At 43.7% G+C, this 144,179-nt stretch overlaps 2 protein-coding genes and 1 pseudogene across 5 annotated transcripts; 1 reads left to right on the top strand and 2 right to left on the bottom strand.

The window, feature by feature from the left end:
• Positions 1 to 11,976: 11,976 nt before the first annotated feature.
• On the bottom strand, positions 11,977 to 39,781 carry SLC5A9 (solute carrier family 5 member 9). Its single transcript, XM_070405070.1, has 15 exons — positions 39,701 to 39,781; positions 34,676 to 34,896; positions 33,001 to 33,072; positions 31,873 to 31,977; positions 31,402 to 31,566; positions 30,541 to 30,646; positions 29,765 to 29,845; positions 29,271 to 29,476; positions 28,970 to 29,105; positions 28,082 to 28,189; positions 25,652 to 25,802; positions 23,739 to 23,907; positions 19,846 to 20,061; positions 18,178 to 18,343; positions 11,977 to 14,609 (listed from the first exon to the last, which is right to left on the bottom strand). The coding sequence occupies exons 2-15, from the start codon at positions 34,829 to 34,831 to the stop codon at positions 14,401 to 14,403; spliced, it is 2,046 nt and encodes a 681-aa protein (XP_070261171.1). The 5' UTR covers positions 34,832 to 34,896; positions 39,701 to 39,781; the 3' UTR covers positions 11,977 to 14,400.
• Positions 39,782 to 56,071: 16,290 nt separating this feature from the next.
• LOC139003344 (putative selection and upkeep of intraepithelial T-cells protein 1 homolog) lies at positions 56,072 to 126,864 on the top strand. Of its 4 annotated transcripts, XM_070405072.1 has the most exons (8): positions 56,072 to 56,291; positions 81,611 to 81,691; positions 90,993 to 91,340; positions 104,370 to 104,648; positions 109,662 to 109,808; positions 111,093 to 111,164; positions 112,568 to 112,666; positions 126,349 to 126,864. In XM_070405072.1, the coding sequence occupies exons 2-8, from the start codon at positions 81,616 to 81,618 to the stop codon at positions 126,477 to 126,479; spliced, it is 1,152 nt and encodes a 383-aa protein (XP_070261173.1). In that variant the 5' UTR covers positions 56,072 to 56,291; positions 81,611 to 81,615; the 3' UTR covers positions 126,480 to 126,864. The 4 variants fall into 4 exon arrangements, with proteins under 4 accessions (XP_070261173.1, XP_070261176.1, XP_070261174.1 ...); XM_070405075.1 differs by lacking the exon at positions 104,370 to 104,648; XM_070405073.1 differs by lacking the exon at positions 112,568 to 112,666.
• LOC139001793 (pre-B-cell leukemia transcription factor 2 pseudogene) lies at positions 78,178 to 79,461 on the bottom strand (annotated as a pseudogene).
• Positions 126,865 to 144,179: the final 17,315 nt, after the last annotated feature.

Here is a 144,179-nt window from a genome sequence, read left to right as displayed (position 1 = left end):
AATGGCTGCACCAGTCTGCATTCCCACCAGCAGTGCAAGAGGTTTCCTTTTTCTCCGCATCCTCTCCAGCACTTGTTTGTTGATCTGTTGATGATAGCCATTCTGACAGGTGTGAGGTGGTACCTCATTGCTGTTTTGATTTGCACCTCTTGGATGATTAGTGACTTTGCGCATGCTTTCATATGTCTATTCTGTATGTCCTCTTTTGAAAAGTGTCTATTTAGGTCCTTTGCCCATTTTTTGATTGGATTGTTTATCTTCCTTTTGTTAAGTTGTATGAATTCCCTGTAAATGTTGGAGATTAAACCCTTATTGGAGATGACATTGGCAAATATGTTCTCCCATGCAGTGGGCTTTCTTGTTGTTTTGTTGATGGTTTCTTTTGCTGTGCAGATGTGTATGAGTGTTTCCCCCACATCCCGTGTGGTTCAGGGTTCAGGATCTGGAGGAGGAGCCACACACAAATGAAAGAGAAGAGGCAAGAGATATTTTGGAAATACTGGGGGGCCAGGCGGGCAAGTCCAACTCAAGGGGAAGGACTTCCATTGGTGCCCAGGTCTTGCCAGCCTTTTATTCAACTTTGGTTAAACATAAAGCCCTTAGTCAGGCAGGTAATTGCAGTAACAGACAGGCTATCTTAAAGGTCAGTAAATATTAAGAGGATTTACTCTGAGACTATTTGATCAAGAAATAGCTTAAGTGCCTATTATCAGGACTAGACAATCAGTATATAACTCAGGCCCTTGCCGTGGGCTCAAGGGTCACCAGCACTCCGGGATCTTTGTTTGCACTTCTCTGCTAGTGAAGATAATGGGTGGCCTCCTGCATGCAGAAGCTTTTTATTTTGATGTAGTCCCATTTGTTTATTTTCTTCTTAATCTATCTTGCCCTAGGATCTGTGTCTGTAAAGATATTGCTACAACATATGTCTGCAATTTTGCTGCCTATCGAGTTTTGTCGGATTTTTATGGTTTACCGTCTTATATTCAAGTCCTTTAGCCATTTTGAGGTTTATTTTGAATTTTATTGATTTTTTTTACAGAGAGGAAGGGAGAGGGATAGAGATTTAGAAACATCGATGAGAGAGAAACATCGATCAGCTGCCTCCTGCACACCCCCGACTGGGTATGTGTTTGCAACCAAGGTACATGGCCTTGACCAGAATCAAACACAGGACCCTTCAGTCTGCAGGCTGACACTCTATCCATTGAGCCAAACCGGCCAGGGCTTGAGTTTGTTTTTGTGTATGGTGTAAGTTGATGATCTAGTTTCATTTTTTTGCATTTATCTGCCCAAATTTCCCAGCACCATTTATTAAAGAGGCTGTTTTGACTCCATTGTATGCTCTTGTCTCCTTTGTCAAATATTAATTGAGTATAATGGCTTGGGTCAATTTCTGGGTCCTCTATTTTGTTCCATTGATCTATATGTCTGTTCTTGTGCTAGTACCAGGCAGTTTTAAGAACCTTGGCTTGATAATATAATTTGATGTCTGGTATTGTGATCCCTCAAACTTTGTTCTTCTTTCTAAGGATAGCTGTGGCTATTTGAGGTCTTTTGTTATTCCAGATGAATTTTTGGAGTGTTTGTTCTAGATCTTTGAAATATGCCATTGGTATTTTAATAGATATTGCATTGAATCTATAGATTGCTTAGGTAGTATAGACATTTTAATGATGTTGATTCTACCAATCCATGAACATGGTATGTTCTTCCATTTGTTTATGTCCTCCTCTATCTCTTTTTTCAATGTCCTGGAGTTTTCCAAGTACAGGTCTTTTACATCCTTGGTTAAGTTTATTCCTAGGTATCTTAATTTTTTTGGTGAAATGGTAAATGGTATTATTTTTTTTTTAATTTCTCTTTCTGTGAGTTCATTATTGGTGTATAAAAAGGCCATAGATTTCTGGGTGTTAATTTTGTATCCTGCTACATTGCCAAATTCATTTATTAGGTCTAGTAGTTATTTGATGGAGTCTCTGGGGTTTTCTATGTATAGTAACATATCATCTGCAAATAAGGACAGTTTTACTTCTTCTTTTCAAATTTGAATGCCTTTTATTTCTTCTTCTTGTCTAGTACTTCTAGTACTATGTCAAACAGGAGTGGTGAAAGTGGGCATCCTTTTCTTATTCCTGTTCTTAGGGGAAATGGGTTTAGTTTTTGCCCATTGAGTATGATGTTGGCTGTAGGTTTGTCATAGAGGGCTTTTATTATGTTGAGGTATGATCCCTCTATTCTCACTTTGCTGAGAGTTTTTATCAAGAAAGGGTGTTGGATTTTGTCAAATGCTTTTTCTGCATGAATTGATATGATTATGTGATTTTTATCTCTCAGTTTGTTTATGTGATGTATCACATTTATTGATTTGCGGATATTGTACCATCCTTGCATCCCTGGAATAAATTCCACTTGGCCATGAATTTTCTAATGTATTGCTGAATCCAATTTGTTAGAATTTTGTTGAGGATTTTAGCATCTATGTTTATCAAGAATATTGGTCTGTAGTTCTCTTTTTTTGTGGTGTTTTTATCTGGTTTTGGGATTAGGGTAATGCTGGCTTCATAGAAAGAGCTTGGAAGTGTGCCTTCCTCTTGAATTTTTTGGAATAGTCTTAGTAGGATAGGTTTTAGTTCTTCTTTGAATGCTTGGTAGAACTTCCCTGTAAAGCCATCCATACCAGAGCTTTTGTTTGCTGGAAGTTTTTTTTTATCACTGTTTCAATTTCTTTGGTAGTTGCCGGCCTATTCAGGTTTTTTTTTATTCTTCTTGGTTGAGTTTTGGGAACTTGTATTTTTCTAAGAATATGTCCATTTCCTCTAGGTTGATCATTTTGTTGGAATAGAGTTTTTGATAATATTTTTTCATAATCGTTTGTATTTCTGTGGGATAGGTTATTATTTCACCTCTTTCATTTCCAATTTTGTTTATTTGGGTCCTCTTTCTTTGCTTCTTGGTGAGCCTGGCTAGAGGTTCATCAAATTTTGTTTATCCTTTTAAAGAACCAGCTCTTGGTTTTGTTGAACTTTTGTATTGTTGTTTTGTTTTTTTGTCTCTATTTCATTTATCTTCACTCTGATCTTTATTATTTCCTTCCTTTTGCTTACACTGGGCTTTTCTTGTTGCTCTTTTTCTAATTCTTAGAGTTGTAGGGTTAGGTAATTTATTACCATTGTTTCTTGTTTTTTTGTTTGTTTGTTTAGTTTTTTTTGCAGTAGGTTTGTAGAGCTATGCACTTCCCTCTCAAGACTGCTTTCACTGTGTCCCATAGATTTTGGATTGTTGTGTTTTCATTGTCGTTTGTTGCCATGATGCTTTTTATTTCTTCTTTGATCTCTCTGGTAACCCAGTCATTGTTTAATAGCATGCTATTTAGCCTCCAGGTGTTTGATTTTTTTTTTATTGTTTTGATTGTAGTTGATTTCTAGTTTTATGCCATTATGATCTAAGAAGATGCTTGTTATGATTTCTATCCTCTTGAATTTGAAGGGACTTTGTCTGTGACCTAATATGTGGTCTATCTTTGAAAATGTCACATGTGCACTTGAGAAGAATGTATATTCTGTGGCTTTGGGGTGAAATGTTCTGAAGATGTCTATTAATTCCATCTGATCTAGTGAGTCATTTAGGATTGATGCTTCTTTGCTGACTTTTTGTTTAGAGGATTTTTCCAGTGGTGATAGTGGGGTATTAAAGTCCCCTACTATGATTGTACTGCTGTCAATCTCTCCCTTGATATCCTCCAGAAGTTTTTTATGTATTTGGGTGTGCCTGTATTTGGTGCATATATGATTATCAGAGTTAGTTCTTCTTGTTGGATTGCTCCCTTTAGTATTATGAAGTGGCCTTCCTTATCTCTTGTTGTGTCCTTCACTTTGAGATCTAATTTGTCAGGTATAAGTATTGCTACCCCTGCTTTTTTTTTCATTTCCATTTACCTGAAAAACCTTTTTCCAGCCCTTCACCATTAGTCTGTGTGAGTCCTTTGTTCTAAGGTGGGTTTTCTGTAGACAGCAGATATATGAGTCATGTTTTCTTATCCACTCAGGTACCCTAAGTCTTTTAATTGGGACATTTAGTCCATTTACATTTAAAGTTATTATTGATAATTACTGGTTTGTCGCCATTTTTGTTCTTTATGCCTGTGTTCCTTCTTCGTTTCTTATTTCTTCTTTTTATAGCAGACCCTTTAGCATTTCTTGCATTGCTGGTTTGGTGGTAATAAACTCCCTTAGTCCTTTTTTGTCTGTGAAGCTCCTGATTTCACCCTCAATTTTGATTGATAGCCTTCTTGGGTACAATATTCTTGGATTCAGACCCTTCCTTTGCATGACTTTGTATATGTCATTCCATTCCCTTCTGGCCTGATGTGTTTCTGTTGAGAAATCAGTTGCTAGTGTGATGGGGGATCCCTTGTAGGTAACTTTCTATCTCTCTCTGGCCACTTTTAAGATTCTTACTCTGTCATTGGTGTTTGCCAATTTAATTATAATGTGCCTTGGCATTGGTCTTTTGGGGTTCATTTTGTTTGGGACTCTGTGAGCTTCTTGGATTTGTGTGAGTTTTTTCTTCCCTTATATCAGGGAAGTTTTCTGTCACTATTTCTTCAAACAGGTTTTCTATTCCTTGCTCATTTCCCTCTCCTTCTGGCACCCCTATTATGCGGATTTTTTTTTTTTTTTTGTCCCAAAGTTCCCTTAGGCTCTCCTCCTATTTTTTTTAAAAAATATATTTTATTGATTTTTTACAGAGAGGAAGGGAGAGAGATAGAGAGTTAGAAACATCGATGAGAGAAAAACATCGATCAGCTGCCTCCTGCACATCCCCCACTGGGGATGTGCCCGCATCCCAGGTACATGCCCTTGACCGGAATCGAACCTGGGACTCTTCAGTCCGCAGGCCGACGCTCTATCCACTGAGCCAAACCGGCTTCGGCTCCTCCTGTTTTTTAAGGTGTTTTTTTTTTCTAGATGCTGCTCTGCTTGGGTATTTTTTCCTAACTTGTCTTCTAGCTCACTGATGTGGTCCTCTGCTTCTTCTAGTTTACTGTTGATGCTTTCTATTGAGTTCTTTATAGCAGCAATGTCATTTTTCATTTCTTCTTGGTTCTTCTTCATTTCCTCTTGGTTCTTACACATACTGTTGAATATGTCTTCCATTCTTTTGAGTGACTTTTTGCCCCTTTCTCTGAATTTTTTCTCTGACGTATTGCTTGCCTGCATTTTGTTTAGTTCCTTTTCTGGTGATGCCTCCTTTTCTTTCATATGTGGACTTGTTTCTTTGTGTCCCCATGATCTCTCTTCTCTGGATGTCTGGTTATGTAGCTCTCTCTCTCCTGCATTGATTTAAAGGCACAGAATACAACACAATAAGACACAATGCACAAGGCAATGAACACAAATGTATTTACGATACTAATAACCCCAAATAAAGGTGACCACCAGAGAAAAGAGAATTAGGAGATAAGAAAAAATGATATTGAGAAAAGGAAAAAAGTAATTGAGAAAAGAAGGAGAATAAAAAAGAAGAGGGGCAAAAACTATTTATATGGGCAATAGAACAACCTCTAATCCCAAAAAATGCAAACAAAAAACACCCAGAGATGAATGAAAACTACAAACAACAACTAATATCAAGTGAGGAAAGAAAAAACAGAATAAAAAACAAACAAGCACAAAAAAAAAAACCCCACCAATCTAATCAACAATCAAGCAAACAACAACAATAGGGCAGAGAGGAAAGCAAGGAAAAACAAATTAAAAAAAAAAAAAAAACCCAGAACAAAAAAAGCAAAACAAAACACACACACACACACACACACACACAAAACAATAAGAACAACAACAAAAAAAGGAAGAGAGAAAAAAAATGGATAGTGAAGAAAGAGAAGAGAGAGGTGTTTATGGACTTAGAGCATGGGATCAGAAATTAGATATATAAGTAGGATGAATTTTTAACAGGGCATAAAAAGAAGGAATAGGGAAAATCTAAAGCAGGAATAGGGTAAGAGAAACAGGAAAACAAAAGGGGGAAAGTGAGGAAGAGAGTGTTGGCATAAAGGTAAAGCTGAGATAGAGTAAAATGATGCTAAAGGAAAAATGAAAATAGAATGTAGAACACTAATCCTAAAATAAAATAAAGAGAAAATAAAACGACACTCAAAAAACAGGTAAAATCGTAGTAGTAATAATATTGATAAAAAATAAAAATGTAATAACTAAAAAGGTAAAATCACGTAAGGAAAAAAGAAGGAAAAATTTAGTTCCTTAAGTAAAAGATGAAAAAATAAAAATGTGCAGTAGTAAAGGTCATTCACTTCCTCTACTGTTCTGTTTGGCACGCCTGTTTTCTGTCAGGCAGTCAGGACAGTACTGAAGATCCCTGTGTTCCCCTGCTCCTCTGTGCTGTAAGCCACAGTCCTGATTTTCAAGCAGGCAGTATTTCTTTGTTTCTTAGACTCCTTTGTGTTTACACAAGAGTCAATTTGTGATTCAACCTCTGGGTGGCAGTGTTTCTGGATTGACCTCCAGGGCTATAAGTCTTCTCTAGCCAGTATTTAGATTTTGTTTTCCCTGTTGCACTTAATACTGGGTTGGGAGAATGGACTGCTCAGAGCTGGTTCTCTGATCGTTACTCCCCGCTCTGATCCCCAGGTTCCACAAAAACAACTTTCCCCTGCAGTCTCTTAGAGTGTCCCCAATTGGGTGATCCTATGTACTGGGCTTAGTACTCAAAAGCAAGAATTTAAAGAGAAAAAAAGAGCCAGAGTAAGTGCGTGAACTCGCGACTTTTACCTTCTGGCACTGCGTGCAACTCTGTGAATGTCTCTGTGCACGCCTTTTTTCCCCTGGCACTAAGCAGCCTGCACACTGGTAAAATTTCAGGCTGCGTTTTTGCACCCAGTCCAGGTATGGGTTGATTTTGCCAGCAGCCCCGCGGATCCCCTTCCACATTCACGGATCACGCCAGCCCCAACGGCCGGCCGCGGATTTTGTGGGGCGCAGACTTCCCCCGAACCTCTAGATCCCGTTCCGCGTTTCTCTCTCCAGCCTGGATCACAGAACTCACCTTTCCCTAGGTGAAATCTGACCTTTCTGTGAGAAGGTGCCATGCTCATCTGAGTCGTGTATTTGTGCTGCTTGAGACCCGGTGTTCCTGGGTTCGCAGCTGGTCCCTGGGTGTTGTGGTGGTAGAGTCGCAGGATGTATAGGCGTCCAATAACAGCCACTCTCCCCTTCGAGATGGTGCGGTCTCCGCAGCAGAGCCAGTGGCTCCGGGACAGATTTCAGCAGCAGTGGAGGCTGCCCGGTTAGGGGAGCCCGGTCTGGCAGTCCCCAACAATCTTTTGGAGTACAGCTGACCCTCACCCACAAATATACACTCCCCGTATGTCCACACCCTCTCCTTTCACTCTCTCACTCACACACTATCTTTCAGTCTGCCTTCCCATTGGCAGCCATCTTCTTAATCCTAAATATTTCAGCTTTAACTGGACTTTTCAAGTGTTATTTTCTTATTTTAAAAAGCAATAGTGCAAAAAGATAAAAAGACAAGAAGCAATAGTGCACCACCAGAGTGGAAGATTTATGGACGTACTCATATAAAAGTAAAAACTTAACTTGGTAATATGTGTGTATATTTTATTGCGATATTCTATTCATTTCTACAACATTGTTAGTTTTTTGCAAATTGGTTATCTTACTACTTTAATGTTAATATACACATATTTCCTTTTCTAAAATGATGCATAAATGTATTTTTTAAGGGCTCTCTAGTGTTGCATGGATATCCTGCAGCGTAATTAAACCATTTCTCTGTGGTTGGGCAATTAGGTTGTTTCCTAATTGTGTCTGTCTATTACGGTGATGGCGAACCTTTGGAGCTCGGCGTGCCAGCATTTTGAAAAACCCTAACTTAACTCTGGTGCCGTGTCACATACAGAAATTTTTTGATATTTGCAGCCATAGTAAAACAAAGATTTATATTGTTGATATTTATTTTACATATTTAAATGCCATTTAACAAAGAAAAATCAACCAGAAAAATGAGATCGCGTGTCATAGGTTCACCATCACTGGTCTGTTATATACTTAAACTGAGGAGAGCGTGTTCACAGCGAAGGTAGGTTCTGTGATCTGCTTGTGCAGCGTGCAAGCAGAAAATGGGGGGCAGAGGGTGCTTCTCCCTCCCTGTTTGTTTGTACCCGAACTCTCCATTGTTTACATACATGGTAGCCTCTATGCCATTTTCGGAAGCTTTATTTGTCTCACTTACTTTTTGGTTTGGGTAAGGTTTAAATATAAAATCCATCTGTGGAGCATATTGTATATTCACATTGAAGACTAAAACCCATTTTCAATTAAAACTTTGTTCAGCACTCATGGTTCACTTTGTCCTGTTTTTATTATGAAACACTCCAGTCTTCTTCCAAAAACCCATATGTCTTGTACGTTTCAAGATGTTCCTTGTTGCTCACGAGAACGAGTTTCTTTCTGCCACCGGCTCACGGCCATATGCTCCGGCTGTTCATCTTGCCTCCCTGCCTGGCGTTGGTGTAGGCAACATCTTGTATGCAACGCAAGTCAGTTTATCCCCTTCTCTTTAATAGGACTTGTCAGAAGTAAAATAGCAAACCGGACCCATGGAACGGTTCTCGGGCTGGTTAGGTTATATGTGACTATAAAGGAGGTGGCCTGTCGAAGTTCCTAATGCTCATAAGACACAGAGAGAAAATGGGTCCAGGGAGACCTGAGGTCTTGCCAGATGTAAGCGAGTACAATGAAGGAACTACTGGTGCTGCTCGGCAATAGCACATGCTATCAATTGCAGTTCTTCTGTATTGATTATAAACCGATGTGGAGATGGGGGAGGGAAAGAAGGTGTAAATATCAGATTCTCTCTCTTATTTGCAGCAACACACCACCAATACAGACATTAGGATCCATTTTATTTACACCCAATGTTTTCTCTCTAAAATGGAAACTTTCTTCTACCACAACACAAATGAAAGAGCCGAAATGCAGGGAGTTGTGTATTCTGTGCAGCCATTTTGAAATAGGCGACTGGCTTCTTATTCCTTCCTAACAATTCACCCTAATTCCAATAAATATAGGGAAGTTTCTTCAAACATTTGAGCTGGGCCTTACCGGATGCATGGGGTTTCAGCAGGCAGAGATGTATAGGATGGTGCAGGCAGAGAGCAGCCAGAACAAAGGTAGAGGAAGTTGTGAAGTAGAGACTACCTCTCCTACGGTAATTAAATCTCATAACAGCAGAGGAGCGGGCACAGAGCAGGGTAGTAAGAGCCCGGCTGAGTCCAATCAGCCTGCTGGGGGAGTTGTGCACCTACTGTGTGAGATCAAGGCAAGGTGCTGAATCAGCCTCTGCTTCCATCTCCTTTGAGAAAGGGGAAATAACACCCAGCCCCAGGGCATTATTCACTTTGAACACAGGTCCTGCCTGTCTCAGGTGGGTGGGGAGGGTTAATCAAGGTAATTCATTGAAACACTCAGCACAGTGGCTGGCACAGTGCTCAGTGAACATCAGCTACTGTTATTCATACAGCTACATTTTAAAGACTGAATCCATTTGAAATCCCCCTGATTTGTAAAGGTTTATGCATCTCTAGCCTTATTAAGCAATCTGTGTTCTGAGAGTAATTTGAGTACAATGCGAGATGCACTTTGCCTAATTTACTGGGCTTCAAATTTGTTGTGAAGGAGGCATACAAAGACAGAAACAAATAAACCAAAGGAAAATTAAATCCCTTCTAAAGGTTTTGAATGATCATTTTTTTTTTGTCCCTGGTTTTGGTTCATTCAATCTGTGCCAGTGCATAGAAGTCTCAAATATATTTATTTCTACTAGTAAAACCTGTCTTCTGTGGCCATCCAGTGTTTCCATGGGGAACTTTTTCTAGCACAGTTTTTGTGACCTTGAAGTTTACAGAAGTTTATTTTTCTTCCCCCTTTGTATCCAAAAGCTGGGAAGTTGAGAATGGATTGGCCGATTAGAACATCGGACCTCAGCGTGGGACGGCCATGCATTTCCTGAAGAGTGAGAAACGTGGCTGGGGACAGTGATTATTACCAGACTCCCAATGTCAGCAAACACTTCAAGGGTGCAGCAGAGAGAAAATAAGACACAGGGCTTAATGGTTTCTGCTATGAGGTCTTTGGGCAGCTGGGATGGAATTATTTGCTGAACACACAGTCGTTATTTTATTACTTGTCCAACTGGATTGATTGGAGCCTGTTAACACTATTTTGTAAAACAGAAAACAGCCATCAGCCACTCAGCAGTCCACAGGAGAAGGCACAGGCGTGTGGTTTGTTAGGAGTGTCTGTGGAGGTCTAGTCAGCAGAGGGCGGATCACAGTGAGTGCCACGACTAGCCAAGGTCAGAGGAGCTGGCTGGCCACTTAGACCCCTCACAGGTGGGATGTGAACTCTGAGATGGAGTCTGGTGTGCACGCTGCTTATTAGGGAGGGCCCTGCATCCATCCCAGTGGGAGGAAGGACACAGGATTGGGTGAAGGGAAGTGAGCTGTGACATAGGCCTGGTAGCAGCCGGGGCCAGCCCCTCGGGACCTCGAGCTAAAAAGGCCCACCAACGTTGTCTCACATTAGATGAAAGAGCCTCATCTTTATACTTACTACTCACCGGATATGGGCTGCCCTTGGAGGGGTGAGACCTTGGGAAGGGGACTGTGTGGCCGTGGGAATCCTCCACAGGTTGAAGGCTGCCTCTTCACAGAACTGCCCGCAGCTGAGACAGGTACTCTGTCCTCACTTCTCCCCCTCCCCCTCCCCCTGCAAGTTCTGTTATAACACGGGATCCAAGCCAGTTCCCAGAAGCCTGACTGGACAAATAGCTTCGCCCTTTCCCTTGCCCTTTCCCTGTTCCCCACAAAATAAAGTCCCAGGTAACTCACTATCCCAAAATTACTTACCATCGCCTCCAACAGAAACATAGATCTAATACTAGCTCCGTGAGGCCGGCTGTGGCCTGGAGCAGGGATTGTAAGGCAGTGTTACAGCCCTGACCTCCTCACCAAGCATTAAGATGGGAATCTTGCCTGTCAGGGCAGCTGCTCAGAGAAATCCTGACCTGGACAAGGAGGAAAAGGGGGCAAACTAGCTGACTCCTGAGACTCCCTCCCATTTTGGATGCATATAATTCTAAAATGTACGTGCAAACCATACTGAGAGGAGACCAGGGAGGGCGTTTGTATTCTATTCAGGGGATGTGGTACACTGGTGGGTGTTTTCCTTTTCAAGTGAAGGTTGTAGATTTTATGTAAGATCACACACAGTAAAAATCTGACATTTCTACTTTGTGAGTCTGGGCTAAAGCTGAGATTTGATGTTGAAATATGAAAGTAAACTGTAACTAGCTCCATTTAAGTATCTAGGATTTATATTTATATAGAACCTTTAAAGTGCTCCCGGCTTCTCACTCTGGTGAAAAGAAGAAATTGCAGTAATCTCACCTAGGGCTGGACGTCCAGAGAGGCGGCACTTCTAGGTTAATGGGAAACTGACACTCGCGCCCGGGCTTCTGAGCGGTGTCCACCCCCTTCCAACCGGCGTGAACTCTCACACTCAGGGACACAGTCACGGGCCTCACATATTAAACTGAGTGCTCTGTGCCCCAGCTCACTTGCAAATCACTTTCAAAAACATTTCTTCATAGTCTTTTTAAGAGCACCATTTGTTTTTAAACATTGCCCTTTCACAGTCCAAAGCTACTTCTTAATGTTATTATTGCTCCTGGCAAACCCATTTCAATTCTCTGAAAACGACTTTTCAGTGTTTTTCTATTTGCACTGTTTCCACTCAAGTGAGCTGGCATGCGGCTGGCTTCCCCTGCACACCTCCACTCCCCTCCCTCCCCCCCCTCCCCCTGCCCCAGCGCCCCCAGCCCCAGGGAGACAAATGTGGGAATGAGTCAGCACACCATGTCAGCACTGGAAGGCTTCTTGGATTTCATCTAATATAATTTAAACCTTGCACTCTCTTACTAAGGATGCCGAAACTGAGGTATGAGTGGGGGGTAGGGTGGGGGAAGGGTGTCACAGAGCAACTTACAACAAAATTAAGCTTGGACAGAGCACCCTCAAGTTGTAAAAGACTCTCTTATTTGGTTTCCTCAGAAGCAGTACATGGAACCAGATGCAAGTTTGTGGTTTATTTGGGAGGGGTCCCAGGAGACCACGCAGGAGAGAGGGGGCATGAGACAGGGGAGGGAAGGCCGCTATTCAGATGTGGTCATGAGCAGGCTAACGGGGCGGCTGGGGCTCAGTCCCCTGAGAACTGCTGGAGATGGTGTAGATCAAGCCTCTGAGTTGTCCCTCTGGATGGGCCGGGACTGGCAGTGCTCAGCCACAGACTCCCTCTGTTTGCCACTGTTTGAGGGCTGCTCCCAGGCTCCGAATTCCCAGCATTTCCAGACTGTTCTCTGCAGGCAGCCAGGATTTGTCTACAGCCAGAGAAAGCCCTCAGGGGAGAGTTGCAAGGGCTTCAGCAGGAAGTTGCCAACACAGGATTGGTGAGTGCCTGGGGACATGAGTGGGGCGGCCACAGCCGCTGCTACAGTGGCCAAATGCCCATTCTCTCCTGTCCCTGGTCAGTAAAGCTCACTGCCTTAGAGATGAGAGAGAGGCATGATATATAAGGGGAAAGTGAATGTATAGGGTTGGTATTTGCAAATAAGTAAATATCCCTATTTTATGGGAACTCTGCATGCACTTTTGCACACCCCGTCCTTCTACCTTGTATGACTCCTCCTAGAAAACTCCTGTTCATCCTCCAAAGTCCAGTTCCAATCTGGCCAGGCCTCCTGTGTGCCCCTCACCTGCTACTTTTTAATGGTAGTAAAAATAGCGACTGTTCATTGAGCACTGTAATTATGTGCCAGGTACTTTTAAAAAAAACTTTATGTGAATTAAGTCATTTGATTGTCTCAACTCTATGAAGTAACTGCAATTGCCATCCCCATTCTATAGAACAGAAACTGAGAGAGAGGCTAAGCCACTTTGTCAATATGATCCAGTTAGCAAGTGGCAGAGCTAAGATTTAGTTCCAGAAGTTCAGGTTTCCAAGTCCCTGCTCTTAACCATGGCAGAGAACAGGTTACCTTTGACTGGGGTAAAGCAGGGAGCCCAAGGACTGAACCCTGGGCATCGTGCTAGCAAGGCCTCATGCCTAGCTAGGAAACATCACTCAGAGGGAACCTGGAACAGGAACACAACACAAGATATGTTTTTACAAAGATCACTCTCGCTATAGGGCATACGGTGAGTTGGAAGAGGAGAGGCCGAGAACAGAGATAACAGGTAAGAGACTAGTGCGGCCATCCAGGGAAGAGGCGAGGAAATCCCAAGTTCAGCAGGGAGCGAGCCCCTGCTGACCTCCCAGCCACAGCCACTCCCCAGCACGGCAGGGCTGCCACTCACGGGTGTGCAGGTGGTGCCCTGCACAGATGCACCTGGGGAAGAGGGCACGGAGGGGCGGACGTGCAGCCCAAGCTCTGGGTGCCACTGTGAACCCCTGGTGAGGAGTCACGTGCACCCAGAAGGAAGGGCGCCGTTGCTCTCGCATACAAAGAGGACAACGGACCAGCCATGGCCCAGCCCCTGTGACCCTCCAATCTAGACATTTTCCACTACTTTTGCTTCCTGATTGTGGCATGATTTCCTTCAGTTCCTCAAGGCCGTGGAGATGTGCACATGTGTGGAGGTGAGATCGGGAAGAGGCAGATTGGAGTAGTGCCAAGGAGAGTCCCTTACCCCAGGCCCCTGCCCCGAGCACCACCTGTCACCATGCTTACATCCCACCAGGGCCCTCACTCCTGTGGGCCTGGCGGCCACCACATGGACCCCCAGTGGAAGTGGAAGGTCCTTCCGGGTACATGCCTGCCAGGAATAGTTGACGGGGGATTGGGAACCAGTGATGGAAGGGAAGGAGAAGGGGGAGAAGGAAAGGATATGGGTGAGCAAAGATGCACGTGGATTTCTGCAACTTGCTCACTATTCCTTTTCTTCGTATCCTCCACTTTCTAACCTCAACACACATGTTGAGTAAATGCCTCTGAGAAGACTCACCAAGAAGGTGACACAGCGTTTTTGAGGTAGGACTTTAAGGTAATGCAATGGCAAGAGAGCTGGAGCCAGGAGACCAGGGAGGATCCTGCTGTGTGGCCCTGGACAGGCCCAGCGCTCTCTCTGGGCCTCCATTTCACCACCAGCCACGCGTGCAGGCTGGGTCAGGGGCTCTCCAGGCGTCCTGCAGTCTCAGCCTGGGTGGTCTGCAGTTTGGACAGCAGGTGGGAGGCCGGCCTGTCTGTGACCGGCCAGGCTGGGCTGTGTTTCATGTCTCTGGTGAAGCCAGGTCCGCGAAGTCAGGCAAAGTAGCCCCAGAGGAAGACGTTGATGGCCAGCAGGAGGACGGCATTGACGTCGCAGACGCGTCTCCAGAGCGGCTCCTCCTCAATGCTGGTCAGCTTCAGCTCGAGCGCGGCCTTCTCCGCGGGGCTCAGGGCCGGCTCCCGGACCCCGGAGAGCCCACAGAACCAGCCCCAGAGCTGCTTTCCGCAGGACCTGTGAGGGGCTGAGGGACAAAGGCCAGAGGGGGAGGGAAGCAGGAGGGAGCGGCAAGGCAAGGTCGAAAAGGAGAGTGATGAGAGAGCAGGGGAGGGGGAGAGAGGGGAGAAAGGGTAGAAAAGGATGAGTGCACAGAAAAAGGAGGGCCGTGAAACAATCAACTTAGTCCTTCCTACTAGCCACAGCCTGGGTGCTGAGCTGGGACTCTACCGAGCTCTGACCCTGGCCATGCACCCAGCCATCGGCAGAAGCATCTCCATGGTGGTGTGCTAAGGGGTGAGGATAATGCTGTCCATCCCAATTCAGATCACACAGCCACAGGAGGACGCAGTGGGAGCATCACCCCGCCCAGGAAAGAGGCAGCAGTGGAGCCAGACAGACAGACGCAATGCTGTGGGCAGGGCACTGGCTGGAAGCCACATTCCAGGGCCCCTGCCATCCCCTGAGGCCACATGCCGACTGCTCAGCTTCTCTGAGCCCAGGGTCTTTCCCTCCCAAATAGGTCAGGGGCGTATGCCCTGTTCTGTAGGTTGTTCTGTTCATGGAATGAGAATGCAGATTTGACAGCACCTTAAAGAGTCACGGTGCTGAGCAGTGGGGACAGGCTCTAGGGAAAGCAATGCTCTGCATGTGCCTGAGACCGTGCCACACGCACACAGCATCGCCAGCCTGGAGAAGGGGCTCGCACATTTCATTAAAAGCTAACTTTAAAAGAATGAATAAAGAAAATACATATTATCAAAGTTCTTTTGGATTAACAGTTAATATATTAAAATAAAATTCAAATAAAAAGCCTTTCACTGAGGCTGAACCCAGCCCATTGGAATGTTTTATTATCTTCATGGCTTTGGCACTTGGTGAGTTCAATGTGACTATGGAGTCTCAGGGATACGAAGACCCTGGCTACCATGTAGTCTTGTTCCTTCACTGCACAGAGGAGGGAAAGGGCTTGGAGAAAGGAAGCCACCTGCTTACAGTCATGTAGCTCCAAAGCTGCACGAAGAGGAAGAAGACGAGTCCAGCTCTCAGTGCACTAAGCTCTATCGTTTTACAAGCCGGTCCCAGCACTGTCTTTTGAGTCACTTAATAAAGCTAAACCTATCTGTAGCTTGGATGTGTATCCTTCCTTTGGATCTGCTCTGCTGTTCTTAAATTTGTCTTTGAGTGTCTGTTCTTAGGACTCAGAAGTGTACAGCCATTTCGCTTTTTAGCGTGAGTGTGGTGCAGGCGAGGCTTCCTCTGCCTGCAGCCTTCACAGGTGGTGCTTCCTCCCCACCCCCAACGTCCCTTGGCAGGGAAGGAGCTCTTGCCTCTCCCTGTCCTTTCCCTCCTCCTGGTGGGTGGGAGGGATTTGTCTCTCATTTTGAACTTGATTGACTCTGTGCCTCTTCTGTCCCTTTTGGGAGCAAGCCACCCACAGGGAGCAGTCATTTCTCTGCTGCTCCAGAGAGAGACTCTTCCCTGGACCTGGGGGCGACCAGGCAGGGCTGCCCATGACCATGCAAATCTGCCTAGTCGTGGGACTGAGCTGGGGAGAGTACAAGCCGTACCCTCCTTCCCTCTGGGAGCTACCTTCTCGGCTCCTTCCCTTCCTCCTTCCTCCTCTCAGCAGCTGCCTCACCTGCAGAGAGCTGCGTTCTCAGACTGCTTCTTCCACACCATGCATTTTATAGGGACCAGACCTGGTCCTTGTGGTGAAGGAATGAGAAGCAGTTTTGAGACCCTAACATCTGGCAGATGGACCTCAAAGCTCGAAAAGGAGTTAAGGAGTTACATGTTGCAAAGCAAAATTGGGGCACCAGGTTAGACTAGGGCTGGTGACATCAAGCTTCACTGGTGCTTATAAAAGTGAGCCCATAAAAAATTACATTCCCCATTACGGATAGCTTTTTAAAACAGTGGACGGATGGGTCAAGAAGCTTGGATCTTGAAAATACAAAAAGAAGCTTGGATCTCAGGTGTCAGTAGAGCTCATATTCTGGAGCTTATGATGTCATAACCTCTAGGCAAGTGGCTGTTTCTGTAGAGTCAGGCTCCTAAGCAAAGCTGAAGGGCTCAAGAATGGTGGAGGCTTCTCAGGCCTCAGGGAAGCTCAGGGCTCCTAGAATCCGGCAAAGACGTGGGAGCCAAGTGGCGTAGCTGCCAGCCGTGTGGGGCCAACAACCGGTGCTTGGATAACGTTATCTATGCCTTAAACTTGCTGGAATTATTAAAAGTTTGTCACACCAGTGGCTGGGGATGGAATGAAGACCTTTTTGAAGCTCTGATGGAGCTCTTGCCTACCCCAATGGGAGAGGGCAGCCTCTGAAGGCACCCCAACTCCACCCAGCACTGGGCTCCTCCATCTGAAGCAGGAAGTACATTTAGGACTTAAATTTCATTAAAATTTTAACTCATCAGGGCAAGAGAAATTGACATGGGGCTTTAAATTGCAAACGATTTTACCACTGCTGACATTAGTTTTTCCTTGGGAATCTTACACTTTGGGAAATCTCTATGGTGTCACTAAATCAGAATACCTTAACATTGGTATTCAAGCGCCCTGCAGGGAGGTCATAGACGCATTGCATCTAAACCAGCTACAGTATGTCTTATGTCAACTTCCGACTTTAGACTGTGTGGTCTTGGAGGACATTGGATTCATATATATTCTAACACATTTAGGAACAGACTGTTGAACCTCAGAGGGAAAGCAAGGGTGAGTGGGTGGGAAGAGATCAACCAATGAACTTGGATGCATATATGCACAACCCATGTACAAAGACAATGGGGTGATGAGGGCCTGGGGTGGGGGGTAGGAGCGGGCTGGAAGAGGTCAATGTTGGACAAAGGGGGCTATATGTAATACTTTCAACAATAAAGATTTTTTAAAAATAAAAAAATTAAAATAATAAAAGAATCTCCAGGAGGCAGTATTTGTATGGCCCACCAGCAGCTCAGGAGGACACTGTACAGACACATCTGCTCTCTTTCTGTGAAGATGACTATGCTTTTGTGTGATTCTAGGCAGATTATTAAGCCCAATAGGAAATAAATAATAAAATGGGTGTGTGTGGGGAGGAGGGGGGCTGTTTCTTTGCCATACCTGAGGCTTCCTTCCATATGGATGGAACTCAATGTCACACCCTTTGATTTGATTTTCTGCCCTTAGATTCATTCAACCCGGAGAGGTGAAGGGACCTCCTGTGGCAGGCTTGGGAAGAATAAGGAGGGCTCACTTGGTTCACTCCCACCCTCCTCCTGGGCAGTGCAGTGCTCATGGGTAGGTGACTGATGGGTCCCTCTGTCTAATGCTGGGGTTCAGTGTCAGGAAGTGCACCTCCCTGTGGATATAAACCAGATCTTTCCACCTGCACTTTATCAGTAATGGGGGCAATATTTTGGCTCCCATCTGCCTTACTTATCTTATTCCTCACATTGTTTGATAGGCATGGGGAAGGGAGGAAAGATAGTGTATGGACTCTTACAGAGACCTCATCCCCAGTGACCCCTAGATGGGGTCTTAGGGGACCTGTGACCCAGTATCTGTCCCCATCACTCCTCTGTGATAGCACCCCAGCACTCCCTCAGCCTACCTCCGTGCTGCTCCGGGCCCTGGCTGGGGTTCTGGGTCCCTCCGCCTCCTGCAGCGTGCACGCCAGGTGGCATCTCCATCTCCGATGTCCCTGGTGTGTCCTCCTGGGCTTCCTTCTCCAGCTCATAGCGGGGGTGGTTCCGTGTCCACCACGTCAGGCGAGCGAGCTGGAGGGAAGGGAAACGCTGTCTTGATTCAGTTCTCTTCGAAGGGAAGTCACGCTGTAAAATTAGAGGGGCCCCTCATGGGGGAACCTCAGAGCAGGGAGGGGTGCCAGGAGCAAGCGCAGAGATGGGAGGGAAGGCTTGGCTATTAGCTTGGCCTCCACTTCCTTTGAAAACCTGCTCTCACTGAGCCACGCCACGTGCTGAAACACACAAAGTCAGGTGCAGGGAGGTAGGAACCCCATGACGAAAGGCTCCCAAAGTCAGGCTAGGAGTTGATTTCTCTTAAAAACAGTGCAATGGAGAGTCACTGCAAACTTTGGGAACAGGGAAGAGACTCTGAGTCCTGGGATTTAGAAAGAATTGAAGGGATTCAGCCTGGAGCCTGTTGGAAAAGTGAAGAAATAAAACGAGCTGCCTCCTCTGCTCACTGTGAATTACCCGCTTGTTTGTAGGAATTAGTGCCACCAGGGTAAGAGTTGTAACCTCTAAGGCACCACACAGCTGAGGGGTGTTCATACTGATTTCCGCTTAGTGTTTCAGGGCCCAGCTTCTGCAATGGGCTTAGTTACGGGCTAAATTGTGTCCCCCTCCCCAAATGCACGTGTTTAAGTCCTAAACCCCAGTACTTCAGAATGAGCCCGGGCTTGGAGATAGGGTCTTTAAGACTCAATTAAGGTTAAATGAGGTGTTTAGAGTGGCCCTAATCCAATAGGACTGTTGTCATTATGAGAAGAGATTAGGACACAGACAGGCACAGGGGGAGGAGGCCAAGGAGAGAGGCCTCAGAGGAAATGACCCTATACCACCTCAATCTCAGGCTTCTAGACACCAGAACTGTGATAAAATAAATTCCTGCTGTTTAAGCCACCCAGGCTGTGTGTGGTACCTTGTTAAGGCAGCTGGAGCAAATGAATGCTCTTTTGCTCTAAAGAAAATAAAAGGTTTCAGAACTGAAGACTGGGCCTCATGTCCAAGGACAGGTAAATTGTCAGCATGGGAGAGGGGAGAACTCCCAATTAAGCTCTTACTCTGGTAGACTCTGTTTCTTTTCTCATATATTGTTTCTTGACTCTTCAACCAGTCCCTACTCATTCTTCTAGATCCAACTCAAAGTGGCCTTGTCAGGAACTCTCCCAGGGGTGACTGCCTCTCCTCTGTGCTCAGCCTTGAGACCGGTCCTTCTGCTTTTCTTCTTGGTAGAGCAACTGTTTATGTGGGTGTCTGTGCCCACCCCCCATACACCCCACTGTGGACAGATGCTATGGGAGACCACTCATCTTTGTAATACCAACATAGGCCTGGCACATAGTAGATGCTCACTGAGTAATCTTTCAATTGAACGAATTACTTTTCAGTTGGGAATTAATAACCCAATGAGTTCCCTCTCCCCGGGACATCTGTATGGCAGCAGGTAAGATCATCACCCAATGAAGTTAAACTCTGTGGTAGGGATGGGGAGGCATTTGGGGCGGGGAGGGGGTTAGTATGAGCTCTCCACTTGCCTCTTCCTCAGGGATGGGGGTTGTACAGAGGCTGACGGTGACCATGACGATGGCAGTGAGGCCGCAGAGGATGAGGGCAAAGTAGAGGTAGTGGAAGTCCTTGAGCACAGCCGGCCTCTGGTCCACCTCCCCGCAGGCTGGGGCTGAGTAGGAGAACTCCAGGATCATGCGCAGGAACCCCACCACCAGGCCAAACATGAGGCCCCAGAAGGCTCCCTGTGGAGAGAGGACAGACCAGGCAGGGGTGAGATCCAGATGGGAGGCCCTAGGAAGATTAAAACCACTCTGCACCCAAATCTCTCTCCCTCTGGTTGTTACTGTGTTTGTGGGTCCATAGGAGTGAATATGCTAAGGCTTTGTCCTAATGTAAAGGCAGACAGAGTGGGGTATAGGAAATAACATGGGCTCCTGAGTCAGACAGACCAGGATTTGGACCCCAGCTCCATTCCAGAATAACTGATGCAGTGATTCAGCCTTGCTGACTCAGAGTTTTCTCATGTGCAATGACAGGAGAAATGAATGAGTACTAAGTGTAGATGCTTAATCTTCAAGTCAGGTGAGCAAGCTACAGGGAAGGGAAACACTGTCTTGACTCAGTTCCCTTTGAAAGGAAGTCACGCAGAATGGAATACGATTTTTGTAATAAGCAAGGAACAACTTTCTGTTGTGATAAATCAGAAATCAATGTTGCTTCTATTTTTTCCCTGTATATATATAAGAAAGCTCTGGCACCTCCCATATCTTCTTTATAACACTATTCAATTCTAACCTCTGTTTCCTTATGTAAGAGTTGTATTTTTAAAATTGAGATGCCAATCTAGATTTCAAAAATTCTGCAATGAGCAGAAGCATCAATAGTTCAATTGAGTTTTGCTGTGCACCGTGACTATCAGCAGGGAGATTGGACCTCTGCCAACAGAAGGCACCAGTGGACACCTTCCTTCATAGTCCATTGGGAGAGGCGTTCCTATGATCTCCTTGGCCATGACCTCAGGCTCTCATGTGGCTCCTGTGGAGTCCTGTCCATGATGTCCCTTTCCTCCTGACCCCAGATCTGGGCTGTATAGCCAGAAGATCTGGGGGTTTTCTAAACTGTTCTAGGGAGTAATTAGGGTTATAGTCCTCCTACCTCAAGCTCCTTGCAGGCTTCTTTTAGATTTCAGTGCAATTTCATGAATAACATGTGTGTAAGCACCCCTGCAAATTCACACTTCATTTCATCATCATCATTGCTGTCTTTTTGCCTGCATATAAACCCTTATAATGTTAGAGATGAAACAGAGCCTAGAGATCTTCTCATCTCGTCTGTGAGCTTCCACACAGTGTTCCTCATGTCTGAAATACTCTTCCCCCTCTCATAACCCCTCATGACTCAGCTCAGATGTTGCTTCCTCCAGGAAGGCTTCCATGACCCCCTCCAAAGTATCTTATAGGTTAGATGTTCCTGTTCTTTACTATCTTAGCAGCCATTATTCTTTCTTCTTATTGTTTATTGAATTATATTTCCTCCTGGCTGGCCTTGTGATGGCAGACCTATATGAACCTTGTAAATATGGCATCCCAGATTGATAAATGTTTTTTTTCTTCTTCTACTAGGGTGCTGTTCTCAGAACATCCACAAGACAGCACCATTGAGACTAATCCCTCACTAAGGTGCTGTTCTCAGAATGTCCACAAGAGGGCACTGGGATTAAAGATGGCAGCAGACTACGTGGATGCTACACTGACATGCTCCTAGGACAGTGATGGCGAATCTATGACATTCGTGTCAGAGGTGACACGTGAACTCATTTTTTTGGTTGATTTTTTTTGTTAAATGGCATTTAAATATATAAAATAGATATCAAAAATATAAATTTTTGTTTTACTATGGTTGCAAATATCAAAAAATTTCTATATGTGACACGGCACCAGAGTTAAGTTAGGGTTTTTCAAAATGCTGACACGCCGAGCTCAAAAGGTTCGCCATCACTGTCCTAGGACCAAATTGGCATTGCAATTAAAATGCAAAAGAAAAAAAAACTACCCCCAAACCAAATAATCAACTGAAGACTAGCTGAAGAGAACCAAGGATGGAAAGTGGAGACCAAATAGAGACTGGTAGGAAGGGCAGAGGCATGAAAAGACTGGACTGGCTCCCACAGACAGCAGCTGTATTTCCGGAGCAATATCTCAGTTTGGGGTTGCCACTGAGAACTCTGAGGTCTAATCCCCAAGCTGGGTCCCCCATCAGAACTGAGAAAGGTGCCCACAAAACGCATGGTTGTGAAAAGCAGCAGGGTTGCTGACTGTCAGGGAGTGATGGCTGGATATGCAAGCATTCTTTTAAAAGGCCAATGCACAACATTTTACATGAAGCCACTCTCTTTGTGCTCCAGCAGAGGAACGGCAGAGTGGACTGAAGCTGTGTAAGTAGAAGCCAGGGTTGGGGTTTCTGGGGCTAGAGCTCAGAAGGCAGACACCCTGGTTTCCTGTGCTGAATCATTCCCTTATGCTGGGGAGGTTATCTTTCTCAGGAAGACCTTTGCTATACAGGTGGGTTTTGCCTGGGGGTAAGGCAGTTGACTCATTCTATTGGAAAACCCCTTGCCCCACAGTGTGGAGTTTCTGAGGTCCATTAAGAGATTGAGAATAACAATTAGCCTCTAGGCAGAAGCAAATGCCCCACATTGTTGTAAAACCTCTTTCCACACCTGTGGATGATTGCCTGAGGGCTACTCAAGACCAAATGCAATCAGTCTGCAGGCAGAGGCAGGTCTCTGGAGGCTTTGAGTCTTTGCCTGATCTAATTAGTCAGAAACAGTATTTGATAATATCCTGCACTAGAGAGTGAGAGCAAATCTACCTAATACACAGTCACAAACCCAAATAAGCAGCCAAAATGGGGAGACAAAATAACAACCCTCAAATGAAAGAAAATAAGAATTCTCCAGAGGAGGAGATAAATGAAATGGAGATAAGAAATTTATTTGATATCGAGTTCAGAATAATGATGGTAAAGATACTCAATAGCATGAGAAAAGATATAGTGACTATGAAAAAAGAACAGTTGGAAATAAAGAATGATATAGCACTAATAAAGAACACATTTAAAGGACTACACAGAAGATTCAGGGAAGCTGAGGATCAGATCAGTGAATTAGAAGATAGGGTAGAAAAAAAATCACTCAATTAGAGAACCAAAAAGAAAAAATAATGAAAAACTAGGAGAATAACTTAAGGGAGTTGTGGGACAACATGAAATGTAACAATATTCACATAATAGGTGTACCAGAAGGGGAAGAAAGGGAGCTAGTAATAGAAAACTTCCCTAACCCAGTGAAGGAAAAAGTCACACAAGTTCAGGAGAAACAGAGAGTCCCAAGCAAGAAGAACCCAAATAGGCCCACACCCAGATACATCATAATTAAAATGCCAAAAATGAAAGACAAAGAGAGAATCTTAAAGGCAGCAAGAGAAACGCAATTTGTTACCTACAAAGGAGCTCCCATAAGGCTGTCAGCTGATTTCTCATCAGAAACTCTACAGGTCAGAAGGGAATGGCATGAAGTACTCAAGGTAATGGAAAGCAATGATCTGAAATCAAGATTACTCTATCCAGCAGGGCTATCATTCAAAATAGATGGTGAAATAAAGAGCTTCCCAGACAAAAGAAAAAAAAAGGCTAAAGGAGTTAATCACCACCAAGCCAGCATTACAAAAAATGCTAAAGGGACTGCTGTAATGAGAAGAAATAGAGAAACCTCAAGATTGATAAATGTTTACTGAGTGAATGAATGAATCTAGACCAGATGCTATGGGTGGGGAGGGGGCAGTTGGTTTGTGCAAGGTCACAGAGAGGCCAGGTTAGGCCAGACCAGCTCTCCTAACGTGTAGTGAACTGCTGTACTCACAGGCTCTGTGATCCTCTTGCAGAAGATGGCCAGCAGGAAGAGGGCAGTGACGGGTGGAGCTAGGTAGCTGGTGATAGACTGGATGTAGTCGAAGAGCTGGCCACTGTTGGAGCTTTGGATGATGGGGATCCAGAGGATGCTGATGACGACCAGGAACACCACAAACACTCTGCCAGGAGGGCACAGGGTGCTGTGAGGAGCCCTCAGGGTGGCAGAGTGTGGGGTGGGGTGAAGGTGATGCTTGGGAGCCAGGAAGAGAGAGGGGAGAATGCATTCTTGTTGAATCAGAGAATGTTAGGAACTAGAATCCCAAAGGATGAGTCCAGAAATTTAGGCTCTTGAAATCCCAGAATATCAGAATTCTAGGACCTAAGAGGTCAAGGCTTTTTAAATAGACTCACTCTTCAGAGAGGAATCCATACTTTTCACCCCACCACCCACCTCAGTAAATGACCTCTGGATCTTTGCTGGGGATGCCTTTCTTTCTCTTTTTTATCAAATCCTGTGCAGAGCAGCCCCCTTCTCCAGGATGTCTCCGGACTCCGGTGACTTCTTCCTTCTCTAAGCTTCTCCAACTCTAAGTGTCTCCTCCTCATGTTGCCAGTTGGCTCATAAAAAAGACTCCACTTTCATATCCTGACTCCCCAACAACTGATTGAGGCTCAGGCTCAGGTCCTCAAAATGCACTCCATGCATGATTTTGCAGGTGTGTGACCAGGTTGAAAAACTTTTCTTGGATGTGCTGAGTGCAATAATGCATATGGCCAGCAGATGGTACCAGAACCCCACTGGTTGATGAAATAAGTGTCTAAAACCTGGCAGTTTAGTGTGCAAATATCAAATGACACTCTTTTAGAAATCTCTCAGCACACCAATCCTTTCCTCTTCTTTTTTCACATTTTCTCTTTCTCAGGCCCCCACTAAAGCAGCAGTTACTCAAGTGACCTCCCTCCTGCTCATCCTCGCCTGCACCATCTGTCCTGCATGCAAAACATATGAGCAAGCAGGCAGTGGGACTCTATTGGGCAGCTGTGGGCAGAAGGCACTGTGGTGGAAGGAATAGTGCATGTAAAGGCAGGGAGGTGGAAAAAAGCAAGTTATCTAAACTCAAAGACCATCTCAACAAAGGGGGGAATGAACACATTAGTCCAGAAACCTGAGTTATTTATGGAGCCTTAAGTCATGAAGCACAGATTTCAGAAAGGGCCCCTTAACTCTATGTAAACTACAAATCCCCAGCCTGGGGCGACAAAGAAAAATCAGCCACCATTATACTCTGAAAAGCATGAAACTGATTCCAACAAGGTAAATGCAAACTCTTTAGCCTGGTGTTGGAGGCTCTGCCTTCTTTGGAGACAAACTTCGTACAAATGACTTTACTGATGCAGGTCCCTCATTGCACTTCCCATGTTTCTGCCTTTCTCATTAAACTCTTCCATCCTCAGGGCAGGGCCATACAAGTCCTCCCTGTGTCCCCAGCGCAAAGGCATGACCCAAGGGGGTTGCTCTGGGTGAGACTGATGGAGTAAGTTAAGGCCTTTCTGATATCCTGGGAAGCAACTGGTCCGAAAGACCTAGAGGGTGAGCTGCTTGCTAGCTTCCTCCCATTTATACAGTTCACCTTTCACTGTTTAACTCTTTGTCAGCTTCTCTCATTGACCCTATTGATCAATTGCAAGAGAAAGCTGAACAGTAGGGAAGAGAGTTTTTTCTCCTTGTTCTGGACAGGGAGGAGGGGCCCAGAGCCAGGAGGGACTTACCTGAGGTCAAGGAGGAAGCTGGTGCTAGAATTAGGCACTCTGACTGCCAGTCCTGGACCCAACCCAGCCACACCTCCCAGGGCAACCCAGGCAGGGAGCAGAGGGGAGAGGGTCTGCCTGCAGGAAGGGGCGCCCACGGATGGGCCAGCGCACCTGCCCACCACCATTAGCTCCTGCTCCGTTGCCTTCTTGCGGAAGCGCTGCCACACGTCAATGGCGAACAGTGTGCTGCTGCTGTTGAAGATGGAGGTGAGCGAGCTCATGAGGGCGGCCATGATCACGGCGATCATCAGGCCCCGCAGACCTGGGGAGAGATGAGGTCTCTGTGGACAACTGGCCGTGAAGGCCCTGCCGGGCACCATGGAGGCTGCAGCGCCCGCAGAGCCAGGAGTCTGGGGTGGAGGTGGGATGGGGAAGGTGCGGGCTGAGGTTCCCACCCAGCAGATAAGGAATCCGGGGCTGGACACTGGGCTCTGGCCCCGCCCTGCCTCTGCCTGCTCTGTGGCCTTGGGGGAGCCAGGGCCCTCCCCGAATCTCCCCAGGAAGGGGTGTGACAGCCCTGACATCTCGTGTGGGTGTCAGAGCTGGCAGACACTTGCTAGTGGTCGCTGGTGGGGAGAAGGTGACGTTACTAAACGTTTTCAGTGTTTTCCTTTTTCATTGAATTGGCGGCAGGCAAAGCCCTGGCCTGGAAGCAGCAGCCCAGGCTTGTTTCCTGGTTCTGCAGGCAACCAGCTGTGTGATCCTTGAACTAAGGGAGTCCTTCACGTTAGGGCCAATTTTTCCTCCTGCAGCAAGAGGTTGGCTCCACTGATCCCCGAAGTCCCTGCCTCTCATGACCAAGCCTCCAGGAAAATGACTGCTCACCCGAGAGAGGGACCCCCCACCTGGCCCACCTCTGGCCCCTCCCGCCCTCAGTCCAAATCTTTAGCCACCACCTGCATGTCTCCCTGGAAGACTCAAGGTGTCCTACACCGAGGCCAGCATCTACTCTGGGGCGTTGATTCTTCCTTTTATTAATAAGTAGTGGCCCGGTGCATGAAATCCGTGCACATTAAAAGGGAATTAATTAGAGCAAATATTTTAATATTGCTATTTGCCCTTTCTCTATAATAGAAATGTCAGAGATGAAAGAAAATTAGTAAAATGTATATGAAAATCTTCCTCCTGTTAGGGTCTGGGAGTGCCATGGGACCCAGAGTCAAGTCCCCACCCACCCGCGTGTGCCTCAAAATCACACGAGACCCAGACCCAGCCGGCCACACCCCCATTGGGCAAGATTGAGACCTGGCCAGCCCCACCCCTGTCAAGCCCCGCCAGGCCGGGGGGTGCAGCCTCAGGTCCCCGCCCCAGCCCGGTGCCACACAGCCTCAAGTCCCTGATGATCGCTTGTTATGGTTTGTCACAAGAACCCCACCTCTGCTGTGGGCGCAGCCATCTTATGATGGCATGAGGGTTAATTTGCATATTACCTCTTTATTATATAGGATATCTTTCTAGTCTCCACATCAGACTCCTCCCTCAGAGGTATCCCAGACCCCTCCTGGGCTCCTCTCCCACCCACCTCCTTCTGCGGCTGCTCTGTCATTGCTGGGCCTCCCCCGCCTTCTTTTCTCTACTATTTCTTTGATTCATTTCTTATTCTACTGGTGGTGAGGGGAGGGGTAACTCAACTCACCTACTTCCCTTCATAAACCTGCCTTTCTCCCATGTCCCGTTTGAGTCCCTCTGTCTTTCTTGTCCCTCAAATACACCCAGTCATCAAGTCCTGCCAATTCTGCCTCATGTATATCTTTTAAACCTCTTTTCTCCATCGCTAAAGACACCAACCTGGTCCTAGCCACCATCACCCCTCACCAGAACCACTGAAGACCCCTTTTAAATCATCCTCCTGCTGCCCCTAAGCTGAACTCCAGGCAGATTGGTCCCCCAAAGCACAAATGCAATTGTGGATGCTGGCCTAAAACCCCCCTCCCCTGACATCCATTGCTCTAGGTGTGGCCGCCAACTCCTCTCCATGATGCTTGTCTCCAGTCCTCCTGCATCTGAGCCCATATGGGCCACCTTCAGCCCAGACCTCATGCTCTCTCTCCCAGCCTCGGGCCTTTGCATGTGCAGCCCCTCCTTCTGGATGACGTCTCCCAAGCCCTCCAGCTCTGCCTGAGGTGCTCCTCAGGCCTCAATTCCGTTTCCTGTCCTCTGAGAAATGGGCCCTACAGTCCCCCAAAGTGAGCCAGGTGCTCCTGAGGGCTCCCCAGCCCCACCGTGTCCCCACACTGGTCACACTGTGTTGTGGCCTCTATACCCTGAGTACCCTGGGGACTGCGGGGAGCCCGAGAGTAGGGCCCTGCCCTTTATCCCTGCATCTCAGGGACCAGGGCACAGAGCAGTGTCTCATGGACACGTGTGTGTGTGTGTGTGTGTGTGTGTGTGTGTGAGTGTGTACTGGAGGGGATGGGGATGTGAATGTTTTTATTCCCTCTCCCTGCCCATGTCCATCCTGAATGCAACCCCTCCTGGGCAGTGGCGATTGGAGGCGGCTGGAGGTGGGAGTGACTGGTGGCCGGAGGACACGGGACTCACCAATGGGCATGAGAGCTATGACCAGCTTGGGGTAGGCGATGTTGGAGCATCCCACTCGGGCCCCGCAGACTCTCTGGCAGACGTCAGGGTCCACGCAGCCCACCTCATCTGCACAAGAGGTGATGGCAGTTAGAGACGGATAATCTAGGGCCTTCTCGGGATGGCCCAGTATTTGCTTTCTGACCCCACCGGGAAGTGTCCATTGGGGACTGTGCTGGGCCTGAGGGTCAAAGGACAGGTGGCTGACTGGGTACCAGGATTTACTATGGTAACTTTCTCTGCCATATATTACCCACAAAGCTGGTAGACTCGTTAGCTTTAGGCTTTCTCTATAATAATAAAAGCGTAATATGCTAATTAGACCAGCTGTCCTTCCGGACGACCTTCCAGATGAAGCTGGGGCTGTGAGGGAAGCCGGGGTCCCGGGTGCCAGAGGGAAGCCAGTGCCAGCAGCTGGGGGAAGGAAGGCCTACTCTTGCATGAATGTCATGCATCGGGCCTCTAGTATCCTGATAAAAGGCAAATATCCTTGGAAGGCAACAAGAACATTTTACTGGTCTTTCTCTTGTAAAGGAAAGGCAGGATTTAAAATGACATTCAGATGCAAATTTTTCTACTGAAGTAGTTATTGTATGTTTGAACTATTTACATAGTTACTGTATGTATGTTAACAAAGGTTAACATACTACTATGTTCTTTTTTGTTTGCCTTCTGTATGTGGCCCAATAGGGGATTGAACCCACAATCCAGGTATGTGTCCTGCCTGGGAATCCAATCGGCAACCTTTTGGTGCACAGGACAATGCTCATCCAACTGAGCCACACTGGCCGGGCACTACTCCATGTTCTTATTAAGGACTGTGCAGCCCCTGCCTGCTCCAGCTCTCACCTGGGTACAGGGCCCGGCTGATCATGCCGGGCATGACGATGAAGAACATGGGCAGGATCTTCAGGTAGCCGCCCAGCACGGAGCCTCCCTTGGCGTGGGACAGACTCTTGGCGGAGAGAGACCTCTGCACAATGACCTGAAAGGCATCAGCGGAGGCCACAGGTGGGCTCTGACGTGGTCACTGCCTGTGCCCCCGCGGTGGTCCCAGAACAAGTCCCAACCCCCTGCATCCGGATGCCCAGTTTCCCGCAGGAGCCACCCCAGTTCACGGAGGGCGGGGCCCGCCTGGCTGGGGCATCACCTGGTCCGTGCACCAGCACCAGGTGGCCAGCACCGTGAGTCCGAAAATGAGGCCTGGCCAAGGGATGTCCCCGCTCACAGGGTCCCGAAGCATGTGGAAGGCATCAGGCCGGGGGAGGTGGCAGGTGGTGTTGGGGACTGTGACATTGGGGATGGCCTGCTGGTACCGCTGCTCCAGGCCCGGGTACCAGCCCACCTCCTTGAAGCCTGTGGGGGGAGACTTCAGTGAGTGAAGCAGCCCTGAGCCCCACTGAGCCTGTCACATGCCCCCCAGCTCCCAGTCCCGCGTGGAGTCCCTGGGCTTGGAACTGGCCCAAGATGAGGAAATGCGGAAGGGCTGTGAGGCTCCGTTGGTTTGGCATAGAGAGCATGTCCCTAGCCCTGAGGTGGGTATGGCTCCATGCCCCAGGAAGTCCTGATCACAGAGGTGACAGGAGCCACATTGGCTGAGAGAGGGACTTAGGGGCAAGGTGGGGTGTATTCAGTTCTCCTTACCCAGAAACATGAGGACCAGGGCTCCCCCCACCATGATGACCGTCTGCAGAGCGTCCGTGTAGATCACGGCTGTGAGGCCCCCTGGGGACCCAAGGAGAGGGCTCATCAGTCAGCACCAAGGTTTCCTCTCTGCGCCCGCCCTGCGCGTGCCACCCTGGGGAGACTGGAGAGGACACCGCACCCTCTCAGTGGGTGGGCTCCCCTCTGCCCCAGCTGCCTGGCCAGCGCCTCCTTGATATCCTGAGTCTATCCCTTTGTGAGCTGGTAACTCTGCCAGGATGCCCCTCCCCGACCTGGACGCCCACTTACATTCCCGTCCGCCCAGGCCCACTGAGCCCCTGCGACCCAGGAGCCGGGCCAGTGCGGGTGCTCTGCAGGAGGGGCTTTGTGGCTTTAGTCTGAAGCAGCCTGCAGTCTGGTCCAGATGACGGTCCCCTCATCCCTGCCCTGCTCCTGGTACGAAGGGTCTCTCAGGGCCTCTCCTTCCCTGCCTCCTCGGGCTGGCTCTTGCCTCCTGTTCCTGCCCTTGTGTGTCCCCTTTTTCTGGTCACTGTGCCTCTTGTCACTTCTTCTGCATTTTCCCTTGATCCTACCTCTCTGTCTCTCTCTGTCATTGGCTCTTCCTGTTTCTGGTTCTCTGCCCCTCCCTCTGACATCTCTCTCCTTCAGCTCTTCCCACTGTGTCTCAGTGGCCCCGGGCTTCCCTCTCCGCCTCTCCCTGCCTCTATGTCTCTGCTCCGGCCCTGCACCCTGAGGTGACCTTCTCCCGGCCCTACCAGCGATGGTGTAGATGGCCGTCACCACCAGCAAGGCCACCGTGGAGAGGTACAGGTTCCAGCCCAAGGCCATCTGGATGAAGAGGGCTCCAGAGAAGATGTCAGTCTGCAGAGACACGACCAGGAGGTCACCGGGTGTGGCCCCAGGGTGTCACCTTCCCGCTCAGCAGTACCAGCTGCTGTCAGCCCTCCTCACAACATGAGGACAAGACTTCAGCACTGTGCTGTGGGTGAGGTGGGCCGTGCAGGCGCTGAGCCACCATGGAGGTGTCAGAGCAGAGGCGGTCCCAGTCCATGACTTCTATGAACCCGTTACAGGGCTACAACATGGTGGAAGGCAGGACACATGGATGGGTCACAGGACCCCAGCCTCAGTTCCAGTCCCAGAGCTGGCCCTTTGGGCAAATCATGTGACGCAGTTTTGTTTTCTAAGGTTAGGTCAATGGAGAAAGAATAAGGACCTTTATTCTAAACTGTAACATTCTAGGCAACTAATGCATGGTGCTGAATGAAGAATCAGTGACAGAAAGATGAAAGGAATGAATGAACTCTAGATTGTGAGGTCTTTGCATGGAGGGACTGTCATTCACTCAACAAACACCATCCATCTCTGATTACCTACCACTGAGGGAGAGCATGCGCTGAAGGTACTTGGATTCATTCTTCCTTTCTCCCATCCTCCCTTCCATCCATCCATCCATCCATCCATCCATCCATCCATCCTCCCTTCCATCCATCCATCCATCCATCCATCCACCCATTCATCCATCCATCCATCCATCCACCCATCCATCCAGCAATAAGCCGTGCCCGGTACTCTGCATTCTCGGAGACAGGGTGGCCACACTGCAGGGTACTCACCGAAATCTTGGTGAAGATGTAGAGGATGAGAGACAGCACAGACATGTACACCTGGATCCTCTGGCCCCCAAATCGCTTCTGCAGGTACTGCGGCATCGTGACCACGCCGGCTGCGATGTACACAGGGACGAAGACCCAGCCGAGGGCCAGCAGCAGCCAGGTTGCCTGGGAGAGTGGAGAGAAATTGGTGTTCATGTTCTGGATGCATATGGACGAGTGTCTCCTACAGAGAGGCGGTGCCATGCGGAGGACAGCCCTGAGCAGGAGGTAAGGGACCCGGGACTAATCTCAGTCCTGTGTGACCGCCAACAGTCCCTCTATCTCCTCCAGGTCTTGGTTTCTTCATCCATAAAATGGGTTCCCCCCCAAAGCACATCGGAGGGTCCTCTCAGGGCTAATGCCAGGGGTGGGGGGGGGTGTGTGTGTTCAGACCCCTAGCATCCCCGAGAAGCCCTGGGCCAGCTTCCTTACATTCCATTCGAAGCCACCCACAGCAAGGCCTCCGGCAGCGCCCGTCCCAGCCAGGCCGATGAACAGGCCGCTGCCCACATTGCTGGACATCAGAGATGCTCCGATCTGCAAGGCACAAGTGGGTCAAGAACCAGGGGTCAGTTTTCATCTGACTCAACCTGGAGTCTCCCATGAGCTTCAGGAGCTGGGACGTGGTAGGGAGAGAGGGCCTGGACTCGTGGAATCTGAGATTATGAGGAGGAGAGGAAATGGGGGAGAGAAGAGAAAGAGGGATGGAACTGACAACTAGTGGGGGCCTGCTGTATGCCAGGCGCAGTGCAAGGCATTGCGTGTATTTTATGTGTGCTGATCACTTGATCTCCACAAAGATTTGCAGGGATGAGTATTAATCTTTCCAACTTACAAAGAAAGGAAATAATCTTAGGAAGAATAGACAGTGGCTCCAGGCCACCCAGTGGGAGTAGCAAAGTAGGAAAGAAGGAAGCCACGGGAGCAGGTCCACACAGGGAGGATGAAGCGTTGACTCAGGCCATGGACCTAAGGGCCCCCAGAGAGGAGGAAGGGGAAACGGAGGGGAGAGAACACGGTCAGCTGATGGGGAGCCTGGGTCGTAAGGGTCCCAGGATCAGCTCCCGGAGGCTGTGGGAGATTTACATCTATGATTTCCCTAATTTACCTGCTTTTTAGTAATAAGCTGATGTGTCACCTTCCCAAGAAAATCTTTGCTGGTCCCACTCCCACTGTCTGGAGGTCAGAGGCTTCCTGCGAGCCCTCACAAGCCCCCCACACTGCCCCATGGTCCCTCCAGCACTCCCCCTCCCCAGAACCTCCCACCCCTCCAGCTCAGCAGTCATGTTGTCTGTGAGTCCATCTGCCCAGTGCCACCCAGCTTTCTAGGACAACATTGTGGACCATCTCCCTGTAGGTCCAGCCTGCGGCCATGAGAGGGCGCCAGTGGACACTTGTCGGAGGTGTCCAGAGCAAGGTCGCTCAGGTGGCAGGTTCATTGGGACTAGAGAGAAGGAGCCCAGAGCCAGGAAACCCACCTGGGGCTGTTTCCTGGGAACAGGTGGGAGATGAAAAGGGGACTTGGATGGGGGAGAAGGGGAGGGAAGAAGGTCGACTCACCGGCCACCAGGTCATGGACCTCCCCGCCAGGAAGTAGCCGCCAACGGTGCCTCGGCTTGCTCGGAAGGACGACTGGAAAGGAAGTGGCCAGAGGTGAGGGTTTCCCGAGATTCCCCAGCCTCTGCCCTCACCCAGACTCCCCGCCCTCGGCCCAGGCTCTGTGGACGCAGAGGGGAGAACTGAGGCAGGTTTTCATCATCTTTATTCTACGCGGCCTTGGGGTGGTCTGAGCCTCTCTGAGCCTCTGTGCATGTCTCCCAGAACCAGTGTGAAGAGCCAGGAGCCAGTGGGAGTACAGAGCTGCATGCGCATACACATGAGTGCTACCGTGCACTGTGGTGCCCTCCCTCCCCTCCGTCCGAGCTGAGTTTCAGAAATTGGGCTGGTGTCTCAGTCTCAGGCATCCATCACTGCAGGGAAACCGACCCCGCGGGACTCCTCACTGGGGAGGGTAAGTGCAAAGCTGGTATTAAGATGCTGCCAGGCCTCTGACTGGGTCTGGAGGGAGAAGCACTGAAGGGGAGGCAGGAAAGGGAGATGTAGACGCTTCTCTCCCCGGAGGAAAGGTCATTGATCAGCCACAGGGCAGCGATTGGCTATGCAGGACTGGTGACTGTTCGACCCTCCCTCAATCGTCCCAGTGTCACCTCTGGTCCTCGGGGAGGCCAGGTGAGCAGAAAACACTAATTTCACACATTAATCAGGAGGCCTAAGTCAGGGAGCCACCTGTCCAGCCTCCACGGAGCTGGTGCTTCTCCCCACACCCCCTCTGCCCCCCGCCGAGCCAGGGGTCATCTGTGTGGCCTGTTCTTCCTCACACCAGCCCTGGGAGGCAGGGACTGTTCACCACTTTACAGATGAGGAAACCAAGGCCCAGAGAGGGATCCTGCCCTTGCCACAGCCTCGTCAGTGACCAGCTGGGCTCCAGGCACCGTCGGCCTCACAGCAGAGTCTAAAGGTTCCGGCATTTCTCTCCAATACTTCCGTGATGACAGCAGCCCTTTATGGCTGCCCTGTGTGCCAGGCCCTGAGCCAGATGTCAGGGAAGGGTTGTGCCCGCTCTGTGCTGCGGTCCTTATTCTCATTCTCCAGACGGTAAACGGAGGCTCAGAGATGCTTCGGAGGTTCCCAGGGCACTCGGGGATGCCGGAGCTGGGGTGTGAGCTCAGGGCTCGCTGGCCTCAGAGCCTGCCTCTCTATGGCACTGAGGCTCAGGGGAACAATGGACCACAGAAGGACCTTGGGGTCCGCCTGGCTCCCTTCCTGTGAACACAGGAGCCCGGCTCCTTTAGAAAGCTCAGCTCCTTGCCCAACACTAACTAGTGGAGGGTGGGGTAGGCCAGGAGTCAAGCAGCCGGGGAGTTGGGCATCTCAGCTTGGTGAGGCGGGAAGGAATGGGATCAGGGTGGCCAGGGGAGGGTGGGGCGAAGGCAGCAGGTGCACAGAGTCAGGCAGTCAGGAGAGGGGCTCAGGCCTGGCCTGCCCCTGGCTCGCTGTGTGACCTCAGGCCAGTCACACCCTTCTCCGGCTCTAGTCTGTTGCCTATGACAGGGGGGCTGAGACCCTTCCACTCCCACCCCTTCCTCTGCCCAGCCCTGCCCCAGCTCCCGGCCAGCCAGAGATGAGAGTGTGGCTCTGCCTCCCCTGCCGGCTCCCAACCTCCACAACTACTCACCCAGACCCCCACGCCCACAACGAAGATGAAATAGACGACCAGGACCCCGATGTCGTAGGGGTGCAGGCTGGCCCCGGGGCCTGGTGCCGAGCTCCGAGCTGCCGCAGTCCTGACCCCATTTCCTGAAGCTCCGAGCCCTGGCGCTGCCAGCTCCATGCTCCTCGGTGAGAGCCGCTCACCACCCGGCTGGACTTTGAGGCGCTCCTGGCTTCATTCCTTTCCTTTAATGATTAAACAGCCCAGTGCCATCAGCTGCTGAGAAAGCCCAGCCCCACTGGCAGGTAAGTCCTGGCCACCCTTTCCCCTCTGTGGGCTCTCTCCCACTCCCCCTCCCTCTCTCCCTCCTCTCCCTTTCCCCCTTCCTCTCCCTCTTCTCTTCCTGCGCCCCCCCCCCCCCGCCCCCGCACCCACACACACAGGCAGAGGCACACACAGGTATAGGCAGGCACACACAGGCACTTGCACCAAGGCACAAACTCTCCCTCACCCCCCATGGGGAGAAGAGGAGGAGGAGGAGGACAAGGAGGGGAGGAAGAGAAAGAGAAGGAGAAGGAGAGGAGCAGAGTCTTGGAACCCTGCAGTGGAAGGCCCTTCAGAAGTCAAGTGTTCCAGTTCTTGCTTGCGTGGAGGGGAAACTGAGGCCCAGGGAGGGGAGGGTCACTCAGGGACGTAAAGGCAGACAGAGCTGGACTTGATCCAGGTTCTTGGTCACCTATATGCAACTTTCCTTCTGCCCAGCGGGAGGAGACCAGAGAGGAAGGAGCCTGCTGTTACCCTTGCAAAGCATCTCCCTCACCTGCTCCTGCCTCCAGCCCAGCCGGGGGTCACCTTCCCTTCTGTTACAGTGCAGGGCCCTGAAGCCAGGAGTACAGGCAGAATTCACAGCTTGGCCCACGCTCCTGCCCGCACTGGGTCAAAGGAGCATCCTGAAAACAACACAGAGCACCCTGTGCCCAGGGGACACCATCCGCCCGTGACCCCGGCGGCCGCTTTCCAGTCCCAGCTGTGGGGCTCAGTGACCTTCAGGGTGATGGTGGGCCGGTTGCTAAGGGACTCTGAGCTTGTGTCCTCGGTCAGCATGGCCTGCGCCCTCCCCACCTCTCAGTGCCAGTGAGTGACTTCCTCCTATGCCCTCCCTGCACACACCAAGGGAGGGCCACCCTGGCCCTCAGGGTTCCACTGGCCACATACACTGTCCCCCAACCCCATCCTCCAGATGCCTGAGGCTGAGCCCCACCCCCTGCACTTCCCTCCCCTAGGCCAGCAGGTTTGGGCCCACAGCAGCCACCAATCTGTTAGCTCACCAGGCAGTTTAGTATCCAGAGCCCAGGAAGTGCCAGGAGAGAGCAGAAAAGGCATTGACATAGTAGGACTAGATTATTATGAAGCCTATGCCCAGAGCCCAAGGCCTTTCTATATCAGCGAGCCCAGAGCCCCCACTCAAGGCTTCTCTGTTGTTGCAAACTAGCAACAGTCAGCAGCAGAAAGGGACTGTCAGAGGTGGGCAGGGCTGGAGGGACAGCAGGAGAGTGGCTGTGATGGCCAACCGGTGTGCAAGAGCATCATTAAAACCAGGAACACAGGAAGACTGATGCAAAAGACAGGCCAAATGGGGCAGGCAGACCTATAATTTAAGCTCCATCAACTCTCAGCAAAGGGCATTCATGGGTAGCAGCTGAGGATTCAAATGCATTGACCAGAGTCACCGAGGAAACATTAGTATGACCATCAGGGACTTCTATTGAGAAGGCACACATTGTGAAATCCAGGAGGAGCATTTCATTCCAAATGGTCTAACATTTTAGGCAGGTGCTGGCATTCAGCAACGAGGCCTCATTTATCCAGGAGACCCTCTCTGACAGCTCCTGAGACTGAAGGGTCGATCACCTTGTCATTCTTACCTTGGGTGAGCCCCTGCTCTGTGAGGCAGAGATGCCGACATGAGCAAGGCCCAGCCCAGTGGGGAGCCAGATGGCACACGGACAGGCACCTTCAGCACGTTCACCCACCCCTGTCCTTAGCTGGGAGCTCAGAGGAGGAGGCAACAGTCCGTGTGAGGAGGTTGGGCAGGGCTTAGAGGGAAAGGGGTCCTTTGAGCCAGGCCTTAAAAAAAAGAGTTCAACAGATTTGGAAGCAGCCCAAGTGCCCATCAGTAGATGAGTGGATAAAAAAGCTGTGGTACATTTACACCATGGAATACTATGCAGCTGTAAAAAAAGAGAGATCTCTTCTCACCCTTTGGGACAGCATGGAGGAACCTGGGAGGGCACCATGCTAAGTGAAATAAGTCAGTCAGAGAAAGACAAATATCACATGATCTCACTCATTTGTGGACTCTAATGAACAAAATGAATTGACCAATAAAATAAGACCCGAAGCATGGAGGTATGGAACAGACTATGTGGGGTGGGGGGACGAGAAGAGATAAACCAAAGAACTTATATATTTATCTGCATAGTCCATGAATAAGGGCAATAGGGTGGTGAAGGTCTGAGGGGTGGTAGAGGCTGGGCAGTGAGGGGTAAAGGTTGGGGGGGAAGCTATCTGTAATACTATCAACAATAAAAAATACATTAAAAAAAAAGAGTATAACAGCAGTAAAACCGAAGTTTCTGCCAAGATACAATAACATAAAAATTGAAAAGTGAGCAGCAGATCTGCACAGGAAGTGCTAAGAGCTAGACTAACAATTCTAGAGGCTCTATAAGAGGGATATGGAAGGCTTTTGTAAACATTTATTTGGGTAAAATCCTTGTGTTTTTCCTAACGGAAAAGGGAGAGAGTGTGAGGGCTGGTTGCCCAAGATAGTTTTGGGCAGAGGGGCTTTGGAGAGCTTGGTGAGCATCCCCCCAGTTGGGGTCACTGAGGACAGGGATGACTCAGCCTGGAGTAGGTAGGGGTGGGAGCTGGAGCTGACTCGCTGCTTCCGAGGGGAGCTGGTGCTTTGGGGTTGGGCTGCATCTGGGTTGGGCAAAGAATGTGTGGACATTTTTTTTTTCTGGGGGAGGTGTGTGGACTAGATGTGAGCCACATGCATGGAAAAGACAGGGTGGGGTTCTTCTTAGATCCTGTCCAATGGGCTATCCAGAGGGGGCTTGGGCCTAAGCTGGCAGAACCTGAGGATTCACCTCGCTGATTCATGAGGCTGTGGAAGAATGGGCGGGGCTGCAGTGCTGAGGCACAGGCTGGGCTGGGCCTGGGGCGGGGCTCCCCTGGCTGAGGGAGTCCCGACTGCCCCACCAGAGAGCCCACAGCGAAGGTCAGCCCGAGGGTGGGAGACCCACGCGCCAGAGCCATCTCAGGAGCGGCCTCGTCTAGTAGGCACATTCCTGCCCTTGACTTCTCCTTGCTCAGCACCACAGCGCCCAGCGTCAGCCTGACCAGGTGAGAGAGACGGGGAAACAAGCTGACAGCGTCCCCTCCTCCCACCGCAGCCAGCCCACCTGCGGGTGGGAACTACGGGAGGAGAAGTCTCAACCATAAATGACAACAGAAGCGTTGAATAATATATGCCACTGGGCTTTCTACATTTGGGATCATAACTGAGTTGACTGTTTTCAGACAGAATAAAGCCCTAAGGCTGAGACTTTGCCCATGAGGTATGAAACGCTGATGATGGAGGGGGCCTCAGCCCCTGAGCCCGTGAATCCTCACAGCGGATCTGAGTTTTCCACTGGGAAGGAAACCCCCTCCCATGCTGCACCTGGGCATTCAGTGGCCTCCTCCGGCCTCGTGGGCCCAGGAAGAATCCTGGGCAGGCTCAGCTGTACCTGTGGCTACTTGCAATTCTTCCTGAAAAACCACTCTACCAGCCGCCTCTGAGAACCTCCTCTTCCAGAACAATGAAGGGCAGGGCTGACATTCACCCTGTGCGCCAGGAGTAGCCAGTAGGTCAGACCCACCCATAATGGCAATCATACTGACTGCGTGATTGGCCTCATTGTTCCCATCCTGTAGGTGAGGAAGCTCAGGCTCATTGGTGATGGGTCTTCAGGTTTGGAATTCAGGCCTGATTCACACTAAAAGCCGTGCTGTCCCACCTACCCTTTCTCCTTAGCCTGGTGTCTACAGGAGACAGTGTGGACAGTGCATCCTTCTGGAGATTAGGGTAGAAATGGGCTCTGCTTTGCTCCTTCCAGTGGAGGCTCTGAGCAGGGCACAGAGCTGGCTGGGCTGTGATAGGAACCCCACTGGGGTCTGGGTTCAGGTGACAAAGACCTTGTGAGCTCTCTCTCCTGCTGCCCCAGCCCCTCTTCACGGCTCCTTTGTTGGCCATGATTCTCACTCTCAGCCTGAGTGGCCAGGGACACTGTTTTTTTTTTTGTGTGTGTGTGTGTGTGTGTGTGTGTATTTTCCCACCTGCCTATGCTCCTCTCAGTTTAAAACGAATGCTCCCATGGTCAGATCACACACTGGGGAGGGACAGGGGCTCCATATGGACAGGCTGGACGCTCAATGCCAGAGGAAAGGATTATTCCATAGCAGAATAAGGCTGAGAGAGATGGCAGCAGAGACCTATGGATAGAGAAAAGAGGGGAAGGAAAAGGAAGAGAGTTGCATGCTGGTAAATGTTTCCCTCCACGTCCCGCATGGATCAGGGTTCAGGACCTGGAAGCAGAGCCGCACACAAATGAAAGAGAAAATACACGAGATAATTTGGAAATATTGAGGGACCAGGCAAGTAAGTCCAACTCAAGGGGAAGGACTTCCTCCGGTACTCAGGCCTCACCAAGCTTCTGAGATACACCCATAGCATAGCCCTTAGGCAGGCGACACCTCCGCAACAGGCAGACTAGCCCATCAGCAAGGATTTACATAATAATATGTGGGGAAGTTGCTTCAGCTACCACTGTCTGGACAAACAGAAGTTGGCGTCTAGATCTGACCTTTGCTAGGGCTTCAAAGGCACCCAGCCTTCGGGGGCTTCTCTGTCTACGCTTATCAGCTAGTGAAGACAATAAACGGTTTCCCACAGTTGCAGGCTCTTATTACTAAAGCTATCCCTGCCAGACCCACGGCCCCTACCTGTGCAGCCTGGTGCCCAGCCTGGGCAAACCTCCTGGGCCCAGTGCTCAGCAACAGGCCCGGCAGCAGCTCCCAGACTGGTGTGGCGCAGGCCTGGCCTCTGACAGCTCAAGTGGAGGCTGAGCCCAGCCCTGGCCCCTCCTCCAGGGGAGCTGGAAAGAGGCCCTGAGCCCCCACTCCAGCCTCTGGGCCTTGGGCTCACCGGGACAGCTTTGTCCTTCCACGGGTCCCATCCTGGGGAAAAGAGAACTTGCTCTGGGGTCAGCGTTCTCGGGACCCCTGGAGGGGTTGGATGAAGACCAAGCTCAGAGTGGGCTGCGGTGGCTGCGGTGGCTGTGGTACAGCCCTTGTCCCCAGGGACCTGGGCAAACGGGTTTCTCAAGACAGAGGGGCAGGGCTGACACCAGAAACTTGGCCAATGTCTGCAGCTTAGAAGAAGCACTTGGCATTGGGCTGCAGCTCGTACACAGTGTTCCTGGCACCTGTGTGCACACACATGCTCACACATATGACTAGGAGCTAGTCTAGGGAAAGCTGTGGGTAGATGTAAATACATAGAATCTTTAATCCAGCCCAGGCTCACAGGCTCCTCTGCTCACAGCATCTGAGGGCCTGGCAGCTGCTGTCTTCCCTGTGGACATCACTTCATGCAGAACCAGAGCCGAGTCCAAGAGCGAACGGCGAGCCCACGACAGCTGTAGGTCTGGCCAAGGAGCCAGGGGAGCTGTGTGCCTCCAGCACCTCTGTGATCCCTGACCAGGGGTCCATGTGTCTCCCTGTCACTGTGGGCCGTGTGCTCTCTGGGAAATGAGATGTCTGGAGTTGTTCCTACAGTGCTGTGAACTAAACCATGCCGAAGCCCGCCCCGGCCCCCCCCCCCCCCCCCCAGCCTTTGGGTCCTCAGGGTCAGGGTGGAAGTGGGATCCAGCTGGAGCTGTGATTGAAAAGCAGAAGAAAATGGGGGCTCAGAGTCCACAGGCCTTACATCAGGCCCACCTGGGCCCACACCTGCCCGGCACCCATCCGCCCCGAGAGGGTAGCCTGCTTACGGTCCCTCTCGCAGCCTCAGTTCCCTTGCATATGAAAGGGGGAGAACTAAGTTCACCTCACAGGGTCCTCTCAAAGTACAAGGTGAGTGTGTGCAGCGCGGGCGCCTGGCCCGGCATGGCAGTACTGTCACTGGGCAGCGCTGTGCTGTGATTAGCCATGTGGGAGAGGAGGTCCCGTGTGGCTCTGCGCCAGTTTTCACCCTGAGACAGTCAAGCCGCTTGGAGACATCCTTGGTTCTGACAAATTCCGGAGCCCAGAGATGCCCCAAGTGGGGTTAGCAGTGGGCGAGGAGGTGTGGGCTTCGTGCCTGAGTTAATACCACCCCCCTTGCCACGTCTTCAGAAAGCAGGGCTGGTGGCCACTCCGGCCAGGCTCTCCCACGAGCATGGGACTCTGGGAAGAAGAGAAACAGGCCCTGTTCTCTGCTGCCATTCACATGAAATTGGCTGGGGAGACTCAGGGGCATCTGGGATCAGCAATGGGAGTTGGAGCCTGGGCTGGGCTCATGGTCCTGTCCCCACCCCGTCGATACCGTGTCAGTCCTTCCCTAGATTCTGAGCTACATGGCTCCCAGGCGTGCTGTGTTTCCCCATTATAACTCCTATGCCTGTGTTAGGATGGCTCGTCTGTTTCCCCTGCTAGTGGTGGGTCCTGGAAGGCAGGGGCCTTATCAGGAGCATTTCTGTCCCTAGCACATGGCGCATGCCTGGCACACTGCAGACCCGCACACTGTCATCAAATAAACGAATGATGCAGCTTACATCAGTTCCCTCCTTTCCTCTGAAAATAACCCAAATGCATCCAAATTGTCATTGGCAGAGCCACATGCCTTAGCTGAGATGATACACACCCAAGTTAAAAGTAGCTTAAACAAGAGAGAGTTTGTTCATGTCAAAGTCTGAAGTTGAACAGAACAGGGCTAGCCTGGTAGTTCACAATATTTTAAGGGACCTCAACTCCTTTACCTCACTGCTCCACCATCTCCACCTCAGTGTTTAAAAAGGCTGCTTGGACTCCAGCCATTGCCTCTGTATTCCAGTGAACGTTTCCTAGAAATTGCACTTAGTCACATGGTCACTTCTAGCTGCAAGGAAGGATGGGAAATACCGTCATTACTTTGGGTGGTCTCTACTCTGTCAAGAATCTGAATTTTATTCTTGTTGATTAATGGAAAAGAATGGATGCTGGGGAATGCCAGCCATACTACACTTTATAGTACAAATGCCAAACTGTTTTCTTACTATCATCACCCATTAGCCCTGATTTAAAATTTATACCCCAAGCTAAAAGCTGGACATTCTGAATGACTGACTTTTTATTTTTAACTAGAGACCCGGTGCATGAAATTTGTGCACTGTGCAGGGGGTGGGGGGGTGGGGAAGGGCCCTCAGGCCAGCCTGTGCCCTCTCACAGTTTGGGAACCCCGGGATCGATCGCCCCAAAGAGGAAGGCCCTGCCTATTCCAGGGCTCTACGATGGATTGCCCCCACGGAAGGAGGCCCCAACCACCTGCTGCAGCCCGCTGATTGGTGGTCTGGGCCTCCCTCTTTGGGGTGATCGTGGAGCCCCTTGATTGATTGCTCTGCCAGCTGTCTGTCCTGCTGCCAGTCATAGGGTGGTAGACCGGATGGTCGTTCCACTGTTCAGCCGTTAGGTCAATTTGGATATTATGCTTTATTATTATGGATTTTACACAATGTTATTCACACATTTTTCATTTTCTAATTTGTACATAATATACAAAGAACTAAAGATAATATTGTTTAATGTGAATCACAGAGAGCCAGGACTTAGACAAAATAAATTTTCCATATCAAAAGGAGATGGAGTAAAGCCAGTGGTTCTGCCCAGTTATCCTGAAATTTCATTGTCAGATTTTACCAGAACTCTATGCTTACCGTTAAGAGGTGCTTAGGAATCAGGGCCATTATCCCCCACTTCACAGTTGAAGGAGCTGAGGTCCTGAGATGCCAGCAAGTTTCCCACGGCCTCACAGTTAGTGTCTGCAGAGCTGAGATGGAGCCTGAGGCACCCAGCTACAAGGCTAGTGCTGTTGTTCTTTCCCCTTGTCCTCCTGCCCCAGGGCTGCCTGGAATCATGGAGGTGGGATCCTTCCTCACAATTCCCTCAAGGACACCTGCTGGGTGTGCACTTGGTGCTGGGGGCTCAGAGAAACCAGACCCAGTCCCTTTCAAGGACCCTGTGGCGTGATTTGGGAGGTCTGGTTCTTAAGCAGGCTCTTAGAATACAGTGTTATAAGTGATGTGAGAGTTTTGAACACAGGCAGGAGACAGGCATCTAACCCTTTGAGGTGCATGACATACAATTTTAGGTCCCTTCCAAACTCTAGTATTCGATCTGGGACAGGAAATGGGGTTGGAGAATTTGGGTTGCATTCACGCCATAAACAAAGGGCAGTCCCTAACCGGTTTGGCTCAGTGGATAGAGCGTCTGCCTGTGGACTGAAAGGTCCCAGGTTCGATTCCGGTCAAGGGCATGTACCTTGGTTGCAGGCACATCCCCAGTAGCGGGTGTGCAAGAGGCAGCTGATCGATGTTTCTCTCTCATCGATGTTTCTAACTCTCTATCCCTCTTCCTTCCTCTCTCTAAAATCAATAAAATATATTTAAAAACAAACAAACAAAAAAAGGGCAGTCATGTTTACAACTAGTGTGGAGTGGAACAGCTGAGATTACAGGCTTTGAGAACAGGACATATTAGTTCTCTTCTCATGGAAGTCAAGTTCCCTTCTCATTTTTCATGTGAGAAAACAGGCTCATAGTCAGGTCACTTGTCGGAGGTCAGAAGGCCAGCAGGTGGCAGTGCAGGACATGAGCACAGGTCTCCCCTATCCAGACAGGACCTCCCTAGCTGGGTGCTTTGTTGGGTGGCTCTCCAGACCCCTGGCCAGTGGTCACTGTCTCCCAGGCCAGCCCTGACCCGCCAGCTGGGCATCATTCTGTAGCTAGGAGCTGGCAGGAAAATGCCCCACCAGCTGGAACAAGGCAAACTCACCGAAAGAACAATCTGCCCTTTGTCAGATTGTAATGCCTATTAGACTCCGTTGTATGAAACCAAGACTCCAAACTCTGGTTAGACTGAGACACACACCTGTCTTTTCCCTCCCTGCAGGGATTATCTCTGGAAGTTCACTCACTTCTGAAGGGCTCCTGGCTCCCCTGCATTCTGACCTGGCAAATGTTATTTGAAGAAAAAAAAAAATTGCCTTTGTAACCTGCAGCAAGTAGAGGTGTGCTGTCCCTCATTGGCCTCAGAGAGCCTATTAGGTTTAAGGAAAATCATCTGACATGTCCTTAGATGACTTTCTAGGCAGTCACTGACTTCAACCTGGCCCTGATCAATAATGATCAATACATGATCAATCAATAACAGATTAACTAATTTTTAATCGCTATCATTTAAAAATCTTAGACTGTGTATCTGACCTTGTGCTGACCCCGTGACTGAGGGAAATTACTAGTAAGTGGAAACTGGGCCCTGTCCTTTAAAGAAATTACCTGGAGAGCTCAGAGTTGGAGCAGAGAAGAGAATGATGGATTTGAAGTAAAACAGTTATAGTTTTGAATGACAACTCTTCATCTTATTAACCATGTGACCTTAGGCAAGGCACCTCACTTCTTTTGAGCTCTCCGGACACCTGGCTTGATAGTTGTGAATATGAAGGAGAGGATATAAAACCTTTGCTCACTTCTAGGCCCATGGGAAGCACTCTCTTGGTGGTAACTGTCAAACGCAGGACAAATACACACAATTATTCAAAGTGACATAGTAATTCAGAGAACAGAGTGATTTATGCACGAATTCTCTTGTAAGGCCTTGGCTTGGTAAGCAGGAAATTCACAGCCTTGCGTGTCCCAGGACAAGGAAAGGTTGCATTTTTCAGAAGCTGCAGTACAAGAGATGGCCACAAGGGGGAGAACAAGGACAAAATTTAGGATCTTTCATCCCACTGTCCCTCTGGGCAGAAACCACCAAGGGACTGTCCTTTCTTCCCTCCCTCCCTCTCTTATGTTGTATTCGAGCTAAATTCCCACATACACTATCTGAAGATAAATGAGGGACTTACTGGGCTTTTTAATGTGAAGCAGAATGTCGAAAATTCCCAGGCATTCACGGCACGGCAGGAGCCAGTGTCAAATATCTCCGACTCCATTTCTCTCCTCTCAAACCTGAATTTTTTTTCAGGTTCTCTGTGTAACTTCCCCAATATCTTTTTTGAAAATATGCAAATGTACACAGTTTTCTATATCTCTTTGAAACTTTTGGAAACTGTGACTATCTCTCAAATGTTCTGAAACTCCTTGAAATGCTCTAAGTTTCTGTAAAGCTCTGAAATTCGAAGTCTCTGTGTGGCTGGCTTCTCTGAATTTACCTACTCTGTGAAGCCACACATTCTTTCTGAATCTCAGAGACTCAGGCCTGTGTCCCCCACAGCTCATTATCATTTCACTGATGGTGCTGGGCAAAGGCAGGTGCTGTTCATCACCAAAGCTCTCTCCCCACTCACCAGCTCCAGCTTTCACCCACCACCTAGCACCACACTACCCCTTCCCTTGCTTCAGAGGAAAGTGGATCAGATCCCTACCCCATGGGAGGTTTAAGGAAGAATTGGAGCAAGAGGAGAGAGCCAGGCCTTCGGAGTCAGTCAAACCCACGTTTGATTGTTCTATTCCTCACCTTACGTTTTGTGCAAACTTGAGTAAAATGCTACTCCCCTTGCACATCTCTCATCCCAATCTAGTTAAGATAATAGTGAGATTGAGGTCAGAGGATGGAGAGATTTGTGTGTGTGCTTCATAGAGAGAACCACGTGAATGAAACACTGATCTCACTGCTTGTGTTCCTCATCAGATTATCTTTAGAGCCATATAGAATAACTTTCATGCTCTCTACTTCAGTGGGGACCACAAAAACTAGTGACTTACAGTGTGAAGAGGGATCCCTGGCTGCAAGTAAACCCAGTGATACCCTGGCTTTACCGGTGTAAAAAGAGAATGTGGTTAGAATGTTTCAGTTAAAAAAAAAAAAAAAACATTAAAAGAACTAAGGAAGAGGGAAAGAGTGGTTTTTGTGTTGCTTTTCCCCCCTAAATGCAGATCTTGCTATATCTGTACCCCTGGTTATTTGGCTAGGAATACTTCCCAGAAGTGTAAAATTGCTAGGAAAGCAATTTAAGAGAGGACGATGAGAGCCAGGATTTTTTTTAAAAGTATTTTTATTGATTTCAGAGAGGAAGGGAAAAGGAGAGAGACATAGAAACATCAGTGATGAGAGAGAATCATTGATCGGCTGCCCCACACTGGGGACTGAGCCTACAGCCCAGCATGTGCCCTGACCTGGAATCGAACTGAGACCTCCTGGTTCCTAGGTCGATGCTCAACCACTGAGCCATGCTGGTCGGTCAAAACCAGGATGTATTGACCAGGCTTCAGGGTATGGAGAGAGGAGAGGAGGGTCCTCTCCAAAGCAGCACTAAGCAGGGATCAAACGTGGGCAGAGGAAAAGACAGGGAGCTGCTCTGGAGTGGGGGTGAAGGACTCACCCTGTTCTGTGCAGAGCAGGGAGAGGCATGTCCTCTCCTCCCTCCACCCACCCAGCCTCCACCCTAAAGCAGTGAGAACTTTCCAGATGTCACTCTGAGCATGTCACTCCCAAACCCCACATTCTGCTTAAAACCAGGAATGTGAATAAAGCTTACTAGGCCCTTTGTGCTCTGCCTGCAGCTTCATTTTGCCTCAAAGCCCCTCCTCTTTGCTCTCTGCACTCCCCTCACTGTGGTCCATTTCCTGGCAGCGCTCTGCTCTTTGCCACTGCAGGGCCTTTGCCTGTGCTGCTGACTTGTCCAGGGACCCCCTGTCCCCACCCCTTGCTTCGTGGTCACAAATATTCATGTTCTTCCCAGTGAGCTCCAGAGAGCAGGGATTGGCCTGATTTTGCTTATCATAACATCATCTGTGTCAATGTAAGAAATATCCAAACCTGCAAAGTTCTTAAAAACCAACAAAAGAAAGATCAACTGTGCAAAGGAGACCTGGAGGAAGGACACAAGCAGGCATCAGAGAAAAAAGAAATACAATTTTTGGGGAAGATACTCAGTTTCACTCAATAAGAAGGCAAAATATAATCACTATGAGAATTCTCATCTGTAACTTCGGAAAAGATAAAGAGCTCTGGTACCTGGAATACCTGTAACACCTGTAATGTCTGACATAGTGACCCCCCTGGCAAGCTCACGTGTGCTCTGGTGGAAATGTATATTGGTGACTATTTCAGAACGTTTTCAAGAAAATAAAATAGTGCATAACCTTGATCAACAGTTCTACCCATAGGAATATTTCCTGCCTATGTACTCACAGGTGTGCTTAAAAACAGGTACTAGATGTTTGTAGCAGCGTTACTTTCATCAACCAAAGACAGGATGCCAAAAAAGAATGTGCATCAGTAAGATTTCTGCTGTTTAGCAGGTAATATTGCAAGGAAATTTTATCTTTTATGTCATTTGTTGTCTCAACTTTTATTTGTCCCTACATAAGCTATATTTATTTCTGCTTTGCATAGATCCCCCTACAAAGGCAATTTTATCATCCGTCGGTTCCCCCTAGCCTATCCCTTCCTTCCTCATTGGCATCCCCACTCCCCTGATAACTCACATGGATTCCAACATGGATCCACATCCTGGGCACTTCCTCACTGTGCGAGTGACACATACACTGAGTCTCCTCAATATGAATATTGGGTTCGCAAGGGCAAGTATTAGGTCTTCTTCATTTGCTTCTCCAAAGAATTTAATTTAACACAAATCCAGGTACATGATAAAGACAACTTGGTGATTAGAAATAATTAACTTTACCCAACTGTAAGCTGGATCCTGTAGTACATGCCCTCATTACATAATTATGTGTTAAGCTTGAGGAACCATGGCTGTCTTTTTGAATATTTGATGTAGCCATAGCTCATACAGGTGGGAGAGTCAAGCCTGAACTTGGTGTTACCATCTGAGGGAGGCGCATGGGAACGAAGTGTCTGGTGAGAGACGGTCCTGTGGTTTCTATTACTCCTGTGATAACAAGGGAGGAGGGTTCAGGAACAGCGATAACAGGAGTGTCTGCAGCCCTGAACTCTCCAGTTCTGTTGTTAGATAAAACGGAAGACTCCCAGTTAAATTTAAATATCGAATAAGCAGGTATCAATGTAAGAACATCGAAACCTGTCGAGAATTTTTAGAAGAGTTTGCTTGAGCCAAACTGAGGGCATATGCTGGGGAGCAAGATCTCAAATGCTCTGGAGAATAGCAGCTTCCCAGCTTCTCTTGTGCTCTTGAAATTAAGGAGGGGACATAGGAAGATTGCATGAAGGTGTGAGAAAAGGTGAGGACTCAATAACAGGGTAGTTATGTGCTCTTCTGTGGGTGTTACAGCTTATTTCAAAGATATATTAAACTAAATGCACAGAAACAATGGACATTGCTTGTGAAAGGCTAAGATAAACCTTAATAAAAAAATCTTCACCCTAGTATATTTTTCCCATTGATTTTTTTTTTAGAAAGAGTGAAGGGGAAGGGGAATGAGGAGGAGAGATGGATAGAGAAAAAAACATCCTTGTGAGAGAGACACATCAACTGGTTGCCTCCTGCAAGTGCCCCGGTCGGGGGGCTGGGGATCAAGCCTGCAAAGGAGCTACATACCCTTGACCAGGATTGAAACCTGGGACCGTTTGGTCCTTTGGAAGATGCTCTAACCACTGAGAGAAACTGGCCAGGGCAAAAATAAACCTTTTAACTAAAAAGTTATATGCCAGGGATGTGATTACCCACTGTGACCAGCCCAGTTAGGAATTTATTATACCACCTTGTGAGGTTACTTTCCATAGAACACACCTCCTTTTTTTTAATGTACACCAGCATAATGCCAGACACAGAGTCAACTCTTAATTATTGAAAGAATGGCTGAATTTTCTTGTTAGAGTGAAAGATCTTCATGCTATCAGATTTTACTCCTAAAAAAGTACATGATATTGATCTTTTATTGCTCTTCCATTTTCATTTCTGGGAAAGGTAGGGTGAAATCTTGAATCATGACTGGCAGGGCTTTGGCATTGGCAAAGGACCAATCAGTGGGTGGGGAATGTGTGATGGTTTCTGTGATGCATCTGAGGAAGGAAGGAGATTCCAGGTAATCCTGAGGAGCAATCTGCTTTGCCAATGGCAATGCCCTTCCCAGGTGGCAACCAGGGTTCCAGGAATTGTATCTATCTTAATGAATGGATAAGTAGATACACAGACACAGCCACAGAACCCTAAAGGAGCATGCACTCTTGACCAGCAGGATTCTCATCTACTCCTATGCCCTTTACATCTCATGTAACTCCCAGTTATGATGCTTTCTCTTGTAAATCTCTTTTCAAACTAGTAGTGATCCAAAACCTGATGAGTGGAGTCAGACAAACCTAAATTTGAGCATCCACTCACCGGCTTATCAGCTGTTACTTCAAGCAAGTATCTTAACCTCTTTAACCTGTTTTTGCCTGTGGGCAGTAGGTAAAATAGTTTCCATTTCATTGGGGTTCAATGAGTTCTCAATGAAATAACCATTCTGAAGCACTGGAAACCACTCTTATCTCATTGGATTAACACAATAGAGGTTTATTTTTTCTCACACTGCAGCACAATGAGGTGATTAGCCAAGGTGTAGGGAGTGCAAATCTCTGGATCTTTCTAGAAGACAACTGAACAATATGTATGAAATGCTTTAAATTAGCCTGGTAATTTCACACTTCTAGAAATTATTCCTAGCCAAATAACCAGAGACACAGATAAGAGTTGATGTACATGGACATCCATTATGACCTATTGTAATGATAGATAACTAGAAATGTCTTAAGTGCTTAACAATATTAGGAAGAAGAGAAGAGATGTTGATGGTGGTTGTGAAGGTTGTGTTCTTCCCACCTGTTGAGGTTTACTTCCTTCTGAAAGCAGCTTTTGTTATTACTAGAGTAATACCCTTGGCTTCTGTCTACCTCCTCATTTACTCTTCACATGCTTTCATCATTAGATTGTCCACTCACCCACACACATCAGTTAGCTTTATCTCATACCAATGATTTACAAAGATGACATTTTAAGCTACAACCTGTCATAATTTTCTGTATTATTTTTCAATTAGTTTAGAACTTGGGCAATACAAAATTAAGTTATTCATGGAGCATGGGTTTAGGAACAAGAGTTTTCTGGGAGCAAAGTCTGTGGTTTGCCAGTTGTCCCAGATGAACACTCAAAGGAAGAGATCCAAAATGTGGCCTGTGGAAAAGCCTAATGAAGGAGGGAATAAAATTGTCCTGAAAGATTTCTGCTTTCTTATCCCTAATGGAGATAGCCACAGATCTCCCTCGGGTATAGGCAGCCCACACATTACATATGCTCCCTTTAGAGGAAAGAAGGGTGCTATGGAAACTGAAAACTAAACTTACAGGGTGATCTGATCATAAATTCTTATTTTGTTTTATTTAACTTTTCCCATCACCATTCATTCCCTCTATGCCCTCTTCCACCTACACACACACACACACACACACACACACACACTCACCACATTGTTGTTCATGTCCATGAGTCCTTTCTGTTTTGTTTTGTTTTTGCTCAATCTCTCTACTCTATTCAACATCTACTATCTCCTCTCCTCCTTACTCCACCCCTTCCCCCTACCCTGTAATGAGAGAGAGCTGCCTGCCTGTTCTCTGTCTATGAGTCTGTCTCTATTTTGCTTGGTAGTTCAGTTTGTTCATTAAATTTCACATATGAGTGAAATCATATGGTACTTGTCTTTTTCTGACTGGCTTCTTTCACTTAGCATAATGTTCTCCAGGTCCACCCATGCTGTTGCAAAGGATAAAATTTTCTTCCATTTTATGGAAGAGTAGTATTCCACTGTGTAAATGTACCACAGCTTTCTTATCCACTCACATACTAATGGACATTTGGGTTGCTTCCAAATCTTGCCTATTATAAATAATGCTGCAATGAACATAGGGGTGCAGCTATTCTTTTGAATTAGTGTTTTAGGATTCTTTGGATATATCCCCAGAAGTGGAACCACTGGGAGATAAGGCAGTTCCATTTTTAATTTTTTGAGGTAACACCATACTCCTTTCCACAGTGGTTGCACCAGTCTGCATTCCCACCAACAGTGCACGAGGGTTCCTTTTCTCCACATCCTCACCAACACTTGTTGTTTGTTGATGATCATAAGTTTTTAACTGGGGCCCTGGCCAAGTAGGTCACAGCCAGTGCTTGTAGCTGATTGGCGTGGGGATAAATCCCACCCATGGATGTGCCAACAGCAGTCAAGATTTAACTACAAGAGGAGGGTGTACACAGCCCACTCAGTGGGTGCACCTTGAGTGCCCATCTTGGGTTATCAACAAGACTATGCCACTAGACCCCACATAATACCTCTCAAGCTTGGAAGACATAGTAGCTCTCTCTAATACATAGTAATGTAGGGAGTTTGACAAAACAAGAAGACAAAACAAGCAAACATATAAAAGCCCCAAAACATGTCCCAAATGAAAGAACAAACAAAACTCCAGAAAAAGAAATAAATTAAATGGAGACAAGCAATCTATTAGATGCAGAGTTCAAAACACTAGTTGTAAGGATGGTCAATAAACTTAGTGAGAACCTCAGCAGCATAAAAAAGAACCAGTCAGAAATGAAGGATACACTAACTGAAATGGAGAATGATTTACAAGGAATCAATAGGAGAGTAGATGAAGCTGAGAATCAAATCAGCAATTTGGAATATAAGGAAGCAAAAACAAAGCAAAACAAAACAAAACAAAAAAACCCACCCAATAAGAACAGAAAAAAGAATCAAAAAAAAAATGAGGATAGTGTAAGGAGTCTTTGGGACAACTCCAAGCATACCAATAGGAGTGCCAAGAGAGAGAGAAAGAAATTGAAAACCTTTTTTAAAAATAATGATGGAAAACTTCCCTAACTTTGTGAAGAAAATATACATACTCATATATGAACTCAAAGAAGTCTACACCAAGAAACATCATAATTAAAATGCAAGAGGTTAAAGACAAGAGAGAAAAGCAGTTAGTTACCGATGACTGCCAACTGATTTCTCAACAGAAACTTTGCAGGCCAGAAGGGAGTGGTGAGAAATATTCAAAGTTATGAAAAGCAAGGACCTCCAACTAAGATTATTCTAAATTACGTTGATAATTTAGAATCAAAGTACAGTAAAAGAGTTTCCCAGACAAGCAAAAGCTAAAAGAGTTCATCACCACCAAACCAGTTTTGAAAGGAATTTTAGGGATAAAACAGGCAGGTTTAGGGAATCTTAGGAATAAAGAGGGTCCATGGGGGAGGAATGCAGAGGTAAGGACTTGGAGCCATCTGAAGTCATTCATTCACAGAGAATAGAAAGGTGCCAAGGATAAGGAGAGAGGAAGACATGCATTCCCAGAGGATCAAGAAAAATTGCAGAGTATGGGGAAAAGGAAACATACTTTCACAGAGGATAGAGAAATGATGCAAATGCTGGGAAAAGAGAAACATGTGTTCACAGGAGATAGAGAAATGTTACAAGATATGGGGGAGAGTAAGAGGGGAGCAACCACATGGATTTTGGACTGAAGCTGATATTCTGCAAAAAGACTGACCAATTAGAAAAGCACAGGGTCATAAAATGGGGAAAGAGTCCAGTTAGAAGGGAGCATGAAGAGACAAAGAACTGCAGCCTTTATAAACCTTAGAAAAAAGGAGCTTAGTGGGTACCCTCTTGGGACCCCCTCCCTACGTAGGAGTCTGTATTTGCTTCTAATAAATTTCCAGCTTTTTACTAAAAAGTCTTTTTAGTCTGAATTTTACTCTTCAATCTTCGTGAGGCAAGAACCCACAAGGGGATGATCAGCTCCCCACACCCTGTTTCAGTATTATATGAAATGTTAAAGTGTCTTCTTTAAGAAGAACAAAAAAAGATAAAAGATAACAAACAATAAAATGGCAATAAATACATAATTGCAAACAATTTAACTTAAAAAACAAACAGAAAGAAATAGGCAGAGAATATTTTTACAATTGCCTGTTGGGAGGGGGGTTGGAGGAATGAGTGAAAAAGATGAAGAGAGTAAGAAGTACAAATTGGTTGTTACAGAATACAGGGAATATAGTCAATAATATTTTAATAACTATGTATGGTGCCAAATGGGTGCAAAATTTATCAGGATGATCACTTAGTAAGTTAGGTATTGTCTAATCAGTGTAGTATATGCCTGAAATAAAATAATATATGTCAACTATAATAGAGAAGAAAATTATTATGTCATCCTAAAATTTATATAAATGAAAGAATAGCAACTTTTGAATTCCTGTGGAATTTTTTACTTTGATTGAGGAACAGATTAGTCCTGCTAAATTTCAGGGGTGGGGGATGGAGCAGTTGACAGAACTCTATTAGTTAACTTTAAATAATCCCACCCTGAAATATGGTTACAGAATTGAGTCATGGAGTAAATAACATTACTTGCTTATTAGAAATATAGAGGATTGTCTCCAAACAACCTCTACTATTTCCCCAGGCAGTGAATTACAATGGAAAGAAATATTACTGAACCCCCCAAAGGTCAGAGATGTATTGAGGAAAAAATCTGGATGCGCCCAGGAGGCCCATTTCCAACCCCTGCTTTCAGTAGCTCAACAGAGTAACTCAGTAGCTCTGAATAAGCTCAACAGAAAAACAAGTTACTAGCCACTTATTTGTCTTTGGAGTCACCTTTGTTTTAGTCACATTGAAAAGGAAAATGGGGGGCGGGGTGCAACCTTGTTCAGTATCTGATTAAAACAATAGTCTTATTTCCCCACCCTGACTGACTTGGGTGGAGCTGCAGAGCCTAAGCAGGGGTGGGCAAACTTTTTGACTCGAGGGCCACAATGGGTTCTTAAACTGGACCGGAGGACCAGAACAAAAGCATGGATGGAGTGTTTGTGTGAACTAATATAAATTCAAAGTAAACATCATTACATAAAAGGGTACGGTCTTTTTTTTTTTTAGTTTTATTCATTTCAAACAGCCGGATTCGGCCAGGAGGCTGTAGTTTGCCCACGGCTGGAACCCCAGGGCCCTGCTACAGCTGACTCAGCGGAGCTGTGGAGCATGCCCCCAAGGCCCAGCCAAGACTGACTTGGGTGGAGCTACCGGGACCCTCAGGGGTCCACCACAGGAGGAGATACATAGGCCAGAGCCTCCCCATGAGTTCAGTTCAGGCTTTGGATCCGGAATTCCCCTGGCCTAGAAGATCTGCGAAATAAAGGTTAAACTTTCCTCCCTCAGAGTGCTGGCTGATTGTTCTCCTGTGCATTCTGCCACAACAACATAAATGTTTCTTACTACTCTTGTCCCTTAAATAAGCAGAGCATTACAGTAGCAGGGGATTCCTCTCCACATAACACTGGCCATGATGCCTGCAGTCCAGCCATGACTGGCCTAAGCACAGCTTTCTATGGAATAAGAATTTAGAGGTTTGCCTATGGTCCTCTACTTATAAACTTTTAAGTCTGTTGTCTACAAGCCTCATAGATTTTACACCTGTACTTTGTGGTAATAGTGGCCTGCCAACATTAAACATGTCCAAACCTTTTATGAGTTTATGAGTTTATTTGAGCCTCACTGATGACAGTTGCCAGGAAGCAAAATCTCAACATATTGAGAAAATGCTCTGGAAAATGGGGTGTTTACAACTTATTTTATACATTAGAATCAAAGCGGGGAACTAAAGACATTACATGAAAATCATTGGCGATAGATTAGGGAGGTGGGAGAAAGCAAAACAGGGAAATCTCTAGGATTGGATAAAATATAAAAGGAATAGACACATACTTATTTTAAATAGGTGGGTATAGGATAGCTAACAGTTAACAATTAACAGAATAATAGTAATAATGAGGAGTTATGTGGTCTCCTGCTCTGGTAGGAGACTGTGCCCTGAGGGGTCTGGAAAAGGGAAATTACCCTGACTTTCCAAAGGTATGTTATTGTTACGGAATTTACCAGCTGATGGAGAAATACGCAGGAGTATTGGAGGCACAGGAAAAACCCATTCATTTTCAGATGTTTCACATGTACCGGTACAGGATTCAGGGGAGACTATTTCCTTCCAAATCCTGAGCAAACCAATATGAAGCAAACCAAAGGGAAGCTTTCCCTTTATACCTTTTGGTTTCTTTGTCCCCCAAATATGGATTATACTTCCGGACCTTTTGCATGCTTTACAAAAAGCCCCATGTGTTGGGGTGGGGGCCGTGAGACCACATCTAAAGGCCTGGCCTGACGCCAGGGCTGATAACTCCTTCTGGGGGTTGTGTATTGTTCATGGTTTATGACCTCTGTAAAATGGGAGTATTTAGGTAAACTGGTCTTGCAGAACCAGATAATTAAAGGAGTAATGACTAGACAATAGGCTAACAAGAATGTCCATTAGGTTATTGGCACAGATTCAGATTGCTAGCCCCCCCAAAATGTCTCATTTTCCCCGTCATTATCATAGATGCAAAAAGACAATAGACAGGCTTAGTAAAGGTAAAGGTGGACCTTTGTCAGGAAAGATACACCCTAGGACGTGACTACAGCCATGACTCACTTTTAGCTACAAAGTTTTAATTTCAGACCATCCTATGTGGTACTTTAGGTCTCTGAGTTTGTAAGGCCACCATGTAGGCCTCCCCTCAGCTTTTCAGGTTTAGTATGTGGCCCTTTTTCATCCACAGGTCTATGTCAAGGTTTCTTTTTGGAACACCATCATTACAAGTCCCCTATGGACCAGGTAATTTCCAGCACTGACTACCTAAGCCTCATCCAGATTCTTCTTAATTAAAAAATGCCATTGTTTTGTTCATTAAAAAATTGAAAATTATTTTTAAGTCTTTGCTTTGCAGTCTTCTCTAAATTGAATGCAGAAAGAAAACAGCACTGGTGTGGGAAGTAGAAAAAAATAGTATTTAGTAGGGCTGGATGAGTAAGAGGAAAGTCTAAATTGTACTTACAAGAGCAACTTGACGGGCATAAAACTATTAATATGAGCAACAATTCCCCTTCAGTCCTTTCTAGCATTCTTGTAATGTCACAGAAAGACCCATGAAAAAATACATGAAGAAAAATGCTTTGGCTCAGATATTATCTCAGGGCAGGGCAGTCATGTTGGAACATGTCTCTTGCAAAGGTAACACGGCGTCCCCTCAGGTGATGCAAGGTGCAGCTTCAAATAGATTTGAGATTTTACAGTGCATAAAACAGATACATTGCTGATTTACCAATGAAAAGATATTGATTTCAGGTGGCAGGAAAAAAGTTCCGCCAGCAGGCAGTAGGTGGAAGCTGTGGTAAAGAGTCCTCACTAGACTGGAGTGTAGCTGTTACCGACTGTTGGTGGAGGAGCACTGCCGAGTCACCTTGAGACATTGAGCCAACTTTCTGAAGGACCTGGAAAGAAATTTCCTCTGGATCCTGGAGCCCAAGTAAGTGATGAGACTGTGAATGATGTTTAGGGACAAGGCTATATCCCACCTCCTTTAGCATGACCTTAAAGGTTCTTTTAGCTCGAATTCTGTAATGTCTTGTCAATGTTTTTATCACAGAATAGTGATAAATGGAGATTTAGAAAGCTAACAGGCAGTGAGGTACTGAAAAAGAGAGAATCAACTTTCAAAACCCAGTTTTGGAATGCTGATAATTAAAAACTAATCCTGTCTCCTCTGGGTCCCTAAAATTGTGCCACTCCCTCAATCTCTTTCTTTGAAAATACTCAAAGAAAACTTATAGTGATGTCAATGTTTCAAACCTGATAGACACTATGGTAGGTGTCCCCAGTTACCAAGAATCCTCTTCTGAAATATAAATGTTACAGTTATTAAATATAAATACCCCCTAAAAACTCATTATTAATCTTTTCTCAAAATTATATTTTAAAAAGAAACTCTGGCCCTAATCGGTTTGGCTCAGTGGATAGAGCGTCAGCCTGCGGACTGAAGGGTCCCAGGTTCGATCCTGGTCAAGGGCATGTACCTTGGTTGAGGGCACATCCCCAGTAGGAGGTGTGCAGGAGGCAACTGATCGATGTTTCTCTCTCATCGATGTTTCTAACTCTCTGTCCCTCTCCCTTCCTCTCTGTAAAAAAATCAATAAAAAATATTTTTTTAAAAAAAGAAAGAAACCCTGTTTAGAAACAGATTTATTGAGGTATAATGTACACCAAATAAATGGCATACATTTAAAGTAAATAATTTATATATGTGTGTGTGTGTGTGTGTGTGTGTGTGAGAGAGAGAGAGAGAGAGAGAGAGAGAGAGAGAAACTATCACTGTAGTCAATATAATAAATGTACCCAGCACTCCCAAAAGTGTCTTCATGCACATTTGTAATTGCTCCCTCCTGCCCCTTCTTCCACCTCTAGGCAACCACTGATATGCTTTCATGAAGATTATTTGCATTTTTCAGAATTATATATAAATGAAATTATACAGTATGAACCAGGTTTTTGGTCTGACTTTTTAAAACTCAGAATAATCCTTTTTCTTGTTTGTGTGGTGTACAGAGTTTCAGAATCAAACCTCTACACTATCTCTCAGTTTAGATTTTGTGGGGGTGTAGCAGAGAGGGGAGAAGTAGAAAGATATAAGTGTAAGCGTGGGACTTTGTATATGCAAGGAAATCAAATTAATATTTGGACATTTCACTGCTAGATCTTGGATAGGACTTGGCGGGGGTGGGGGGTGGGGCAGAAAATGAGACTTGGGAAACTGGTTGGGGAGGAGAAAATGGTTTGGACTAATACTGCTGCTAAAGAAACCAATCCTGGAGTTCAGGATAGAGAACAACTTCTGGCCCTTTTCTTTTTTCCTTTATAACATTCCTCCATCAGAGCCACCCATTTAGCACTCACAGATTACACCTTAAATCTTAGGTTTGCTCAGAAACATAGCGCAGGAATGGGGAGAAAAATCATTGCCCTAGAGAGAGGTGGGTAGGCCATTTCCACATAAAGGGTTAAACATTATCAGACTGGACCTATTTCTAAAGCACTTATGAGAATTTACATATGATTACAGCTACTGTTAAATAAACTGTATTTCAAAATTCTCAAAGAGTGGTGCTTGATAAAGAAGAATCCTTCAGCAAACCAGTAGTAATTACAAATCATCACTTCTTTTTTAAAACTTTATTATCAGATAATTTCAACATCTGATTCATCTCAGTGTTGCTCTTTCTTTGGTATTCTCATTCGTGTAGTGATGCCCATGGTTCTTGCTATGTTGGATTATTTTTCTGTTGTATCCTGGAAATTTTATCTTTTTTGTTAGGAGACCTGGAGCCATTTAAGTTTTGTATTTTAACAGTTCATCACTCTGTGCATACAAGTAGGTAAACTGGTTCTAGCTTACTTTTATGTGGTTCTAATGGTAAAAACTTTTCAAAAACGTTGAAAATGTTATTTTGGTGTGCTTGCTTTGTCACTTGTTGTTACTGGGGTTCCTGCTGGTCTCTGCTGGAGACAGAAAAATATTGCCTATGCATGCTGCCTGCTACTTCTAAGTGAGGGGAGGGAGCCTGTGGCCTGTGAATACTAAGAGCCATTCCTTAGTCAGACTTGTAGTGTGGGAATCCTTTTAGCTGGTGCTACCTAGTGTTTGTAGGTGGGAAGATATTCTCTAACCCACAGTAGGACAATATATACCAGAGCAGGTCACTTGTTGGATGGGATCCCTCTTGCCAGTTCCACCAGTTTCTCTGTGTCATGGAGGGGAACCTAAGGCCTGGTGGGGAAGGAGAACACTTTCCAAACTGGGAATTTTTTATTGCCAGATTCTTCATTTCCTGGGGGCATGAGGGGATGGAAAGCACTTTCTGAGCACAGCACTTGTGGTGAAATTTTTCTTCCTGGTCTTCCAAAGGAATAATGCCTGGAAATTCTCAGCTCTGTAGTGTTTCTGAATGAGACAATTTTAAGCCATTTGGAACAAAGAGGCTTCACTGGCCAGACTCTGCTTGTTGGGGGCGACGGGAGGAGAGGGGAGGAATCCCTATTGTTAATTCCATTCCTCCATCAGAGCTCCCCCACTCTCTCCTGCACTCCTTTCCTTTCTGTGCTTTTTTTGCCTCCTGCGTTTACCTCCCTCCTGCGCCCAGCTCCCATGGCTCCCCATCAACCTCTAGTGCCCAGATTTCCAGCCCAGCGAGCCCGCACTCCCTTTCACGGAGAGGGAACCTCCTCGGCATTCTCTAAGCACCCAAGAGCTTTGGACAGCCTGTCCATGAGGGCTGGAGGAGTTTGGCTGAGGGATTGAATCTTCCTCAGGTTGGGCAGCCTAGCGGAGTGAGTGTAAAACCTTTTCCCCTTCTAGCAGAGACCCAGTCAGCCTGCACCCTGCCAGCTCTGGGGATTGAAAGCGGGTGTTCCTGGTTAGAGGAAACTTTCCAGCTGAGCGCCTGGCTAAAGCAAACCATGCATCTGTCCAGAATGCTCTCTGGGCGCTGTTCTTGCCGGGAGCTTGCGTTCCACTGTGGTAGATGCAGCAAGGAAGCAATGATTAGTGCATCTGACAGCTAACACTGAGGACCAGTAGGAAAAACACACACTCCCCAGTCCCAGCTGGTGAATCTGAGTATGATGCAACCGTGTGTGCCTGTATGACAAAGAGAGGCTTAAAGAAACGCAAACGTTTAAGCGTAGAGTAAATGACATTGCCACCATGAAAAAGCACACTTAATTACACTTTGGACTTTTCACAGTCAGTAAGGACACCTGTATTTTGTGCTTTATGATTCACATGACCTGATCATTTGAGTTGGCCCAAAACATACAAAAAGGCACTGTTGGTTTTGGTTGAGGTAATGAACTGAGATTTCAGATTTCTTGGTTGTTTTCTCCTTTGCCCAAGTTCCCAGATTCTCAAAACTCTAGGATTAGTTTTGGGAGGGATGAGAGAAGAAAATATGTAAATACTAAGGAGGGTTAAAATCAGATAGCAGTTGAGATTATAGACAAGGTTTTTGAGTTGGCAAATGAATCGGTTTGAAATTCGTGAGCCTGGCCTCTGGACAGGCCGGGCATGGAATGCTTGTGTCCTTGCAGGCCAGGCTGAGGGTCCTCCCCGCCTGCACAAATTTCGTGCACGGGACCTCTAGTAGTTTTATAAAACATTATTGTCAAGGGAAACTAAGTAAAGGATACATAGGTTATGTCTGTAATATTTATCTTTAATATCTTCATGTGAAACTATAATTATCTCAATAAAAATTTTTAAAGACTTTTTTATTTTGTGTGTGTGTTTGTGCGTATGAGAGAAAGAGAGAGAAAGAGAGAGAGAGAGAGAGAGAGAGAGAAGAATGGACAGGGAGAGAGAGAGAAAAAAACATCCCACATGCACCCTAACCAAGGGCCAAACCCACAACCTGGGCATGTGCCCTGACCAGGAATAGAACCAGTGATCTTTCATTGCATGAAACAATTCTTAACCAAGTGAGCCACACTGGCCAGGACTTTAATTAAATTTAATAGAAGTTAGGTTATAGGTAGAGTCAAATGCTTCTAGCAAATATTGCCCACATTATTTTTTTTAAAGAAACAAGATCAGAATGTTAATAGGAGAAATATACTTTTTGGAATAAAATATATAAATAATATTAAAAATAAATCTATTCTCACATTTAAGAAAAGACAGACAACTGATGCCAACACTAGGTGACACAGATGTTGAAATTATCTGATAAGAATTTCAAAGTTGTTTTTAAGTTTTAAAAAATGCTTCTATAAGCACATACTGGCATGCATGAAACAAATGTAAAAAGTTTCAGCAGCCCTGGCCGGTTTGGCTCAGTGGATGGAGCATTGGCCTGCAGACTCAAGGATCCCAGGTTCGATTCCAGTCACGGGCATGTGCCTTGGTTGCGGGCACATCCCCAGTAGGGTGTGCAGGGAGCAGTTGATCTGTGTTTCTCTCTCATCAATGTTTCTAATTTTCTGTCCCTCTCCCTTCTTCTCTGTGGAAAACCAATAAAGTATATTAAAAAAATGTTTCAGCAGAAAAATAGAAGACAAAAGCAATATTTTTTAAATGGCTTGAAATTTTATAATAAAAAATCTAATAAGTGAAGTAAAAATCCATTGATTATGGTCAATGAAAGAACAGAATTGAGAGAAGAAAAATCAGTGGACTGCAATACAGAATAATAGTAACTACTCAATCTAAAACCCAAAGATAAAATACTATAGACTAAAAAGCTGAACAAAGCCACAGGGACCTGTGAAATAACAAAAAATTCATCATCAGGGTACCTAAAGGAGAAGAAGAGAGTGGAACTGACAAAGGGATAATACCTGAAAGTTCTCAAAGTTTGACAAAAGCCTTAAACCTATAGATTCAAGAAGCTGAATAAAACCAAAACATGATAATCTGAAAGAAATATATACTAATACACATTAGAGTCAAACTTATAAAAGACTAAATACAAGGAAAAAATCCAGAAAGCAGATAGAGAGAAATAACATATTACCAACAGGGAACACAGACTTGAATGACAGCACATTATGACTCATAAACCACGTTAATCACAAGAAAACAGTACACTTTTCAAGTGCTGAAAGGAAAGAAATGCCATCCCAGAAATCTGTACTATTAAAGAAAAAAAAATTCTAACACGTTAAAATAGCAAGATAGACTTTATTCGGGACTATCGTAAAGGTGTCAAAACTATTACAACAGGGGAGAGCAATTAAATTCAACTCTGAATATGACAAGAACAAATGAAGATTTATACCCAAGAAGGTGGCTGAGAAACTTAGTAGATGAAAAGTTTTTAAGAGGAGATATCAAAGGTAAAGATAATTTTTGCTAAACCAACCTAACAGGATTCTCATTGAAGGCAGGGTGATAGGATATCAGGGGTGGAGAGATGATAAATTGAGGTTGATCAGATATCAAAACTGAGGAATCTCTCTAAACTGACTTAAAATTCTTATAACCATTAGTTACTTTTATTTTATAGGAGAAACTAGGAATTAGACAATTGTGAAGTGTCTAGAACATGACAGAATTCTGTAATAGACTAGCAAGTTTTATGAAGACATCAGCTCACAGTTTGTTTGTTTTTTAAATATGTTTTTATAGATTCGGAGAAAAGAAGGGAGAGAGAGAGATAGAAACATCAATGATGAGAGAGAATCATTGATTGGCTGCCTCCTGCACTTCCCCTCCTGGGGCTTGTGCCTGAAAATGTGGCAGGTGCCCTGACTGGGAATCAAACAGTGACCTCCTGGTTCATAGGTAGACACCAGGGAGGTCCCAGCATGGGAACAATGACCACTGAGAGCACCTCTGTCTGGAAGAAAGCCGCCCCCACATTCCTGTCCTGATGCCAGATAGTCCAGTTTCTCCCCATATGTGTCTGGGTCCCCCAGATCCTCACCTGGCAGTGAAGCTCAGAGCAAGCGGGAGCTTGTAAATTCAGTTCGGTGCCAGCCTTTAAAGAGGAGCAGCTGGGTCTCCAGCAGCCTGTGTGTCACTCAGCCCCAATCCGCACTGGTTTTTATAGTTCCTAGTTCTTATGGCCTGTAGGGACATCTTTCCCCAGCTCTGGAACCCTGGGATGGGGGTCTGGTGTGGGACTGGGGCACCTCGCCACTCTAGGCAACCTCCGCAGAGGGGATCTCCCTCCCAATTAAAAACCAGCCTGTTCTACACCTTTGCACCTCCTACCAGTCTCAATGTGCTTTCTTCTTTACCTCTCTAGTTGTAGTACTTCCACTAAGCTAGCTTTCCTGCAGTTCTGGATGATAGTTGTTCTGTATTTTAGTTGTAATTTTTATGTGGTTGTGGGAGGTGACAAGTGCAGGCATTTACCTATGCTGCCATCTTGGTTACTCTCCCTATTCTTTTACTTTTTGATGACTGTTTCAATTTTCTTGCTGTTGATTGTTCTATTTAGATTTTCTAACTTCTCATAATTCAGTAATTTATATAATACTAGTTGTCCAGTGTACAAAATTCGTGCACATTAAAAGGAGATTAATTCGAGGAAATATTTTAATATTGCTATTTGCCCTTTCTCTATAATAGAAGTGTCAGAGATGAAAGAAAATTAGTAAAATGTATATGAAAATCTTCCTCCTGTCAGAGTCTGGGGTGTGCCACGGGACCCAGAGTCAAGTCCCCGCCCACCTGCAGTGCCTCAAAATCATGCAAGACCCAGACCCAGTCAGCCCCACTCCCATTGGGTGAGATCCAGACCTGGCCGGCCCCACCCTTGTCAAGCCCCGCCAGGCAGAGGGCACAGCCTCAGATTCCCTGACCTGGTGCTGGGTGGGGGGCACACCCTCAGGTCCCCCGGCCAAGCGCCAGGGAAGGGGGCATGCCTTGAGGTTCTCCCATCAAGCCCCACTGGGCGGGGGCTGTGGCCTGAGGTCCTCTGGCCCAATGCCAGGGCAGGGGGCCCGGCCTGAGGTCCCCCAACCCAGGGCAGGGGGAGCAGCCTGAAGTCCCCCGTCAAGCCCCGGAGGGTGGGGGGCATGGCCTAGGTCCCCTGTCAAGCCCCACTGGGTGGGAGGCGCAGCCTCAGGTCCCCTGCCCCAGCCCAGCGCCATGCAGCCTCAGGTCCCTACTGATTGCTCATTAAGGCTCGTTATGGGAACTCAGCCTCTGCTGTGGGCACAGCCATCTTGTGTTATAGAAACCCTACCTCTGTTGTGGGCACTGCCATATTTGTGACAGCATGACAGCCAACTTGCATATTCCCTCTTTATTAGATAGGACTAGTGGCCCAGTGCACAAAATTCATGCAAGGGTGGGGTGGGGGTCCCTCAGCCCAGCCTGCACCCTCTCCAATCGAAGACCCATTCAGGGATATCCGACTGCTGGTTTAGGCCCAATCCATATCACAATCTAGGACAACTGGCTCCTAACCATTCACCTGCCTGCCTGCCTGATTTCCCCTAACCCCTCTGCCTGCTTGCCTGATTGCCCCTAACCTCTCTGCCTGCCTGCCTGATTACTCCTAACTGCCTCTGCCTGCCTGATTGCCCCCAACTGCCCTTTCCTGCTGGCCTGATCTCACCCCCAACTGCCCTCCACTGCTGGCCTGTTTGCTCCTAACTGCCTTTGCCTCAGCCTCCACCATCATGGCTTTGTCCGGAAGGAAGTCAGATGTCCAGAAGATGGCCAGTGGAACCAGTCTAATTAGCATATTACACTTTTATTAGTACAGATAGATTATATAGGATAGGATTGCTTAAATGGTGGAGGGAAGCAGTTTTCAGCAGGAGGAAATGCTCTTGGCAGACAAAAATACATAATTCCTTTTAATTCCTATATGTATTAGTATAGTGTATATGACTGATAGCCAGCCATACACTATACTGCCAAACCAGTCATTAAAAAATTGAACCGCTTTCTTACACCTTACACCAAACAGCTGTGGCCCTTAAAACCTCTCCTCAGCCCCCACCTTAGGTTCTGTCTTTGCAGTTCACCCAGATTAGGTTCTGATTGGTCAGTTTCCATGCCAGTCAGTGTCAAAAGCTCTGCCTCCTAGGCAGCCATTGGCTCCTCACAGTTCACCCAGATTTGGTTCTGATTGGTCAGTTTCTATGCCAGTCAGCGTCTCTGAGCCTATCTCTGGGCCTGATCAGAGAGGCAGGGCTGATCAGTAGATGCCCCTGGCTGCTGGCAAGAGGGCTGAACTGCCGACCTCTTGGAGAGAGAGAGAGAGGCATGGCTGCTGGTCAGGCCGGGAGAGAGAGAGAGGCAAGGGCTGATCAGCATCTGCTGCGGAGGCTAAGGATCAGACCCTGCTTCTCTCTCCAGGCCTCACCAGCAGCCATGCTTCTCTCTCTCTCCGAGAGGTCAGCAATTCAGCCCTCTCGCCATTCCCTGCCCACCTGAGCCTGCTGTGTGCACAGCCTGGTGTTCAGTAGTCCCTTCTGTCGTTTTGGATGTTATGGACCCTGGCTCTTTATATATATCGATTACTAATAATTTGTACATTTCTTCTAGGTTATTGAATTTGGTGGCATATATATAACCTTTCATAGTATTCTTGTATAGTCCTTTGTATTTCTGTGGTTTTCATTGTAACTTCTCTTTCATTTCTGAATTTTATTCTTTTCCTTGTTTTTCTTTAGTGGTTTGTCAATTTTATTAATCTTTTCAAAGAGGTCTTTATTGCACTAATATTTTATGTTGTCTTTTTGTTCTCTATTTTGTTTAATACCACAATAATTTTTATTTCTTTCCTTCTACAGTACTGACTTTGGACATTGTATTTTTTTCTACTTCTTTAAGCTGCAATGCTAACTTGTTTATTGTTTTGTGAGGCAGGCCTGTAATGATATAAACTTCCCTATATTTTTAATCTGCACCTGAGGATATTTTTTTGCATTGATTTTCAGGCAGAATGCAAGAGAGAAAGGAGCAGGCAGAGAGAGAGAGAGAGAGATTGATGTGAGAGAGACACACCAATTGGTTGCCTACTGAACATGTCCCAACTGGGACCAGGAATCAAACCCATGACCCTTTGGTCTATGGGCTGATGATCTAACCAGTTAGCAAACCATCCAGACTTTCCTCTTATTACCACTTTCTCTCTAACCCCTGAATTTTGATATGCCATCTTGTCATTCTCAGTTGTCGCTATGTATATATTTTTTAAAAAAATGTTTTATTGATTTTTTACAGAGAGGAAGGGAGAGAGATAGAGAGCTAGAAACATCGATGAGAGAGAAACATCGATCAGCTGCCTCCTGCACATCTCCTACTGGGGATGTGCCCGCAACCCAGGTACATGCCCTTGACCGGAATCAAACCTGGGACCTTTCAGTCCACAGGCCAATGCTCTATCCACTGAGCCAAACCGGTTTTGGCGCTATGTATCTTTTGATCTCATCTTTCTCCTTTTAACTTACTTGTTATTTAGTAACATATTTAATATCCACATGTTTATATTTTTCCCACTTTCTTTTTGCGGCTGATGTCTAATTTCAAAGTTTTGTGGTTGGAGAATATGCTTGGAATGATTTCATCTTAAAATTGTTTAGGCTAATTTTATGACCCAACATATGATTTATCCTTGAGAATGTTCTGTGTGCATTAGCAAAGAATGCACATTCTGGTGTTCTGAGATTAAAATAGACTACTGCATATATGAAACTTACTGCTGCATAAACCTAATGATAATCAAGAAAAAGTTTAGAACCGAGGCACATAAGATAAAAAAAGGAAACAGGGATATGGTCGGAAAAAATGGCGGAGGCTTAGACGGACGTGTTGGTGCTTTATCCCGGAGCAGATAGGGGCGAGCAGCTGAAACGGGTAACAATCAGCCCGATCAAGCTGGGGAGGTTCAGCTGAGAGACAGTCTGCAGCCAGGAAAGACAGAGAACTCCTAAAAAATGCGGATGGTTAGAGATTGAGGCTGAAACCTCCCCCTGGGCGCCAGCGCAGCGGCGAGACCGCACCATCTTAGGTAGCTGGTACCGGCATCCAGAGATCGGCTACTAACCCGGCGGCTACTAACCCGGAGGCAACGACTCGCAAGCAGCGCGACTGCAAGAGCCCAGAGGAGACCTGCACCCCTCCACGGAAAGGTTAGACTTACCCCAAAGGTGCAGTTTGCAGTTCAGGTTGGAGAGAGGAACGCGCGCGCGCGCGCACGCGCGCGCAGGCGCAGGGGGAAATCTACCCCCTCCAAAATCCGCACCCATAGAGACCAGCGTGACCCGCAAGTGGGGAGGGCTCCCGCAGGGCTGCTGCCAGAAGGTAACACTATAAATGAGCCCATAGTTGGACTGGATGCAAAAGGGCGGCCTCAGAGTTTCCCTGATAGCCGGCTACTTGTCACTAGGGGCTTGAGCGCGTGCAGACACTCCGCGCAGACACCCCGGGCAGTTCTGGAGGGTGGAACCTTGTGAGTTCGAACAGCTTCCCAGGCTCTTGTTTGCACACTTCCTCTTACTTCTGTGAGTTTGATTGTTGGCCCAGTGCATGTGATTGCCCAGTTGGGGTCACTAGCAGAGCTAGGGGAAGATTGTTTTTGGGGAGCCTGGGAAACAGAGCTGGAGTGGCGCCTGGGGAACCAACTCTGGGAGGAGCTGGTTCAGGTACAATAGAGAGCTTCTGGACAGAGAGAACTTTTAGCCTCGGAGGTCAATCCAGACATACTGCCACCCAGAGGCAGACTCACGAACTGACTCTTCTGTAAATACAGATAAGGCAATAAGAGGATTTTACGGCCGGCCTTAAAATCAGGACTGTGGCTTACACCACGGAGGAACAGTGTAACAGAGGAAAATTCAACATTCTCCTGAATTCCGGGCGTGCCAATAAGAAGAGTAGAAGATCTGAAGCACCTGCATTACTGCACATTTTTATTTTTATTTTTTAAAATTACTTTTTCTCCTTTTAACTAAGAAAACATTTTTTTTTCTTTTTTTCTTTTTTCTTTTTCTCCATCACCTGATTTTGCCCTTTCAGCTACTACATTTTTATTTTTAACTAGTATTATTACCGCTACCATTTTACCACTCTTTAAAGTGTCATTTTATTTTGTCTTTATTTTATTTTGGGACTAATGTTCTCCATTCTATTTTCATCGTTCTTTTAGCAACATTTTTCTCTACCTCAATTTGCCTCTGTGCTAAACAATCTCCCCCACTTTTTCCCTTTTGCTGTCCTGTTTCTCTTACCCTACTCCAGCTTTTGATTTTCCTTACTCTTTTTACCCCCTGTCAAAATTTAACCCTGCTTATATATCCTATGTCCAATCCCCTGTTCTAAATCCTTATACACCTTTCCCTTATCTTCCTTCACTATCCAATTTTTTTTTTCTTTTTTTCTCTTCTTCTTCTTCTTTTCTCTCTCCATTGTTTTATTGTTGTTTGCTTGATTGACGAGTATATTGGGTTGTTTTTTTTTTTTTTTTTTTTTAGGATTGTTTGTGAGGTTAGACTGCTTATTCTTTTTATTTTCCTGCCCCTCCCTCTCCCCCCCACCCCTGGTTATTTCTGTGCTTCTCTTTCCTCTTGCGTCGCTTGATATTATTGGTTGTTTGTAGTTTGTATTCATCTCCAGGAATCTATTGCTGTAATTTGTTGGTATTAGTGGCGGACCTATAGGAGTTTTCTCCTCATATAAATACTCTCTTCCCCTTTTATACTTCATTCTCTTTTCTCTCTTACTTTTTTTTTTCCCTCCTCTTTTTCCCCTCCGTTTTTCCAATTTCATTTTTGCACTCCTTTTTTTCTTTCTTTCTTTTTTCTCTTCTACCTTTTCCTCTTCTTTCCCCCTTATCTCCCAACTCTCTTAGCTCTGGTGTCCACCTTTATTTGGGGTTAGTAATATCGTAAATACAATAGTGTTCAGTGCCTGGTACGTTGTGCCTTGTTGTGTTGTATTTTGTGCCTTTAAATCAATGCAGCAGATTCAAGCAACAGCGGCCTCCTGATCACCACACGCTCTGCCTGGGGAACAGTTGCTGTGTGTGAAGCCTCCCTCCACCAGCCAGAAGAGCCACCACAGCTGTGAACAGCACCCACCAGAGGCCCTGCTATCAACAGAGGAGCCGCTGCTACCACAACCGCCTAAGGAGCAACCACAGCCCGAGGAGCCACTGCCACCCAGGGAGCAGCCACTGCCACCCAGGGTCCAGCCACTGAACGACTCAACAACTAGTCATGTCAGTGAGATCAAACATGGGTAGGCAAAGATACCCCCAAAGGAAAGAAAAGGAGGACTCACCAGAAAAGCAGCTAAGTGAGACAGAGATATGCAACATGACGGAAAAAGAATTCAGAATAAGGTTCCTAGAGTACATGCACCAGATATTCAAGAAGCAAGAAGAAACAGACGAAAAACTCAACTACTTATGCAAGAAGCTAGAAGAAACAGATGAAAAAATCAACAACTTAAGTAAGTCCCAAGAAGAAATGAAGAGCGACATAGCTGCAATAAAAAATACCATTGAAAGTATCAACAGTAGACTGGGAGAAGCGGAGGACCGAATTAGTGAATTAGAAGACAAGGAAGCAAAACACACTCAAACTGTACTGCAAATGGAGAAAAAAATTAAAAGACAGGAGGAGAGCCTAAGGGAGCTTTGGGACAACATGAAACGAAACAACATACGAATAATAGGGGTGCCAGAACAACAGAAAGATGAACATGGATTAGAAAACCTATTCGAAGAAATAATATCAGAAAACTTCCCTGAGGTGGGGAAGAAAAAAGTCACACAAGCCCAGAGAGTCCCAAACAAGGTGAACCCGAAAAGACCCACATCAAGACACATCATAATTACCATGGCAAATGTTCAGGATAAAGAGAGAATCTTACAGGCTGCAAGAGAGAGACGGAAAGTAACATACAAGGGATCTCCCATTAGATTATCAAATGATTTCTCAACAGAAACACATCAGGCCAGAAAAGAATGGACGGAAATCTACAAAGTGATGCAAAGCAAAGGACTGAATCCAAGAATACTCTATCCAGCAAGGCTATCATTCAAAATTGAAGGGGAAATAAGAAGCTTCACAGACAAAAAAGGGCTAAGGGAGTTTATCACCACCAAGCCAGCCATGCATGAAATGCTAAAGGGACTGGTGTAAAAAGAAGAAATATCAAGCTCAGAAAGAAAACAGCCACACACACACACAAAAAGAAATGGCTACAAACAAGTACCTTTCAATAATAACTTTAAATGTAAATGGACTAAATGCTCCAACCAAAAGACATCGAGTGGCTGAATGGATAAAAAAACATGACCCATACATCTGCTGTCTACAAGAGACCCACCTCATTAGAAGGGACTCACACAGACTGAAAGTGAAGGGATGGAAAAATATCTTTCACGCAAATGGAAAGGAAAAGAAAGCTGGGGTAGCAATACTTATATCTGACAAAATACATCTCAAAGTGAAGGCCATAACCAGAGATAAGGAAGGCCACTTCATAATACTAAAGGAATCAATACAACAAGAAGATATAACCCTGGTAAACCTATATGCACCCAATGCAGGAGCACCCACATACATAAGAAAACTTCTGGAAGATATCAGGGGAGAGATCGACAACAATACAATCATAGTAGGGGACTTTAATACACCACTGACATCACTGGATAAATCCGCTAGACAAAAACTCAGCAAAGAAACAGCAATCCTAAATGACTCACTAGATCAGATGGACTTAATTGACATCTTCAGAACACTTCACCCCACAGCTGCGGAATATACATTCCTCTCAGGTGCTCATGGGACATATTCAAAAATAGACCACATATTGGGTCACAAGCAAAGTCTCCACAAATTCAAGAAGATTGAAATCATAAAAAGCATCTTCGCAGACCACGATGGCATAATGTTAGAAATAAACTACAAAAAAAACAACCCAAAATACTCAAACACTTGGAAGCTGAATAGCATGTTATTAAATATTGATTGGGTTACCGATGACATCAAAGAAGAAATTAAAAACATCCTGGACACTAATGACAATGAAAACACAACAATCCAAAACCTCTGGGACACATTGAAAGCAGTCCTGAGAGGAAAGTTTATAGCTCTACAGGCCTATCTCAAAAAACAAGAAAAAATGGTAGTCAATCATCTAACTCTACAACTCAAAGAATTAGAAAGAGAGCAACAAGAAAACCCCAGAGTGAGCAGAAGGAAGGAGATAATAAAGATTAGAGCAGAAATCAATGAAATAGAGACCAAAAAAACAATACAGAAAATCAATGAAACCAAGAGCTGGTTCTTTGAAAGGATAAACAAGATTGACAAACCCCTAGCCAGGCTAACCAAGAAGCAAAGAGAGAGGTCCCAAATAAACCAAATCAGAAATGATAGAGGCGAAATAACAACAGACCCCACAGAAATACAAATGATTGTTAAACAATACTACGGGCAACTCTACTCCAACAAACTAGACAACCTGGAGGAAATGGACAAATTCCTAGAAAAATACAACATTCCAAAACTCAATCAGGAAGAATCTAAAAACCTCAATAGGCCAATAACTATGGAAGAAATTGAAGCAGTCATCAGAAAGCTTCCAGCAAACAAAAGCCCAGGGCCAGACGGCTTCACAGGGGAGTTCTACCAAACATTCAAGGAAGAACTAAAATCTACCCTCCTCAGACTACTACAAAACATTCAAGAGGAAGGAACACTTCCAAGCTCATTCTATGAAGCCAGCATCACCCTAATACCAAAACCAGGTAAAGACATCACAATGAAAAAGAATTACAGGCCAATATCCCTCATGAACATAGATGCCAAAATCCTCAACAAAATCTTAGCAAATCGGATTCAGCAGTACATCAGAAGGATCATACACCATGACCAAGTAGGATTTATCCCAGAGATGCAAGGATGGTACAACATCCGTAAATCAATAAATGTGATACATCACATAAACAAATTGAAAGAAAAAAACCACATGGTCATATCAATTGATGCAGAAAAAGCATTCGACAAAATCCAACACCCATTTTTGATAAAAACTCTCAGAAAGGTGGGAATAGAAGGATCATACCTCAACGTAATAAAAGCCATATATGACAGGCCCACAGCCAACATCATACTCAATGGACAAAAACTAACACCATTTCCCCTAAGAACAGGAACAAGACAGGGATGCCCACTCTCACCACTCCTGTTCAACATAGTACTGGAAGTATTAGCCATTGCAATTAGGCAAGAAGAAGAAATAAAAGGCATCCAAATTGGAAAAGAGGAAGTAAAACTGTCCTTATTTGCAGATGACATGATATTATACATACAAAACCCTAGAGACTCCACCAAAAAGCTACTAGACTTAATACATGAATTTGGCAATGTAGCAGGATACAAAATTAACACCAAGAAATCTGAGGCATTTCTATACACCAATAGTGAACTTTCAGAAAGAGAGATTAGAAAAACAATCCCATTTACCATCGCACCAAAAAAATTAAGATACCTAGGAATAAACTTAACTAAAGAGGTTAAAGACCTCTACTCAGAAAACTACAGGACGTTGAAAAAAGAGATAGAGGAAGACATAAAGAGATGGAAGAACATACCATGTTCTTGGATTGGTAGAATCAACATCATTAAAATGTCCATACTACCCAAAGCAATCTATACATTCAACGCACTTCCCATTAAAATACCAATGGCCTTCTTCAAAGATCTAGAACGAACTCTCCAAAAATTCATCTGGAATAAAAAAAGACCCCGAATAGCTGCAACGATCCTGAGAAAGAACAAAGTAGATGGGATCTCAACGCCAGATATCAAGCTGTATTACAAAGCCACTGTTCTCAAAACTGCCTGGTACTGGCACAAGAACAGACATATAGATCAGTGGAATAGAATAGAGAGTCCAGAAATTAGCCCGAACCAATATGCTCAATTAATTTTTGACAAAGGAGGCATGAACATACAATGGAGCCAAGATAGTCTCTTCAATAAATGGTGTTGGGAAAATTGGACAGACATATGCAAGAAAATGAAACTAGACCACCAACTTACACCATACACAAGAATAAACTCAAAATGGATAAAGGACTTAAATGTACGACAGGAAACCATAAAAATTCTAGAAGAATACAAAGGCAACAAAATCTCAGACATATGCCAAAACAATTTCTTCACTGATACAGTGCCTAGGGCAGTTGAAACTAAAGAGAAAATGAACAAATGGGACTACATCAAAATAAAAAGCTTCTGCACAGCAAAAGAAACCATCAACAAAACAACAAGAAAACCCACCTCGTGGGAAAACATATTTGCCAACGTCATATCTGATAAGGGCTTAATCTCCAAAATTTATAGGGAACTCATACAACTTAACAAAAAGAAGATAAACAATCCAATCAAAAAATGGGCAAAGGATCTAAATAGACACCTTTCAAAAGAGGACATTCAGAAAGCCAAGAGACATATGAAAACATGCTCAAAGTCACTAATCATCCGAGAGATGCAAATCAAAACAACAATGAGGTACCATCTCACACCTGTCAGAATGGCCATCATCAACAAATCAACAAACGACAAGTGCTGGAGAGGATGTGGAGAAAAAGGAACACTCGTGCACTGCTGGTGGGAATGCAGACTGGTGCAGCCACTATGGAAGGCAGTATGGAGGTTCCTCAAAAAATCGGAAATGGAACTCCCATTTGACCTTGTGATCCCACTTCTAGGAATATATCCCAAGAAACCAGAAACACCAATCAGAAAGGATATATGCACCCAGATGTTCATAGCAGCACAATTCACCATAGCTAAGATCTGGAAACAGCCTAAGTGCCCATCAGTAGATGAATGGATTAGAAAACCGTGGTACATCTACACGATGGAATACTATGCTGCTGTTAAAAAGAAGGAACTCTTACCATTTGCAACAGCATGGATGGAACTGGAGAGCATTATGCTAAGTGAAACAAGCCAGTCAATGAAGGAAAAATACCACATGATCTCACTCTTTCATGGATAATTAAGACCATTACAAACTTTTGAACAATAATAAATACAGTGGCAGAGCTGCCTCAAACCGATTGTCGGACTGCAGTGGGAAGGCCAGGGAGGGTTGGGGGACAGGAGGGAGGGGAGTAAGAGATCAACTGAAGGACTTGTATGCATCCATATAACCATAACTAATGGACATAAGACACTGGGGGGTAAGGGAGGGCAGGGGCTTGTCAAGGGTGGGGGGGGGGGAAGGACACTTATGTAATACCCTTTGTAATACTTTTAGCAAAAAAAAAAAAAAAAAAAGATTCCACATACAAGTAAAATCAAAAGAAAACAGGAAAAAAAAAGGAAACAGGGAAAAATCATAAATACCATAAAACAAAATAACACAAACACAAGGGAAAAGAGACTATGGAGGCACAGAGCTATTAATTATGTCTATTTCATCTAATGTGCTATAGGAGGCCAATATTTCCTTACTGATTTTCTGTTTGGATGATCTATCCATTGCTGTTAATGGGTTACTTAGGTCTGTTATTATAACTGTGTTTTTGTCAGTTTCTCCCTTTAGTTATGTTAGTAGTTGATTTATACATTTTGGTATTCTTAGGTTGGGTGCATATGTATTAACTAAAGGTCTGGTGCATGAAATCTGTGCACAGGTGCGGTCCCTAGGTCTGGCCAGCAATCAAAGTGTGAACATCTAATGTGTAAGGGCAGGTCCCAGCTGACCTCTGGGCCCTGGGCAGCACCTGAGTCACAGTGCCTGAGTCCCCATGCAGAGATGCTATAAGCATAGCTGGACACCACAGACTGTGGTGCAGCATGGGCCTCTGGGCCACCCAGTGGCACTGCATGGAAGCCAGGTGGTCAGCATGCTCTCTCCTGGCTGGCCTTGTAGATCAGCTCCTGCACGAACCCACAGGGAGCCCAACTGGTCCAAGTGGCTGCAACCCCGCTCACCCAGAAGAGGCTGTGCAGGTACAAGGCAGACTCCTTGTGGGCGCCCGGCATCTGAGAATGAGGGCTTCCCTGGCACATGAGTTCTGGCGTTCCGGGGAAGGGTAGCAAAGGGAGTGAGAGTGAGCTTGGTGGACACCCCGCATTATCACTGCACCTCTGTCCCCATCATCCCCATCTCTAGCTAGCTGGCAAGGGGTCACAGCCCCCGACCCGGGTGCCATGGGAGGTTGGTCGCTGCCACTAAACCCAGTTCCCCATACCAGCCCAGGGCCTTGCCCCGATCGGGTGATCAGGGCCTACCAGCTGCTAGTCGCCATATGTGGGATGATTGATCAGGGCTAGGCCTCACGCCTGGCTCCCTCAGCACCTGGGAGCTGGGCAGCATCCCCATCCCCTGCTGCCACTGGTCACTGTTTGTGGGGCGATTGGCAGGGTGATTGGGCCCCTACTCTCATCCTCCTTGGCCTGGTGCCACATACTCACCTGCTCCACCATCCTACCGCAGTCCCACTTTCGTTGGGGCCCGTCGGGGCTGGCAGTGTCTCCATTGCAGCCCACTGCCAGAGCTGCATCGCCAATACCTGCCATGTTCTGCGCTGCCCTCTGGTGGTCAGTGAACATCATAGTGAGTGGTCAAAGTCCCGGTTAATCTCTCAGTCAAACAATTTCATATTTGGCTTTTATTATATAGGACTAGAGGTCTGGTGCACAAAATTGGTGTACTGGGGGGGGGGTGTCCCTCAGCCTGGTCTCCACCCTCTCCAATCTGGGACCCCTTGCGGGATGTCCAACTGCCAGTTTAGGCCCGATCCCAGGGATCGGGCCTAAACTGGCAGTTGGACATCCCTCTCACAATCTGGGACTGCTGGCTCCTTACCTCTTGCCTGCCTGCCTGCCTGATTGCCACTAACTGCTTCTGCCTGCCAGCCTGATTGCCCCCTAACTGCTCCCCTGCCGGTTTGATGATGCTTAACTGCTCCCCTGCCAGCCTGATTGCCCCCAACTGCCTCCCCTGCTGGCCCGATCACCCCTAACTTCCCTCTCCTGCCAGCCCAATTGCCCTTAACTGCCCTCCCCTGCCAGTCCAATCACCCCCAACTTCCCTCCCCTGCAGGCCTGGTCACCTCCAGCTTCCTCCCTTGCTGACCTGGTTGCCCCCAATTGCCTTCCCCTCCCAGCCTGATCTCGCCCCCAAGTACCCTCCCCTGCTGACTTGATGGACCCCAACTGCCCTCCCCTTCCAGCCTGGTAGCCCTATGCAGCCTGGTGTTCATTCGTTTGGTTGTCCCTCACTAACCCCCTTGCTGGCCTTGTCACCCCACGCAGCCTATTCAGTCGTCCATCTGGTTGTTTTGGTCGTGACGACCCCTGGCTCTATATATATATATATATATGTTAGCCTTTTAAAGATGTTGTTTCAATGAATTCTGTCCTCCACAGTTTATGAGAAGTATGTAATTTTTAAAATATCATTTCTATCCAGTTCATAATGTGTCATTTTCTGTACTTTTGCTTAAAAATTTTGAAGGGTTTTTATAAATTTGATTATTACGTATCAAAACCACTTTGCTTTTCCTGTTTGAATATCATTGACTTTCTTGGGTCTGGTCAAAACCTTGATTTCAGCTTTGTGAGACCCTAAGCAGAGAAGCCAGTCAAGCCTGCTAAATTTCTGACTTACAGAACTGTGAGATAATAAATGTCTGCTGTTTTAAGCCAGTAATTGTTAATTTGTTGTGTAGCAATTGAAAACCAATACACTATGAATAAAGTAATTCATTGTTTTCAGTAGTACATTGTTCTCTAGAAAAATGCTTGGCCATCAGAAAGGGTGTCATCTTACTTTATATATGGCTGCCACTTATTTCTCTGATTTTTATATTTATCCTAATTTCTCCTTTTACTTTTTCTCTTAATGTATTACATGCAATTTTGAAAGATAACTAAACTACTTTGTTTAAGATGGGCTAGTAAAAATAAGAAATAAAAAAATTGAATTCAGGATTGCAACGTATTTCCTTTGCATTTAACAAGTTGATTAGCAGTTTTAATTTGGTGAGAATTTAGTTTGCAGCTCTATATTTTTCTTTATAAGGGAATAAAATTATTAAGGTTGGATAGGTGGTGAGCCTGTGATGTTAGCAGTTTAGTTAAAAGGTGGATCAAAAACTATACTCTTTTAAAGAATGTTTTATGTTTTAGGGGTTTGTTTATCTCTGTCTATAGGAAAGTCCTGATCTACATTATGCACTGATTGAATGAATGAATAAGTAATTTTAATCCAATAAATATTTTTTAAACACTAAGCATAGAAAATTGAGTCAGATATAATCTCAGTGCTTGAAGGGATTTTAAGTTAGTAAAGGTAAAAATATTATTAACCATAGATAATAAGAATATAGAAAGTGGCAATCCTATATAAAAAGAGGTAATATGAAAATTAACCCTCATGCCCTCACTAGATGGCTGCCTATGACCAGGCTGGCAGAGGGGTTAGTGAGGAACGACCAAATGACTGAACAAGCAGGCTGTGTGGGGTGACCAGGCCAGCAGGGGGGTTAGTGAGGGTTGACTAAACGATTGAACAGCAGGCTGCATGGAGGAACCAGACCAGCAAGGTGGGGGCGGGGGGAGGGGGAGGAGTGTGAGGGGCAATAAGGCTGGCAGGGTGCAGTTGGGGGTGACCAGGCTGGTGGGGGGGGGGCAGTTAGGGAGACTCACGCCAGCAGAGGGTGGCAGTTAGGGGTGACCAGGGCAGCTTGGGGGGCAGTTATGGGCAACCAGGCCATTGGTAGGGGGTGCAGTTGGGAGTGACCAGGCTGCCAGGGGGGGCAGTTAGAGGTGACCAGGCTGGTGGGGAGGGCAGTTAGGAGTGGCAAGGCCGGCAGGGAGGGGGCAGTTAGGGGCAACCAGGCAGACAGGAGGGGCAGTTAGGGGCAATCAGGTCAGCACACAGAGGCAGTGAGGATGCAATCAGGCTGGCGGCGGGGGGGGGGGGGGGGGGGGGGCAGTTAGGGGTGACCAGACAGACAGGCAGGTGAGTGATTAGGAACCAGCGGTCTAGGATTGTGAGAGAGATGTCCAATTGTTTAGGCCTGATCCTGGGGAATCTGACATCCCCCGAGGGGTCCTGGATTGTCAGGCCTAAACCAGCAGTTGGACATCTCCTGAGAGGTCACGGATTGGAGAGGGTGCAGGCTGAGCTGAGGGAACACCCCCCACCCGCTCCCCGGGGGATCGGGCCTAAGCTGGCAGTCATGCCCAGTTGTTCTGCTGTTAGGGTCAATTTGCATATTACCCTTTTACTATATAGCATAATTGACAGATAGTACTGTATAAGTTTAAGGCATGCAGCAAAATAATTTCACTTACATATGTTATAAAATAATTACAATAAGTCATCTGTCCAGAAGTTGTGTCCGCATTTTTGGCATCTCTGGTAGATAGGGCAAGGCTGGTGTCTCCACAGATCCCAGAGCAGATAAGAGGTTGGGGGAGAGAGAATGGGTGAAACCAGAAAGAGCGGGGGGAGAGAGAGAGAGAAACAGAATAGTCGTATACGTGTCTGAGAGAGAGAGAATGTATGTGTCTATAGAGAAACAATAGTTCTGTATGTATCTATGAGAGAGAGAAACAGAATAGTCGTGTATGTGTCTATAAGAGAGAGTATCTGAAAGATAGGGTTCTAGGTGTGTTTCTGTGTAAGAAATGGGGAGAAAAAAAGATTGAAAAGAAGGGGAAAAGGAGGAGACAGACTCCCCCTTCTCCTTGCCATGTAGTCAGCAACCCCAGCACTGAGTTGGCCAGGGTAGGGCGACCCCACTTGCCCTTCTCCATCTTGTGCTTCTCCTGTGTCTGGGGCTAATCCTCTGGATGCCTTTGTCCTCTTGTCAAGAGTCACCTCATGAGCCTCCGCCCTGTGGCCCTGAGGGATGAGATCAGTTGGAAGTGTCAGAATGAGCGCTCCCTGGTCCTTCTGTTGGGGATGTCACTGAGGATGGGGTCACAGCCTCCTACCAGCACCATTTGCCCTCATTTCCCGAGGGCTGTCCATCTGGCCACCCCAGAGGTTATCTTCATAGCCCCCTGGGCCCATTGAGTGTTGGAGTGATTCCACCTGGGAAGCAGGGTAGGAATCTCTGCTGAGCCCAGGCATCCCCAGAAACATGTCTTTGGATCCTGAAAGATTGAAAGAGCCACCAGAGCCCACAGAGGAAGGGAGTGTTGGGGACCTGGTGCAGCTGTGGCCCCCCTGGGTGACAGACATAGTGGTCTTGATGGCATAGATGTTTGCCTCCTCTTGAAACTTTCCGATATTTTTCTTATAGTGAATCCTCTTGTTGCCAAACCAGTTGGAGACCTGAGAGATGGTGATGCCACACTTCTTGGCAAGCTCCTCCTTAGCCTCCTCACTGGGATACGGGTTACTCAGGTGGAAATAGAAATACTCATTTAGGACCTCTGTGGCCTGTTTGCTGAAGTTCCGGCGTTTCTATCTGGCATCTAGGAACCAGGAGCGCAGGATCATTATGGCCTCCCAGGTGCTCTGCTTGAGCTGCACCTGGATGGTGCTGAACTTATGGTGTATGATGCTCACCATCTGCTCCATCTCCTTGGGTGCCACGGGCCTCATGCCACTCTGCTCCCTCAGCAGGTTCATGACGTGGGTTGTGAATTCGTTACATGCCTGCTCATACTTCTCCAGCTCTGAGTGGTAGATATGGCGAATCTGGGCAAGTTTGCTGCGATAGTCTGAGTGTTCGATGGAGTTGTCAGGGGACAAGCCACCCCCGGAAGCTGCTGTGGCTGCAACTGCTGCCGCTGAGTCTCCTCCCCCCCACCCCCTTTCTCAGGCCCAGTCACACCTTCTGCCAGAAGCATGTTGTCCAAGTGCATAAGCTGGGGGTCCACTGGCTCCTCCTCCTGGGAGCTTCAGATGCTGAGGCCAGTCTTCTCCTTGATTTCACACAGGAAGCTAAAGAGAGCTGGCAGCATTCCGTGGCAGTTTAGGGCATGTTTCTTGGCCTGGACCTTGTCCAGGATCTGGTTGGTGATGGTCATTATCTGCTGCAGAATGTCCCCAATGTCTTGCTTCCCTCTGCCTCTCAGGATCCTCCACCACCACCTCCACTGGGAGGCTTGCCAGGGTCCCCAGGATCCCCACCCACCAGCCCCAGCGCACCCACCCCCTTGCCTGGAGGGGGCGGCCCCAGCAGCTGCTCATCCACAGTGGTGGGGGGTAGGGGAGGCCCTGAGCCCCCATCCCTGTTCCACCCCTCCCCTGCCTGGTTACTTCCCCCCAAACTTGCCAAGGTGGCTGCTCCCTCCACCCTGACCCCCGCCCATCTCTCCATCTCCTGGCTCCCCCCGCAGGTCCACCCTGGCTCTGAAGGGAGACCTGTGGTACCCACTGAGTCCCCCACAGGAGACCCTGGCCCCCAGCAGTGGAGAAAATGGAGCCAGAGAGAGAGAAGGCCCAGGCCAGGGTGTGAGTGAGCGAAAGAAAGGAGCTCTCTTTCCCTCCTTAAAGCTTCCCTTGTGTGTGTTGGTGGGGGGGAGGGGAGGGAGGGATCATTAACCCCCAGCCCAGGGCTCAGCCCTAGCCAGGTGTTCACTGACCCTCCCCCCCTTCCCTGGCATCCCCACTGCCATCCTGCTCCCATTCCCTGCCCAGAACACCTGGCCCAGCGAGGGTGGCCGAGGCCAGAGCAGCCGGGCGCTGCTGCTGCAAAGCAGGAGCGCCTTTGCCCGGAAGGCCTCTGACTGTCCACCCCTCCATCTGGGACCCGCCAAAGGCCTGCAGGGGGCATCCTGCTCCTCACTGGTTTGTTCCTCTCTGTATTTTTGTTTCTCCTCTAGGCCTGTCTGCGTGTAGGCCTGCCTTCCTCTCCCTCTCCTTTCTTATCCCCTCCTATTGTATCCTATCTTACCCCAGGCCTTGCAGCTGCCTGAGCAGAAGGCGGGGATGCAGCCTGCTAATCTGGTCATGACATTACATGTGTAATGGATAATTAGCATATTCCTCTCTTATTATATAGGACTAGAGGCCCAGTGCACAAAAATTTGTGCACTAAGAGGGGAGGGGGTTCCCTCAGCCCGGCCTGTGCCCTCTCGCAGTCTGGGACCCCTCAGGGGATGACCACCTGTTGGCTTAGGCCCTCTCCCCGGGGAATTGGGCCTAAGATGACAATCAGACATCCCTCTGGCAGCCCGGCAGCCCTCGGGGGTGTCCACTTGCCAGCGGGGAGCAGGCCTAAACTGCAGTCGGACATCCTTAGTGCTGCTGAGGAGCCAGGAGAGGCTCCCATCACCACTGCTGTACTGGCAGCCATCAGCCTGGCTTGTGGCTGAGCAGAGCTCCTCCCATGTGAGAACACCCTGACCACCAGAGGGCAGCTCCTGCATCGAGAGTCTGCCCCCTGGTGGTCAGTGTGTGTCATAGTGACCAGTCATTCCCAGTCCTTCTGCTGTTAGGGTCAGTTTGTATATTACCCTGTTACTATATAGGATAGAGGCCTGTTGCACGGGTGGGGGCTGGCTGGTTTGCCCTGAAGGGTGTCCTGGATCAGGGTGGGGGTCCCGCTTGGGTGCCAGCCTGGATGAGGTGATGATGGCTGTTTGCAGCTGGTCACACCCCCTTCAGGGTGGGGGTCCCCACTGGGGTGCCTGGCCAGTCTGGGTGAGGGGCTGAGGGCCATTTTCAGGCTGGCGGGTGACTGAAGCTCCCAACCTCTCCTTTTTTTCTTTTTTTTTTTAATTCTGGGATTTATTTACCTTCTATGGCTGTCACTGGAGCTGAGAGCTGGCTTTAGCTCTGAGGCTCGGCTGCAGAAAGCAGGTATCTGGGCTTTGTTTAGCTTCTATAATTGAAATACTGTTGCAACTCCAGCTCTGAGGCCCGGCTGGCTGAAAGCAGGTTTCTGGGGTTTGTTTAACTCCTATAATTGCAACATAGTTGCTTAGAGTTCAGCTCAGAGCTGGGCGGTGGCAGGCGGGGAACCTTGGCTTCCTCCATCACTGGAGCAAGCAAGCCTCCTGTTCGCTTCAGCTGCCTGGCTGCCGGCTGCCATCTTGGTTGGCAGTTAATTTGCATATCACCCTGATTAGCCAATGGGAAGCATGTCGGAGGTACAGTTAATTACCATGTTTGCCTATTATTAGATAGGATATAACAATCTAAGTGTATATTAAAATATATCTTCTTCTCTAGAACAGATAACTTGATTATTTCTATTTTCTTAATAAATAGAACAGTGGTAAATATGTGCTTATTAAATATTTCTTGACAGCATAAATCAATAAATTACTGAATGTATATAATATAGCCTCTCTTCTAATCAAATATTAATCTTCCTTCTTTTCCTTTTTCAGGTAAAATGGAGTTTTCTGCCCACACTTTATTTGGATGCTTCCCTGTAATCTTTTTCTTGGTGATACCAACAGCAAGTTCAGGTAAGAAATTTTGTTAGCCCTAGTTAATGATGCTTCTTAGCAGAGTGCTAAAAGCTTCAGGGAGACAAATACTCCTGCCACTCACCAAATTCCATTCTTTTTTTTTCCTGCAGAAGAAAGCTGTGGGAACAAGCTTATTATTTGTAAGTGAAGTTTTTCAAGCCAACAGGTCTTCCCTGAGTACTTATTTATACATAACCTAATATAAAACATAAGAAAAAGCAGTATATTTAGACATAATACACTCATCTAATACAGTGGAAATTCAATACAAGGAAATGTATACATGTCTACATATATACATTTAATATAGTGAACTACTCTAACTTAACCCAAAGAGACAAAGAAGGAAAAGTTTTGCTTGAACTTATTATGTCAGAGAAGAATTTCTAGAGAATGCAGAGATTAAATTAGACCTTTATCTTAAAGGCTGGTGTGGCTCAATGATTGAGCATCAGCTCATGAACCAGGAGATTTCAGTTTGATTCCTGGTCAGGGCACCTGCCCGGGTTTCAGGCTCAGTCCCCACTGAGGGGTATGCAGGAGACAGCTGACCAATAATTTTCTCTTATCATTGATGTTTCTATCTCTCTCTCTCCCTCTCCCTTCCTCTCTGAAATTGAAATCAATAAAAAATATATTTTAAAAAATATATATATATTTGGAAAAAAAGATAGTTACTGTTTTGGATAGAGAAAGAGAAATAAACCCTACAACATGGCATTCAACTACAATATTACATTTAAAAAAAACATTCTATCAGTGATTTTAGATTTGATAAAGTGTCTATATATATATATATATATATATATATATATATAGAAACCAAGCAACCTGAACAGTGGAATGACTGGAACAACCGGAATGACCAGTCACTACGATGTGCACTGAGGCAGCCAACTAGTCTGATGGGGGTCCCGATCAGCACCCCCAACCTCCTATGGCCCCTCCGCCCCCGGCTGGCCTGGCCCCAGATCAGCCTCCCCTCCCCTCTGATTGGACCTCACCCATGCACAAATTCGTGCACCAGGCCTCTAGTGTATTATATAAAAATTTAGTGAGCTAGATTTAAGAATTATGGCCAGTATAACCAATTACAAAAGAAAGATTTTGGCAGTTCCAATTTGTACCTTAGAGGTAACATGATATTAAGTTAGTTGTGCAGACCTTCTAATAAAATCAGTGATGGCTTTTATACCTCTATATCAGGGGTGGGCAATCTTTTTGTGAGTGTGTGCCAAAACCAGCAAAATCTCTGACTCAAAATTCTTCTGTGTGCCAACCCTAATTTTTTGAGAACATGTTATGCCTACTTGATATCTCTTAAGGTGTACATATGTGAAGAACCTTGAAGAAATAATAAAATTCACTTGAGTGACAAAAACACAGTATATGATGATGAAAAATACATTTATTTTTTAATGTATACATGTACACTGATAGTCTGACAGAAAAGTTTATAACTCCATTTAATATTATCTGTGGGACTTTTGCTGCTGCATCACTGATGACAGAGATTTTACATCAGGTTTATATTTTGTGACCTTCAGAGATATGCACGAGCTACTACTTTCATCCGTCAGGCTACTCCTATTATGAGACTTAACAAAATTCATCACTGAGAACAAAGATTCACAAGTGTATGTGGATGAAAACATGGAGAGTAATGCTGTTGCAAAGTTTTTTAAACAGAAAAAATTTTCTGGAATGGCATTCCAAGTCCTCAATAGTTCGTTTTTGACACTTCTCTCTGGTATTCCTGTCTCTAATCGCTTTTTTTCAATGTTTTCCAAGTAAACTCTAAGGTCAATAAATTTCTGCTTCCAAATTGAGCTACTCTGAAATTCAATCAACTGCATTTCAAAGTCAGCCATGTCTATTCATGAAAACATTTGTAAGTTTAGTTCCTCCAGTTTCATGTGGTCTTGAAACCTCATGAATTTTGCTGTCTCTTCCAGTTCTCTGAATTTCGCAAATCTTGAGAAGAATTGCTCAATAGTTGACTCGATGATGTTTAAAAACAGTGTTTGAAGGCTTTGACAGTCTGTTCTGTCATCTTTTGGGAGGTCTTTGATGTGCCTCTTGAGGTTTGGGAAATACCTAAATCTCTCACCATCCATATCCCTCTTTAAGACTTCCAGTTTCTTTGCAAAAGCCTTTATGTAACCAAACATAACAGCAAGTGTTTTGCCAGTCCCTTGTAATTTAACATTTAAGTCATTCAAATGTTCATAAAAATTGTAAATGGAAGATTATAAGAGAGGGTTTCGCGTGCCAGCAAGTTACTGGCATGCCATGTTTGGCACGTGTGCCAGGGGTTGCCCACCCCTGCTCTATATCTATTAGATACTTTTGGCACCCATTTTTTCTTTTGATGCTTCTTTTTTCATTTTCCTAACTCTAAAATATTATTATTACAGAGTAACACCCTACACTTTTATTTTCCTATGCTATATTATTTACTTTTCTGCTTTACCATATTTTCATAAGCTGATGACTTTTTATTTTATCTGTAATGATCTAAAATCAGATCCCTATACAATTGTCTACTGGGCTTCTTCACCTCAGACATGTTGAGATCAATATACAAACTTAAAACACCTTCTCCTTCCGATGTTCATAAATCCTGTTGCTCCTTCTATTTTCCAGTTTTAATGATAAATATCTTTATCTTTATGATCTCTTAAATAACAAATTTAGGTATTGCAATAAAATTTTTCTTTTTTTAAGACTATTTTCCTACTCCAACACATCTAGTTGACTAAACAATCCTGTTTCATTTTTTAAAATTCATTTTTAGAGAGATCAAACTCACAACGTAGACAGGAAAACACTTCAACAAACTGAGACACCTGGCCAGGGCTGCTGCTTCTTTTAAACTAGAGGCCCAGTGCATGACATTCATGCACTGGAGGGAGTGGGTCCCTCAGTCCAGCCTGCGCCCTCTCACAGTCTGGGACCTCTCAGGGGATGTCTGACTGCTGACTTAGTCCCACTGCCTCCGGGGAGTGAGCCTAAGCTGGCAGTCAGATATCTCCCGAGGGGTCCTTAGCTTTGCTGCAGAGGCAAGAGAGTCTCCCACCACCACTGCTGTGCTCACCACTGCTGGTGTGCTTGCAAGCTGTGAGCCCACCAGTCATGGCAAGCGCAACAGCAGTGGTGGGAGCCTCCCTCACCTTAGAGGCAGTGCTGAGGAGTAGTGAGCTCAGCTTCTGTCTGAGTGGCACTCCCCCTGTGGGAGCGCACTGACCACCAGGGGGAAGCTCCTACATTGAGTGTCTGCCCCCTGGTGGAGTGTGCACATCACAGCAACTGGTTGTTCAGCTATTTGATCGATTTGCATATTAGGCTTTTATCATATAGGAAGTTTCTTTTAACAATATTCCTCAATGTATGTGAATTTGAGGAGACACATTTGGAACTCGGAAGAGTACAGATATATCAGAAATGTTGGAACAGGGATGGGAATTGACATATACATCTGAAAAATCTCTAAACTTTGGTTGCCACATTAAATAAAATCTAAAAATCATCACAATATTAAAACAAATGAGGTAAATCATATGAAGTTAATAATAAAAAATAAGATATTGAATAATAGACAATTTATTCAAAAGTAAAATTGTAACAATATGGAATACCTTACAAACAAATATAAATTAAGAAAATTGAGTTAAATAATATAAATCATATCAATAATCATTGAAGATTCTTAGCAAGTATGTGACACATTTTGTTGCCAAAGTTCTCTTTCTGGGACTTGGGGTTGAGCAAGCATAGAACATTAATAATAGTGTGTTCTGTGTCATAGGTTAAAATGAATATGATTCTGTGCATCTCAAATTTATTAAAACTATGCAGAACTTTCACTAATCAGGTAAAAGTTTAATTGTTGTAAAAAAACTTTTTCAACTTTTTCAGAATAGATTATTTTTTTAAAATATATTTTATTGATTTTTTATAGAGAGGAAGGGAGGGGGATAGAGAGTTAGAAACATCGATAAGAGAGAAGCATCGACCAGCTGCCTCCTGCACACCCCCTACTGGGGATGTGCCTGCAACCAAGGTACATGCCCTTGACCAGAATCGAACCCGGGACTCTTCAGTCCCCAGGCCCACGCTCCATCCAGTGAGCCATACTGGCTAGGGCTAGATTATTTTTTAACAGCATGCTTTTCTTCTAAGAAAGGAAAGAAATGCTTTCTAAATATTTGACAAGATGAGCATACATTGATAAGAAAACTTATCAAAGCACAAAAATGGCTTTAGCTGGTTTGTCTAAGTGGATAGAGTGTTGGCCCTTGGACTGAAGGGTTGCAGGTTTGATTCTGGTCAAGGAAGGACATGTACCACAGAATCTGGGTTGCAGGCTGACCCCTGGGCTGGTTGGTTTGAGTATGGGAGGCAACCAAACAATGTGTCACTCTGACATCATCTAAAGGAGGAGCCAATGCACAAATGAAAATGCTATACAAGAAATATGAATTTAGAAGGCATGGGAGGGCCAAGTGGAGACCTCTTTCTTGAAGAGGCACCCCTGAGACTGGGTCCCCTCTACTTTTTATTGAGTTTTAGATACACATCTTGCCCTCTAGCAATGAATACAGGCATATCAAAGGTAAAGTTTGGTAAATAGTAAAAAGATTATCAGGTTAGGGAATTGCCTTGAGCCACCACTATCTCAACAGATGAGGTGCTTAACGTCAGCGCTGTTAACACCCAAGGTCCATCGGCCTTCCCATTCCTTGGCGCACTCTCATGATAGTATTGGCAGTGGGTGGCTTCCTGCACAACCAAACAATGTGTCTCTCTGACATCATTGTTTCTCTCTCTTTGTCTTCCCCCTCCTTTCTACTCTCTCTAAAAATCAATGGAAAAATATCATTGGGTGAGGATTAACAACAGCATAAAAGCACAAAATTGCAACATTTGAATTTATGCAAGAATTATAAATGTAATAGTAGTATATAGAATTAAACACTGCATGAAAATAAAACTTCAGTTAAGTAGATAAACAAAGTGATATTTCAATGTTAAAAAACTGCCCTGGCCATTTTTCTCAGTGGTTTGAGTGGGTTTAATTTCTGGTCAAGAGCACATACTTCCGTTGCAGGCTTGATCCCTGGCCCAGGTCAGAAAGTGAGCTGGAGACAACTAATCAATGTCTCTCTCTCACATTGATATTTCTCTATCTCTCTACAAACCTTTTGTTTTTAACTTAACATGGTCCTATCTCCTGACCTCCAATTCATTAGTTGCCTTGAGAATAATAGCCCATCTTAGTATATAAGATTAGAAGGAGCAAAGTGGACCTTATTTGTAAAAATTTACAATTATTAGTTTTGACTGTCCAATGCCTCTTTGGAAAACTGGCTCAAAAGACTTGCCTTCATCTTTTCAAAGTTGCCAAAATGAGAATGTGCCAAATGCTAAAACAATTACTTGTGGGGAGAGGTTAGTGTTTGATTACAAGCAAATATGTTAATGGCTACTGTCTGCGGCAATAGGTAAAAGTTGAGTGAAGTAATAGAATAAGTTAGAAGCTTTAGAGGAAGGTTTAAGAATAAAATGCTTTGGGAATTAAAGTGCTTTGGAAAGCTCAGACATATCAAGGGAATCTAGAACATGTATATACCAAGGGTGAGGGACATGCTTGCAAAAGACCTGAGAAGGCCCTCATCTATCATCTCTAGCTGATCCCAGGATTCTATAAAACAGGAAGTGAGGGCTAATGTAAATTTAAACTGACCAGTTGTGGAAAGTGTGTCCTAACACACACACACACACACATACGCACTCACACACACACACACAGAGTTGAACCCCTCTGCAAATACTGGGAAATTTGGGAGAGGGTAGCCATTAAGGGAGTCTCTGTATAATTATTAGCTGACCACAAGGCTAATAAATTAATGGCAACACAGTAAAAGAATGTAGAATTAATAAAATTAACCCAAAAAGTAATTAAAAATACAAAAAGCAGCAATGACCTATGGAAAGGGGAAACTCTAATTTCCAGAGTTGCCACATTATAATTCTCAAAATGTCCAGTTTTAAAAATTAAAATGCATGCAAAGAATGAAGAAATTTTAGACCATATAAGGAAGGAATAAATCAATAGAGATTGTCCATGAGGGAGCCCAGACATTGGACATACTAGACAAAGATGTCAAGTAAGTTATTTTATTTTCATTAAATTTATTAGAGTCACATTGTTTAATAAAATCATATAGGTGTCAAGTGTACAATTCTCTGACATATCATCTGTATATTGTATTGTGTGCCCACAATACAAAATTAAAGTTTTTTTCATCATAAAACTCTTAGAAAAAATAGAGGTACAGGACACCTTGATTGTGGCAATTGATTCATAGGTATGACACCAAAAGCATGAACAACAAAAGAGAATGTAGATAAATTGAAGATCAAAATTAAAAACTTTATTTTTCAAGGGATGGTATGAAGAAATTAAAAAAAAAACTTACAGAATGCAATAAAATAGCCTATCTAATAATAGACAAACATGGTAATTAACCATACCTCTGCTACGCTTCCCATTGGCTAATCAGGGTGATATGCAAATTAACTGCCAACCAAGATGGCGGCCAGCAGCCAGGCAGCTGAAGCAAACATGAGGCTTGGTTGGCCCGGCGATGGAGGAAGCCAAAGTTCCCCGCCTGCCGCGGTGCAGCTCTGAGCTCCAGATGCAACAATGTTGCAATTATAGAAGCTAAACAAACCCAGATACCTGCTTTCAGCCAGCCGGCCTCGGAGCTGGAGCCACAACTAAGTTTCAATTACAGAAGGTAAATAAATCCCAGAATAAAAATAAAAAAAGAAAAATAGGAGAGACTGGGAGCTTCAGTTGCAGGCTTGGCCTGCCTGAAAATAGCCATCAGCCCCTCATGCAGTCTGGCCAGGCACCCCAGTGGGGACCCCCACCCTAAAGGGGGTGCGGGCAGCCTGAAAACAGCCATCAGCCTCTCACCCAGGCTGGCTAGGCACCCAAGCAGGACCCCCACCTTGATCCGGGTCACCATTCAGGGCAAACCAGCCAGCCCCCACCCATGCACCAGGCCTCTATCCTATATAGTAAAAGGGTAATATGCAAGCTGACCCTAACAGCAGAAAGACTGGGAATGACTGGTCACTATGACACACACTGACCACCAGGGGGCAGACTCTCAATGCAGGAGCTGCCCTCTGGTGGTCAGTGCGCTCTCACATGGGGAGCTCTGCTCAGCCACAAGCCAGGTTGACGGCTGCCAGCGGTGGTGGTGGGAGCCTCTCCTGCCTCCTCAGCAGCACTAAGGATGTCTGACTGCAGCTTAGGCCTGTTCCCCACTGGCAAGTGGACATCCCCCGAGGACTGCCGGGCTGCCAGAGGGATGTCTGATTGCCAGCTTAGGCCCAATCCACTTGGGAGCAGGCCTCAGCCAGCAGATGGTCATCCCCTGAGGGGTCCCAGACTGCGAGAGGGCATAGGCAGGGCTGAGGGACCCCCCCCCGCCCGCCCTGAATGCACAAATTTTTGTGCACCAGGCCTCTAGTCTATAATAATAAAAGCATAATATGCTAATTAGCCCTGACACCAAACAACCTTCCAGACATCATTCCAGACGTCCTTCCAGATGAAGCTGCGGTGGCGAGGACCAAGGCAGAGGTGATTAGGGATGATCAGGCAGGCAGTTGAGCAGTTAGGGGTAATCAGGCAGGCAAGCAGAGGTGGATAGGGAAGATCAGGCAGGCAGGCAGAAGGGTCAGGGGTGATCAGGCAAGCAGGCAGGTGAGCAGTTAGGAGCCAGCAGTCCCAGATTGCGAGAGGGATGTCTGACTGCCAGTTTAGGCCTGAAACTGGCAGTTGGACATCCCCCGAGGGTTCCCGAATTACAATAGGGTGCAGGCTGGGATAAAGGTACCCCTGAAGCCCCCCATGCACAGATTTCATGCACCAGGCCTCTAGTTTTTGTCATATGTCTGATAAGCATTTAATATCTAGAATATACATGGGGTGGGTAAAAGTAGGTTTATAGTTGTTTGTATGAAAATAATGCAATATTTAATAACTAATAATATAAGAATAAACTCTGTGTTTCATATACTCACTATTATAAATCTACCTTTTCCCACTCCTTTATAACAAAAACCTACATCTCAAGAACAAAAAGACAAACAGCTCAATTTAAAAATGTGCACAGGACTAGAATAAACATTTTTCCAAAGAAGATATACAAATGACCAATAACTACATGAAGAAAGCTCTATATTACTAATCATTAGGAGACTACAAATCAACTACTATGATGGTTATAATAACAACAACAAAAATAGGGAAAATAGTTTTGGCTAGGATGTGGAGAAATTTGAACCCTCATGCATAGCTGGTGGGAATCTAAAATGGTACAGCTGCTGTGGCAAACAGTTTAGCAATTCCTCAAAAAGTTAAGTATATAATTGTCATATGACCCAGAGATTCCACTCCTAGGTACATACTTAATAGAATTGAAAGCAGGAATTTAAACATGCTATAATATGGATAAACCTTGAAAACATAAATGCTAAGTGAAATAAACCAGACACAAATGGACAAATACTATCTGACCCCCACTTATACTGAATATCTAGAAGAGGCAAGTTCATTGAGAAAAATAAACTAGGTTAGAAGTTACTAGGGGCTGGGTAAGGGAAATGGAGATTTGTTGCTTACTGGGAACATAATTTCTGTTTAAAATCATTTTAAAAAATTGGAAATACTCATATATATCATAGTGATAATTGTATAACATTGTAAATATAATAATGCCACTCTATTATACACTCTACATGGTTAAAATAAGATGGCAAATTTTATATAATAAAACTATATATAATAAAAGTTATATATATTTATCAAAATAAAATCATAGTATATTTTTTAGCCACTATGTCATTATATTTCTACATATCTTTTCTCTCCTCCCTTTCCTCTCTTTTCCTCCCTTTCTATACTGTCTGTAACAGCAATAACAACAAAAATAAGAAAAAATGTCTTTTATTCTTATACCTTTTTTGGTATAATCCAGGATTTGTCTACAGATTTGAAATTTCTTCTGTGAAGCTGATTATATTTTGACAAGGTGCCATTCTTCTCCCAGTTTTTATTTGGTGCATCAAGTATGGTTTGTCTTCTCAGATTCATAAGTAAAAGTCTTGAAAGCAAAAATAAGGGGGGTTATAAAATAACATTCTAATTATGTTCATGGGCAAGAATAGTATCTACTGATCACCCCTAACTGAAACATTGATCTTTCTCTCTCTACAGAACTATTTACTGTGGATAGTCCTGTGGGACCTTTGGTGGCCCTCGTGGGTGAAGAAGTAAAGCTGCATTGCCACATCTCCCCAGCGCAAAATGCAGAGCACATGGAGATATATTGGTACCATAAATCCTTCACCAAACCTCTTCAACTGTACCATAGGGGCAATGACCACTACAGAGAAACCAGCTTGGATAACATCAAAAGAACAGAAATCTTGAAGGAAGACATTGGAAAGGGCAATATAACCCTCAGGATCCAAAATGTCAGTGTATCTGATGGTGGAAAGTACCGCTGTTTGTTTAAAGATGCTAACTTTACTAAAGAAGCTGTGCAGGAACTGAAGGTGCTTGGTAAGAAAGACAGTCTCCTTTTGTGACAATGCTCTTGAAGTCATTTAAATAACTGGCTTTAGGTATTATAACAATAATCATAATATCTATTGTGGTATTTATGTTTAAAAGAAGCCAAGCAATTTTAATAATCTTGGAAGACAGAGAATTGAAAGAGGCAAGGCATAAATATATGAGAGGTACTGTCAATTAATCTTATTTATATGACCATACCAACAATATACTTAATACCATACTTCATACGCAGATTACTATAATGATTTATTTCCCAAACTTTTATCTTTTTGTTTCATGATTCATCTTTAGCTTCCTCTCTGCTTGCCTCTGACAATTTAGATAGTAAAACACTCTCACATTCTAAATACTTATAGCTAATGTATAAAGAAGTTTAAAATCTAGTAATCTATATCTGAGAAGTGTCTGCATTAAGAACAGGAAAATAAAAGGAGTGGAGAATAATTATAGGTTGGATATAAAAGGAGAGCTTGTGGCTCTAGCCTGTTTGGCTTGGTGGATAGAGCATCGATCTGTGGACTGAAGGTTCCTGGGTTCCATTCTGGTCAAGGGAACATGCTTGGGTTGTGGGCTTGATCCCCAGTAGGGGGTGTACAGGAAGCAACTGATCAATGATTCTCTCTCATCATTGATGTTTCTATCTCTTTCTCCCTCTCACTTCCTCTCTGAAATCAATAAAAACATATTAAAAAAATAATAAAAGGAGAGCTTTTGAAGTGGTTGCACATATAATTAGTGCCAGGTCACATGACATTTCATGTTTTAAGTTTTTGGAAATTTAGGAAGTATAAAAAAGTAGGGTTATTGCCCTAACCAGTTTGGCTCAGTGGATAGAGTGTCGGCTTGCGGACTGAAGGGTCCCAGGTTCGATTCTGGTCAAAGGCATGTACCTTGGTTGCGGGCACATACTCAGTGGGAGATGTGCAGGAGGCAGCTGGTCGATGTTTCTCTCTCATCGATGTTTCTAACTCTCTATCCCTCTCCCTTCCTCTCTGTAAAAAATCAAGAAAATGTATTTTAAAAAGTAGGGTTATTAATTAATTTAAATATAGCAAAGTATGTAAATTAGAAATATTTTATGACTATATACTTAAAGTGTAGGATACAGTATATTATATATAGTTTTAACCACTTAGATGTTCTCACAAGAAAGTAAGAAAAATTCTTAATGACTATAAAATGAAAGCCTGACATAAACTTAATGCTTAAACTTTGGCTATTCAGGGATAATTGTTTATCTCAATAACCTACTATCTTAGTATGTTTGGGCTGCTACTACAAACAATCATAGACTTGGAGCCTTTAATATGAAACATTTATTTCTCACAGCTCTGGAATCTGAGAAGTCCAAGATCGAGATGCCAATACATTTGGTGTCTGGTGAAGGCCTGCTTCCTGGTTCAGAAATAACTATCTTCTTACTATGTCTTCACAAGGGGGAGGATAGCAAGGGAGCTCCCTGGGATCTCTTTCATAAGGGTACTAATCCCTAATCCTATTCATTAGGGATCCACCCTGGTGACCTAATCTAGTCCACTTCCAAATACCATTACTGTCCAAGATCACATCATCACATTTCTGTTGCCTTTGTTGGGACAGCTGATGGTGGAGACCTCTAAATATACATGGTTTCATTGATGGTAGCCATTATCACAGGTGTGAGGTGATGATAGTTCATTGTCATTTTGATTTGCATCTCTTGGACAATTAGTGACTGAACATTTTTTCATATGTCTCTTGTATATCTATTTGTATATCTGCTTTGGAGCAGTTCTATTTAGTACCATTGCCCATTTTTTAAATTCAATATTTGTTAAGTTGTATGACTCCCTGTATATTTTGGAAATTAACCTCTTGTCAGATGTATCATTGGCAAATATGTTCTCCCATGCAGTGGGCTCTTTTGTCATTTTGTTGATCATTTCTTTTGCTGTTCAGAAGCTTTTTATTTTGATGTAGTTCCATTTGTTTATTTCCTCCTTAGTTTCCTTTGCCCACGGAGATGTATTAGTAAACATATTATTACCAGAGATGTCTGAGATTTTGCTGCCTATGGTTTCTTCTAAGATTTTTATGGTTTCACATCTTACTTTTAAGTCTTTTATCCATTTTGAGTTTATTCTTCTGTATGATGTAAGTTGGAGGTCTAGTTTCATTTTTTTTGCATGTACTTGTCCAATTTTCCCTACACCATTTATTGAAGAGACTGTCTTTACTCCATTGTATGCTCTTACCTCCTTTGTCAAATATTAATTGAGCATAATGGCTTGGGTCAATTTCTAGGTTCTCTGTTCTGTCCCATTGATCTATATGCCTATTCTTGTGCCAGTACCAGGCTATTTTGAGTACAGTGCTTTTTGTAGTATAACTTGATATCTGATATTGTGAATCCTACATCTTTGGTTTTCTTACTCAAGATTGCTATAGCTATTCGGGGTCTTTTTTTGGTTCCATATAAATTTTTTGAGTATTTGTTTTAGATCTGTGAAATATGCTGTTCGTATTTTAATAGGGATTGCATTAAATCTATTTTTTTATTTTTTAATTAAATCTTCATTGTTCAGATTATTACAGTTGTTCCTCTTCCCCCCCCCCCCCATAGCTCCCCTCCACCCGGTTCCTCCCCCCTTACCCCCCCCCCCCACTGTCCTCATTCATAGGTGCACGATTTTTGTCCAGTCTCTTCCCAAATCCCCCTCACCACTTTCCCCCCCAAGGCTAGTCAGTCCACTCCCTTTCTATGCCCCTGAATCTATTATATTCACCAGTTTATTCTGTTCATCAGATTATTTATTCACTTGATTTTTAGATTCACTTGTTGATAGATGTGTATTTGTTGTTCATAATTTGTATCTTTACCTTTTTCTTCTTCTTCCTCTTCTTAAAGGATACCTTTCAGCATTTCATATAATACTGGTTTGGTGGTGATGAACTCCTTTAGCTTTATCTTATCTGTGAAGCTCTTTATCTGACCTTCAATTCTGAATGATAGCTTTGCTGGGTAGACTAATCTTGGTTGTAGGTTCTTTGCATTCATCACTTTGAATATTTCTTGCCACTCCCTTCTGGCCTGCAACATTTCTGTTGTGAAATCAGCTGACAGTTGTATGGGTACTCCCTTGTAGGTAACTGACTGTCTTTCTCTTGCCGCTTTTAAGATTCTCTCTTTGTCTTTTGCTCTTGGCATTTTAATTATGATGTGTCTTGGTGTGGTCCTCTTTGGATTCCTTTTGTTTGGGGTTCTCTGCGCTTCCTGAACTTGTAAGTCTATTTCTTTCACCAGGTAGGGGAAGTTTTCTGTCATTATTTCTTCAAATAGGTTTTCAAAATCTTGCTCTCTCTCTTCTTCTGGCACCCATATAATTTAGATGTTGGTACGCTTGAAGCTGTCCCAGAGGCTCCTTACACTATCTTCATATTTTTGGATTCTTTTTTCATTTTGCTTTTCTGGTTGGGTGTTTTTTGCTTCTTTGTACTTCAAATCTTTGACTTGATTCTTGTGATCCTCTAGTCTGCTGTTGGAACTCTGCATAATATTCTTTATTTCAGTCAGTGTATTCTTAATTTCTAGTTGGTCCTTTTTCATAACCTTGAGGGTCTCACTAGATTTCTTGAGGGTCTCACTACATTTATCGGCGGTCTCACCAGACTTCTTGAGGGTCTTACTAAATTTATCAGTGGTTTCTAGAAAGTTCTTGAAAAACCTTAAAAATGTGGTTTTGAACTCTATATCCAGTAGTTTGCTTTCCTCCATTTCTGTCATTTGTGTCCTGTTTCTTTTTCTCCACATTTTTTATGCTTCCCTGTGTGGATAGAGTGGCTTTGTGTGCTAGGTGTCCTATAGGGCCCAGTGGCTCAGCCTCCCCAATTACCTGAGGTGGACACTCTTGGTGCACCCCCTTGTGGGCTTTGTGCACAGTCTTGTTGTAGTTAAGCCTTGATTGTTTTATGTATCACTGGGAGGAATTGACCTCCTGGCCAATTGACTGTGAGAATCAGCTGTGTCTGCAGTGGGAGAACTTCTGTGCTGGAGACACCCCTCCGGGGCAAGACTTGCTTCATTTGGGCTTTGGTGCTCACTGAGTCTGCCCCCTGAGTGTGTCCTTTATGGATCCGAGGAGCTGCAATCTTGATGGTCCCACTCTGACCACCGGGCACACTGGCTCCTGGATCTCTAAGGAGGTGCTAATCTAGCCTCTGCCTGAGGCTACCCAGCAGGAGCTCAGCTGTGAAGCAATGCAAGTTGCCATGGGGCCTTGGGCCAGCTGCAGTTTGTTAGGTAATTTTCAGATTGCAAAGGGCCAGGCCTTTCATAAGCAAAAGCTGGTGCACAGTTTGGGCAATGCGGGGTCCCAGGGGATCGGAGCAAGCAGCTATGGCTGCTTCTCAGTCCTGCCCTAAGAGGCCCCACTTCTCAGTGTCCCGGTAATCGCTGCAAGCACCTCTGAGAGAAAGCTACCCTTGAGGTCCGACCCCTGCCAGACAGTCCTCTCCCCATATGAGTTTGGGTCCCCAGATGCTTGCCCAGAACTGGAGTTCAGAGGAGTCGGGAGCTTGAGACTCCCTCCCAATTGAAAAAGACAACCATGTCCTCAGCCACCACCCCTTTACTACACAGCTGTAAAAAAGAAAAAAACTCTTACCATTTGCAACACCATGGATGGACCTGGATGGTATTATACTAAGGGAAATAAGCCAGTCAGAGAAAGATAAGTATCATATGATCTCACTCATATGTGGAATCTAATGAACAAAATAAACTGATAAACAAATTAGATCCAAAGACATAGAAGCATGGAATAGACCAGGGGTGGGCAAACTTTTTGACTCGAGGGCCACAATGGGTTCTTAAACTGGACTGGAGGGCCAGAACAAAAGCATGGATGGAGTGTTTGTGGGAACTAATATAAATTCAAAGTAAACATCATTACATAAAAGGGTACGGTCTTTTTTTTTTTTAGTTTTATTCATTTCAAACGGGCTGGATCTGGCCTGCAGGCCGTAGTTTGCCCACGGCTGGAATAGACTGTTGAACCTCAGGTTAAGGCAGAGGAGGGTGGGTGGGTGGGAAGAGATCAACAAAAGACTAATATGCTTAACCCATGGTCACTGACAATAGGGTGGTGAAGGCCTGAGGTGGTGGGTGGGTGGTGGGGGCAGACAAGAAGAGGTCAGTGGGGTCGAAAAGGGGTCATATGTAATACTTTCAACAATAAAGATTAAACATAAATAAATAAATAAATAAATAAATAAATAAATAAATAAGGTTTCTCCACAAGGCTAGGTTGGCTTCTGTACATAGCAGCAGGATTCCAAGAGTGAACTTTCCAATTGGAGAAGACCCAATTTGCAAGCATTTATTATGCCTCTGACACTTCACACTTACTAAACTTTCTCTGGCCAAAGTATTACACAACTAAACCAAAAGATAACAGTCTTTTAGAATTATCACTAGAGGCCTGGTACACAAAATTCTTGCATTGGGGGTGTGGTGGGAAGGGGGTACATCAGTCCGGCCTGCACACTCTCACAATCCAGGACTCCTGGCTCCTAACTGCTCACCTGCCTGCCTGATTGCCCCTAACCGCTTCTGTCTGCCTTTCTGATTGCTCCTAACCTCTCACCTGCCTGCCTGATCACCCCTAACCACCTGTGCCTGCCTAGCTGATCACCCCTAACTGCTCGCCTGCCTGCCTTATTGTCCCTAACCACTCACCTGCCTGCCTGATTATCCCTAACCACTCTACAAGCCTGCCTCATCCCCTCTAACTGCTCACCTGCTTGACTGATTGCTCCTAACCACTCGCTCGCCTGCCTGCCTGCCTGATCACCCCTAATTACTCACCTGCTTGCCTGATCTCCCCTAATCACCTCTGCCTGCTTGCCTGATCACCTCTAACCACTCTCCTGCCTACCTGATCACCCCTAACTGCCTCTGCCTGCCTGCCTGCCTGTTCCCCCCTAACCACTTGCCTGCCTGCCTGATTGCCCCTAACCAACTTGGTTGGGGTGGGGCGGGGGGGTGCGTTCTGGTCTCTGGTTGTTCTGCCATTTTGGTCACTGGCCTTTTATTATATAGGACGAGTGAAATGTAAAGGCTTATATGTATCAAAAATAAAAACAAAAAAATCTAAGTTGTTTTAATCCCATCAATATATTTTCCTCATTTTTCATAAGAATAGTTTCTAAAATAAAACATATATAGTAAAGAGTACAAATCATAAATTTACAGATTGTTGATATTTTGCAAAGTATACACACCTAAGTATACAAGTAAATACAATGGTTCTCCCAGTAGCTACTACTCTGAGTTATTCCCTGAACACTTAGATAAATTCCAAAATAGATTATCTTTACCTATTTTTGAAAATAATGTAAATGGAATCACAGAGTATATACCCTTTTGTTTGTGGTTTCTTTTGTTAAACATAATTTTCAAAGAGCCATACATATTATTGTATGTTATAACAGTTTGTTCATTTTTATTACTAAATAAAATTTTGTTGCATGAATATACCATAATTTACTAACCCATTTAGCATTTGGATATTTGTGTTATTCTCAGTTTTGTCTCCTAAAATTATGCAGCTATAAAGATTATTGTATATCATTTTGGGTGTACATATGTACAGAATTTTGGTGAGGATGTCATTGGTATTGTCAATCCTTACCATTTGCAGTGAGTTTAAAGGTGACCTTCCAAAAGACCTGTGAATATAACCTAATTTGGAAAAAAAATCTTTAGAAATGTAAGTTAAGAATCTTGAGATGAGAAAATTCTGGTTTATTCAACTGGGCTCTTTATCCAATGTCCAGTGCCCTTACAAGAGAATGACAGAGAAAAGACACACACAGAAGAGAAAGCCATGTGAAGATAGTGGCAGTGATTTGGCCACAAACCCAGGTTGAGGTAGCTACCAGAAGTTAAATGAGGCAAGGAAAGATTCTCTCCTAGTGTCTCAAAGGGGAAGATAGCCCTATAAACACTTTGAGTTTGAAATTCTAACTTCTAGAACTGTGGAAGAATAAATTTCTCTTGTTTTAATAACAGAAATTTGTCATACTTTATTAGAGCAGTCCTAGGAAACTAATACATTATTTAAATCATTCTGATAGATATCTAGCTGTATCTCATTGTGATTTAAAATGCATCTTTCTTTTTTATTGTCATACTAAAAGCCTGATGCACAAAATTCGTGCAAGGGGCTCAGCCCTCACAGCTCCTCACAGCCTCAGCTGGCCCTGGCAGCCCCAGCTTCATCCAGAAGTTTGTCTGGACTAGTGGTTGGCAAACTGCAGCTCGAGAGCCACATGCAGCTCTTTGGCCCCTTGACTGTGGCTCTTCCACAAAATACGACTTCTGTGCATGGGCCACGAAGTTTCAATCGCACTGTATGTGCACACCTGCATGTGGTATTTTGTGGAAGAGCCACACTCAAGGAGCCAAAGAGCCGCATGTGGCTCGCGAGCCGCAGTTTACCACCCACTGGTCTGGACGGTCGTTCTTCTGTTTGGTCTAATTTGCATATTAGCTCTTTATTATATAGGATAATTGACATATAACATATTAGTTTCATGTATACAACATGATAATTTGATATTTACATAAATTGATAAATGATCTCCATAATAAGTCTAGTTAATATCATCACCACACTTAGTTATAGACTTTTCTTTCTTATAATGACAACTTAAAATAAGATATATCCTCTTAGTAACTTTTTAATATACGAAACAATATTATTAATTATAGTTACCATGCTGTACATTATATCCTCATAACTTACTAATTTTATAACTGCAAGTTTGTACCTTTTGATCACCTTCACCAATTTTGCTCACCGTCCACTTCTCTAAAGCACCAATCTGTTCTTTATATCTATAAGTTCATTTTTTCCTTTTAGATTCCACTTATAAATGAGATAATATGATATTTGTCTTTCTCTATAGGAATTATTTTACTTAACATAATGCCCTCAGACCATCTATGTTGTTGCAAAAGTCAAGATTTTCTTTTCTTTTTTTAAATATTAAATTGCATATTTACTCCCTTTCGATCAGATAGTCATAGAACAAATACTATAATAGTTTATATAAAAGAAACCAACCAACAAATAGGTAAATAATTGAATTCTTAAATAGGTAAATGCATACATTAAATATATCAAAGTTCTCCCATAGGAGGAGGCAGTGCCTACAGGACATAGTGGAAAGAAATTGTAGACATGATACATGTAATAGAGAGAAGTCTGCTCCTGTCCCAACTCTGCCATGGGGGACTCTGGGCAAGTCATTTAATCACTAGGAGATCAGAGTCTTTGCACAAAATAAAATAGGTTAATAATACTTGCCTGATGTTCGTGAGCTAATAAGGAGAAAATTACTATGCAAATTTCAACAGGCAAAGTAACATCTGAAATAGGAGAACCGAGATGAACTGAAGGATTTTCTTCTTTTCTATTGCAGAATAATATTCCATTCCCAATATGTATTACATATATAATATATATTTACAATATATGTTATATATTACATAAAATATGTTTTATATATACATATTTTATATATACATAAAAGAATGTTTTATATATATATAAACATTTCTTTAACTATTTACTCATTGATAGACCCTTAGTTTCCTTTCATATCTTGGCTTCCTTTTTAAAAAATAATGATGTAATAAACATCGGGGTACATATATCTTTTTAAGTTAGTGGTCTTGCTTCCTCATTTGGTGGGAGGCTTTAGTTACTGGTTCAATCTTTTTACTAGTAATTGGCCCGCTCAGATTTCATATTGCTTCATGATTTAGTCTTGGTAGTTGTATGTTTTTAGGAATTCATTCATTTCTTCTAAGTTTCCAATATGTTGATGTATAATTGTTCATAGTAGCCTCTTATGATCCTTTGTATTTCTGTGGTATCAGTTGTAATATCTGTTCTTTCATTTCCAGTTTTACTTATTTAATCCTCTTTATTTTTTCTGATGAATCTAGCTAAAAGTTTCCATATTTTATCTTTTCAGAAAACCAATTCTTAGTTGCATCGATCTTTTCTATTGTCATTGTAGCCTCTATTTTATTTATTTTAGTTCTGATCTTTGTGTTTTCTTCCTTCTATTAACTTTGGGCTTAATTTGTTCTTATTTTTTTCTATTCCTTGGAGGGTAAAGTGAGGTTATTTGTTTGAGATCCTTCTTCTTTCTTGATTTAGGCATTTTTATTGCTATAAACATCCCACTTGGGACAATTTTTGTTGCACCTCCTAAGTTTTGGTGTGTTGTCTTTCTGTTTTCATTTGTCTCAAGGTAGTTATTTTTTTATTTTCTTATTTCTTTTTGACACATTAGTTGTTCAGTAGCATGTTGTTTAATCTACATATTTGTAAATTTTTCAGTTTTATTCTTTTAACTGATTACTAGTATTATACCATTGTGGTCAGAAAAGACTTGTTATGGGCTTAACATATGATCTATCCTGGAGACTGTTTTATGTTTACTTTAGAATGTATATTCTGTTGCTTTTGGATAGAATGCTCTGTACATGTCTGTTAAGTTTATCTGATCTAATGTGTCAATTAAGGCCAATGTTTCCTTATTGATTTTCTGTCTAAATGATCTATCCATTGATGTGAGTGAGGCATTAAATTTCCCTACTAGTATTGTTTTGCTATCTATTTATTTCTTTAGGCTCATTAAATTCTTTATATATTTAGGTGCTTTCTTGGGAGTGTATAATTATTTACAGATCCTCTAGTTGGATTGATTCCTTGGTCATTGTGCATTGACCTCCTTTGTTTATTATTATGGTCTTTACTTTATGGTCTATTTTTACTGATAAATATAGGTGACCCAGCTTTTTTGGTTTTCATTTGCATGGGATATCTTTTTTCTATATCTTTACTTTCCATTTCTGTTTGTTCCTACATTTTAAAGAATTCTCTTGTATGTAACATAGACAGTCATGTATCACAATGGTGGGAATACATCCTGAGAAATGCATCATTAGGCAATTTTGTCATTGTGCAAACATCATTACACAAACCTACATGGAATAGCATACACCATGATAAAGTAGGATTTATTTCTGAGATTCAAGATTGGTACAATATCTACAAGTCAATTAGCATGATACACCACATAAACAAAATGAAGGATAAAAATCATATGATACTGGCATAAAAATAGACAGGCAGACCAGTGGAATGGAATAGAGAGCTCAGAATTAAACCCACACATGTACTGCCAATTGATCTTCAATGAGGGTGCTGAAAATACCCAATGGAAAAAGAATAATATCTTCAACAAACAGTGTGGGGGAAATTGGGTGTGCACCTGAAAAGCAATCATCTCAAAATAGATTAAAGATTTAAACCTAAGACCTGAAACTGTAAGAATTCTAGAAGAAAACATAACCAGTCCACAGGCATCTTCTAATTTTCAAGTACAAGTTGGGAGTTTTATCTCTTTTCTAAAAGTTCTATTTATTTTGACTCTTTGCTTTGAGTGTACATTGATAAAGAACTTTGAATAGCAATTTGAAGGAATTTAATGTAACTGAACCATTCAACTTTTCATTGTCTTTCTTCTCTCTCTCTCTCTCTCTCTCTCTCTCTCATCAATACTCCTCCTGTTTGACAGACAGTCTACTGAATAAAATGCAGAATTGCTTGCCCTCTTTTAAATAAATATAAATATTTTATAAGAAAGATTAAAATTTTTGGAAAGGATATTGTCAAAACATATATATATAAGCAGAAACTTAATCTTATATTTCTTAGCTAAGTTCCAATGACTGTAAGGTCCAATAAGTACCTATATGTGATAATTTTACAAATGATAAACCATCAATGGATTCACTCACAAGTCTCTACTCCTATCACCTCTTTCTAACAAGGCTTATGGCATATAAATTGTTTTTATATATTTCACATAAAACTATGGCCTCTTATTACATACAATAGGCTGTGTTAATAAAATTGCATTAGCATCTGTCAGCAATCCTAAATAAACTGAAATGTCAAGTAGAAAACAACTTCTTCCCTTGAATGTTAAACTTGCAAAACTAGACTTTTTGATTTTGTTTTCTTATTCTTTATATCTTCACTTTTCTATTAAAAACTGAATTGTTAATTAATGGGACACATTCACAAATGAATCTTTAGAGAGATGGCTATCTCAATAAAGCTTTTTGCCCCATCTCTCATTTTTGGGGGGACAATGTGACATTGCTACTTTTGTATTTTTTTGTTCCTGTCTGAACTCATTTATCTTCCATATATCTTTTTAAAAAAAGGTGGTGGGGGATCTAAGAGGAAAAAAAAGACCCCTACACTATAAAATACAAATTTTAAGAGAAAAATATCCTGAGTTGCTTCATTATGCTATTTTCCACTTACCCTTCAAGCCACTACATTCAGGTACCACTCTGGTGATTTTCTAATTGCCAATCAAAGGCTGCTTTTCATTCTGTTTTATTCAACTTCTCTGCAGCATTTGACACTTTATTACTTCCTTCCTCTTGATCTATCTTCTATGGCTCTAGCTCACCTCTATTTCTGACTGTTGGTGCTTTCAGAACTCTGTGCTTAAATCTCTTCAATTTTCACATTACATATTTCCTCTAAATTATTTATTTCATTTTTATATCAATATCTACCACCTATAGACTGGTAACTCGGTTGCAGAATTAATTAACAATTCACTGAAATAATTAAATATCAATGAATTAAAATGAATGAACTCCCTGACTTAATATAGAATTGTCACTAAGATACAGATGTTCAGCTCACTTTTAAATTTCCCAGCTGCAGGAGAAGCACAGCAAATGTCATGTGTGCATATATTGTGTTCCCTTGGCTTTTAAGTAAGTGTGGTTTATCCATGGTCTCTCTTTTTGAATGACCTCTCCAGACCTCTGGCTCTTCTCCAATTTCTACCACCTGGAAAATGTCTACTTTTCAGTGAAAAGTTTCCTTATTGCTATAGAATTCTTGTGAACATATGTATCGTGGTTCCTATTAAACTTTATTAGTCTGTATCATTCTACTAGATTATAAGCCTTTCAAAGTCAAACACCACATATTATTTAGTGTTTCATCCCCCAAATCTAGGATAGTACCTAGTACATAGTAAAATTTAAACATTTGTTTATATGAATGAGTGCCTTCCTACAATTCTTTTTGGCCCCATAGTTTGGACTTTCTAATAGAAGCCAAATAAAAGTGTTTATGTGGTTATTTTGCTCTCTCTGAAATGCCCTCTTCCCCCAATATTCTAACTCATGTAAAATTATATAAATAACTTTCTATATTTACAATTCAGGAAAGATTGCAGGTATTTGAGATTTTTAAAATTACATATTCAAAATAATGGTAAGAACTACCAATTAATGTAAATATACTTTCTATTTGTTAAATATATAGCAAATAATTAAAATGTCACAACTGCTGCATTCTCTATTTGCATAACATAATTACAGTTGCAGGTAGAACTATGAAGAGTTTTTTTCATAAATGCTTGGCATAATTCACAATTGTAGTTGCATATGTTTACCCACTTTCTTTTCAGGAGCAGTTTATGGAAGAGATAAATTAAAATAAGTAAAAAAAATGAATTTAGCTATCCCTTGTGGGCAATGAAAAACCACAATGGAAAACATAGATCTTATTGATCTTTCCAACTTATAATACACTGATCATTAGGTAACCCAAATGATGAATTTTCCTTTCTTCATTGAGGATATCAAAAAGGTCAGCATCAACTACAATTTTATAATCATTTGCAATGACTTTTTAATCTATTGCATGTAATCAATGATTATCAGGGGAGATTTTTTGTGTCAAAGGCTAATTGAATTATCATCCATATACCCTTTGGATCCTCATTATTTCCTTTTTCATTCCCTTTGACAGCTATGTGTAGTTTTGTCATATAGCAGGGTAGAAATTATTAGGATGATCTTTTGCCTTTGACAACCCTTAAATAACTAACCTGTATATGTTTTCTCTCTGCTAGCTCCAGACTTGGATTTAGAAATTCAAGTAAAAATAAATAGAATCCAAGGGATCCAGTTTAAATGTTCCTCAGGAGGATGGTTCCCGCAGCCTCAGATGCAGTGGGTTAACAGCAGAGGAGAAATAATTCCACTTTCATCAAAATCTGAGACACAGGATGAAGCTGGTCTATTCCATATGCATATTACTCTTTTCCTTGAACAGTCCCAGGGAATGATCACATGCTGGCTTCAGCATCCAGAAACTGGCCAAGAGAAAAGAACAAGCATTCAGATGTCAGGTGCGTGCTAAGAGATGGGTTCTCCCATTGATGACCATTTAGAAGCATTATGAACTAAGGAGCAAACAAACAGGCATGTTGAGTCATGTAGCTTAAGTTTGCATTAAACCTTTGGAAATAATAACAGAGCCAGATACTAAAAGGGAATTTTTAATGTACAAAATATAATGATGATATGAATAATAATAATTTTCTGCCCAGCATGATCCAATTTTAAAGGATTTTAAAATATTGAGCTCATTCAATTCTCAGGTATTTTGAGACCCCTCTTTCTAGCTAGGTGATGCCATCTCAATTTTCTCACTTTTCAAATGAAGATAATTATTAAATCATTGAAAATTTCAATAGAAATGAATATAAAATACTTTTTCCAATTGTAAGTCACTAGACAGAATATTTTAACAAAAATATTTAATAAATGCGAATGGATGAAGACTCCAACTCAAAGTGTTGAAGTTGAGTCATCCAATGTCACAATATTACTGAGTGAAGATCAGAAAATAATTCATCATCTGACTTTGAGCCCTGTTCACTTTCCCAAAAATAAGGGATATATTTCTGTCATGGGTTGTCGTGGAGAAAGGATCTTAAAAGGTGACTTTAGAGTGTCCATTTAGCCTTAAAAATAATATAAAAAAATTGATATGAGTACTGGATACTGAGAGCAATGGAATTCATCTCAAGGTATTCAACACATACCTTTTCCCCCCTATAATTACCTATGAAAAAGTCATGAGACTATAAAATAAACATAATCATTTTTTTCCTTTTATTTACACACTAGAGGCCTGGTGCACAAATGGGTGGGGTCCAGCTGGCCCACCCTGATGGGGGCCAATTGGTCTAGGCCAGTGGAAGGGAGGGGCTGTGGGAGGTTGGCCAGCCAGCCCCAACCCCGATTGGGGTGTTAGGGGCCCATTGGGGGTGGGAACAGCTGGGAGGAGGGGCTGTGGGTGGTTGGCTGGCAAGCCCCATCCTTGATTGAGGTGTTAGGGGCCAATCGGGGATGTGGCTGGCTGGGGGAGGGGCTGTGGGTAGTTGGCCAACCAGCTCTGCCCCTGATAGCAGTGTTGGGGGCCAATCAGGGGCCAGGCCGGCTGAGGAGGGGGCAACTGGGGCCTGGATTAGGCCAGTTGGCTGCCGGAGTGTATGTCATAGCCACTGGTCATTCTGGTCATTCTGGTTGTTCTGCCATTCTGGTTGCTGGGCTTTTATATATATAGACTAGTGCCCCGGTGCAAATATTTGTGCACATTGAAAGGAAATTAATTAGAAGGTGACTGGTGGGGTGGGACTGGGCGAGATGGGCTGGACACGCCCTGGAGCCAACCTCCCATGGTTCCTTCCTGGCCTGCCACACTTGGGGCACACAAGGGTGTCTACAGAGTGAGTAGGGTCCCTCCAGCAGGTGGGGTCCCTTGACCTGGCCTGCAAGGATTGGGCCAAAACCGGCTCTCCAACATCACCTGAGGGGTCCCAGATTGCAAGAGGGTGGTTCTCCAGTGACGCACTCCAGAATTGGGCTCCCTCCTCTCTGGTTCCAGGTGCATCACCCGAGAACCACAGTTGCCAAGTCAACGCATCTCAACAACTCCTGTGCTGAGTGTCTGCTCCCTGATGGTCAGAGCACAGTCATACCTACCAGCTGGTTAGACAGTCAGATGGTCACTTAGCCATATATATTCTCCTCTTCACCCTCAGGATAGCCAGTACCTTACTCTTTTCCAGGGGAAGCTAAAAATCTGCTTAGGACTGCTATTCTCATAATTTTAGTGGGTGGTTTATTCCTCCAGTTTTTGCTATTAGGTTGTCTGGTTGCACTAAAAAGTAAGAGAATAAAGTAGAAATATATATTTTTTGCTCTTTTCAAATAGCATTATAACTTAAACTAAGTATTTCAAACATAAAAAGTGGATATATATCACTGTGAATATTAGTTGGGTAAGATGTCTTCAGGAGGATGGTGTGATATATGAAGGATGACAGGCTAGGCCGCTAGGAGATAGTTGGGGGCCTCAACAAGTTGGATTTGGGAGGTATAGGGAGGAAGTTCAGTACAAGTTAATAAGCATTCAATTTTAGGGTTGACAACAAAGAGGAACAGTTAATTGCCTTATACTCAATATTTTAGGGGGCATAACAGAATTATGCTAATACCTATGGAGTCCTAATTTAATTTGCACTATAAATCAGGGGTCCTCAAACTATGGCCCTAGGGCCACATGTGGCCCACCGAAAACATTTATCAGGCCCGCCGGGTGTTTTTGCCGCCACTGCCTGTCCTGCTTAGCAGCCGACTCGTCCCGGGCCCACAGTGTGCATGTGTGGAATGTCTGAGGGACAGTGAACTGGCCCCCTATTTAAAAAGTTTGAGGACCTCTGCTATAAATGATATAATTGGGAAACAGAAAAAAAATCTTATCATGATTTATGTAATATTTTAATTATTTTCCTCAAATATTTTTCCTGGTAGTTATTCTATATAATAAAGGGCTAATATGCAAATTGACCTAATGGTTGAACAACCAGTCGCTATGACACACACTGACCACCAGGTGGCAGAAGCTCAATGCGGGAGCTGTCCCCTGGCAGTTAGTGTGCTCCCACAGGGGGCGTGCACTCCCACAGGGGTAGTGCTGCTCAGCCAGAAGCTGGGTTCCAGCTGGCGAATGCAGTTGCGATGGTGGGAGCCTCTCCTGCCTCCTTGGCAGCACTAAGACTGTCCAACTTCTGGCTTAGGCCCACTCCTCCGAGGGCACCTGGACTGTGACAGGGCCCAGGCTGGGCTGAGGGACCCTCCTGCCCCCCACCGAGTGCACAAATTTCATGCACCAGGCCTCTAGTAGGTTATAGTGAACATAGAGGATAGAACAAACGATGTATGCTAAGGCTTGAGTTCAAGAGATTGAAAATCAGAAAATCATATTAATGTATGGGCATATGAACAGAAAAGAAGAAAAGCTAGCTTTTCTTATTTTTAAGTTCTGAATTTCATTAATCTAATATAAGGTTTCATTTGTCCTCCATTTTAGTCCACTACCATTTTAGTCATCTTTCTATAAAAGTAGGTTGAACCAAAGAATACATATATTACAAAAAAGCATATTTCAGCTTGATACGCAGTGGTTCTCAACCTTCCTAATGCCGCGACGCTTTAATACAGTTCCTCATGTTGTGGTGACCCCCAACCATAAAATTATTTTCATTGCTACTTCATAACAGTAATTTTGCTACTCTTATGAATTGTAATGTAAATATCTGATATGCAGGATGTATTTTCATTGTTACAAATTGAACATAATTAAAGCATAGTGATTAATCACAAAAACAATATGTAATTATATATGTGTTTTCCGATGGTCTTAGATGACCCCTGTGAAAGGGTCATTCGACCCCCAAAGGTGTCTCGACCCACAGGTTGAGAACCGCTGATTTAGAGGAATAGTTTTTTTTATATTCAGACAGCTTAAATTGTGGAACAATTTTTTTTAATAGATCATGGCTGTACCTTTTAAAATGATATTGAGATTTAAATTTCTGTCAGATTATTTCCCAAATCTGTTTGTATGAGAGTGGACTCCTTTCTTTAGTCACAGCAACATATTCACACAAGAAACATGATTGAAAATATATATGAGAAAGAATAAATACTGGGAAAAAAAAGAAAGAAAGAAAGAAAGAAAGAAAGAAAGAAAGAAAGAAAGAAAGAGAGAAAGAAAGAAAGAAAGAAAGAAAGAAAGGAAGGAAGAAAGAAAAAAAGGAAGAAAGAAAGAAAAAAAGAAATAAAGAAAGAAAAAAAGAAATAAAGAAAGAAAAAAAGAAAGAAAAAATGTCAATGTTTGGTATAAATTGAGTTGTTGCAGAAAACCCAATACAGAAAAAATCTGGTGGGCTGTGATACTAGTTTTCATAAGATAGTAAGTTTTTGATACAAAACAGACAATGTTATCTCTGATCTAATGCTATCTATCTCAGGCACTAGGAAAGAGATGAATGTGAATTGATGAAGAGATAGTTGAAATCAGATTACACACCTATAGAATGGATAATAATGCAAGGAATAAGAAAAATAGATCTGACCACTAACCTCTTTAATATCTGGTGACTCTATTCATAGAGGAATGTGGCCATGCTGTGTTCTGATTTTCTGATTAATCATATTAGCACTCTTGGCATTTAGAGGAAAAAAGAGGGAACATGTTGAGAACCTGTTCTTCATCAGATACTTACATCATCACTGGAAGTGTTTAAGTAGACATGTGGGTATAAAATTGTTTAAAAGGTTAAAATAATAATAATAGCTGAGATTTATTGATTCTCACTAAGATTTTAAGTAAACTAATCTAAATTATGTATATATTCTCAGTTTATTATTAGTTAATATTAGAAAATTTTATCTCAAATTTTTAATAAATATTAGACAAATGAAGCATAGAGTTGTTAAATAATTTACCAAAGTAAATAACTGCCACTGCCACTAAGTGATAATACTTGGGTTCAAACCCAGAAAGTCTGACTCCAGAGATTGTTGCCTTAAATATTACAGAAATATGCTGCTCCATGTATAAAAGAAAGTTCTTGAGTTCCCTTCATAAAGTTATAAAAGGAATATCCTTGGAAAGTCTGTGTTCAATCTATCTTCTTAGTAATCTCTGAAATAGTCTCAGGATCATCATTTTCTTCTGCTCCCAGTAAGGTGCATTATGTCAGAGGCTAATACAGTTTCCTTTCTTTATTAAGGAAATGTATGTGTCATATATGGCTAATAAAAAGCAAAGAGAAATACCTCTTGGTAGCTCTTGGCAGCCTTTCCCAAATTTAGACCTATCCCCAAGTTCCCAAACCGTTCTAAAGCCTCATATTTACGCATAACCCTGTTTTACTCCCCAACCCTGACATAGTAGTACTGAACTGGACTAAGGTGGCACAGGGCAATCAAAGATTAGAAGGGATACTTTATTAGATGGTCACTACTAATTTCCTAATGTTGTGTTTTCATTTGCTGTATTTCAGATATTCTATTCCAGCAGCATAATTTTCAGAAGAAAGTTACTCATGCTAGTATTATTTCTAATTCTGTGCTCTTCGGGCTTTCAGTCATCCTGGCTGCATCCTATGCTTATTTGAATTACAGATGTGGAAGAAGATCAATTTTAACAGGCAAGACCTCTAGGAAATATACATGTACATAATTATTAAGACTCTCTTGATGATAGGAAAAAAATTAAAAAGACTCATCACAAAAGTTGTAGAAAATATTAAAAATCTGCAAATAATAGGATTACTTCTATGTCTATTCTAAAATAGAACTTTTGTGATATTATACTATGTTAGTACAGTTTTGGTAATATTATTATATTTAAAAACTTATCCTTAAAATATTAATGTTTATTACATGTAATATATTCAAAATCATTTAAAAAATAAAATAAATAAATAAACTCAAAAAATTTTTTTAAAAGACTCTCTTGATAATTACTATGATCTTGTAAAAGTCAACTTGGAAGTTTGGCTGCATAGATACAGGTCACTGGATAAGTTACGATTTTAAATATAAAGGGTAATTTAGAGCCCATCTGTTCAATGCTCTATCAATTCATGGAGCTAAAGCACTAAAAGTACTAAATAGCTATATTTGTTTCAACATTTATCGCAAAGCTTTAGGCTGAGCAATTTATATATAATCCTATCTAATAAAGAGGAAATATGCAAATTGACCCTCATGCTGTCACAAAGATGGCAGCACTCATAGCCACAAGATGACAGTGCCCAGTCCCCTCAGCCCCGCCAGAGTCCCCAGTCCTTTCAGCCCCGCCGGGGCGGGGGGGGGGGGAGCGGGCAAGTGGCACAGGTCTTGCCATGCCACTTTCCTGCCACTGGAGTCCCTGGACCCACTGGTCCGGCCGCACCGCTTGCCCACTGCTGGAGTCCCAGGTCACTCTCAGGTGGTTCTGGCCGCACTGCTTGCCTGCTGCTGGAGTCTCCTGTCCTTTTGGTTTCTGTGGCCCCTGGACCAGAAGCACAGGCTGAGAGTGTGAGGAGCACCAGGAATGCTGGGAATCATAGTTCTGGTCACAGTCCCTGGACTGGAAGTGGAAGCTGAGAGAACAGAGAGCACCAGGAATGCTGAGAATCATGGTTATGGTGGCAGATGTGTTGTGCGATCTCCTAGACACTGGAGTGAAGTGAGCCTGGAGCAAGTTACTGTTGTGGGTGGGGGCTGGAGGGAAAGCAAAAGTGAGAGACATAAGTAAAGTCAGAGTGTCGAGGAAAAATTAAAAGGAAGATATCCTGCAACTTCTAGGAAATCTTCACCAATGGAGCAATGAGAAAAAAAGTGCTATATTATTCTGTGAGCACCAAACCAGACTGGGCTGGGGTCTTACACAATTCGCTCATATGATTGCAAAGACAGACAGAAACTTTACTCTTTTATGTACCCAGGCAGATACAATGGACGACATACAAGCTTTCACAGAAGAGGACGTATCAGCACCATTTGCTATACACTCTTTGGTAAGTCACCATTTTAGTGGCCATCTGTGTTAGTTAATTGCCATAATCAAGAGTAAAAATTAAAACTTTTCTATCTCTATGACAAGCAGGTCCTTACAGCTTTGAGCAAGGCAACTATATATAATAATCTATAATAATAAAAGTGTAATATGAGGGGCAATCAAGCAGACTGGCAGGCAAGTGGTTAGGAGCCAGCGGTCCCGGGTTGTGAGCGGGTGAAGCAGGGTTGAAGGACCTCCCCCTGCCCCGTGCATGAATTTTGTGCACCAGGCCTCTAGTTATTCATATAATTCTCAATCATCAATATGTAAAGGATTCTTATCTTTGAGTTGAGAAAAATTTATTTTAGATACTTAAGTAACCTGCCCAGGGATAACAGTAACTAGCAGAGATGGGGTGGAAACCAAGGGCAGTTTATTTTCAAATACTATCTTTTTAATCACTGTTTCTCATTTATAGAATGTACATCTCTCTATTAAGAATATTTATTTTCCTTTTCAAAGCAAGTATCAGTATGAGAAAGTATTTCCACATTGAGCATACTTTAGCTTCCTTGCAAATTCCAGTAATATTATACACACAAGTCGATTCCTTCTTCCCTATCACAGACAGACCCTTGGAAATCTGATTGCTGCACTGATGAGGTCCTCTGTGTCTTGTCTTTTCCAAGCTAAATATTGTCCATTCATTCAAGTATTGCTTATTTGAAATGTTTTCAGAATTTTATACCTCAGGATAAAATTGTGGTAAATTTTCTCTAGAAGTTGTGAAAATAAAATTGAATTTTAAGAAGAAAACCCAGTTTGTTGTAAGGAAAAGTGTTCCAGTAATCAGAATTGACAAGCTATGGATAAAACTATCTGTGATAGTGGTTAATTTCTCACTGTGGGAGTTTTAAGCAGAGACCGAATATACCTTTCATATCTCCAAGATATGTTCAACTTTGACCAGAAGGCTATATTTCCTAAACTTTGAGAATTCTAACTCTGGCATTCCAGGTCTCTAAGAATCCTTTCTTGTATCATCCTTCTCATATTACCAGTAGTCATTTTGAGGTCATTATCACAGCCTTTAGGCTCATATGTTCTAAGAAATAGACATTATGTTTAAATACCTATTATATCTGGTCCCGTTCCTTAGCTGGATCTGTGTAGGCATGGATAATGTTAACCAGGGAAAGATCACTCTTTCAACCTGCTCTTCCCTCTGCACAAGCCATCCCACTGTCAGACATTCTCTTTATTCAAACTCAGAATGGAAAACTTTATCCTCAGACAAGTTTGAAAGGTCTAAAGATTTGGGGCAACTAAAGATAAACGCATTTTCTTTACCTACTTTCGCTTTATCTGCTGACTCTCCAAACTTTCAGTTTCATTATTTTTGTTTCTTTCTGTCTGTTTCAGGTCCTTTGTATATGTGTCTGAAAATGATTATTCTTCTCACAACACCATCAGTAGTTTCTATTACCATTATTTACACCTATGTGAAATTTGGAATACAAGGTAAATGGGACTGAAAGGATTAGAAATATGAGGACATGAAACATGGTTTTGCAGGAAAGAGAAGCTAAATTTCTTACTTTTTACTATATTTTGTTACTTTTCATATACTAATGCTACTTTTTGTGGTAAACATATGTAAGTATTATTATTGACCATTTTACAAGTGAGCAAACAGGCACAGAGAAGTAAATCAACAGGTATAAAATCATACAGCTAATAAATTCTGCTGGCAGAATTCAACCCATCCAGTTTAACTCCTGGTACTGGTTACTTAATCACTATATATATAAAGAACCAGGGGCCGTCACATCCAAAACAACTGAACGGACGACCGAACAGGCTGCGTGGGGCGACCAGGCCAGCAGGGGAGTTAGTGAGGGATCAACCAGGCCAGCAGAGGGGTAGTGAGGGATGACCAAACGACTGAGCAGCAGGCTGTGTGGGGTGACTAGGCTGGCAGAGGGAGCAGTAGGGGGCAACCAGTCCAACAGGGGTGGCAGTTTGTGGCAACCAGGCCGGGGGGGGGGCAGTGAGGGGTGACCATACCAGCAGAGGGGGGCAGCGAGGGGTGACCAGGCCAGCAGGGGAGCAGTTGGGGGTGACCAGCCCAGCAGGGGGGGGGGGGGTAAGGGGTGACGAGGCTGGTTGCAGGGGGGCAGTAAGGGGCCACCAGGCTGGCAGAGGGGAGCAGTTGGGGGTGACCAGGCTGGCAGGGGGGGAAGTTAGGGGTGATCAGGCTGTCAAGAGGGCTAATTAGTGGTGATCAGGCAGGCAGGCAGGTGAGCAGTTAGGAGCCAGTGGTCCTGGATTGTGAGAGGCATGTCCGACTGCCTGTTTAGGCCCGATCCATGGATCGGGCCTAAGCCAGAAGTCAGACATCCCCCGAGGGGTCCTGGATTGGAGAGTGTGCAGGCTGGGTTAAGGGGACCTCCCCGCCCCATGCACAAATTTTGTGCACCGGGTCTCTAGTTATAATACCTTATCAGCTTCAGAACTACAGCTACATTTTAGGGATATTAGACTTCACTTTCTTCATTTATGTAAGTCCCTAGGAGAAATGCTATAGACATTGTTTTCAGCCCCATTGAAAGACATGACTGTCACTGCTGCTGCTGATATTTATTCTAATAATGATACTTTAAGAAGAAATAGCTTTTTTCTTCTGACTGTTAAATAATACTCATTAAGCAATTAAATTAATAATTCTATAATCAAAGTAAAGGTTTTTCAAACTTTTGAGTTTTTCACCACTTTCGGAATTTAAATAATAGAAGTACGCATTCAATACAAAATCATAAGATCTTGAGGAAGATATTGGGCCAATTATCAAATTCTCTTGAACTTTATCACAATATTACTGAAAAGATAAATTGGTACTATGGTAGAATTTAGATAGGAAATCTTGGAATACCCACTCTTGTTTTTGATTAATTATTCTTTCCTAAGTTTTCTCTTAAAAATATCAGGTGTGTGTGTGTGTGTGTGTGTGTGTGTGTGTGTGCAAGCAGGCACACATAGGTTTCTTAGAGACCAGCGCAATGTGGCTGTTGATATACCCCTAAACCTATACGGAACTCAAATGATATATGTTGAACCACATGAAGATGTTCTCCCTATATTAAAGAGATCCAAGTGGCCTCAATTGACTGAAATTAAAAAAAATTCTTCCTTTGTTTTTAGGTTAAATTCTTAATATATGCTTTGTAACTGTAAGTCCAATACTCAAAAGGCCCATTGCTAGTGCATAATGAAAAGCTGCTGTAATGAGGCATGAGATAACATTTCCTCCAACATTTAGATTGAAACAAGGCAGGCCATGTGCCTCAGATTTTTTTTCATGTTTGGGCATCATCCTCAGGTATGACTGTCATGTGAATCCTATATAATAAAAGCCCAGCGACCATAATGGCATAATGACTGAATGACCACTCAATCAGTTGCTTTGAGGTGCATTGACTACCTCTCAGTCCCCGCCGCCCCCCCTCTGGCCTGCATGCTCTTATTGCTGCATGCTGAACAAGGAACCATGGGGAACTGGGGTGGATGTTGGCGGGGAGAGACAGGGGACTGGTGAGCAGGCAGAAGATGGCCCTGATTGCAGGCTAGGCCTAGGGACCCTGCCCACACTCGATTTCATGCACTGGGCCTCTAGTAAAGAAATAAAATATCTATCAGAGTTACCTTATAACAACATACCTTATACTATCCTCATATCCCAATTATTAGGTTACTAATCCTTTACCAAGCTGTGGAATATTGGGATGATTCTTTGAAAACTTTCTGATTGGCTAAGATCACAGAGCATTTGTGTTTTTCTTGATATCTGCTTATATAAACCCTTACGGACATCTAATCTCAAATACCTCATTTATACACTGCTAGACCAATTCCAAAGATAAATCCTATATAATAAAAGCCTAGGTGGCGTTGCATGACGTTGTCACAAGATGGCCACCACAAGATGGTCGCCACAAGATGATCTCCACAAGACGGCCACCACAAGATGGCCAGCAGGAAAGGGCAGTTGTGGGTCATCGGGCCAGCATGGGAGGGCAGTTGAGGGCGAACAGGCCTGCAGGGGAGGACAGTTGTGAGCTATCAGGCTGACAGGGGAGGGCACTTGGGGGTTATCAGGCCAGCAGGGGAAGGCAGTTGGGAGAGACCAGGCTGGCAGGGGAGGGCAGTTGGGGGCCATCAGGCTGGCAGGGGAGGGCAGTTGGGGGCAAGATCAAGTTTGCAGGGCAGGGCAGTTGAGGGTGATCAGGCCAGCAGGGGAGGGCAGTTGGGGGAGAGATTAAACCTGCAGGGGAGGGCAATTGGGAGTGACCAGGTTGGCAGGGGAGGGCAGTTGGAGGCCATCAGGCTGGCAGGGGAGGACAGTTGGGGGTGATAAGGCTGGCAGTGGAGGGCAGTTGGGAAGTTGGGGGTGATCGGGCCAGCAGGGGAGGGCAGTTGTGGGTGATCAGGCCAGCAGCAGAGGGCGCTGGGTGTAAGATCAGTCCAGCAGGGGAGGGCAGTTGGGTGTAAGATCAGCCCAGCAAGGGAGGGCAGTTGGGAGCAACCAGGTCAGCAGGGGAGGGCATTTGGGGGCCATCAGGCTGCAGGGCAGGGCAGTTGGGGGTGACCAGGCCTACAGGGTATGGCAGTTAGGGGCAATCAGGCTGGCAGGGGAGGGCAGTTGGGGGTGAGGTCAGGCCTGCAGGGGAGGGAAGTTGGGGGCTAGATCAGGACTGCAGAGGAGGACAGTTGGGTGTGAGATCAGGCCAGCAGGGGAGGGCAGTTGGGAGCAACCAGGCTAGCAGGGGAGGGCAGTTGTGGGCAATTGGGACAGCAGGAGAGGGCAGTTAGGGGTCATCAGGTTAGCAGGGGAGCAGTTAGGCATCAATAGGCCGGCAGGGGAGTGGTTAAGGAGCGATCAGGCTGGCAGGCAGAAGTGGTTAGGGCCAATCAGGCAGGCAGGCAAGCAGTTGGGAGCCAGCAGTCCCAGATTATGAGAGGGATGTCCTAGATTGGAGAGGATGCAAGCCAGGCTGAGGGACACCCCCCATGCATGAATTTTGTGCACCAAGCCCCTAGTTTATCTATATTCTCAATATTTTATTAACTACTCTGTTTATGTTATGTCTTAACTGCTTCACAACAGTTCTCTGAATAACTCTTTTTCTTGCAGCCCCTTCAGTTGGGTTGATCAGTCTTCCATTTTTCATGTACCTGAGGGTTTAAAGAAAAAATTTTAATAAACACTGTTACCTTAATATCCTTAAGTGACTGCCATGCTTCATTGATATTCACGACTACTCTATAGATATCTCCATGACTATACTGAAATTTCTCTCATAATATCACAGTTATTGAAGTTATTTGAAATTAGGCCAGAATCATTCTGTCTATCTCCAAATTAATCTGCACACTGAAGAGAGTTTAGATTCTTATGGATCCATTTATATGGTCAGTCATTGTCCTGATTAAATATAAAATTTTCTTAATTACAGTTTATATCTTTGGCAAATATTTGCATTTTGGACTCTGTTCTATCCCATATTCACATAAAATTAATTAATTAATTATTTTATCTCACCTCTACATTTATTTTCTCTGTATTCTGTAAATTAGTCCCATCATCATGATTTTTAATCTTGCAATATAGGAATGAATTAATTTTAAGTCTTGGTTTATGAAATCCAATTAACATTGTTTAATGCCCATGCATTTTAATAATCTTTAACCTGGTAACCTGCATCCAAAATAACAATTGAAGTATTTACAATAATATCTACATACTAGAGGCCTGGTGCACAAAATTCATGCATGCTTGGGTCCCTAGGCCTGGCTGGCAATCAGGGCCAATCAGGGCCAGGCCTATCAGGGCTGGGCCAGAGAGGAGATGACAGTCACTGGGCTGGGTGTAAAAAGAAGATGCTGGAAGCCAACACCACCATCATCGGCACCCTGCCACTGCATGGTTCCCTGCCTCTCCCTCCTCCTCCTTCCCTCACTGCCACGCTGCCACCATGGTGGGTGGGTGGCAGGCCTATCAGGGCCTGCCAGCTGTGGGGAGGGACAGAGAACAGAAGTTTGAGGGAGCTGGCCCTCTGCCCCCTGGGAAAGGGGCTGTGTCTGCTGCCACCCACCCGCAGTTCCTTCCCTGCCTGGCGCCTGGCCATGATCAGGTGATCGGGGCCTGCCAGCCAGCGGGGGAGGGACTAAGGGAGGTTGGCCAGCCAGGGGAGGTTGGCTGTGGGAGTGCATTGACCACCAGGAGGCAGCTCCTGCATTGAGCGTCTGCCCCCTGGTGGTCAGTGTGTGTCATAGCGACCGGTCATTCTGGGCATTCTAGTCTTTCTAATCAGTTAGGCTCTCATATATATAAATATGCTCCTTCTCCATCTCATGTTTTTGCTCACTTCTAGTGAAAGTAAATATTTATTCACACATATAATCAATAAATGTTCTTGAGTGTCTACCAGTGCCAGGAACTTGTCTAGGTTCTTAGAATTCATCAGAAAACAAAAGAGATTTAAAATTCTGGCAATTTGGTATTTACATTTTAATAGAAGAAAAATATAAAACAAACAATAACACCATACAAGTAAAATGCATTGTATATTAGGTTTTACAATATATACATTAAAGAGTAAAAAGTTGAGTGCACCAAATAGTGTAAGCATTAGCAAGGAACATACAAGTTTTATGGAAATTACTAATTGATCACATTATCAACTTTTCTAAACATTTTATTGTGATTATGATGACACATTATAAATATGTATGTATACCATTCTGTATTTATGACAATTAACTGAGGTAATTTTAGATTTCTATTGCCTTTGTTACCCTTCCAGAAGCAAATGTAAATACATTGTGAAGGAAAATAATATTCTTATTTCTACATTCTTTTAATGGTTTTTGTGTAAATTATCGAGCACACAAATAAATATAATCATCCACATGAAAAAATAAGAAAATAAATGAAACAATAGACAATAGCAATAGACCCACAGAATGCAGATAATGGAGTTACATGACATTGATTTTAAAATAACAGAGTTTAATATATTAAAAAAGATAAAAGAGCCCTAGCCACTTTGGCTCAGTGGATTGAGCATCAGCCTGCAGACTGAAGGGTCCCAGGTTCGATTCTGGTCAAGGGCATGTATTGTGGGCACATCCCCAGTGGGGGGTGTGCAGGGGGCAGCTGATCGATGTTTCTCTCTCATCGATGTTTCTAACTATCTCTCTCCCTTCCTTTCTGTAAAAAATCAATAAACTATATTTAAAAATAAAAATAAAAAAGATAAAAGAAAACATTAATATTAGAAATAACCAAATATTCTAAAAGAACTAAATATACAACTACATAGATATTCTAGAAATTTAAAATGTAATATAGTTGAAAAAAAGCAGATTTTGACACTGTTGAAATTAGAATAAATATATTGAACATTATAAGAAAACATGTATGAGGCACCAGATAAAAGGATTTTAAAAATACATAATAAAAACTAAGAAATAAGGTTAATTCAATGAGAAACTTTTAGATGTATTAGAATCATAGAAGGAAACAGTAAAAGCAATATTTAAACTAATACCTAAAAACTTTCTAAAACTGATAAAGTGTTTCAAGCTACAGATGAAAGAATGCTCAAGAAAACTAAACAAAGTAAAACCAAAGAATATTACACCTCTGTGTATCATAGTACAACTGTACCAAAAGCAAGAAATAATCTTTTAGTGAAAAATGGCAAATTACCTATAAAGAAAAAAATACATAGTTTGACACATTACTTTTCATATTTATTTATTAACTTGATTGTGGTGACATTGGTCAAAATGAACATATAGGTTTTAGGTGTGTGTCTCTATGTTACAGATCTGTGTACTGCACCATGTGTCCACCAGTCAAAATCAAATCTCCTCCTGTCACCTTATATTAGGACCCCCTTCTCCCATGACTTCTGAACTGAAGCAATAAAAGCCAAAATAGAATGGAACATTTTGAAAGAAAATAACTGTCAAATAAGGATTTTATTTTAAGCAAAAATATCTTTCAGGAATGAAAATTAAATAAAGATATTTCAGACCCTTAAAAACTAAGATAGTTAATCACCAGCAAACACACAATACATGGGATATTAAAAGTTGTTTTATAACAAATAAAAATTATCTGTTGATAGCTTGGAGATTTATAAATGAATAAATTGTGTCAAAAGAACAAATTAAATCTAAGTAATTTTTGGAAACAAACATACATGGGCATGTGTGTATGTATAGATAGAAAAACATTGATGAAGAAAGGCAGAGTCATATAGAGATAGAAAAACAGAGAGACAAATAAATACATACAAAGAAATAAGTTTTGTTGCAACATAAATATATATGTTAGGAGTGGAGTAAAAGTACTCTAAAATTATTTTGTTATATTTGTAAAGAGAATATAATTAATATTAATATTAACTAATATTAACTTAGAATTTGATCATTCAAAGACAGATATTCCCATTCATCTCCAGAAGAATAGAAAAAAATGTATAACTCTAGGCTAAAAGAGGATAAATCAAATGACAAAATTACCAACAATACAAATGAAATGAGAAAGGAGAGAGAAAAAAATATCACATGAAATAGTATAATTTTAGAGTAAAACAAATATATTATTAAGTAATTATAAATGGACAAAAGCAACAGTTAAAAGAAAAATATTATTAGGCTAAATAAAAAACAAAATAAAACCATATACTATTTATGAGAGAAGTACTGCAAATACAATGTACAGTATAGGCAAATTAAGGGGGTGGAATATATATTACAAAAATCCAACCCAAAACAAGTTGGTATAACTATATTACTGCCAGGAAAAGCTGATGTTAAGAAAAAGTGCATTTCTTGCCGAAACCGGTTTGGCTCAGTGGATAGAGCGTCGGCCTGCGGACTGAAAGGTCCCAGGTTCGATTCCGGTCAAGGGCATGTACCTGGGTTGCGGGCACATCCCCAGTAGGAGATGTGCAGGAGGCAGCTGGTCGATGTTTCTCTCTCATCGATGTTTCTAACTATCTCTCTCTCCCTTCCTCTCTGTAAAAAAATCAATAAAATATATTTAAAAAAAAAAAAAAAAAAAAAAAAGAAAAAGTGCATTTCTTAAAAAAAAGAAAATAATTTAAAATGTCCACCATCTGAAAAATAATGTCAATACACAAAAGTTGAAAATGATTAAAAGTCTTATGAGTGAGATGGAATATCTAATAACAGACTAACAATAATGCCAAGAACAGCAATAAGAGCCAGATAGAATACAGATATAATCAGCCTGCTATGTGGGGCAACCAGGCAGGCGGGGGCGGGGGGGGGGGAGTGAGGGGCGACCAGGCCAGCAGAGTGGGCAGTGAGGAGCGACCAGTCTGGAAGGAGGTGCAGTTGGTGGCAACCAGTCCGGCAGAGGGGCAGTGATGGGTGACCAGGCCAGCAGGGGAGGCAGTTGGGGGCAACCAGGTTGGCATGGGGGGCAGTTAGGGGTGACCAGGCTGGTAGAGGGGGGTGAGGGGTGACCAGGCTGGTGGGGGTGGGGCAGTTGGCGGCAACCAGGCTGGCAGGAGGGCAGTTGGGGGTTACCAGGCAGGCAGGCAGAGATGGTTAGGGTGATCAAGCTGGCAGGGGGGCCAGTTAGGAGTGATCAGGCAGACAGGCAGGTGAGCAGATAGAAGCCAGCAGTTCTGGATTGTGAGAGGGATGTCTGACTGCAGGTTTAGGCCCGATTCCAAGACTAAACCTGCAATCGGACACCCCTCGAGGGGTCCCAGATTTGAGAGGATGCAGGCTGGGCTGAGGGGACCCCCCCCTCCTGTGCACGAATTTCATGCACCAGGCTTCTAGTACAGTTATAATCAGTTTGAAGACAAATGTGGGGATTCTAAAGCTAGAAGTACTAATGGAACTAAGATATGAAGAGGGGGAAACACCCAAAAGGCAATCTGGCTTCTGCAAGCATTCTTACCTGGGGGAATTTGCTTAATTTGAAAATGTAGGTGGCTGAGCACAAAGGCTTTTTTCCCAAGAATGGATTACTTGAGGAGTCTCAGAGAATCTGAGATGGAGTTTCAAATACATGGACGTTTTTACCAAAGTATATTTTTTAATATCATGTGACCACATAGATTAAGAGAATAAATACCTACTGAATTTCACCACTGAATTTCAGGGTAGAACTTTTGCCATTCACAGAGTCAAAGAATAGAGTTTATGACCTGAGAGAGGGAAGGGCACAAAGGAACACAACAAGCTCTCAGCTGAAAATTCTAGAAGGCCATGAACCAAAGGTAGATTGAGTTTTACCGTGATGGAACCCAGAGCTTCACTGGAATAAGCTGAGATCATTGATGACTCTGTATCCTATGGGAAAGAAGAGTCCACTTCTCCAGAAGGAACTAACATCATTTGGAGCCTCTATAAAATTTTTACATAAAATATCTATACCAGTCATGGTTTAACCATGGAAACAGGATCAGTTCTTAAAGGGATTTGGCTTATACCATGTGTGGGAGCTGGTTAAGCAATCTCTACAAGGCTCTTGTCTCCATGTTTGATTCTAGAGCTTAAAGTCCACAGGCAGGCAGTTACTAAAGAAAATTCATAAACAGAATCATATGAATGATGCTTGAACCTCATATAGATGGACTGAAACTCATGTACATTCTTATTGCCCTTGCCAATATTGAGGAGAGTGTTTTACAAAATTCAGGGTCCTTTATTATAGAACTACACACACATACACACACAACTCATAGTCCAAAGAAGTTGAAGGAGGATGCAGTAGGAGGTACAGCAATTACAGGCCTTGCTACTTCTTCACACTGATGAGATGAATCAGATCAGAAACAATGTGTGAAAGCTATAAAATGGATGCTGTTTCTCTTTCACACAACACCCCCCAAGAATCTCCCTTGTGACCTACACTAACTGTAAACATAAAAGATAGGGAATTCAGGAAAATACAGTTAATCCTGGCTAAGTCAATGTATTATAAAGTTACCATATGTGCTTAAACCAAACCTACTGAGTAGGAGAAGAGACAGAACAACCTGAACAAAAACCAAGAGAAAACAATTGCCAGTAGAACCAGACCCACAGCTGATTGAGTGTGTGAAATTAGCTGATAGTTTAAAATAACTGTAATTAATTGTTTAAGCACACAGAGGAAGAGACAGATAACTTTATCATGGAAGGAGAATCTGTAAAATGTTAATACTTGAAAATTTTAGGGCAAATTTAATTTCTGAAAAAAACTCTAATGAGTACAGTGGCAATTTATACAGACAGGGACACAGGATTAGTGAACTGAGACACATGTTATAAATATCCAAACAGAAAGAGTACAGAAAGAAAAGCTTAGGAGATAAGAAACACAATAGAAGAATCTAGTATACATGTAACTAGAATCTCACATATAGAAGGAAGAATAGTTTAAAAGAAATATTTGAAAAACTGATGACTATAATTTCTTTAAATTCATGCATTCAAGGAGATTCATGAATCTCAAGCAGGGTAAATACAAATTTAACCATAGCAGAAAAATTATAGCAAGACTATTAAAAACCAAACTAAAACAAACATTTTTAAAGATGTCTGAGATTAAAAGGCACATTGCCCTCAACACAACAGCTGACTTTTCAATCCTATATAATAAAGAAGTAATATGCAGATTGACCATCATGCCCTTACACAAGATGGCTGCCCCCATGTGGTCACAAGATGGGTGCGGCCATGTCATCACAAGATAGCCACCACAAGAGGGCCGGCAGGAGAGGGCAGTTGGGCGCTACCAGGTTGGCAGGGAAGGGCAATTAGGAGTGACTGGAGGGGAGGGAGGGCAGTTGGGGACTACCAGGTTGTCAGGGAGGGCAGTTAGGGGGGGCCAGGCCTACAGCAGAGGGCAGTTGGGGGTGAGCAGGCTAGCAGTGGAGCAGTTAGGCATCAGTCAGGCCAACAGGGGAGTGGTTAGGGGGTGATCAGGCTGGCAGGCAAAAGCAGTTAGCGGCAATCAGGTAGACAGGCAGGTGAGCGGTTGGGAGCTAGTCGTTCTGGATTGTGAGAGGGATGTCCGACTGCCTGTTTAGGCCCGATCCCCAGGAGAATCCCCAGGATCAGCCTACACTGGCAGTCAGACTTCCCCCAAGGGGTCCCAGATTGTAGAGGGTTCGGGCTGGGCTGAGGGACACCCCGCTTCTGTGCATGAATTTCATGCACCAGGCCTCTAGTAGATATATAAAAGCTTGAAAATAATGGAATAACATTCAATACATTGCAAAGAAATAAGTTCCAACTAGGATTTTGCACCAGGTGATGCCTTCTTTAAAAATATATATCCTCCTATCTAATAACAGACAAACATGGTAATTGACCATACCTTCAATATGCGTCCCATTGGCTAATCAGTGCGATATGCAAATTAACCCAACCAAGATGGCGGCCGGCAGCCACACAGCTGAAGCTAGCAGGAGGCTTGCTTGTTCCAGTGATGGAGGAAGCCAAGGTTCCCTGCCTGCCGTGGCCTGGCTCTGAGCTCCGAAAGCAACAAAGTTTCAGTTATAGAAGCTAAACAAACCCCAGATACCTGCTTTCAGCAGGCCATGGCCTCAGAGCTGGAGCAACTAGGAGCCGGCTCTCAGCTCCAATGACAGCAACAAAGTTTCAATTATAGAAGATAAATAAATCCCAGAATAAAAAAAGAAAAAAGAAAAAAAGGAGAGGCTGGAGCTTCAGTGGCCGGCCAGTCTGAAAAAGGCCCTCAGTCCATCAACCAGACTGGCCAGGCACCCCAGTGGGGACCTCGATCCTAAAGGGGGTGTGGCCAGCCTGAAAACAACCATCAGCCCCTCATCCAGGCTGATCAGACACCCCAGTGGGGACCCCCCCCCCTGCAGGGGGTGTGACCAGCTGCAAACAGCCATCAGCCCCTCACCCAGGCTGGCCAGACACCCAAGCGGGACCCCCACCCTGATCCAGGACACCCTTCAGGGCAAACCAGCAGGCCCCCACCCGTGTACCAGGCCTCTATCCTATATAGTAAAAGGGTAATATGCAAACTGACCATAACAGCAGAAAGACTGGGAATGACTGGTCACTATGACACACATTGACCACCAGGGGACAGACGCTCAATGCAGGAGCTGCCCTCTGGTGGTCAGTGCACTCACACATGGGGGAGCTCTGCTCAGCCACAAGCCAGGCTAATGCCTACCAGTACAGTGGTGGTGGGAGCCTCTCCTGCCTCCTCAGTAGCGCTAAGGATGTCCAACTGCAGCTTAGGTCTGCTCCCTGCTGGCAAGTGGACATCCCCCGAGGGCTGCCAGGCTGCCAGAGGGATGTCTGATTGCCAGCTTAGGCCCAATCCCCCAGGGAGCAGGCCTAAGCCAGCAGGTGGTCATCCCCCGAGGGGTCCCAAACTGTGAGAGGGCACAGGCCAGGCTGAGCAACCCCCCCGCCACACCCCCCCGCCGAGTGCACAAATTTTTGTGCACCGGCCTCTAGTCTATCTATAAATAATAAAGACATAATATGCTAATTAGACCAGACATCCTTCCGGTCAACCTTCCAGATGAAGCTGGGGCTGCAAGGGAAGCCTGGGTTCTGGGTGCCAGAGGGAATTTGGTGCTGATAGCCAGGGAAAGGAAGGCCTACTCTTGCATGAATTTCATGTATCAGGCCTCTACTAGGTTAAATATAAATGATTACATCATAACCTGAAAGAATTTATGTTACCATGTTTAAGGAAATGGTCTCCTTGATCTTGAATCAAATTAAGCATCAACAAGGCTACGACTTTATGACGGTATAGAAAGAAAAGTCCATGACTAGATTTCAGTGAATATTTTTGCTTACACTGTTTCAGAAAGCTATTTTCCCCACATCCTACCATGTGATTCTCCCTCTGAATGGAAACTTCTACCAGGTTTCTTCTAGATTGTATTAAGAGCTTGTTTTGGGTTCTGGACTTTCTCACTCAATTACTATACTAATTCTGAAACTCTTTTATCAATTAAAGCTATCCCCTCACATGACTAGTCAGAATAAGTGTTCTGACTTTATTAGGAATCTCTGTACAAAAATATCCTTTTAGTGCAAAAGTTAAAAAACATGAAAATCACGTATTTTACCATTAATATACACTAAACTCTTATGCTAACAGTCACCTCATGCCTTGCACTGATTTATATCCTAGACATGCTCTAATAAAAATGTAATATATGAGTTCCCAAACTACTAATGAAACTTGGCTGAAGGATGTGGGGAACTGTCTTTTGAGTAAGTTCTCTGCTCAAAAAGTTGTCTGTTTTTTTTTCCTCCAAAATTATAAACTTTTACTTGTTTGGAAGCCAAATAATTTAACACTTTACATGGATGCAGACTTTAACACACACTAGAAATACAATTCTAACACTCAGAGTTCTTTGGTCAGAAATCAATCTGACTCAAGATGGTAATGAGTTTACCATTCTTGGAAGTATTTAAGCAAATATTTGACAGCCAAATTAAAGGATAAAATAAATTAAAGAAATTTCTCTCTTCAGCTAGAATACTTGATTTTTGAAGTCCTTATTCTCTGTGTTATTGCTGGACTCGAATGGCGTTCTGTTCTCTTAGCAGTCTTAAAATGATTAAAGCTACTGCTGGGATTTGCCCTACATCTTTCAATATATCTCTGTACAGGGAATGATGTCTAATCCCAGCCATATATTAAGTTTACTAAAGAAAATCACTCAATACTAAACTTTGCCATATATTTCTGTGTCTTGCCTTTCCTCAAAACTGATTCTAACTTCTAAATACCCCATATAAAACTAAAACCAAAGGTCAACAAGAATTTAAAGATATGAGGGCAACCCTACCTCCACAAAATGACCCTTCGATATATATGTATATTTCTTTATTGATTTCAGAGAGGAAGGGAGGAGAGAGAAATAGAAACATCAATGATGAGAGAGAATCATTTGATCGGCTGCCTCCTGCACATCCTCTACTGGGGGTTGAGCCCACAACCCCGGCTTTAGCCCTTGGACAAAGTAGAACCTGGGACCCCTCAGTCCGCAGGCTGAGGCTCTATCCACTGAGCCAAGCCGGCAAGGGCCAACATGTCCTTTTTAACAAACCCTAGATTCCTAATTGTTATATCTCCTTTCTCTTTCTTTCAGGTTCCCAGTTCTCAATGACAAAGGTTTCCATGATGCGTATATTACCAGAAACATTTATAAGCATGTTTACTACAAACATCTTAATTTTATTACCACATTTTTGGATAAAGAAACTTTTCCTAAACAGATAATGTGGGTACTCTGGGGGGATGAGGAGTTGTATCTGTCTTATTTTAAAGTCCTCTGATTTGTTTATCAATGTTATGCGATTCCTTCCCTTAGATAATTACAAATACAGATAAAAACATCAAACTGAGTGGCATTTCAGAGATAGTCTACTTTTATATTCTTTGTTGAATTCTAGGTATCAGCCAGATTCTCACATTGCTTGGGACTACTTTAAATAAAATTTCATTTCTTTAACACCTTATGGTTCATTTGTTCTATGATAAATGTCATTTATGTTAATTAAACAAAATAAAGTATGAAATGCTTATGATGTGACAACATGTTCATATAAAAATAAAATATTCTTTATGGTACATACATGTATAGATATGTATATGTACATATACAATAAATGGGAAGATAATTTAAAACTTATCTTTAACTTTGTTATCTGAATAGAACTGAGAGGAGAAAAAATGAAAATAAGTTTTTGTTTTTTTATCAATGTGTATTATTTGACTTGTATGAGCATTCATTGCATTTTCAATATAATTTTTTTAAACTACTAAAATAGAAATGCACACTTCTATATCTTGCAATATGAAACACTCCTTCCTCCAACAGCACTCACATTCATCAAAATACATCCAAAAGCACTAATAACAACATCAAAAATAAAACACTTAAGAATATTAAATTTAAGAAATAATTGTAATTGTATAGCAGACATAGATGCAATTCTTTGAAATAAAGGAGGAAACTTAACATCAGAGTGGTAATCAAAAGCTAATAATTTGGCAAGAATTAGATGTAGACAGGCATACAAATCTCTCTAAGCAAGAGATATGGGTCTTTACAGTCTTACAAACACAAGAAACTAGGTCTTCAACTATATTAAATACAGTATGGTAATTACCAGAGGGAAGTATATGGTGAGAGAAGAAGATTTGACTTTGGATGGTGGATACACAATGCAATATACAGGTGATGTATCATAGAATTGCATACTTGAAACCTAAATAATTTATTAACCAATGCCACTTCAATAAATGTAATAAAAAAAAGAAAATTCAAATAGTCTTTAATTTTTAAATTTTACATATAGGTATATGGCTTAGAGAAATCCCTAAAAGCTGTACAAAAAGATATAAAATAATTTTCAGCATCACTGCATGCTTTAGCAAAAATAGGAAGTTGAAAAATAGTAAATAAATTATTATATGCTAACCTGACATGAAGTTAAAAAATGGCCCTAAATAAAGTTTATAGTAGATATATCTTCACAACACTATAAAATATATTACCAAGTATCATGTGAATAGATGAGATTCTGGAAAAGGCAGCTGGTACAATATGTGCAAACTTAGACTTAGTGGAGAAATTTAATTTCATTAATATTAAATATTATCATCTTGAAATAGTTTCAAATTGTTTTTTAGATTAATGAGATTGATGTATAGGTAAAATATCTCTGTAATACTTAAATAAATGTTTTATAAGTTGTACTTACACTAATATTTATTTTTAGTTGTTAAAACTTTCAGGTCAGGTAGAAACTAATTAATAGAGTAGTAAAGAATGTAAATTATAAAATTATGGGTAAAATTACAATGTCATGGTGTCCTATTATCATTGTAAAAAATTCAGTATACCAATTAATTTAGGTTTTTAATACTAATTTTAAATAGCAAAATGTCTAATGGCATCTCTAACATAATTCAGTTTGAATGGAATTATTTGAACAAATTGAAGAAAAATATGTACTGAAAAAAATTCAATCTATTTCAAAGAGAACACAAATAATGATAAGCAACAAGAGAGAAAAGTTGAAACAAACAGAAAAATAAACCAAGGTGGCAGAGTAAGTCTAAATATTTTTATAATCACAATAAATTTAAATAGACTAAGCACTCCATTTAAACCTAAAGAGTAGATTTTTAAAAGTTAGCAATATATCATGTATATGAGAGCTAATTAAAACGGAAGCCTAGAGAAGTTTAATTATAAAAATCTAGGGAAAAAAGTAATAACCAAATAATAATTAAATAAAAATTGATATAGTTAGATAATATTAAGTAACACATTAAACAAAATACAAGAAATAAAGAACTGCAATACCTAATGATGACATCTCATTCTTTCAAAGCATAAATGAAACACTAATAAACAGTGAGCATATAATGTAATTTAAACTCCAAAACTTTAAATAACAACTATTATGCAAGCCACACTCTCTGATAACACTGAAATTTAACTGAATATTTTTTTGGAAATTTAAAAACCATCTTTTAAATAATACAAAAAATTATCTTATATATAAAAACTAGAGGCCTGGTGCACGAATTCATGCACGGGTGGGGTCCATAGGCCTGGCTGGCAATCGGGGCCCATTGGGGTGGCAGGCCAAGGGGAGGAACTGTGAGAGGTTGGCCGGCTTCAGGAGGTTGGCTGTGGGAGCACACTGACCACTAGGGGGCAGCACCTGCATTGAGCATCTGCCCCTTGGTGGACAGTGCATGTCATAGCAACCGGTTGTTCAGTCTTTCGGTCACTTAGGCTTTTATATATATAGATGACACCTAAAGGGAATCAGAAAATGTCAGATGTGGACTAGCTTATAAACCTAACTATTTCTCACATAATCTCTGTATATATAAAAGCATAATTGCCTGTTACAGCCGAACGACTAGAACAACCAGTCGACCAGTCACTATGATGCACACTGACCACCATGGGGCAGATGCTCAATGCAGGAGCTGCTCCCTGATGGTCAGTGGGCTCCCACTGCCAACCTCCCATGATCCCTCCCCCCTGTGCTGGTCCCTCCCACAGCTGGCCGGCTCTGATCCCCGCCCCCCCAATTGGGACTGGCTGGTCAACCTCCTGAGGTCCCTCCCCCACAGCTGCCAGCCAATGTCATGCAGACCCTCCCCCTGGCCAACAGCCAACCTCCCATGGTCCCTCCCTCCAACATTCTCCCCAGCCAGTAAGCCCCGATCAGCCCTACTCAGAACTGTGTGAGATGGCCCTAATCGGCCCTGATTGCCGGCCAGACCAAGGAACCCCACCCATGCACAAATTCATGCACTGGGCCTCTAGTAATAGATAAATTATATAGCTGAATCAAAATTTACTGGACAACATTTAAAGAAAACTAAGTGATAATGTGTCCTAAAGAGAAAAGACATAAAAAGGATTGGATAAAATGTGATGAATGTTGAATATAGGCAAAGGAGAGCCAACAATGTATAACAGCAGACCCTGAAACCAGAAGAGAACAGAACAAATACTAGAAACTGTAATTCAATAAAAAATTCCTGAAGTAAAAAAGGACAGTTGGTGACATTAATTGATCAAGCATATTATAGATAGAACACAGATCCAAAACAACCAAATGCAAGACATACTCTATTAAAATTACTAGACATTATAGTAAAAGAAAAAAATTCTCTGGAGACCTAGGTAAAAAGAAAATGCTTTAAGGTTGCTAGCACATTGGTGATATTAGGAAGTATCCCTGATCAATCACAAAACTGCCAAATGATTTACATATCAATTAAAAAGAGAGAATAATAAAAAAAAGAGAAATGATACCTCACATATAATGAAAAGAAAATCATATTTTGATTGGATTTTTCAATAACAATTGATGTTGTTATAATAACCTGTTATCTATTTATATGAAAACCCTGGGTGTAACGTCACAACCTAGGCTTGACCAACTGGAAGGAAGTCAGTCCTGCAGGGGTCATCTTAGAAACTGCTGCACCCTCCCAGAGCTGTTTCCCACGAGTGTGGTGAGGTTTCAGGCAGGAACCCACCCTCAGAGCGTGGCCACACTGAGTCCTGGGTCCTCTTAGAAACTGCTGCACCCTCCCAGAGCTGTTTCCCACGAGTGTGGTGAGGTTTCAGGCAGGAACCCACCCTCAGAGCGTGGCCACACTGAGTCCTGGGTCCTCTTAGAAACAGCTGCGCCCTCCCTGAGCTGTTTTTATTAAGGGCGAGGTTTGAGGCAGCAACCGGCCCTCAGAGCGTGGAGGCATATCTTTATAAAGTTTTAATACATTATATTAGAGGTCATGGTAGTACCGTTTTACCCACAGCGTCTACTGGAATTGCTGAAAATTTACTTCTCGGTGGAAGAACTTTTCATTCCCAATATAAATTACCCATTCCACTAAATGAAACTTCAATTTCTAGACTTGATATAAACAGTGAAGTTGCTAAAACTATTAAAAAGGCCCAACTTCTCATTATTGATGAATGCACCATGGCATCCAGTCATGCTATAAACGCCATAGACAGATTACTAAGGGAAATTTGAATGTTGTATTTGGTGGGAAAGTTCTCACTCTTGGAGGGGATTTTTGACTTCTCAGTATTGTACCGCATGCTATGCAATCAGCCATAGTACAAACGAATTTAAAGTACTGCAGTTTTTGGGGATGTTTCAGAAAGTTATCTCTTACAACAAAATCAGAGGATTCTGCTTATAGTGACTGGTTAGTAAAACTTGGAGATGGCAAACTTGATAGCAGTTTTCATTTAGGAATGGATATCATTGAAATCCCCTGTGAAATGATTTGTAATGGACCTATATTGAAGCTACCTTTGGAAATACTATATCTATAGATAATATTAAAAATATATCTAAACGTGCAATTCTTTGTCCAAAAAATGATCATGTTCAAAAATTAAATGAAGAAATTTTGGATATACTCGATGGAGATTTTCACACATATTTGAGTGATGATTCCATTGATTCCACAGATAATGCTGAAAAGGAAAATTTTGCCATCAAATTTCTTAATAGTATTACTCCTTTGGGAATGCCGTGTCATAAATTAAAATTGATTATTCCCAAAAAAGTAATGCAATCATCATGCTATTGAGAAATCTTAATAGTAAATAGGGTCTTTGTAATGGTATCAGATTTATTATCAAAAGATTACAACCTAACATTATTGAAGCTGAAGTATTAACAGGATCTGCAGAGGGAGAGGTTGTTCTGATTCCAAGAAGTGATTTGTCCCCATCTGACACTGGCCTCCCATTTAAATTGATTCAATGACAGTGTCCCATGATGCCAGCATTTGAGATGACTATTAATAAATCACAAGGACAAACTCTAGACAGAGTAGGCATATTCCTACCTGAACCTGTTTTTGCACATTGTCAGTTATACATTGCTTTATCTCGAGTTTGAAGAGCATGTGACATTACAGTTAAAGTTCTAAATACTTCAGCACAAGGGAAATCAGTCAAGCACTCTGAAAATGTTTTCACTCTTATTGTGGTGTACAGGGAGATAATAGAATAAGTTTAATCACTTTATCAGTCATTGTTTGCATCACTATTGTTTTTATATTATGTTTTTGTTGTTTTTATATCATGCCTCTCTTGTTGTTATATCCTTTTGTTACTGTTTATTTATTAGTAAATTTCTATATTATTTTCATATACATTTTACTAATTTCCTTTCATCTCTCACACTTCTATTATAGAGAAAGGGCAAATAGCAATATTAAAATATTTCCACTTATTAATTCTCTTTTAATGTGAATGAATTTCGTGCACTGGGCTACTAGTCCTATATAATAAAACCCTAATATACAAATCGACCAACCCGTGGAATGACAGGTGGAACGACTGGTCGCTATGACATGCACTGACCACCAGGGGGCAGCTCCTGTATTAAGCATCTGCCCCCCAAGAGGGAGGTGACTGGTGGCAGTGACTGGGGTTTGGGGCCAGCTGGTGGGAAGCACCAGACTGCCAGCCCAGGCAGGTGCCAGTAGGGGCCCACCAATCATCCTGCCCACCAGTTGCCCCACAGATGGCCCTGATCTCCTGCCAGGCCTAGGGACCCTACCCTATCTATATATTGGCAACAGTCTCTTAGATTCAAAAAGTAAAACCTGGTAAGGCTTCTCTAACTATGAAAAAACAGGATGACGCAGCAATGACATGCATGGACTCTGGCTTGCACATTTTGTGGTGAGCTCTGATTCTGACACTTATAACTGTGACAAAGCCAATTACTTAACTTCTCTCTGCTTCAGTTTTTCCACCCATTAGATGGGAAAATGGTACTACTGCCTCAGAAGCATCATGTTATGTACTACTTTTTATAATCAGGGCGAAAAAATGTAGCTTCCCATACTAGTACAACAGCAAGATGCCTTTCACCTGTATGAAAAGTAAGGTTACTGGTGCATGCAGCATCCTGGATTGCGAGAGGGATGTCTGTGGGAAACTGTTTATTGCCTTCACTATCTGATATGCGTAGACAGAGAACCCCCAGAAGGCTGGGTGCCTTTGAAGCCCTAGCAAAGGTTGGAGTTAGGAGCCACCTCTGTTTGTCCAGACAGTGGTAGCTGAAACTACTCCCCCATTTATTATTACGTAAATCCTTGCTGATGGGCTAGTCTGTCTGTTGCCATGGGTCCCCTGCCTAAGGGCTATGCTATGGGTGCATCCCAGATCAATAAAAGCTTGGTGAGGCCTGAGCACTGGAGGAAGTCCTTCCCCTTGAGTTGGACTTACTCGCCTGGTCCCCCAATATTTCCAAATTATCTCTTGTCTTTTCATATTCATTTGTGTGCGGCTCTGCTTCCAGTTCCTGAACCTTGACCCACGCGGGACGTGGAAAGGAAACACCCAACAGATGTCCAACTGCTGATTTAGGCCTGACATCCCCCAAGGCATCCCAGATTGCGATAGGATGCAGACCAGGCTAAGGGACACTCCCCACTGCCTGCATGAATTTTGTGCACCAGGCCTCTAGTTATTTAATAGGAAAGGAGTAAAGGAAAGACTAGACAGTACAGGCATGCCATTCATATAGCTTTGCTAGTTTAACACTCTCCAAATCTATTCACTGCTGATCAATGGGGAAAGGGACTGAACAAAGGCAGATTAGATGCATGCCCAATAAAGTATGAGTGATGTGGGAAAGTGCTTTTCTGTCATTCACACCTGGGAATAATTAATTGGCCAGAATAGGCACTGCCACTGCAAAGGTGAGAAACTTGAATATTTAAAGTCCTGGACAAAGGACCATGCTCTCTTAGCTCTTGACCCTCTTGGGACTCCTATTTCAAGGGGTGCACTCCCCTGCATTCACCCATGTGGCTCATGGCCATGTAGGACCCATATAATGGACTAGTGGACTTTAATTAGTCTGAATACGGAACTGGACCCAGCCACAATATTGAACATAAGCTCTGGATGCTGTCTTTCCTTTTGGCTCTACTGGAACCCCAGCTGCACCATTTTTAGAAGTGGACAAAGGGTCATGGGACTTTATAACTGGAACAATGTAATTACACCCAAATAAAGTCTCCAGTGGGAACCTCTGAAAATGCTTATTTCAGTGGTACCCCAAGAACCGCACTGCTACTGTGTCTGGGAAATCTGGCCCACAAATTTCTTCAATAGCACAATGACTATGACAGAAAAAAATGACATATATCAAAACATTTGGGGTATCTGAGGAATGTAAATAGAATTGAAGGTTTTACAAACAGAAGTAAGAACTTTTGACTATAAAAGGAAGGTAAAAATATATTAAGATACAATAACCTAGAGAATTTTTTTTTTCTGGAGCCCTTCCTGGGGAATCCACCAAAGAATAAGCTTGAGAAAACCAGAAATACTAAAAAAGCTGTCATATAAGGGCTGGTAATGGTCATTAATGTAGTAGTTATTTTAGAATTAAAATTAAATTAAGGCTAAGCACATGAAAGATGTTTAATATTATTAGTCCTTAAAGAAATGCAAATTAAAACAACAATGAGATACCAGATGTGAGCACTAGAATGGCTAAAAAAATGCAAAGACTGGCAAAACAAGTGTTGACATGAAGGTATAGCAAGGTAAACTCTCATACACTATTGGTGGGATTGCAAACCACTTTGTAAAACAAGTTTTTATTTTATAAATGTTAAATATACAAATACACACCTACCATATGACACAACAATTCTATTTTTAGATAACCATTTTCCACCCCCTAGAAAAGCATATGTTCATACGAAGACTTGTACACAGAGGTTCATAGAAGCTCTATGTTTAATAGCAAAAACTGGAAATAACCTAAATGTTCATCAATAGTTGGATTAATAAATAATGGAATAGATAAACAAACAGTGGAATGCAACTCCATAGATGAATGTTAAAATAATTATTCAAGTGAAAGAATCCATATGAAAAAAGAGTGTATACTTCATTATTTTATTTATATACAATTATAAAAATAAAAACAAATCTCTAGAAAATGAAAGCAAGTCAGTGGCTAGTGGTGATGGGGATTGGGGAGTATAAAGAAACTTGGAATTAATGGATATTGATAGTGGTTATAGTTTCAAAGGTATATGGGATATGTTAAAACTCTCAAAATGTGCACGTTAAGTTTGTGCCATGCATTTACATTTACTATATCTTAATAAAGTTTTTTTGGCCTCCCCTCGGCCCGCGTCCCCGCTGACTCCCCGAGGCGCCTCCCCTCGGCCCCCGGCCCCGCTGACTCCGCGGCGGCTCCGCGAGGCCCGTCGGGACCCCCCATCCAGGAAAAAAATGGCGGAGGCTTAGACAGACGTGTTGGTCCTTCGTCCCGGAGCAGATAGGGGCGAGCAGCTGAAACAGGTAACAACCAGCCCGATCAAGCTGGGGAGGTTCAGCTGAGAGACAGTCTGCAGCCAGGAAAGACAGAGAACTCCTGAAAAATGCGGATGGTTAGAGATTGAGGCTGAAACTTCCCCCTGGGCGCCAGCGCAGCGGCGAGACCGCCCCATCTTGGGAAGCGGTTTCCGGCATCCAGAGAGCGGCTACTAACCCAGCGGCTACTAACCCGGAGGCGGCGACTAGCGGGCGGCGCGACTGCGGGAGCCCAGAGGAGGCCTGCGCCCCTCCACGGAGGGGCGGACACTCCTGGGCGACCAGCAGAGGCACAGCGACCACGCCATCTTGGGAAACAGAGCTGCTTGAGACTAGGATCCTGGCCTCAGCACCACCCAGTCTGATCTCAGACGCATACCAGGACCCTGCAGCCACTGGGGACAGAGACCTGTGACCACAGCTACAGACCTGCAGACACGGAAAGTTCGGAGATCCCTGCTGCAGATCCGTGAGTAGCAGAGCCCATCCCCCCTTCCCCCAGGATCGCGGGCAGTGCCAGAGTAACTAACTGATAGACCTACCCCTTGCCGGGGCCTCAGCGCTGCAGAAACTTTGGCCTGAAAGTGCGCGAGCACCTTAGAACTGATCCTATGCGCACTTCGGGCTTCAGAGCCCTGGGCTGGGAGCAAAAACGCGCACAGCACCAGGAACTAATCCTGTGCGCACTGCTGGCATCAGAGCCCTGGGCTGGGAGCAAAAACGCGCACAGCACCAGGAACTAATCCTGTGCGCACTGCTGGCATCAGAGCCCTGGGCTGGGAGCAAAAACGCGCACAGCACCAGGAACTAATCCTGTGCGCACTGCTGGCATCAGAGCCCTGGGCTGGGAGCAAAAACGCGCACAGCACCAGGAACTAATCCTGCGCGCACTGCTGGCATCAGAGCCCTGGGCTGGGAGCAATCGCGCGAACGGGAGTTTGTCCGCCTAGCACAGGCCCAGAAACCCCGTTTCTCAGGGCAGGAGGCAGCACCAAGCACCAGTGACTTGACTGTGTTTCTTATCACCTGCGCCTGAGATCCTGATTTCCTGTGCATTCATACTAAGAGCCAGTGAATCCAATTCCTGGTGCAAGGGCACACAGGGACCCTGATTCTCAAGGTGAGGTTGCGCGAAGCAACAGAGACTCTGATACTGAACTCTTGGGGAACTCTGACTCCTGGCGCAAGCTAGGGGGCTCTGCTCTGGTGCTAAACACGCGTCAGGGGGGCCTCTATTTCAGCACAGTGCAGGCAGGGTCCCTAATTCTAAGGGCACGCGCGAGGCCACATTGAGTGTTGGCAACACTGACACAGAGCGAGCCTGGTTCCCACCAACCAACAACAACCACACATCTTAGTGTCAGAGCTCTTCAGTGACACTAGGGTGGTGGGAGCCTCCCACTGCGCACGGCCCAGGCCCACGCAACTCAACCTTTGAACCATCAGGAGATAATCAGAATGAAGAGACGACACAATACCCAGAGGAAAGACAATGAAGAATCACCAAGAAAGGAAATTAATGAAGCTGAAGCGTGCAACATGACAGAAAAAGAATTCAGAATGATGGTTGTACAATTCATTCACCGGATGGATGAGAAAATCAACAACCTATGCAAGAATCAGGAAGAAATGAAAAGTGATATAGCTACAATCAAAAACACCATGGAAAGTTTCAACAGCAGACTAGAAGAAGCAGAAGACCGAATTAGTGAGTTAGAAGATAAGGCAGAGAAACAAGCTCAATCTGAACAGCAACTGGAGAAAAGAATTAAAAAACAGGAGGAGAGCCTAAGGGAGCTTCAGGACAACATGAAACGAAGTAACATACGCATAATAGGGCTGCAAGAAGGACAAGAAGAGCAGCAAGGATTAGAAAATCTATTTGAAGAAATAATGACAGAAAACTTCCCAGATATGGGGAAGAAAAAAGTTACACAAATACAGAGAGTCCCAGGCAAGATGAACCCCAAAAGACCAACACCAAGACACGTCATAATAACGATGGCAAATGTACAAGACAAAGAGAGAATCTTAAAGGCTGCAAGAGAGAAACAGAGAGTTACCTACAAAGGGTCCCCCATCAGATTATCAAACGATTTCTCAACAGAAACACATCAGGCCAGAAAAGAATGGACGGAAATCTACAAAGTGATGCAAAGCAAAGGACTGAATCCAAGAATACTCTATCCAGCAAGGCTATCATTCAAAATTGAAGGGGAAATAAGAAGCTTCACAGACAAAAAAAGGCTAAGGGAGTTCATCACCACCAAGCCAGCAATGCAAGAAATGCTAAAGGGACTGGTGTAAAAAGAAGAAATAAAAAGCCCAGAAAGAAAGCAGCCACAAAAAAATAGAAATGGCTACAAACAAGTACCTTTCAATAATAACTTTAAATGTAAATGGACTAAATGGTCCAATCAAAAGATATCGAGTGGCTGAATGGATAAAAAAACATGACCCATACATTTGCTGTCTACAAGAGACCCACCTCATTAGAAGGGACTCACACAGACTGAAAGTGAAGGGATGGAAAAATATCTTTCAGGCAAATGGAAATGAAAAAAAAGCTGGGGTAGCAATACTTATATCCGACAAAATAGACCTCAAAGTGAAGGCCATAACCAGAGATAAGGAAGGCCACTTCATAATACTAAAGGGATCAATACAACAAGAGGCTATAACCCTGATAAACATATATGCACCCAATGCAGGAGCACCCACATACATAAGAAAACTCCTGGAAGGTATCAGGGGAGAGATCGACAACAATACAATCATAGTAGGGGACTTTAATACACCACTAACATCACTGGATAAATCCGCTAGACAAAAACTCAGCAAAGAAACAGCAATCCTAAATGACTCACTAGATCAGATGGACTTAATTGACATCTTCAGAACACTTCACCCCACAGCTGCGGAATATACATTCCTCTCAGGTGCTCATGGGACATATTCAAAAATAGACCACATATTGGGTCACAAGCAAAGTCTCCACAAATTCAAGAAGATTGAAATCATAAAAAGCATCTTCTCAGACCACGATGGCATAATGTTAGAAATAAACCACAATAAAAACAACCCAAAATACTCAAACACTTGGAAGCTGAATAGCATGTTATTAAATATTGATTGGGTTACCGATGACATCAAAGAAGAAATTAAAAACATCCTGGACACTAATGACAATGAAAACACAACAATCCAAAACCTATGGGACACAATGAAAGCAGTCCTGAGAGGGAAGTTTATAGCTCTACAGGCCTACCTCAAAAAACAAGAAAAAATGGTAGTTAATCATCTAACTCTACAACTCAAAGAATTAGAAAGAGAGCAACAAGAAAACCCCAGAGTGAGCAGAAGGAAGGAGATAATAAAGATTAGAGCAGAAATCAATGAAATAGAGACCAAAAAAACAATACAGAAAATCAATGAAACCAAGAGCTGGTTCTTTGAAAGGGTAAACAAGATTGACAAACCCTTAGCCAGGCTCACCAAGAAGCAAAGAGAGAGGTCCCAAATAAACCAAATCAGAAATGATAGAGGGGAAATAACAACAGACCCCAAAGAAATACAAATGATTGTTAAACAATACTACGGACAACTCTACTCCAACAAACTAGACAACCTGGAGGAAATGGACAAATTCCTAGAAAAATACAACATTCCAAAACTCAATCAGGAAGAATCTAAAAATCTCAATAGGCCAATAACGATGGAAGAAATTGAAGCAGTCATCAAAAAGCTTCCAGCAAACAAAAGCCCAGGACCAGACGGCTTCTCAGGGGAGTTTTACCAAACTTTTAAGGAAGAACTGAAACCTATCCTCCTCAGATTACTACAAAAAGTCCAAGAGGACGGAACACTTCCAAACACATTTTATGAAGCTAGCATCACCCTAATACCAAAACCAGGTAAAGACAACACTATGAAAGAGAATTACAGGCCAATATCCCTCATGAACATAGATGCCAAAATCCTCAACAAAATCTTAGCAAATCGGATCCAGCAGTACATCAGAAGGATCATACACCATGACCAAGTAGGATTTATCCCAGGGATGCAAGGATGGTACAACATCCGTAAATCAATAAACGTGATACATCACATAAACAAATTGAAAGAAAAAAACCACATGGTCATATCAATTGATGCAGAAAAAGCATTTGACAAAATCCAACACCCATTTTTGATAAAAACTCTCAGCAAGGTGGGAATAGAAGGATCATACCTCAACATAATAAAAGCCATATATGACAGGCCCACAGCCAACATCATACTCAATGGACAAAAACTAACACCATTTCCTCTAAGAACAGGAACAAGACAGGGATGTCCACTCTCTCCACTCCTGTTCAACATAGTCCTGGAAGTATTAGCCATTGCAATTAGACAAGAAGAAGAAATAAAAGGCATCCAAATTGGAAAAGAGGAAGTAAAACTGTCCTTATTTGCAGATGACATGATATTATACATACAGAACCCTAGAGACTCCATCAAAAAACTACTAGACTTAATACATGAATTTGGCAATGTAGCAGGATACAAAATTAACCCCAAGAAATCCGAGGCATTTCTATATACCAATAGTGAACTTTCAGAAAGAGAGATTATAAAAACAATCCCATTTACCATCGCACCCCAAAAATTAAGATACCTAGGAATAAACTTAACTAAAGAGGTAAAAGACCTCTACTCAGAAAACTATAGGACGTTGAAAAAAGAGATAGAGGAAGACATAAACAGATGGAAGAACATACCATGTTCTTGGATTGGTAGAATCAACATCATTAAAATGTCCATATTACCCAAAGCAATCTATACATTCAACGCACTTCCCATTAAAATACCAATGGCCTTCTTCAAGGATCTAGAACGAACTCTCCAAAAATTCATCTGGAATAAAAAAAGACCCCGAATAGCTGCAGCGATCCTGAGAAAAAACAAAGTAGGTGGGATCTCAATGCCAGATATCAAGCTGTATTACAAAGCCACTGTTCTCAAAACTGCCTGGTACTGGCACAAGAACAGACATATAGATCAGTGGAATAGAATAGAGAGTCCAGAAATTAGCCCGAACCAATATGCTCAATTAATTTTTGACAAAGGAGGCATGAACATACAATGGAGCCAAGATAGTCTCTTCAATAAATGGTGTTGGGAAAATTGGACAGATATATGCAAGAAAATGAAACTAGACCACCAACTTACACCATACACAAGAATAAACTCAAAATGGATAAAGGACTTAAATGTACGACAGGAAACCATAAAAATTCTAGAAGAATACAAAGGCAGCAAAATCTCAGACATATGCCAAAACAATTTCTTCACTGATACAGCTCCTAGGGCAGTTGAAACTAAAGAGAAACTGAACAAATGGGACTACATCAAAATAAAAAGCTTCTGCACAGCAAAAGAAACCATCAACAAAACAACAAGAAAACCTACCTCGTGGGAAAACATATTTGCCAACGTCATATCTGATAAGGGCTTAATCTCCAAAATTTATAGGGAACTCATACAACTTAACAAAAAGAAGATAAACAATCCAATCAAAAAATGGGCAAAGGACCTAAATAGACACCTTTCAAAAGAGGACATTCAGAAAGCCAAGAGACATATGAAAACATGCTCAAAGTCACTAATCATCCGAGAGATGCAAATCAAAACAACAATGAGGTACCATCTCACACCTGTCAGAATGGCCATCATCAACAAATCAACAAACGACAAGTGCTGGAGAGGATGTGGAGAAAAAGGAACACTTGTGCACTGCTGGTGGGAATGCAGACTGGTGCAGCCACTATGGAAGGCAGTATGGAGGTTCCTCAAAAAATTGGAAATGGAACTCCCATTTGACCCTGTGATCCCACTTCTAGGAATATATCCCAAGAAACCAGAAACACCAATCAGAAAGGATATATGCACCCCGATGTTCATAGCAGCACAATTCACCATAGCTAAGATCTGGAAACAGCCTAAGTGCCCATCAGTAGATGAATGGATTAGAAAACTGTGGTACATCTACACGATGGAATACTATGCTGCTGTAAAAAAGAAGGAATTCTTACCATTTGCAACAGCATGGATGGAACTGGAGAGCATTATGCTAAGTGAAATAAGCCAGTCAATGAAGGAAAAATACCACATGATCTCACTCATTCATGGATAATAAAGACCATTACAAACTTTTGAACAATAATAGATACAGAGGCAGAGCTGCCTCAAACTGATTGTCAAACTGCAGTGGGAAGGCCAGGGAGGGTTGGGGGGGAGGAGGGAGGGGATTAAGAGATCAACCGAAGGACTTGTATGCATCCATATAACCATAACTAATGGACATAAGACACTGGGGGGTAAGGGAGGGCAGGGGTCTGTCAAGGGTGGGGGGGAAAAAAGGACACTTATGTAATACACTTTGTAATACTTTTAGCGAAAAAAAAAAAAAAAGAAAGAAATTCACTATACTAAAAAAAAAAAAATAATAAAAAAATAAAGTTTTTTTAAGGGAATACTCTATCTAATGTGTGATAGTTCTATGCTCTGACTTTCCAGATATAAATGGGGGCAGAGTAGGAAACATATAGAAAGTCTTTGTTACTCTACCAGTACTTCTAATATGTCAGGAGCTTCTCAGGTATAATCAGAAACCTGGTTCTGTACTCAGAGGGCAGGGAGAAACTGAAGAGAAATGTGGACCACTTCAGATTGGTAGATGGCAGGTTTAAAAAGCAAGGATACTTACTTCCATACTTACTTACATCTTGAGTGGCTATGAGATGAGTAATTTTTTACACCTACCCACCAAATCTTAAAAGGCCCTAACAGGTTCTAGTCATGTACACAGGGGACCTTAACTAGATTTCAGTACTACTCAATTCAGATAGTCTCATCACCACATTACTATCTCATGGCTGTGAGCAGCTTCTGGAACCGGCTAAGTACACATTCCAAAGACAGAGGAGGAGGTAGAGAGCCTCCAATTACCCAAGTCCAGCTCATGGGTCAAACCATTGGTCACGCTTTGTCAATAATCTTTCTCAATGCTCTATCTCTCATGACACACTCTAATAATCTCATATGCCCACCTACCCCACCCCCTATTCCACATGTGCCTAGAATGGTCAGCAAGAGGTTTCACTAGCATGCAGGTAGTTCATTTGGTAGCTGTATGGCTGCACTGGAGGCAGATGCCATCGCAGTAAATGTAGGCACCTGCAAGAGAAAACACAAGACAGTAATTCCCCAAATCATTGGCAACCTTTTCCATTAAGTGTCCCATGATCCAAATGATTGATTTATTAAGTCCCTTGGGCTGGGGGGTCAGATCACTCAAGGTATTCATTCATTGTGTTCAAATGTAATTTAATAAGGATGAAACGTGTCTTCACCAGGTGTAAACACAGCATTCTGTTTGGTTAATGGCATAGGTGCCTCTTGGCAAGGCAGTAATAATGTCCAAGGTCATTATATTTTAGAAGGCAGCTCTTCTCATTAGCTACATTTCAGTGTTCAGTAAAGACAGACTTCATTGGCTACTAATCAAGGCTTTCTGAGTGAATTTACTGAGGGCTTCTATGTATGCAATAATGTCCTCAGGCCAATGGAGGGAAAAGGATAGTGGCCAAATTATTGTACCAGTGGAAAACAGATCATGCACACCTGACCTTGAGAAGAGGAAGGTTGGAAGCTTTAGGAAATTGACCTGGTTGAATACACCATACATGTTGGCTGGAGAGGCAGCACTGTCAGGCATAAGGAAATGGACTGGAGAAGGATATGTCAGACCAGGATTCCCACTTCCTCCCCTCTTTGAATGATGTGTTCCATTTCATGTATAGTACATTTCAACCAGTCTAGTTTGCAACAGGACAAGGGAATCTCAGTGGAGATTGAATCATTCCCTCTTATCCAGGGGTGCAAAGTAATTAATCCATTCTGGGGGCCATCTTATTGCACATTCCAGTAGATGACACCTTACTCAGATGGATGGGGCCTGGTGTTCTCAGCAGCATAGCACATTGATCCACAATAAGAGTTGGGGCAATAGCTGCTTCCCTTGACTTCCTTACCTTTACAGCACTAGATGTTTCAACAGAGTCCTCCAGTCTGGCATATAAGGCAATAGGCCCTACTGGTTACCATTCAAATGTATTAAGGTCTAAGACAGTACTTTAATCAAAGCAGCCACATTTTTATCTGTTAGCAATTTAATCTACTGCTTTAATTTTTTTTCTGTCAACCTTCTGCTGCGGGTTATAGGGGAAATAGAACCTCCATTTGATGTCATGTTCTTTTGCCAAGTCTTGCATATCATGACCTTTGAAATGTGATCATAGATCACTGCCCATCTGATGAGTATATCCATACATGGTACTCAGCTTCACTAATCCACTAATAGTGGCAGTAGGTTTTTGTAATGACAAAGGAAAGTTTGGGTTAGGCCAGATGCAGTGTTGATACAAACCTAGACTTATTTAGGATGCTCACTTAGAGAAAGTGGCCCATATAATCAATTTGCCAGTCTTTTACCAGTTGGGATCTCTGGTGGATTGCCTAGGCAGTTGCCTTGGCCTGTTTAGAGCACACAGACATTCTGCTACTGTATTAGCTAAAATACTGTATTTCAAGGGAAATCTAGCATCCTTCATAATATGCCATTTCATTCAGCACTGTATTGGCTATGTGCCCAATCTATTATATCTACTGAAGGGTCAGTTTCTAGGGCTTGTATCTGATCTAGGGCATCACTTTCTGATTGCAGGGGGTGTCAGTTCCTATGAATCAGGATGTGGAAAACAGTAAGAATTGTCTCGGGCTCTTGTAGGTGAACCCAAATGTCCTCTCATGTGTCCTGATCTCACAAGGACTCACTCATGTATCATCTGCCCCTCAGCTTTCCTTTGGCTAAGCCATAGAGTCAACCTCCTTAGAACAGTTCAACTATCAGTGCAAAGGGTTAATGGCCAGGGCTCATAAGTGATCAATACCCATCATGCTCTGAGTCCAACTCATTGTCTGCTGAGGTCCATGTCTTCATAAGAAGCTCCACCTGGAGGAAC

Source organism: Myotis yumanensis, unplaced genomic scaffold (genome assembly GCF_028538775.1).
Source record: "Myotis yumanensis isolate MYYU_CA2020_CCGP unplaced genomic scaffold, mMyoYum1.0.hap1 SCAF_2, whole genome shotgun sequence".
Lineage (NCBI taxonomy): Eukaryota > Metazoa > Chordata > Mammalia > Chiroptera > Vespertilionidae > Myotis > Myotis yumanensis.
This window is presented reverse-complemented; position numbering and strand designations above follow the sequence as displayed.

Bases quoted from the DNA above. Each gene is read 5' to 3' on its own strand.
- LOC139003344 (XM_070405072.1), top strand. From the start codon at position 81,616: ATGGAGTTTTCTGCCCACACTTTATTTGGATGCTTCCCTGTAATCTTT. The intron at 104,649-109,661 runs GTGCGTGCTAAG...GCTGTATTTCAG, and splicing joins AACAAGCATTCAGATGTCAG to ATATTCTATTCCAGCAGCAT. The intron at 109,809-111,092 runs GCAAGACCTCTA...TTATGTACCCAG, and splicing joins AAGAAGATCAATTTTAACAG to GCAGATACAATGGACGACAT.
- SLC5A9 (XM_070405070.1), bottom strand. From the start codon at position 34,831: ATGGAGCTGGCAGCGCCAGGGCTCGGAGCTTCAGGAAATGGGGTCAGG. The intron at 31,978-33,000 runs GTGAGTCGACCT...TGTGCCTTGCAG, and splicing joins GGTCCATGACCTGGTGGCCG to ATCGGAGCATCTCTGATGTC. The intron at 28,190-28,969 runs GTGAGAGCTGGA...CCTCTTGTGCAG, and splicing joins CAGCCGGGCCCTGTACCCAG to ATGAGGTGGGCTGCGTGGAC.